The sequence below is a fragment of the Amphiura filiformis genome, chromosome 1 (assembly GCF_039555335.1).
Source record: "Amphiura filiformis chromosome 1, Afil_fr2py, whole genome shotgun sequence".
Taxonomy (NCBI): Eukaryota; Metazoa; Echinodermata; class Ophiuroidea; order Amphilepidida; family Amphiuridae; genus Amphiura; species Amphiura filiformis.
The window spans coordinates 44,842,231-44,952,492 of NC_092628.1; the positions used below are offsets into that span (position 1 = coordinate 44,842,231).

The 110,262-nt window shown below is 36.9% G+C and overlaps 1 protein-coding gene across 2 annotated transcripts; it reads left to right on the forward strand.

Moving 5' to 3' along the window:
• The first annotated feature begins 2,547 nt into the window (after positions 1 to 2,547).
• On the forward strand, positions 2,548 to 100,183 carry LOC140147545 (uncharacterized). Of its 2 annotated transcripts, none has more exons than XM_072169331.1 (33): positions 2,548 to 2,927; positions 15,880 to 16,098; positions 28,491 to 28,778; positions 33,829 to 33,896; positions 35,413 to 35,560; positions 36,980 to 37,081; positions 40,832 to 40,980; positions 42,705 to 42,907; positions 43,819 to 43,973; positions 46,562 to 46,713; positions 51,112 to 51,275; positions 60,223 to 60,371; positions 62,582 to 62,872; positions 64,677 to 64,808; positions 65,774 to 66,073; positions 66,918 to 67,037; positions 67,445 to 67,702; positions 69,018 to 69,146; positions 70,035 to 70,283; positions 72,069 to 72,182; positions 72,925 to 73,173; positions 74,651 to 74,764; positions 75,451 to 75,681; positions 77,820 to 77,930; positions 86,248 to 86,496; positions 88,346 to 88,453; positions 89,509 to 89,790; positions 91,894 to 91,995; positions 93,022 to 93,243; positions 94,102 to 94,242; positions 95,903 to 96,208; positions 97,482 to 97,729; positions 99,331 to 100,183. In XM_072169331.1, the coding sequence occupies exons 1-33, from the start codon at positions 2,861 to 2,863 to the stop codon at positions 99,361 to 99,363; spliced, it is 5,853 nt and encodes a 1,950-aa protein (XP_072025432.1). In that variant the 5' UTR covers positions 2,548 to 2,860; the 3' UTR covers positions 99,364 to 100,183. The 2 variants fall into 2 exon arrangements, with proteins under 2 accessions (XP_072025432.1, XP_072025427.1); XM_072169326.1 differs by having other exon boundaries at positions 2,549 to 2,927; positions 72,069 to 72,185; positions 72,928 to 73,173.
• The last annotated feature ends 10,079 nt before the right edge of the window (positions 100,184 to 110,262 follow it).

Consider the following 110,262-nt stretch of genomic DNA (forward strand, 5'->3'; position numbering starts at 1 on the left):
TACAGAACGTTCCATGCTGCGCGGCTGCGGTCCCTGCTTTTTATGTTATGCACCCAACTATGGAATCTAACCAAGGTTCACAAAAAATATCAACGGTGACAATTATAAAAACGTTTTCAACCGTATCTCTAGCTCTCAATAGTCATGATATAATTAATCATATTATTTTGGAGGCGTGACAATGGCCAAGGAACATAACTTTGACGTTCCTCGTACAGGTTTATACGGTCGAAAAAAGCGAGGATTTCACTTTTTTTTTCAGTTAAGTGAACTTAATTTGCAGGCTATGAAGTACCATGCGCGTATGGGGGAGGGGGGGCTTTGGGGCGAGCCCCGGGGTCAAAGTATAGGAGGCGGCCAAAACGAAGTGACGGCGGAAGAAGAAGGGCGGCAAAAAGAAGGGCGGCGGAAGAAGAAGGGCGGCAAAATAATTAGTAAAATAAAAGGGCGGAAAATTTGAAAAGTATTTAAAAAAATGGTACTATACATTGCTTTTTTTTGCTCTTCACTTAGCTTTTTCAAACCACCGAAAAAAAAAAAAAAAAATGGGTCAACCTTTTCGGGCTGTTGAGGAAGGGCGGCAAAATTTAATTTCTTCAGCCCCCCCCGGATAGGAGCAGCCACGGTACGCTACTGAGTACTGTAACATATAGGAAACAAATTCATGAATTGATTGATTGTAAAATATTACAATTATTTTACGGCACTTTACGGCACTTTACCGTAAAATTGAATTACTATTTCATTGAAAACAGGCATGTTAATACCGTTACGTTGGACTATATATATTATTATTTGTGTGTAAAGTGTTGTAGTTCCAATTTTTTAAATAGTAAATAGCCGTATTGTCATGACAGATTGTGTTTAAATGCTATTTCATATTATGTACAGTGCAGGCTACATAGCCGGCAACATCTGTAATTTTAACGATAGAATGTTGGCAACCCAGTGCCAGATACCGTTAAACATACGTGCATTCTACCGAATATTTTATACAGGATGATGGGTATTGTATACGGTAGAATTCTGGCAACTTATATACGCTGGCGAAGTTACGTAATAATCGGATTATCTACCATAGCAATAGGTGAAAACAATTTTGACTATACCGCGCTGCACTGATAAGTTAACGCGGTACCTCTGCATTGAACCGTATCATGCTGTTCACTTGCACCTGTAAGATTAGTATCTTTGAAAAGACCAGTATTGTATTCAATCTATGATTGCAGACATAAACAGGTGATGAGTGTAACCTGCTTGTAGTGCGGCGCGATATGTTCAAAATTGTTTTCACCTATTGCTATGGTAATTAATCCGATTAATTACGTAACTTCGCCAGCGTATAGTTACCAGGTTATATAGTTACCGTAAAAATTATATCACACACATGATTACGTAACAGCATTAGCATAAATTCAATGGTCTAGAGTCACCTGGTGAAATTGAGTCGTTTTTGTTAAGGGAAATAAGAGGCCGAAATGAGGTATTGTTGTATTTTCTATATTTTCTTGGGAATTAAAGAATGGAGAATACTGCCGTTTGGAACAGTAATAGAACACAAACTACCAGTTCATGAAACCATGTTTGTTGGGCTGGAAAGATTTTAGTTTATTTAAAATGCGTGGTCAAATATGTCTTATTTTGGACAAAAACAAGGCTTTTCTTTCTTTAAAATCTTGATATTGCCAAAAATAGCAAACGTGGAAATTTAATTTTTTTTGCCAGTTCTGTTGACTAATCTCTAAACATTTAAACGGGAGTCTCCCTAGAAAATATTTGAATCCGTGATTAAAATATAACTGTTATTCTACCAGCCCCCCCCCGGATAGGAGCAGCCACGGTACGCTACTGAGTACTGTAACATATAGGAAACAAATTCATGAATTGATTGATTGTAAAATATTACAATTATTTTACGGCACTTTACCGTAAAATTGAATTACTATTTCATTGAAAACAGGCATGTTAATACCGTTACGTTGGACTATATATATTATTATTTGTGTGTAAAGTGTTGTATCTTCCAATTTTTTAAATAGTAAATAGCCGTATTGTCATGACAGATTGTGTTTAAATGCTATTTCATATTATGTACAGTGCAGGCTACATAGCCGGCAACATCTGTAATTTTAACGATAGAATGTTGGCAACCCAGTGCCAGATACCGTTAAACATACGTGCATTCTACCGAATATTTTATACAGGATGATGGGTATTGTATACGGTAGAATTCTGGCAACTTATATAGTTACCAGGTTATATAGTTACCGTAAAAATTACGGTCAGATTTTTACAGTGTATATTGCGAACCCGGATTGCGAAACGTAATATATTTTTTATAAGGCTGTCACCTGCAACTTTTGCTTCAACAATATCAGGTACTAATTTCAACGTATTGCAGCATTATATTCCACTGATCTATAGTGATATATTCACGCCCCTTTAGTATGTCACTGAAGACATAACATATTTGCATATAATCTGACCTGAACTTAAATGATATAATAATGGAAATCTAAACAACAAAAAAGACATTCATTTTCCCGAGGGTGTGGTTTCATGTGCAGTTTAGCCGCATATATTTTTATATCGCATAAACCTATAGGCCTTTGGCTTCCAGGCTAGGTTGCTTCGGGGGATTGTTATAGGTAAAAAGAGTGAATATTTCTAACTAAAATTAACGATCAAAGTTAATTTTTGTTACATAAAACGCAAGAAGTGATCCGAATTAAACAACTGCGGATACAAATGACGAAGATAGACACATTTTCGACACAAATATAACACATGATGTGGATGGAAGGGCGTGTTTTCTCCCCATTAAATTGAGATTATACTGAACTTTATAAATCTCGTCATCATGTGGATCAAGATATTTACTTTTGTTGTCTTTACTGTTCTTTGGAGTGAGGTTTCTCCACAAGATGGTAAGTATAATATATACCGTTATATCCTGGTCAATTATATCGTTGTAACTTTTACATTATAGCATGTAGGCCTATGTATCATCATGATTATAGTTAGAATAGCTATTAAGCCTATATTGTTCAATGCCTAACAGTAAAAACTGAAAAGACAAGATTAATGGCCCCAATTGAAACAAGATTTGTCTATAAAAACAGGGTTTTTTTTTTTTTTTTGTTCTTTTGTCCAGAAAACTTAATTACATTATATTTCACATTTACCCAGTAAACACAAAATGTTTGACAGAAAACGTTTTAATGTCGGGTTATATAATGGGTATAAAACATGTTGAAAACTTTATGCAAAACATTCAAACATATTTTGATGAAATATTTTTCAATTACATTTTGACAACATTTTAAAAATTTTGTTGTTGCAATGTTTTTCATAAAACGTTTTAAAAATATGTGCATGACTTTTATATAACCCGACATAAATTGTTATTAAAACGTTTTGACCAAAACCAAAATGCGGCATTGATAACACGTATACGGTATATATATGTGATATACGACGTAATTACGTTTGAATTATTATGTGTTTGCTGGGTATGTGTTTATAGGCCTATAATATATATTCTGTTAATGTTAGAACAGGTGCGTTCACATTTTCTGCTTGTCTCCTTTATAATTTGTGTGAACCTGGTGAAAAATTATGTTAAAAGGTCATAATACCGATTTATATAAATAGGTTATTTTTAATTTTCAATTTGAACTCTTTCGTTTCGTGTCGCTAAATTATATTATTGATGTTATAAAAAGACATAAAAAGGTATTCGCTCACGTTTTAAACCGTTTTGTATTAAACTATATTAATATTTGGACAATACATGTCATACACCGATGTTGCAGATACGATATCTCTATAAATTGGCCGATTGAAATATTTCAATCTTTTAACGATTGGTAAATAGCAATCAATCTAAATAGATTGAAATGTTGTTGTTTTGTGGTTCGACTCGTAACTCTTGTAAACTGATTTCACTATTCAATTGTGTTAATTAAATGACATGTGTTGCATATGTTTGGAATGAGATTTCAAACTTTTTAGAGTGAATATTTTCAATCGTCTGGAAAGGATTTGTCCCTAATTCAGGATGGCAGAAGATTGAAAATTCAATCTTTTTGTTGAATATTTAATCGGGCAATTTAAGAGTGTAGGCCTATAGGGGGCCTAATAGTTTGAAAATCAAATATATGCTTTCCACGAAAACACACGAGCTAAACGTTATGGTTATCCGCATCATATCAATATCGTGTAGATAATTACATTTTAAAATAACAATCCAGATTGTTAGAGCACATAATTCTCTATTGTAGACCCTGAAAGAAAGTTTAAAAATGATGCACCAAAACGGCTTCAACTGGATCATCATTTTGCAAAATTTGTCAACCCCATGTGTAGGCCAAGCGCCTAAATGAATAAACGAATTCCCGTTTCGACACCCAACATTGAGTTTGAAGCAATAATTTCACACATTGTGAAAACACAGATGAAAACATGTCCACGACTGGTTTTGATTTGGCCTTCATTTCACAAATTTTCGGCTTTTTCAAACTAATATAGTACCAAAATAATCCACCAAGAAATGGTTTCAATTGGTCCTTCATTTTTCAAAAGACGTTGCGCAAGCGCGATGTCCGCTAGCCCTTCAGGCCAGTATTTACATTTCCTATCCGCCACTGACGGGCACTTTCAAAATTATTCCGCGGCCTACGCTGTTAGTGAATAATGATACCACATCAAAACTGACCAATAAGTCACTTGATTCTATGGGTATTTGCCCTGCCTTTTCAACAAAATGTTGCGAGTTATTGATGTAGGAAGTGCCTTTTCCTGATATGTGAACGGTTCTTTTCAGAGCCACCAAAAACTTCCAAAATCAGCAGATAGGCGAGATCTGCTTGTTTCTGTAGACAAGGGGCAGTCTTCAGCAAACGGCTCTTTTCAGAGCCACCAAAACCTTTATATTAGCAGATAGGCGAGATCGCTAGTTCTCTGTAGACAAGGGGCAGTCTTCAGTGAACGGCTCTTTTCAGAGCCACCAAAACCTTTATATAAGCAGATAGGCGAGATCTGCTTGTTCTCTGTTGACAAGGGGCAGTCTTCAGTGAACGACTCTTTTCAGAGTCTACTTAGACAAGGGGCGGTCTACATGTCTCATTCTTAGGTACTTTGTCCTGAAGAAGTCAGAGCTACTCCTGACGAAAGCTTGACAGTTCTAAACTTGTCCGACGGCGAACCCGCTAAAAACCCACTAATTGTCCCTCCTCCTCAATTTCTAGGATTTGTCAGGTTTTTGTTTTGAGATTTTTCCAAATTTTTAGACTTCGGAATACATTAGGAAAACTTTATACATAATTTTATAAATAAGTTTATTAGAGAACATGGATCACTTCCAAGACTTGTTCTTGTGGTAGGCCTACAGGGGGTTTACCGTATCCCCGGGGTTTATCCGGGCTCACAATCTCACTGAAAAAAAGAAAAAAAAAAAAGAAAAAAGGGCCTTCTCCTTTCATCGAGCACTGTTGGAAAAGACCGTAATAAACCACTAACAATGCTAATTTTACATTGGGGAAAAATAAATTCATGAAAATTCTCTGGGCGAGAAACAGAACATTAATTTTAGACGGCCTAATATTAAAACTCGGAAACGAGGCTGCCGCTTATATACGGGCTGTATTTAGTACAAGATGTGCCTACGGGCTGCTGCACAGCAAATTTCGATTGCTCGTTTGTTTTTTGTCATTCAAGAGCAGAGTCAAATTATTAAAATATATTGTCTTCCCTTTACTAGTACGTCTACAGATTCTACACGAGCACATAAATGTTATTCAGCATGATATTATTATTGGGCACATTGGCTTGTACTACAGTGCATGTAGGCATGATATAGGCAGGTAAGCTAAGCTTACCATCCCATCATCAGTAGTACAAGGAACTTATACGATGTCCTCATTCACAAACTGGAAACAGGACGGTTCGCACCCTTTCAATTTCGGACCCGTGCACTTTCGCCCCCTTTCAATTTCGCACCCGTGCACTTTCGCCCCCTTTTTAAACCGCAGGTAATGTGCTGCTGTTTATTGATGATGCACGATCGATCGCTTCAACTCCCGGCGGTACAGTGGGGTGTTGTATGTGTATAGTATTGGTTGACTTTTGAGTGTTGATTGACTGATTGTCTGTGTTTGCAGTACCGGTACTGGGTCCAGCGTGTACAAAAGCAAATAGTATGTTGATGGACTCTCCGGTTCGATTGAATTTAATAGGCCTATATTATTACGATATATTAAATGTTCATTATGTTTTTGATTTGTTATTTTGTTTTACTTAGGCCTATTTTATTTTATTTCATTTCTATTTTATTTTATTTTAAGCCTATTAATTATTTTTATATTATTATTATTATTATTATTATTATTATTATTATTATTATTATTATTATTATTATTATATTAATTATTATTATATTATTGTTATTAGAATTATCTTACCTTATTAGTACTTCTAGGCTATATAATTTAGTATTCAATTATTTATGGCCTATAAAGTATAAAATTTATAGGGCCTAATATTGATATGGCCAAAAATATGATGGCTTATAATTTATAATTTTATCCCATCTTTATGTTGCCGAATTGATCTTCTTTGACATGACACTAATGGAAAAAAAAAATTTAGCAAATTTCTCAAAGACAAATGCGCACAAGCAAAACAAATGCCTGCAGCAGCTTTGCGATAATGCTGTGCCGACTTTCACCACCTTTCTTCACCGCGAGTATTAGCTGCCACTAGTACGCCGAAAGCGCCGGGCGTGACATGGGTTCAATCAATGCAATGGTAGCCTCACGGTGACTAGGCAGTAGCACGCATATATTCGTCCCAGAACACACTACCGGATCGATTGCTTGACAAGTCTCCGGCCCGCGTCGCGTGATTGTATAAAGTGTGACTCCTTCAACCCATTATGTAATGAATGACTTACGCGAAAGCGCCGGTATGGTGTGGGTCCAATCAATGGTAGGGTACCGTAAACAGACACGCAAAAGTGCCATATGCCTCTTGACGCATAATCGTAAAATATTATTAATCAGGAAAGTTTTCTGTTCGCTTTTAATGAGAAATGTAAATAATGAACCAAATGTTTTAACTTTTATGTCTTTTAATGAATGATGTATTTTGTCTGTGTTCTTAATTAATTTAATATATATTTCTACAAGTGTTACGTAAATTGTATAAAACAAAGAAATGTAAATACTTTTAAGATATAGGCCTATTTGATGTATGATTTTTTGATATTTATGCATTTTTATGTTTTAAAAAATTCTTACATATATAGGGCTTATGTATAATTCTACAAATTGTTATGTATATTGTTTTTATGACACAGAGCCCCTGTAATAGCAGATTTATCTGAAAGGTAGCCCTGTATAAATATGGTTTTAATAAATAACATAAAGTAAATAAACAAATTTGTGGAAAAAATGATGTCCAATTCTGCATTGTAAATGATTGACATTTATGTGTTCATGATTCATTTTGTTTACTGGCCTGTCAATCACGGACTCATTATGACGATGCTTTATTAACACCACGGCACATCTTTATCTTAATCTGCTAAATATGATGTCAATAATGTAATATAGCATCTATTTCTTAGATAATAAAGATCGTGTAAAGGAGATGAATTTCTTTCTTCATTTTTCTTTTCTTTTTCCTTTTTTTTTTTTTTTATAGTGCCTTTTTTCTTCTTTTTTTTAATCAAGAAAGCTGCTTTGTCTTTTGAACCCTGTTTTGTTTTTGGATGTTGCTGCACATAATAAACAGTTTTAAACAATCAATTTATTTCTATCAATTAGATTTGTTCAGTTCATCTTAATTTCTTTGGATTTTGTTTTTTCTTTCCCTTTCTTTCTTTATTTCCTTTCTTTCTTTTTTCGTTTGCATGATCAGGCTATAGGGGTCCGACGCATAAATGACATCTATCTTAATAAGGAGTATTTCGTGATCCTAGTATCATCTTTTTATGACATTTTTTAGTAGACATGGTAGATATGCTTGAAAAATCTTATTCCCAAAATTTCAGTTGATTCCGATTTTGCATTATGCGAGTTATGCATGACTATGTGTATTACACTGCTCCATAGGCCACTGTTGTAATTTCGTTCTGGTACACCAGAACGTAATTCAAAATTGACGATATTTTTGCTAGACTAATTAAATCTGCAAGAATTATTTTTTGGACATAAACATTATGTAGCCAGAGGTTTCCAGTGGTATAAAAATCTCAATTTTTTTGAGAAAAGTGAGGGGATAATAATAATAATAATAATAATAATAATAATAACTTTATTTATACACGGTAAAACATGTTCAATACAATATTGACCTTCCACATGTCCGTGTGGATATTAAAACATTACTAAAATATAAAATATAAAAGTTTGTTAAAAGATAATTATAATGCAAAAATGTACATAGACTAATACAATATTTCACTAAGAGACAAAAATTTATAATAAATGAATATGATAAAAATAATCTGCATTCATCCTCATATCATTGTTATTCTTCTTCTTATTATTATTATTATCATACTAGCGGGAGACCCGCGCTTCGCGCGGGTCCCCGCTAGTTGAGTAAACTGGAGCGGTTAGTAAACTGGAGTGATTTATGGTAAACGGTGATGGTAATGATTATGTCTTGGTGTAGATTGATTATTTATCCTATAATAATTTTATTACCTGGAAATGTTTAGAATTAAGAATTTCCCCCGAAGAACTTATTTGTAAGGTCTTCCCTCAATTCCCCCAGACCCCCATGTTGGAAGTTGCGACCGCACATCATGTGCATGTCACCGTTGGGGGGGGGGGGGGCAAGAAATTTTGGCGAGCTGGAGGGGGGGAAGCAATTTTTGGCAAGCCGAGAGGGAGGGGCAAGCGATTTTGGCACACATTCTTGGGGCGCCTTTTAAATAAAACGCTCTAAAAGGGCTTAGGAAAACCGTACGCTTTAATATGCAAATTTTCCTGCTCACTGCGCTCGCAAACATGTATATAGACCATTAAAAGGTTTGCAAATTGGGATCCCAAAAAATTGGCATGTGCAAGGGGTGGGGGTGGGGGAAAAGATTTTTTGGCGGGTCGAGGCTCATAATTATTGCACAGCCCTTATATTTAGAAAGTGCGACATTTGAAATGTAAAACAATACCAGGTTATATAATGTAATAATAAAGATATTTCCTTGCCCCCCCCCGGACTCCCCTGAAACAAATTTATATATCCCTAATCCCCTGTGGGGCCCCTCTGAACACTACGATCCTGTCTACAAAACTGTAGGGGCTAAAGGATTGTGTATGAATGTAATGTATAAAAATTTTTATACCCCTCCCCTTGGACCCCCCCCCAGTGAAACAGTGTGATCCTGTCTACATCACTGTGTTAGGGTTAAAATGATTGCCCTCATTTTAAATTATTCAGTACAGGCAACTACTCTGACTCACGACTCACAACCCTGCTCTAACACAAAAATTCCTCTACTGTTTCAACTTGTTGGGCAATCTGGGAGGAATGACCTTATAACCCACATGAAGCTCTGTTACCAACATTACTGGTTCTGATGTTGTAAGGTTGTGCAATAACCTGACCAATGTCCCTTTATTTAAAAGCAACTCTAATTTGACATTCATATACTAAAGCAGAACAGGGAATACCCCTATGTTTGACATTATAAACCCCACTACATGTACATACATGTATAACTGTCTGATGTGAGAAGTGATATGTTTTGTTTTTGTTACTCTATGTCAATGAACTTTTAACACTCATAAAGTTCCCTGACCTTTGCATTAAACTTAATTAATTAATTGCTTACTCCTTAATTCATAACAAATAAAGTATCCTATATTTTAAGTCATATTAAGCTACAAATGGAAAAAAATGTGTGGAGTTGAATAATAGCGTGCTTTTATTGGGAGAGGGAGCCAAAATTTTTTACACCTTCCTTTTATTTATATAGATTATTATCATTATATTATATTATTAAATAAACTTTGTTTATATTATTAACATTGTTATTATTATTATTATTATTATCATATTATTATTATTATCATCATATTATATTATTAAATTAAAGGAGTATTACTTTTTATGACATTTTCAGTACATATCCACGAAAAAAGCCTATTCCCAAAATTTCAGTTGATTCCGATTTTGCGTTTGCGAGTTATGCATGATTATGTGTATTACACTGCTCCATAGACAATGCGTTGTAATTTCGTTCTGGTGCACCAGAAGGAAATTCAAATTTCACGATATCTTTGCAAAACGAATTAATCTGCAAGAAATATTTTGTACATAAACATTATGTAGCCAGAGGTTTCCAGTGATATAAAAATCTCAACTTTTTTTGAGAAAAGTGGGGGATGAGGCTGTGGATCACGAAATGCCCCTTTAACTTTGTTTATATGTTTTGTGTTACTCCCCCATTGGATGTTGTGTCATACTTTCATTGTTTTTATTTTTATCCATTGTTGACACTTGTATCCTTTTGGATCCATCCTTTGGTCGTCAGTTGGAACAAAGTTTCACTATTTTTATACATATTATAATTAATAATTAAATATAAATTTATTATTATTATCACTATTTATTATTATTACTATTTTATCATTGAATTCTAATTATTTCATTATTTTGGGTAAGCCTGCTGCTAAAATATCTGGCCTGTAATATATACTAAGAAAAAAAAATCGTTCCTCTATTTTGTTATAAAATATCCTTTCTTTCCTTCCTTCCCGGGTTTATCATGACTTAATAAGTGCATGCCCGACGGCCCCAGCACTATAAACATACTACGCCGCACCGCCGGAGTTCAAGCAATCGATCGTGCATCAATCAACAGCAGCACAATACCATGTATAAAAAGGGGGCGAAAGTGCACGGGTGCGAAATAGAAAGGGGGCGAAAGTGCACGGGTCCGAAATTGAAAGGGTGCGAACCGTCCAGCATTCCACAAACTGATACTATCTGTCCATCGTATAAGGCTATTACCGTACGATAATGTGCTGAAGGAATATTACACAGTCAAAAATAGGCTCCATCATTTTTTTGTTCTGATCCCTCCCAGTCTCCCAAAACATCAAAAGCGTTGCACATTTACTTACTTAAGACTGTCCTTTTTCATATAACACAGACAAAGTAGGGCAAAGCTACCTAGAAATGGTCAAATTTTGGCAAGAAATATCTCTGTGTAATCCTATGTAAGTCCCATATCACATCGTTATCGGCGATCGTGATTTTTTTTTTTCTGAAGTTTGGCTGGTACCCACTAGCGTCATGCACGTGACGCGGCACAGCTAAAATAATCGACCGGAAATCGGGGATCATTAAAACGTCAACAAATTTCAAAACACAGAAAGCAGTAAACTTAATGGCGAGCGGTCCGAATTTTGAGCCATACAAGTTTATGTGGTGAACTACCATCATCAGACCATTTGATTTCTCTCCACTCCACTCGAGAAGTGCTGTACATTGTATATTTACAATATTTTAAAGCTAATTTTTACTAAATTTTTGACGGAAAAAAGGACATACCGGTATTATACAAGAGACATATCTATTAAAGGGGCATTTCGTGATCCACAGCCTCGTCCCCCCACTTTTCTCAAAAAAAGTTGAGATTTTTATATCACTGGAAACCTCTGGCTACATAATGTTTATGTATAAAATATTTCTTGCAGATTAATTCGCTTTTGCAAAGATATCGTGAAATTTGAATTTCGCTCTGGTGCACCAGAACGAAATTACAACGCATGCATAACTCGCAAAACGCAAAAATCGGAATCAACTGAAATTTTGGGAATAGGCTTTTTTCGTGGATATATACTGAAAAATGTCATAAAAAGAGGATGCTAGGATCACGAAACACTCCTTTAAGCGGCAACATTTTTTATTTTCGAGATTTCTATGACGGGAAAATTGTTTATGGGCAAGTTACTTTCGGGCATTTTCCCGGGGCATTTTCACACACAAACAGATGATATAGGAATTGGATTTTCGGCGTTTCACCGGACTCCCTACTCCAGACTTCTTCTGTCTTCCTTATGCTTACATCATATTCATGTAATATAACATGCCCCGGGGGGGGGTACTCAGTACAAATGACCATACGGGGACGTGCCGCAAACATGGGTAGCATTTTCAGCCTTCTGGTATATCAATGGTCCCTTTTTCAAAGCCTATTTTGGTATATGAATGGGTCCTTTTTTCAAAATTTTCTTAATTTTTTCGGAAACAGCCAAATTTTTCCTTAATCTAGCTAAAATTTTCAAAATTTTCCCAAAATTTTGGGAAAATTTGTAAAAACCAAGACAATTTTGGTTAAATTCGGCCGAAAAATGTGACTTTTGGTATATGAATGGGTCCAAATTTCTTGAAAAATTGGTATATTTATGGGTCCACTTCCAAAATCTCAGCGGCACGTCCCTACCAAAACCAAACTTGAGTACCCCCCCCCGGACACAGAAAGCAGTAAACTTAATGGCGAGCGGTCCGAATTTTGAGCCATACAAGTTTATGTGGTGAACTACCATCATCAGACCATTTGATTTCTCTCCACTCCACTCGAGAAGTGCTGTACATTGTATATTTACAATATTTTAAAGCTAATTTTTACTAAATTTTTGACGGAAAAAAGGACATACCGGTATTATACAAGAGACATATCTATTAAAGGGGCATTTCGTGATCCACAGCCTCGTCCCCCACTTTTCTCAAAAAAGTTGAGATTTTTATATCACTGGAAACCTCTGGCTACATAATGTTTATGTATAAAATATTTCTTGCAGATTAATTCGTTTTGCAAAGATATCGTGAAATTTGAATTTCGTTCTGGTGCACCAGAACGAAATTACAACGCATGCATAACTCGCAAACGCAAAATCGGAATCAACTGAAATTTTGGGAATAGGCTTTTTTCGTGGATATATACTGAAAAATGTCATAAAAAGAGGATGCTAGGATCACGAAACACTCCTTTAAGCGGCAAAATTTTTTATTTTCGAGATTTCTATGACGGGAAAATTGTTTATGGGCAAGTTACTTTTGGGCATTTTCCCCGGGGCATTTTCACACACAAACAGATGATATAGGAATTGGATTTTCGGCGTTTCACCGGACTCCCTACTCCAGACTTCTTCTGTCTTCCTTATGCTTACATCATATTCATGTAATATAACATGCGCCATAGCATATGACTTGACAAGATAGCCCAAAACTTCATGGCCTTCATTTTGGACAGTCTAAAATTTTGCTGAAGTGTAATTTTAGCAACATTTTTGATGCAATGGCCTGTCGTGATCGGCTGTGTTTACTTCTGACCTTCCATTGCTCTACACTGTGTCATGCTTCAGCGAATCCGACTAGATTTTGAATGCAAAGGTCTCTAGCCTAGAATGTGAAGCTATCGGTGAGCAAATTCTTGGCTAGAGTTCTCGAGCAAGGCTGGCCATGAGGTGTGTTCAAGGTGTGTTCATTCTGTCGGTCGGCATGATCATGTCACTCGTGATAGATTGCTTGAGAAGTCTAGCCACGATTATAATAAATAAATAATAACTACAAATTTCGAACATTTGACTCATTGTAGCAGGTTCCATAAGGTGTCTTCAGTGTTTATAATTGTTTTCATTATAAATGTGAAATGTCACAAAATATTATATTTGACAATTTAATTACTGTTTGACCTCTCCATACATGTATATTCATACATTGCTCACCTGTGTTTTCATATCATATTTTGTGGTGAAAAATGTGTAATTTGCAAACATTTTTGGAGCAAAAATTTCTTCGTACCGACAGCTAAGTGTACATGTGAATTCACATTAAACACATACACAGCACCTGTTGGAACTCCCGGTTGGAGCCGGGAGTTTCAATTATTGGAACTGAGCCATGATAGCTTCACATAGCCTAGAGACCTTTGCATTCAAAATCCGGACAGATTCGCCATGGATGTTTAGAAGTAAACACAGCCGATCACGATGGGCGATGGCATCAAAAAAGTTGCTAAACATATTGCACTTCAACAAAATTTGAGACTGTTTAAAATAGGCAAATTTTACTCAAAAGAAGCATTCAATTTAAAACCTGGTAGCAGAGCAAAATGCTCCCCATTTTGGACAACTTGCTACATAAATTTCGGCTTGTATAACAATTTTTACTATGTAAACATAATGCTAATATCGTAAGAACGATCACCTGAATACTGATTTCCCTAAAAATTGCTATGCAAATTTTTCAAAGTAAATCAAACCAAAAGATACAGTTGACTCATCAAAATAACTTTCATTCGAATTTCAACATTAACAGAATAAATAACATCCGTTGAAAAAAATGTCAACGCTGTCCGACCGAAAAATGATAGCAACATACTCTACATCAAATGCTATCGCATGCAAATTCGGCTAAGAGTTCTCAAGTGTTTAGATCAGTGCATCCCATTGGTTGTTTATTGCTGAGATTCGACTGTTCCATCTTACGCCTCAGACACGAAGGGGGCACTTACCGTTGCACTCAATGAGGGAAATCACAAAACATGCCATAAAATTAAGGGATCAGGAATGAGTGTCTTGAACGTTGCGACAGTATTTTTTGTGGGACATGAGAGCACATCAGACATATCGAATTGCATTCTGAATACGAAGAATGTCTTTCTGATATCAAATAATTTTAATTTTTTGAAATTCATGATATAATACAAATTTTATGACAAATTATTAAAATTTGATATTTTTCACATTTTTGATATATAACAGTCCTCGAAGTAAATTTTATCAATTTAATGACATAGGCCTATTCTTAAAGTATATGTAGGTGGAAGAAAAAGCCGATGATCAATTGAAATTTTGACCTTTCATATTGAAGATATGGATTTTTACCCAAAAAGACCTAATTTTTTTTGAAAAAAAAAAAAAAAAATCCATATCTTCAATACGAAAGGTCAAAATTTTCAATTGATCGTCAGCTTTTCATCCCACCTACATACACTTTAAGTATAAATCATCAGATTTATAAAGTTTACTCCGAGTACTGTTAAATATCAAAAATATCAATTTTTAATCATTTGCCATAACATATGTATAACATGGCGAATTTCAAAAAATCAAAATTATTTGATACCAGAAGGACATTCTTCATATTCAGAATGCAATTTGATATGTCTGATGTGCTCTAATGTCCCACAATAAATACTATCCAAACGTTCATACTCCACCCCTTAAACAATTCTAAAAGTTTGATTTCTTATCAGGGAACAAACTCTCAATAATTACTATAGCCTAGGAAAAGTAAATTGGTCATGTTGGTGTTTTCTATTCGGAGAAAATTGACTGGTACAAACAGGTCTAGGGATTTTGCATGGTGTCCCCTTTGATAGTCATGAGAAATGGGTAAGTGCACTGGATGGAAAAAACCTGACCGAGATAATTAACGCAATCAGTCAGTCCGAATAATCAATCCCAGAACATTTACTGACATGATCATGTTCTGGGCCTGAACTGCTTCCATTCGAAATCTTGATAACAAACTGGACAAAAGACCAGTGCTGTACGGCGCAAAAACTGATTGAGGAGCCAATGCATGAATGGCTCCTAACTTTATGAATTTAGACACCCAAAGTTGGCTCCCAAGTAAAAAACTGGAGCACCAATTCATCGTATTCCAACCCCTCAAAGTCATTCTGTCAGTTTAAATCTACATTCAATTTTAAGTTTTTAGGCTTACATGATTGGATAAAAAAAAAAAGAAGAAAAAAAAGACAAGATTCAAGGCCAGAACATGTGGACAACTCTGATGGTCAAAAATGAGTAGTTCAATTAATTGTGATGTAATTTTCTTTATTTTATTTTTCAGAGCGTGAATGTGGTGGTACACATTACCATGCAGAAACAACTGGAATTGTCGATACTAGTCCATACCCACCAGCAGCATGCAGTGGAGTCCCATTCTTTCCTGATTTGGAACCAAATAATCGCAAGTGTTTCTGGGTGAAGTCTGGCACTCCTGTGGCAATATTCCTGACTAGTACACCACAAATATATAATCGCTACTCAGAGCTCTTTTATCAACTAGGTAAGGCAAAAAAAAAAAATGTCCTCCACAGCTTTGAAAGAGGAGGTGCGGGCGGGCGTATTTAAAAAAAAAAATTTTTTTGGATTTGGAATATTCCTGGACTTACAATCATTCATGGTGACTTTAAAAAAACCCATTTTGTTTCTTTAATATGCAAAGTTATAGTTTGTGTCCATGTCATTTCAGAATATGTACTTTGAAATCATTAATAATAATAGACTATGACATGAACACAAATTAAACTTTGCATATTATTGAAGACACAAAATGTTTTTGGTGGGCTTTTTATTTTCAACCTTGAAAGATACTAGCATTTAGCTCTAGCTAGGTCCAGAGATACTCCAAATCTGAAAAAAAAATTGAATTTTTTATTTATTTAAAAAAAAAAATTGAAAAAAAAAAAATTGGTTAGGCCTTAAACTGAGGAGCGGGCGGTGGAGGAAAAACAAACAACTTTTTTTTTTTTTTCAAGTAACTGACATTTTTCTACAGGATTTGTTACAAGTGATGAAGTAGACAGAGAGCAAAGAAAATTTAGCTGAAGCGGGTTTCGAACCGGCTACCTCTGGTTTGCAAGACCAGTGCTCTACCATCTGAGCTATCCAGTCCTATGATGGTTGGTGATCCCAATTACCAATATCTTTGCGCAGGTGCTGGTCAGAAGCATGAATCTGTGCTGTTGTGTGGCCGGGGAACATGCCCACATTACGATACAGCGCCCAAGCAAAGATATTGGTAAGTGGGATAACCGTCCATCATAGGACTGGATAGCTCAGATGGTAGAGCACTGGTCTTGTAAACCAGAGGTTGCCACTTCAGCCAAATTTTCTTTGCTCCCCTGCTTTAATGTACGATTTCCGTCAAATTTTAATTTTGTTATTCCTTACTCAAAATGCTAAAATAATATTAGTAATAACTGCTGGGAAGGGTTTCTGTCCATTTTAAGCTTTAAAATAACAAGGGAAAGTGAAAGAAACCCCACTAGCTATTTTGGTCATTTAACATGGAATTCTACACGTATGTCGGACATTTAGTCATTATGTCAAAATCGCTCTGTTGAATTACTAATGCAACAAATTTGGCCGATTCCATTATAGGTATAAGTTGGGACATGTGTAAACATTACAAATATGCCAAAAAATCAGATTTGAAAAAAATTAACTAATTCATATTATAAGATTGTACATTATGGCTTTAAGTAGCTTATACAGATGATCAGATTGGTATCGATCGTCATCACCATGAAAATGGCGATTTTGGTAACAGTGGAAACACTTTTTTTGGTATGATATGAAATATTACAGCTGGAAAATGTTGTACTTTAGATAACAGGGATTATCAATGATTTGTCAAACCTGAACACAATCAAATTCATTAAGGTTATGAATTATTTTTAACTGTTGTGATTTGGTAGTTCACAGCATCTTACGAATGGTAGTGAGCTTTGGTAAAAACTGCATTGCTCAATTCATGTAGTGAAGAAGAATTAAAATATCACAGATATACTTTTATAGGTGATGTGGTTCTTGAGTTACATTGTAAAGAGGGCTTAAACAACAACACTTTTGTAAAACGTACACAACTCATTAACAACAATAAATTAAGCAAGTTTGCTATACGATTTGTAGAATGAACTTTTGCAAAACGTCAAGGTGTTAATATGCAAAAATATATTGATCTAGATAATGCCAATCGATTTTTAGGTTGCTTCGACCAACAATACCTCGTCTACCCTTAAATATTCAGATGTGTGAATTGTTTGAACATGCATATACTACGATCAGCTCGTAATAGGCAAGAATTATTCATTTTTTGTTATTGTGTGAGTCAATAAACTCCCAACTTACCCCCGCGTAAATTCACAAAAGAGAACGTAGTTGTCGCGCAAAGTGCATTATGTGTGGTGTTCACCATACCCATATCTTCAGATGACCTATTTGAGACTGCCATTCCTATTTTAAATTTTGCTTGTCCTTTACAAAATATATTGAAAACCAGTTCAAAATTGGGGAGGGTTGTGACGATAAAGGTCATTCAACTAAAGAGTTAAAAACATAATAGGATAAATTCAAACCATCTTTAAGCTAATGTTTGTGTGTGAGTACCAAATGATAGGTATAGGAAGGAAACATGTACATGTAATCACTTTTTAGCAAACTTCTTTTGCTTTCCGAAGGTGCTTGGTTCTAAGTAAATGATTTCATACAAAAAAAAAAATTTGTGCACAGAACCGACAAATTGGTATTGAGCATACATGTAGAGTGTGACAATGATGAGGTGACAGCACTATCGATCAATAACAAGCTAGAAAAAACAATTTGTAAATTCCAAATTGGATAGTAACTTTATGTCCATGGTAACAAAGGAAGTAGATTAGTCTAGATGACCTAGTTTATTTGCACTCACGACCTAGTTTACAAGGTGGTGGTCGCCGTGCATCCTCTAAATTCAGTAAATTTTCATCGTCAACCGTGTAATTGAATGGGATTGTTTTGAAATTTTAAAACGATTGAAATATCACAAACAAATAGGCCTATGTTAATAAATAATATAAATACAAGCTAAAACCGTTGGGGTTCAATAATGAACCCCACAAAACTAACCGAGTATATGTTGCCGGCTCTATCATGCCATTCGCCGCCTGCTAGTTTATTTTCATGGGACCATTAGGTGCATCTAAACCAGTATAGTCATAACAATTGCATGTTTTACATTTGCACATTCATTTTGGTGGGATTAGAAAAAATAATGGGATTTGACAGTTTTAAAAGGAATGTGAATTTACCCTTCTAATGTCCCTAACATAATTAGTGGCTTAGCCAGGGAGACCTGGGGCAAATTGCTCCCCACAGAATTTCTTCAGTGATAAAATGGGGATGGCAACTTTAAAGTGTCATTGAAATGACTAAACATTTGACAAAAATTGACAAAGGGGGACAAAAATTTGGCTCCCCCCTACACACACACACACACACTAAAATCCTGGCTATGCTCCCTGGGGCTATGCTACTGAACATACTGAGAATTACTTCAAAATGGGGAACTGGTGTTGTGCTGGTGAGCAGATATTAACACAGCCTCAGGCCCAGATGGCACATCAGCTAATTGTTCCAACCAAAGAAAGTTTGGAAAGGGCACTATAAAATGAGCTTCAAAATTGCTTGGTGCTTTGATTGGTGGCTTTTCTTTGGTTTAATTGGTAATGCAAAATTGCAAATGCATACAATCATAGTCCATCGAAATATATTTTGATAGTCTATGATGCAATTAACCTTACAGCGAGGGGTAGTCCGATGAGTAGGACCTGTTTTTTTCTCATTAGTTACCAACTATACTCTGACTCTGATCGCTCAAGAAAGATTAACCACAAAAATCCACTGCGCGGTCACTGGACTTGCGCGATTCATCTTTCTTGTGCCATGTGAGATAGTGATCACAGTGTGAAATGAGTAGAGTCTGGTAATTTAGAAAAAAGGTCCTACTCATTGACTAGCGAGGGGTGGTCAATATATAAAGAAAGTTGACTGTTGACCCCATAAATCATATTGATAAAATGATCACTTAAATAAAGACTGAAGAATTGTCTTTCAAATTACACATGATAATGTGATAACAACATGAGCATACAATTAATAGGCTACAGACACTGCAAATCACCCCAAAATGTGGGTCTTGATGCTCTGCGTGCTAGCCATGCGCTTCAACGGAAAAAAGTTTTGAAATATTTTCTCAAAATATCAAGAACTATAGAACTACTGAACCAATACTAGGCTTGTTTGTACTCATTTTAATGCATTTTTCATGCTGATTCCAAATATGGTCATGAAAATTTACATTTCTGAAATTTTTGAATGAAATCTTTTTTTTGAAACATGTCGTCTGCAGTCAACACCCGTGTGAAGAGTGTTAAAGGTACAATGTTCAGAAGGTCATAGAACAAAGAACCTACAATGTAGGCCTACACTGTAATGTCTAGATTTGTGCATTATGAAACAATCTGTGCATGCGTGGGTGTGTGACAACCGATTCAAAATGCTGGAAATGTATGAAATTTCATGAATATATAAGGCTTAAAATATTACAAAATGCCATGTTAGTTGAAATTTCTATTTCAAATGAAAAGTAAAAATATAAATATAAATTTCTCACTCAAACAATGACCTCTCTCTGTACCACTACTTTTTGAATAGATGTAACAATACATGTATGAGAATAAGAGATCTATTTTTCATGGTTTTTAGATATTTTCTCTGAAATTCTCTTTATAAAGTTTGGGGGTTAGTCAACAGATCTGACATTAAATTTTTAATTTTCACTTGTGCTGTTATTGGCAATATCAAAATATTTATAGATACATATTCGAGAACACACTATAAATAGAGTAAAACATTGTCACCTCTCTGAATGGTACTGTACATGTATGAGCTGGAAGTGTGTGTTCTATGTTCCAAATGGGAGCACTCTGCATATATTTAAATCCCCAAGAAAATCTAAAATCTATAATAAAATCTCATTTTGGCCTGTTTAGATCCATGCACTACACATTTTCATGCAGAGTAGTAAGCCATTGATTTTAATGCTGTTTTATAATGTTTTAAACCTTGCTTGACATCTAAAAAGTTTAAATGTATATTCATATCATTATACCCAGAGGTTACAGGCTACTTTTGCAGAGAATAAAAGGTTCACTACTCATTTGGTTTGCCCACCAGTCATTACCGGAGCTAGGGGTTATCGCATGATTTGACAAATGACAATGGTATTTAATAAACCTAGTCACCTGTTAAATGCCAAATGTTTCATTGGAATTGGAATCGATGTTTTTTTTTCTTTTTCGGTATGAGCATCAAAAACTTTGATCCTATAGCCAAGTTTTAAAATGAGGCTCTTAGGGGGTGATGGTTTGAAATGCAGATCTATTTGACTGTATCTTTTCTGCAGGTTGCCCCCACTCAAGATGAAGATCATATTTAAGTGTCACTTTAAGATAATAAAAGAAGTAGGATAAGCTTTACATCAAATTTTAGTTTTGTTATTCTTTACATAAAATGTTATAATGATATTAGTAACTGTCAGGAAAGGTTTCTGTCTATTTTAAGCCAAAATAAAAAGGTAAAGGGAAAGAAACCCCACTGGCTAATTTGGCTGTCAGTGAATTTGAAGTTCTATGGAGGACTGAATGTGTAAGTTATGACTTAATGTCAAAATTGCTCTGTTTAGGTGTAAGTTGGTGTAAACTTGACAAATATGCCAAAAAATTAGGCTAGGTATTGTTGGTCAAGCAGCCAAAAAAAAAAAAAAAATCATTATATATCTCCGGAAGAGAATTGAGATCTTCTTCCGATAAGACTCTGCTTAGTCAGCCTAGGGCACATAGAGGATCTGGTTTAAATACCTTCTCTGTCTCTGGCCCGAGGGAATGGAACAAACTCCCTAAAGCCATCAGGGAGTCTCCATCAATTCCAGTTTTCAGGAAGAAACTGAAAACTCACCTTTTCAGTTAGCTTCTTTCTTGTTCCGCTGTGTTTCTTTTTTCCCCATCCTTTCTCTCCTTGTTCAGCGCTTTGATAAATTTTAAAGGCGCTTTATAAATACCTTTATGTATGTATGTATGTATGTATGTAAATTCAAAGAACAGACCCTCCAGAATAGGTAGTCGTTACTCTGAGTTTCATGCCTAAAAAGGCAATCGCCTGACGATTGCCTTTTAGGCATGAAACTCAGAGTAACGACTACCTATTCTGGAAGGTCTGTTCTTTGAATTTTTATACTCCTCCTTTTGGGATTGAGCACTTTATTCAAAAGATAGTCTAACTTGAGTAAAATGTTGTTATGTATGTATGTATATATAAATCAATATAGTATTATTGAAAAATAACACTTTGATGTTTTGGAAAAGTTCATTCTACAAATCAACCACCTTTAAAACTTATAAAGATTTATTGTTGTTTAGTTATGTACGCTTTTACAAAAGTGTTGTTGTTTCAGCCCTCTTTACAACAGAACTCAAGAACCACAGGACATACAAAAGTATATCTGTGATATTTGAATTCTTCTACATGCTCGCTGTGAAATGATTAATGCAATTTTTGCCAAAGCTCACTACCATTCGCAAGATGCTGTGAACTACCATATCGCAACAGTTTAAAATAAAGTCTGCACAAAAAGAAACTCAGCTGTTATAAACACGACTATAGCTTCAGAACTAACAATTGTTTTCACAATATTTTAACATAGAGGGAAGGATGCATTATTTACACGCATTTTGATACCACATTTGTCAAATGTTGTTCAATATTAACAACACAGTAGTGTTTTAAAGAAAAATACCCGATTTTAAAAGTTGCAGTTTACAGCGATCAATGGTAATTATGCCAGCATGGTAGCACGTAAAGCCCGCCATAATCTTCACGCTCACTTCAAAATCAATACAAATAGCTGCAACTTTTATATTCGGCTATTTTTCTTCCAAAACACTGCTGCATTGTTAATATTGAACAAAATTGGACAAATTAGGTATAAGAGATCTATTTTTCATGGTTTTTAGATATTTTCTCTGAAATTCTCTTTATAAAGTTTGGGGGTTAGTCAACAGATCTGACATTAAATTTTTAATTTTCACTTGTGCTGTTATTGGCAATATCAAAATATTTATAGATACATATTCGAGAACACACTATAAATAGAGTAAAACATTGTCACCTCTCTGAATGGTACTGTACATGTATGAGCTGGAAGTGTGTGTTCTATGTTCCAAATGGGAGCACTCTGCATATATTTAAATCCCCAAGAAAATCTAAAATCTATAATAAAATCTCATTTTGGCCTGTTTAGATCCATGCACTACACATTTTCATGCAGAGTAGTAAGCCATTGATTTTAATGCTGTTTTATAATGTTTTAAACCTTGCTTGACATCTAAAAAGTTTAAATGTATATTCATATCATTATACCCAGAGGTTACAGGCTACTTTTGCAGAGAATAAAAGGTTCACTACTCATTTGGTTTGCCCACCAGTCATTACCGAGCTAGGGGTTATCGCATGATTTGACAAATGACAATGGTATTTAATAAACCTAGTCACCTGTTAAATGCCAAATGTTTCATTGGAATTGGAATCGTATGTTTTTTTTTTTTTTTTTCGGTATGAGCATCAAAAACTTTGATCCTATAGCCAAGTTTTAAAATGAGGCTCTTAGGGGGTGATGGTTTGAAATGCAGATCTATTTGACTGTATCTTTTCTGCAGGTTGCCCCCACTCAAGATGAAGATCATATTTAAGTGTCACTTTAAGATAATAAAAGAAGTAGGATAAGCTTTACATCAAATTTTAGTTTTGTTATTCTTTACATAAAATGTTATAATGATATTAGTAACTGTCAGGAAAGGTTTCTGTCTATTTTAAGCCAAAATAAAAAGGTAAAGGGAAAGAAACCCCACTGGCTAATTTGGCTGTCAGTGAATTTGAAGTTCTATGGAGGACTGAATGTGTAAATTATGACTTAATGTCAAAATTGCTCTGTTGACATACAAGTTGGTGTAAATTTGACAAATATGCCAAAAAGTGTAAGTTGGGATACATGTAAACATTACAAATATGCCAAAAAAAAAAAAAAAAAAATCATTATATATCTCCCGGAAGAGAATTGAGATCTTCTTCCGATAAGACTCTGCTTAGTCAGCCTAGGGCACATAGAGGATCTGGTTTAAATACCTTCTCTGTCTCTGGCCCGAGGGAATGGAACAAACTCCCTAAAGCCATCAGGGAGTCTCCATCAATTCCAGTTTTCAGGAAGAAACTGAAAACTCACCTTTTCAGTTAGCTTCTTTCTTGTTCCGCTGTGTTTCTTTTTTTCCCCCATCCTTTCTCTCCTTGTTCAGCGCTTTGATAAATTTTAAAGGCGCTTTATAAATACCTTTATGTATGTATGTATGTATGTATGTAATTAAAGAACAGACCCTCAGAATAGGTAGTGTTACTCTGAGTTTCATGCCTAAAAGGCAATCGCCTGACGATTGCCTTTTAGGCATGAAACTCAGAGTAACGACTCACCTATTCTGGAAGGTCTGTTCTTTGAATTTTTATACTCTCTCCCTTTTGGGAATGAGCACTTTATTCAAAAGATAGTCTAACTTGAGTAAAATGTTGTTATGTATGTATGTATATATAAATCAATATAGTATTATTGAAAAATAACACTTTGATGTTTTGGAAAAGTTCATTCTACAAATCAACCACCTTTAAAACTTATAAAGATTTATTGTTGTTTAGTTATGTACGCTTTTACAAAAGTGTTGTTGTTTCAGCCCTCTTTACAACAGAACTCAAGAACCACAGGACATACAAAAGTATATCTGTGATATTTGAATTCTTCTACATGCTCGCTGTGAAATGATTAATGCAATTTTTGCCAAAGCTCACTACCATTCGCAAGATGCTGTGAACTACCATATCGCAACAGTTTAAAATAAAGTCTGCACAAAAAGAAACTCAGCTGTTATAAACACGACTATAGCTTCAGAACTAACAATTGTTTTCACAATATTTTAACATAGAGGGAAGGATGCATTATTTACACGCATTTTGATACCACATTTGTCAAATGTTGTTCAATATTAACAACACAGTAGTGTTTTTAAAGAAAAATACCCGATTTTAAAAGTTGCAGTTTACAGCGATCAATGGTAATTATGCCAGCATGGTAGCACGTAAAGCCCGCCATAATCTTCACGCTCACTTCAAAATCAATACAAATAGCTGCAACTTTTATATTCGGCTATTTTTCTTCCAAAACACTGCTGCATTGTTAATATTGAACAAAATTGACAAATTAGGTATCAAAGTGCGCCAGAATAAACCATCCTTCTTTTTATGTTGAAATAATGTGAAAACAATTATTAGTTCCGAAGCTATAGGCGTGTTTATAACAGCTGAGTTTCTTTTTGTGCAGACTTTAGTTGCTTGCTAATAACTTTAAGAAGATGTGATGCATGGGATGCATGGGATCACTTGCTATCAAAAATGTGGGCAGTGTGGCACATGCTTTTAAGGGAAGCCCTGGGTATGAACGTTTGGACAGTATTTATTGTGGGACATTAGAGCGCATCAGACATATCGAATTGCATTCTGAATACTGAAGAATGTCCTTCTGATATCAAATAATTTTAATTTTTGAAATTCGCAATGTAATACACATTTTATGGCAAATCATTAAAAATTGATATTTTTGATATTTAACAGTACTTGAAGTAAACTTTATAAATCTGATGATTTATACTTAAAGTGTATATGTAGGTGGGATGAAAAGCCGACGATCAATTGAAAATTTTGACCTTTTGTATTGAAGATATGGATTTTTTTCCCAAAACACCAAAAAAAATAGGTCTTTTTGGGAAAAAAAATCCATATCTTCAATATAAAAGGTCAAAATTTTCAATTGATCGTCGGGCTTTTCCTCCCAGCTACATACACTTTATGAATATATCATTAGATTTATAAAATTTATTTTGAGGACTGTTATATATCAAAAATTTGAAAAATATCAAATTTTAATAATTTGTCATAAAATTTGTATTATATCGTGAATTTCAAAAATGAAAATTATTTGATATCAGAAAGACATGCTTCAGATTCAGAATGCAATTCGATACGCCTGAGGTGCTCTCATGTCCCACAAAAAATACTGCCGAAATGCCATAAACGCTCATTCTAGATCCCTTAACCCCAGGAATCACTCTGAGCTGATCAGAGAGACAATACCAAGTAAAGTACACATAATTATTTCAGAACAAAAGCCCACCCAATGTTACTTGAACTTAAAAAACATGTACCATATTCATTCCATTAACTGCCCAAGGCATTTAACAAAATCACTGTGGGTGAACGCTTATTATATTGTTTACATAATTGCATTACGTAAAAAATGGCCTAAAATATGGATTTTATGTGTAGATACTTCTGTGTTAGATTCATGTGTAGTTGGATTTTGCCATGGAGGATTGTGTGTAGTAAAGTTGCGAAGTGGGCGCTTATAGGGGCATGGGCGGTTAATGGAATGAATACTGCAACTGAAATCTTTGTATATTCACAATAATATGACTGTGATAACAATAATTATGTATGGGTGTTGGGTGTGTACCAAGTAAAGTTGAGTGAACATGAAAAGCCAACCACAATGGTCTACATCACTGTTGGTTTACATGTACCTGTCTGGGGCGGTTCCACACAGAAATATGCAGACTTTCTGACACAAATGTTCTTCAGTTGGTTGAGTTATTTAAAAGGTGATGTGATATAACATCTTCTGACATGTTTTGTTAGTTTTTTTTTATTATTAAAAGTTGAGGTGCCACTGATGTAAGATTATAGAGGCCCTGCATGAAATTATCGATTGGCTCCAAACAAAGGATTTGAGCCGGTGTCCTTCAGCGGAGTTATGGCGGAGTGCAGTCCATTCAATCAAATGTTGTCATCAACCTATTTGATCGTAGTGCAGGGTTATGTGTGTGAGACGAAATGTCACGATAGATTGCAATCATGCTTTTGTTGAATGCATTTGAGTAGTCCGCCATATTTACGGGATGATACGTCACATGCAAGGCCTCTATATTCTCAAATTTTAAAGAAGGGGAGAGGACAAAGGAGGAAAATGAAAAAATGGAAGGAACTTTTAAAAGAATACAATGTAGACAACTGTAGGCTTTGGGTCTGTGAGCGATTGTTTACTCATTCTTTGCATAATGTGTATTTGTCACATTCAAAGTTAAGCAAAAAAGGGAGAAATTGTGCTAAACTCCTCAAAAAAGTTTGGAAACTTTCTAAAACAGCTTTATATCAGATATATTTGAAATCTATTTCCATATTGTTTCATATCAATACAAGCATTGTTCTTTTCTGTCAAAAATGACACCAAATTTGTGACCATAACTTCAATCCATTGTTGAGTAACTGTCTTTCTAAGACAAGGAGGTCTCAAACAAAATGTGCCGAATCTTACATGAATAAGGAATATCACACTGTTTCATTAAAAATGGTTTCAAAGTGCTACCATAAGCCTGTAGATGAGGTTTCATGGTATTTTTTCACACACTAAGAGTTTGGTAGTTATTCATCCATGTTAAAAATACTGCTCTCATTTCGGTTTTCTGTATACCTGTAGTGGAATGTGTGACAAACAAACATGTCAATACATCACAGCTCATCATTATATTTTTGCTTTGAACCAGACAACTTAATTTGAGAAGAAAGAATGGCAAAATATATTTTGTTCTGTAAAGGCCCCTGTGACTGGTACAGGTTAGTACATCTATACAAATGCAGCCCTAGCATGAATATCACCCCTGGATTTTTATCCCAGAAAGATGATTTTCTGGTTCATTGAGTTCACCAACGCCCAAATAATTATGTGCTTACTTTAATAACCTAATGAAACATGATGTTGCATGGACTATTCTCGATTCCAGAAAAATACAGCTCTAAATGTGCAGGATTTAAAAAGTTGCTGTTTTGCAATATGACGGGTCTTGCAGTGGCAACGCCAGGATTTTTTTCGGGGGCAAAGTGAAAATCAACAAATTTGGCGCAAAATTGCCGCAAAAAGTAGTAAAGCATATAATTTTCCATGTTTTCGTACAATTGCAGTTACAAATATCAAAGACTTTTAAAAGTATTTTAAAAAGTTGACTTTTATTGCCAGGTATTAGGGATTAAGGTCGAACTATGCTACATTTGGCAAAACATGATAAAATTTTATTTAATCCTAAGAAATTACTACAATCAAGAGGGAACTAAGGAACTTGGACTAGATATGCAGTAAAAAACAGGTTAGATTTCAAAACCAGTTCAAAACACAACCGGTGTAATGACCTAAATATAAATTAATGATGAGAACCACCCACCCTACCATGCTGTGAATCATAGTGTTTTTTATTCAAATATTTTTGTTGGCAAATGCAAGAATGAGGATTTGTAACACCAGGGTTTACCCCTGGGGGTTTGCCTTTGTTTGAGCTTTTTGCATGATTTTTTTGTCTTTGTCTTAATTTTCTGAAAGAAAGGGGGGAAAAATGTTGAAATGGCCAGTAAAAAAGAAGATTTTTGTACGCCTGAAATCCCTACCCCTACGCCAACTTGTATTGTGGCACAAAGCATACCACAATAGGCTAAAATTTGGACTCTTTAAACAGATCTGTGCCATTGTGTAAAAACCCTACCATTTCCCACAATTTTTTTGCTCGGGGATGGTAACACATTATTGGGATTGAACTTACTTTGAGCCCCCTTAAGCCTGCAGTGATTTATATTTTTATGGGTAGTTGATGCGAGGACTTGTCATTTATTGGCACTCTCACACATGTATATAAGCCTATATATTTGTATTTTGAATTACAGAACTAACAAACAGTGGTGTCACCATACGTCGGAGTGATGGCGGACTTGATGCAGACACTAGTCAACCTGAAGCCACGGCACCTTCCCCAAATCTTCTCACTGAAAAGGAAACCTACTGTATTTATGTGATTGAATCTGATAAGACAATCCATTTGGGTAAAAAGGATACTGTCGGTAATTATATCGTATCATGGAGAGACACAACACTTCTTGATGTGAACTATATCTTGGTGCAGAACTATAATGATCCACTAGAACAGAACATTGAATGGGCATTCTGCGATGGAGGTATGTACCACTTTTATTGTATATTTTATTGTGAAACTACATATATATTTTACTATGAAACTAACTAAATTTTGTCGTACAAATGTAGGTGACAGGCCCCCCTTACTACAGAAAATTCCAATATTTTATGCAAAAATACCCCCCCCCCCTGAAAAACATTCATTGTACTGTCACTGATTCTAACTGGGTGGTTCATAAAAGGGCTAATTAGCTTATTTGGAGAAATGACCATTTAATAAATAAAACATGTGATAAATCTATTCTATTGTGAGTAGTGATAGGCTGTACAGCCCCCAAAAAAGGGTGATGTTTCAAAAAGCTTAGGGTACCAGCTGAATTGAAGCAGCTAATCCTCCTGAGCATTTTGACACCTTTTAAAAAAAATCGGTTGAAAATGAGACAGTGCGGGCCAAAAACTACGCGTAAGGGGATTTCTTGGGACCCCCATTTTTCACTATTTTGACAATTATGGGTGTTTTCGTTGCTGCTTGTTGGATTCTAAAGATTATTTACATGATTTTGGGTCCCCTGGATATATTTATGCAATTTTTACACAAATCGTATGTTTTGATGCAAGTTTAAGAGCCAATTTAGGATGTGACGGCGCTGTTCAGCCTAATAGCTGTTACGTATCCCCCTACTAAAATTTTATCATTTCTTATTATCAAATCAAAGCTACTGATAAATAACAGCATCTGTCCAAATTTGAACTCCGAACCTTATTTCACTTGTGCGTGGTACCCATTTGAAAATGTGTAGAGACGCTTCCATTGATGACTTACATGCAGCGCTTCGAAATTTTGGTTGTCCGGTTGCCGGGACAACTAAAAAAATCGCCGGACAACCAAAAATATTGATTCGGTTGTCCGCCGGACAACCATAAATCTAGCCAAAAGTCACATTTGTAGGCCTTCGGACAACCAAAAACTTAGACAGACAACCAGAAATTGTAATCTGGTTGTCCGTGGGACAACCATTTATTTTTCCTAAATTCGAACACTGCTTACATGTGTTACAAAGGTCGTTGACCCCTGTATATTGCTATGGGCAGGTTATCCCTGTATTAAAAACTAGCGCCACGGCCACACCAAATGTGATAAATGGCTGAAAATTTCAGAATATGGATGATGGATGATTATTTCTAGTATGATTTAAAACTTAAAAATAAAAAATGGTTGCGAAAGTGGTCGCTAAAAGGTAAAGCGCCCTCACTGCCTAATTTTACCCAAAGCTGTTAATTTTAAGGACACTAAAAAGTTTCATTTGACACAAAATGCATAAATGACCTTCCTGTACCTAAAACTATGTAAGTAGATACCAAAAATGCATTACATAATCCTTAATGTGATAAAATTCCCTTAAAACTAGAAAATAAAGGTCAAATCTGCCCCCCCTTGTGCGTCGTTATTTGGCCCGCACTGTCTCAATTTTTGGCCGATTTCAATAAAATTGGTGTCAAATTACTCAGAACAGCAAGCTGCATCAAATAAGCTGGTACCCTACGCTGTTTGCAACTACACCCTTATACAGCCTATCACTATTGTAAGAACAATCGTAAAACTATATGAAATGGGCCCAGAGCCTGTATGTACAACCTTCATGACCTCATATCACACTAGGCACTGGTTACAAGTGAATAGTCCAAAGGGTCATCAGCACCCCCCCCAAAAACACCAATAACTTAATTTTAAACCCTGACCCTTACCCTAACCCAAAACCTACATTTCACCCTCACCTATTAAAACCCAAGTCCTAATCCTAACCCTAAACATAACCCTAACCTAAAACCTAACCATTATCATAACATTTACCCTAACCCTATTACTGACCAGTAGTGTAGCCAAAAGGACTATGGGCCGATGCCCCCCCTCCCATCATGGACTGCTTAGGTATACAACAGGCCCTGAAAAAAATTGGGATAAACAATTGACATTTTATGTGTACTACATGCAGGTGAAGAAACAAAGTACATGTTGCCCAAATCTGCAATGGGATCCTTCCCTTTTGCTGTTTTATGTTGCTGCATTGAAGGATATTGGATATAAATGTGCATTAAAATATTTTGGAAAAAAAATTGGACTGCACTGCCCCCCCCCATTTCTTACCATCTTTTAGATTCTTTTGAGCACTCTAGGCAAAAAAAGTGGGGTCAACAATTCACAATTTCCGTCTGCAAATAATATTTCCACTGGTACATTAACAAGTTTGCGCCACCCCCATACCAAAAAGCTGGCTATGCCAATGTCCCTAATACTAACCAGGGATGTAAGTTTTCTGTTTTTTTTTTGTTTTTTTCCGGGATCCGGAATCCGGATTTTCCCGGGAATAAAAAATAAAAATTTAAAGATGTTTTATTTTTTATTTTTTACATTTCAGGGAGTGGATTATGATATTTCATCATAAAAAGAGCAAAAAAAAATTTTAGGGGGGTGATACCCTCATAGCCTATTCCCCAATCCATAGTGTTTGCTAAAAAGATAGTGATCCGATTAAGTGTTCGGCTTACTCGCCTCGCTCGCACCATTTCAGGTTTTTTTTTCCAACAGCTACTTACATCCCTGATTAACCCTAACCTTATCCCTAATCTTAACAAAAAATGCCCTAAACCTTAACTTAAAACTCTGATGTCTTGTTCCCTTGAAACCTATTCAAAGACTCCTGGTTCAGCATCTTAGAAATGAGAATTGAGATTCCATTATTTTTTCAATAAACCATGCCAAAAATCTGAATACTGTTATCTGAAGAAACAACGACTTTGTTGAAAGTTGTGAATTATTCCTGCTCTGGTAACGACTAATTGCCTGAAACAAGTTGTTTTTGACACCAACAAGTTGCCTCACAGTCTGCTGAACATGAACATCAGACATTCTTTTTATGTTGTTCCATCCATGTAGAATGAGTTGCCTGTTTATATTTCAGAATGTTACACTTGATCATTGAAGCTTTGAAAAACTCTCTTACCGGCAAATTGTTGTGTTAATTTTTGTAGTTCTTCAGTTGTTAACTTTGTTTTCATGCAGGCGGTGGTTGAGCTTCTTTCTGTTGAACTGTTTCAATCTACATGTAAAACAGGGCTTACAAAACTTTTTTCCCACGACCCAAATATCATGTGAAAAATATGGCACCTCACACCAGGAATAATTCTGGTTTACCCTGCGCACAAGTATAACCCTAACCCTAACCCTAACCCTATCTGGTTTACCCTGCGCACAAGTATAATAACCCTAACCCTTACCCTAACCCTAACCCTAACCCACAAGTATAACCCTAACCCCAACCCTAACCCTAACCCTAACCCCAACTAACCCTAACCCTATCCCTAACCCTAACCCTAACCCTAACCCTAATCCTAATCCTAACCCTAATCCTAACCCTAACCCTAACTCTAACCCCAACCCTAACTAACCCTAACCCTAACCCTAACCCTAACCCTAATCCTAACCTTAACCCTAACCCTAACCCTAACCCTAACCCTATCCCTAACCCCAACCCCAACCCTACCCCCAACCCTAACCCTAACCCCAACCCCAACCCTAACCCTAACCCTAATCCCAACCCTAATCCCAACCCTAACCCTAATCCCAACCCTAACCCTAACCCCAACCCTATCCCTAACCCTAACCCCAACCCTAATCCTAACCCCAACCCTAACCCTAACCCTAACCCTAATCCTAACCCTAACTCTAACCCTAATCCCAACCCCAACCCCAACCCCAACCCTAACCCTAACCCTATCCCCAACCCCAACCCTAACCCCAACCCAAACCCAAACCCCAACCCCAACCCCAACCCTAACCTTACCCTTAACCCCAACCCCCACCCCAACCCTAACCCCAACCCTAACTCTAATCCTAACCCTAACCTTAACCCTAACCTTAACTCTAACTCTAACTCTAACTCTAACTCTAACTCTAACTCTAACTCTAACTCTAACTCTAACTCTAACTCTAACTCTAACTCTAACTCTAACTCTAATCCTAACCCTAATCCTAAAACAGGGAAAACCAGAATTGTACCATATGTGACATGATCTGCTCCATCATGGGGGGGGCAAAGGAGGCATATTTGAAAATTGAGTTACCATAATTATTACCTTGTAGTAATATTAAGCTATCATATACATGTAAGGTCTCGCATACTTGCTTCTAAAGTTCTGAGGTTTTGTGATGTGTATTTACTTATGTATTTTATTGTTTTTTACTCCATAATTTTGCCTTTATCTCAATTTCAATTTCCCCATCGTGTCACATATAGGAATACAGGGTGTGCAGGGTAAACCAGAATTGTATTTTGAATTTGGATTGGATAGGGATGTGCAGCTGGGAAAAAATATACAAATTTTGACAAAAATGTTCCAAAAATATACAAATTTGTGGTTATTTTTGAAAATTCTAGAATTTGCATTTTTTCCCCCTCTAAACCAGATTTTCAAACATTGCAACCCAAAGTTATACCAAAAGCCTGAAAATGCACCCCAAATCTGCCGCACATTACTGACCTTTCCACTAAACACCCCGGCCTGGTAATTAGTGCATATCTGTTATAGTTTGTAGTGTTGAAAACGAGCAAGGTACACCAACTTGATGTGGGGAAACAAGTAAAATACAGACTAGACATCTGTATTTTACTTGTTCCCCACACATTAAGTTGACCAGTGTACCTTGCTTGTTTTCTTTCCTGTTGTTCATATTCAAGGTATCCTCTTGTATCATTTATTGATCTTTGATGTGTGTTTTGTGTCCTTGTCCGTTGGATTCACCATTACCCACTTTTTTGGTAGTGTTGTCATGTTGAACTGACTATCAATGTTGGTACCCTGCACAGTGATGCAATAGACACAATTCAGTTGTGCGGCAGCCTAAATGGACCAAGCTGCCCGGTAGAAAACATGAATAACTGAACAAACAAAAATATGACAATGCAGAACAGACACACGTACAAACAAAAACACACACATTTACATGCTGCCTAATTAATAGCATCATGTTTTATTACATGGAATAGCAAAATATAGTAATACCAAAATTGTGTTCATAATTTTCATTTTCAGCGGTGAGGTTACTGAGTCAGAACCCTGTCGATGTGACTACAACGGTTACACCTACACAGAGGGAAACGGTATGTCTAGTTTTATAGCAATGCGATGAAGCAGAATAATTTGAATTGGGAAATTTGGTTTTGAAATTTACAGCGGTAACATTCCTGCAGTCTATTGTTGTCTATTGTTAACATGGTTAAAGGGACACTGAAACTTTTTACATCACAAAAATAACCCATAATGATTATACTGACAGATTGAATTAAGTGAATTAAGGTGGGTCGGAAGGCAGCATGACTGAAAGATACACAAATAAAGCTGACACAAGAAGAATGGTATGCTATAAAGGAGGGCCTATTAATATTAATGCTTGATGTAAGGGGTGTCATTTCAGCTGCATATGCATAATTGTTTAGGGTCACATTTTTTTCTTTCATATTTGAATTGTAATATAATTATCTGGTATATAATTTGCGAGATGTTTTACCTGTTTGTACCACACAACTCTCGTTAAAAAGCAAGCCTCAGTAAATCATTATTTACCATCATATTTTGTGGTGAACTTGTTTTTTTTAATATTGTATATGCCAAAATATTTATAAAAAAAAAGTAAACCAACCGACCAAACCCGACTTTGGAGCCATTGACCCTTTGCACGGTCATCTCAAAATGAGGTACTACCCACAAAGTGCATGTTGTGCGTGCATACGCCCTTCAAACGTGTGCTGTAATTATCGCGTAAGCTTTGCAAAAGCCTTCTGGCGCGTTGCTAGAAAAATGTGAGGAATAAAAATGCTTGTGCATGCATTTGGAGGGAGAACCTCGTTTTGGTAGCAAGATAGCGGATCCGGGCAAAAGGGTAATTCGGGTAATTCAAACTTTTAATTAGGCCTTGTTGGTCAAACCCTACTTGGATAAAAATCCGTATTACCTGCGTACTCCTAATTAATATACAAGCAGGTAATATTTCCCTTATTACCTGCGTAATCCTAACATGTGCGCGTCTGCGTTACATGACTCGCGCGATATCATAAGCCTCGCGCGCATACTTCACACGCACGGCATGGCTGCACTGTTCAAGCAAAGAAGAAACTGGCCTACTTTTCAGTATTAAGATAATCAATTTAAATTCCTTTAACAAAGTTTACAAACAAATTGGAAGATAATAAAATTCATGTTCACTAAAGGATAAAATTGTTACCCCCTGTTTGTTCTTACGAAATACGGGAAAATATCTATTCCATGAAGCCGAATACGGCACCAGACCGTAGGTATTTTCCCGTATTTCATGAACAAACAGGGGGTAACTAATAGTCTTAGTTAATGCCTAAAACTGGACAAATATAGCTCCTGCCATCCCACTCACCTTAATGAAAGTCACAATTAAATATATGGACGACTGACTTTGTGTGAAATTTTATTTAAAGTTTATGGGCTTATGTTTTATACATGTATGGATATTAATGACCTTACTTGCCTATTCGTTGTATTTACAAACCTTTTGAACCTTGACAAACCTTTGTTGTGGGGGCACCTTAATTGCAACTAGTGTAATTCCAGTTGAGTTTATTATATGTTAATGTTTATTCTCTGTAGGATAATGATGATGACAAAGATATTGCAGATGAACATAATGCCATTGATGATAACACTAATGATGGAATTTTTGATAAGAATCATTGCATTGCTCTTGGTGATGAGCTGGATGATGCAGATATTGATGATAAATTGGTTGATGATGAAGGTAGGTCATGGTCCATTTTTCTGGACTTTGGATGCACTTTGGTACAGGCCTGTCTAGATAAAGATTTTTTTAGAACCTCAATATAACATCAATCAATCAATCAATCAATCAATCAACCACCAATCAATCAATCAATCAATCAACCACCATTCAATCAATCAAACAATCAATCACCAGTAAATCAATCAATCAACCAATCAAATACCAGTCAATCAATCAATTGATCAATCAATCAATCAATCAAGCACCAGTCAACCAATCAAGTAATCAATCAATCAATTAATCAATCAACCACCAGTCAATCAATCGATCAATCAATCAATCAATCAATCAATCAATCAATCAATCAATAATACATGATAAGATATAGATGTCAATCATTGATACAAAGATGCATTATAATAGACAAATGATACTCATTTCAATAATAGTAAAGCAACATTGACAATGTTCTTATTAATAAAATGACAATAATATTATGATGGTAACTAATACTATGAACATGAATATCAGTGATTATTTTAGTTGATACATTTTTATTGTACATGTATATAATAATTTCCATACTAATGGTAATAGTAAGTAGGCATATAACTTGCAGATGTTAGGTATGAGTAAGCCGAAAACATCCTATAAACTAAATATATCATAATTTAATGGGGCATTACACCCCTGCCCAATTTTGGGCCTATTTTTGCATTTTTCTCAAAAATTAAAGCGCATTGGTGACAAGTAAGATATGTATAATATAGAGGCAAGGACTACAACTACTGCACTGGGCATTTTATTTCAGCACAGACAACAGTTGTGGAGGTACAGCCAAAAATGAGGGAAAACCAATATTTGATCAATAAATCAATAACTACTTGACTTGAGTTGCTGAATTTTCAGTGCAGTAGTTGTAGTCCTTGCCCCTATAATATACATATCTTACTTGTCACTAATGCGCTATAATTTTTGAGAAAATGCAAAAATAGGCCCAAAATTGGGCAGGGGTGTAGTACCCCCTTAAGTGGGCAGATGATTGATGAGGTTGGTACCAAATGCAAAGTGTGAGCTTGCATGTTTAATGTTTCACAATAAAGATAGCCGGGACAAGATTAGACATTATTATGTTTTGATGAATCCAAGTGTGTGAAAATATTGGATCCAACACATAATAATGATAAAATTGGATGCTTTATGCCCAATATTTATTGGTCTCGCTATGAGTTTTAGAATATTGGACTCGACTACGTCTCATCCAAAATTGTAAAACTCACAGCTGGCCCAATAAATATGGGCTCAATCGATCCAATTTTATATCAAAACAGGGACATAATGTCTAACAACACATGAAAATTTAAATGAAATGGTATGGCAACCCATGATAAATTTACTTTACCTTTCAATTTCTTATTGTTTTGGTTTCCTTTGTAGTTGTTGATGGGTTTGAACAAGTGGCGTGGTGGCGACTCGATCTCCAAACCATGTATCATGTCAAGGCTGTGTCTGTTGCAGGCTCAGTGATTCCCTCTGATGGTAAGTCATACAATTCATGCAGAACAATTTTAACCATGTTACACATATGTGACGTGTCATGTCAAAAGGAGACACTTTTGGGCAGGATCGTAATGGAGAAATAGCCAAAAAATCTGTCCGGGTGATTTTTTTACAATTTGGGTGTGTTGCGAATTTGTGATGTTATTATTGTTAAAAATATTGTCTGATAGTTTCAGACCAGAATATAACTGGCATCTTGTATTTTTTTGAGACATTTTTCAAGTTAATTCCTACTCTCAACATTGTCAATAATATTTTGAAAGGCCGATATCTCAATTTCCCATTTTATAATATCATAACATACAAACTCAATATCTTTGCTTAGGAATGTCCGATTTCATTGGGGAAAATGGCGGTGTGGAGCAAAATATCTCTATATTTAAGATATGTAAAAACCTCAAAATTGATAACCTGCCCAAAAGTGTCTCCTTTTGACATGACACGTCACATATACCCTTACTATAAAGATAGAGGGGGAAGGGAAAGCAAGGGAGGGAGTAAGAGATGGATGGATGGATGGAAGGACAGACGGATGGACGGATCAGACAGATGGACACACAGAATGAGAGAGACATACAGAGTCAGGCACAGAATGAGAGGGAGAGAGAGTAAATAAATTAGTTACAGAGCATGTTAGTTATTGCATAGAATTTCCAAGGAGGCAAAATTACAGACAGTCTAAGAGATTGTGATTTCTTAACACCAACACTAACTTCTATACCTATATAATTGAAGACCGAATTAAAAAGACTAGTTTGCGTCTGACGTCAGGGCAGAGGCGCGACATGATTGGTTGCTGGCCTGCGTAGTACAGCATTTTTGGTCTGGTTGACAGGACATCAAGTCTTATTAATTCAGTCTTCAATTATACACTCAGAAATTATATCTTTCCCTTCCCAGAATCCTTTGCAACATGATACATCCCCTCGTTTCATCCAATGGCACTCCCATTACATTGTGCAGGTTCCCTGTGTTTATTTTGAAAATAGACTGGCCAAACATGGGTCGATAGTCAAGAATAAACATTTTTTTGCACGATCTGGATGTGCTCTGTTCATTAAGGTACTTTTTGTCACTATCGACCCATGTTGCACTAGATAGCAAATCAGTGCAGAAAATTGAAATGGGAGAAATGCATTATGGGAAGTGTACTTTCTCTGACCTAAGCCAGTTAAATCAATTCAAAATCACTCTACTGTGACTTAGTATCAATTTCATCCTGACACTAAATGCTGCACGTAAGCCAGTTAACCGGCATAGCAGCAATTTACTGAACCAGAACACCCTAAAACACATCAAAATTCAGTTGTTTGCATTTTTGGAACAAGCATATAGATGTGCTACTGAAGCAGACAATAGCAAAGGTGAAAACAATCTGATAAAGACAAAATCAGACATGAAAATATGGACAGAATAAAAGTATGTTTGTACATTCATTACCGTTTTTTCCCACAAACGTGAGTTTGTCAAATTGGGCTTGGTACGGTGCTAGCAGTATTGTTATTATCATTTTTAAGCTTTCTTTATATATAGGGTTACAACATTCATTGTTTAACACTGCTTTCCAAAAAGGCCCAGATTTTTAAAATATGGGTGCAATTACATATACAAAATATCTTTTAAGATATAATAACATACAAATTACAATTTAAATATATAAGAAAAAGCTATTTACATACAATTTAAATACATAATATAGAAAAAATTAGGTATTAAAACACAACAGATAATCATGCAATTACCATTTACATTGAAATGGTTAATTTTGAAGAATGTTTTTGAATTGGTTAATGGTTTTAAATTAAAGTTTAGGCAAACATTTTGTGGCAGACCTTGTTCTAAATGTACGCTCAGCAGCATTGGTTTTTGAATGATGAGCAACAAGTGTATTCAAAAGCTGATGTCTGGTTAGATAAAAAAAAAAAAAAAAAAAAAGCGCAGTGATTTATAGTGCGCTACGCACAGGCACAACGCCTAGACGTTGATCCACAAGCCTCAGCACACTTTACAGGTTGTCGCTGACCACTACGGCCCCACATCATTCCACAAACCATTAAACAACAATTCAGGGACTTTGCTGCTTCAAGAGCGCACACCCTAGACATTCCACAAATAACCATCGCAACCAGGATCAGCTCCCGAGTTTCGTACGGGTTACAACGAGACAAATTAGCAGTGAGTTCCTTGTCCAAGGGAATTTCAAGCTAACTCAATTTTTCCATGAGTGATTGAGTTTCTATGAGTGATTGAGTTTGTAAAAATTAATTGAGAACTTAGGTAATTTGATGCATTGCCTTTGTACACACTGTATACACTAAGGATAACAATTTTTATGCAATATACATGATGTATTATGATCAAATCAGCCTATTTGATAAGCACTTGGTGGAAAGAAAAAGTTCAAGGTACACTTGACGTGGGGGAAACAAGTAAAATACAGACTAGATGGTACGCAGAGGGAGGACAGCGAAAACCAGCGAAAACTACATGATGTAGTTTAAAAACAAATTCAAGTCAAAAACTGAAAGCAAGTTTGAATATAACTCAATAGCAAACAAGACAACAAGCTCAGAGCAAAATGAGCTGTGTCTCTACTCTATGAAACTTGCTTTCCTCTATAGTTTTCTCCTTTTTTCCTCTTCCTCTCTCTTTCCATTTTCGTATCCCTTGTTGTCAAACCCTCCTCCAGCTATAGGCCTGAAGATGTTATTAGGAAGAGGAGGGAAAAGTAAATTTGTAAATGAAGATGGAATGATTGGGGGAATGAAATAATTGAAGACAGGGTTGGCGCGATTTAAATCAATTGATTTAAATCATGATTTAAATCACGATTTAAATCAAATGATTTTTTTTTTAAATCACTGATTTAAATCAACTTTTTCAGTTTTTACAATTTTTGATCAATTTAAGTTCATTTCTATCTTCAATTGACTGTTTTACTTCATTTGTAATGCTTCTACACCTTTTGGATACAATTAAATACCTCTATGATGTCATTTTGTCTATTGCTAAAAAATCATTTTCAAGGTGCAGAATTCAGCAGGTTTTTTCCCATGATTTAACCAAATTTTTTCATTGAAATTTTCACATCTAAAAATGTGTTTTGTAAATACCTGATAGGATTGTGCATATGTCTAGCATTCCACTGGTCTCTTTTGACTTTATCATGGGGTATAGCAGTTCTTGGAATAAAAAAAAAAAAAAAATCGATTAAAAAAAAAAATCTGATTTAAATCAAATAAATCGATTTTTTTGATTAAAAAAAAATCAAAAAAAATCGCCAACCCTGATTGAAGAAGCAAGAGGGACTGAATGAATTAGTGAACAAACAAACAAATAAGAGTTAGTAACTAAAAGAAGTAGAAAAGTTAGTAAGTGCTTATGTGGTAGAGAGTGGGTGATTCTGTAAATGAGTAAGTGTATGTAGGTAGGCTTGTATGCAGGTTTTCTTTTTTGTTGGGGGGGGGGGGGTACTTTTGGAGACTTTTTTACCCTTTTGCAATTTTGGGGGTGCAGATGCCCCTGCATATGGGAATGCATGTAGGAATATTAATTAAGCTCAATTGAGGGTGTACCCTATAGGAGAGACTTGACTGAGTAAGTAAATGAGAAAGAAGGAGGAAGAATGAATTTTAAGTGGGTGAATGAATGAGTGTAACTAAGTAAGTGATCTGAATTCCAAATAATATTTTGTTAAAAGCAGACAACATTGATGTGATCCTTTCTTAGGCTACTTCCGGACATGTCCAAAAGGTTGGCGCAAATTGAAAGGTGCATGTTACTATGAAGTTTTAGACACCAAAAACTGGGCTGATGCTGAAAGTGACTGTGTGGCTAGGGGTGGACACTTGGCAACGATATATTCACAAGAAGTACAGGTAGGTAAATCAAGTTAGGGCATGTTTGTACTCATTCAGAAAACTACTATCTACAACCCTGCTAAGGTGTAATAGAGGTTATCCACTTCACTCATGTGTGACTTCTAACAAAAGGCGCTGGTTCCTGTAGTATTCCTCATTCAAACCAATTCAATGCACGACCTCGGAGTTACCTGCATGACTTTGGCAGGCTATTTTGAAAAAGTCATGGTTGAACATGCAAATACTTCTTTTGAAAGTCCTAAACAAGATATAGCAGTCGCTGATAGGATATGCAGCTTATAGAACACGGATAACCTCTATAGTTGGTGAATATACCCTGATGTAGGGTGCTAACTATAGCATACTAGCGACATAGAACTGTACATGTGTTCTAATAAGTGTGATGGCAACGTACAGGATTTTCTTTAAGCATTTTGCTGAAGGGGTATTTTCAAATTTTTTTGACCCTATCAATTGTGAATTTTTCGTCTGAAGGAGTCAAAAACATTGCCCAAGGGGTATTTTTAGACCTAATTGAAGCGATTTAGGGGACCATTTTGGCACTATTACTGTGTAAAATTTAAGTTTGAACAGTTGAAAAGCCTAAAATTGTGAAATGACGGTCCATAAAGCCTTTCGTTGTCATGTTTTCCCCATTAGACCTATAAATTGAGTTAAACATAGGGCCTAAATTGTCAAATGTCGAAAGCAGAAGCGAAAATGGTCACTTGTTTATCCACTACGCATGGGGGTGTCTGAGGGGGATGTTCCCCCCTGAGAGGGAAAATTTTGCAAAATTAAAGTCCAATTGAAGACATATATTTTGGTGCATCATTTAAACAGAAAAAAAGGACCCGAACCCCAATTTGCAAGATTTCACACTGACACTATACAATTTTAGAGACTCGCAATCACTAAAACATACATGGATCGATGCTGACAAAATGTGATGGGCCCTACATATCGGGAGTAGGTCCTAAATGCCAAAAGCAGAGAATAAATGCACAATATCGAGTGTTTCTCTATTCAAATCTTGCAATATCTGAACGCGTACGTTTTCAAGATTATGTACGCATTGGACTTTGGGACTATGGATTTGAAGGAGTCAGAAAAGTGCCTGAACACGTAAATACGCGTGTTTTGTGCGTTAAAGTAAACCCTGGCAACGTACATAGCTTTGAGACGTGAATGAGACTGACATTCCTAATCCCTGTACATTAAATTCAATCGACACCTAAAGCATAAATTGGTAAATTTATTTCTGTCTTAAGGCTATAGTCGGAGCGGTGCCTAAGCTAGCGGTGTTTGTGCTCATATATTGAGAAAAATAAAACCCACACTCACAGGGAGAGGTATGGGTTCAATATGTGAGATCCCAAGGTTCATTGTAATGGGTTTTACCCCCCCCCCCCATGTGCATGATTTTTCCTAGGAGGGGGAAATGGTGAAAAACTTTTGTTTTGCCCTATTATTTGTCGCAAGTCAATAACTACAATACATATGGAAATATAATAAATGTGATCAGTGACTTCCTTAATTCATTTCCCATTTGATCAATGTATTACCCTGCAAAAATGAATTATATTATTTCAGCAAAATGACCAAATCTGGAAAAATATGGCCTGAAGGCTCCAACATGCCTTAAAGAATTTCTTATTTCTTATTGACTGTATCCAACCTCAGTGTTTCCATTAGGTAAATAAAACCACCAATGCTTGCATTTTGTTTTTATTTGTTTATAGGATTTTCTTGTAACTTGGCTTAAAGATGCCCCTGCTGCTGTCCCCCCGGCCCCTCAAGGTTACTGGATTGGTTTGAAAGAGTCAGCCACCACTGCTAACCAATGGGAATGGGCAGACGGCACACCTGGATTTGATTGGACTCAAGGTGATGTTGATAATACTGTAACACGTGGTACAACGCCAACTCCTAGCTATGCATTCGCGTAAGTCATTTGAGAGGAAAGGGATCGTGGGATTTAACAACCAATCAGATTTGCTGGATGAAGTCACGTCATCAGGAACTGGTTCTTGGTTTATCGTGTGGCATGCAGTATCGCTAGTTTACATTGAGAGCATCTGATAGCACATTGTGCATAGGTGCATGCTAATTAGGTTGAATACATACTGTTCATTAAGTGGGCTGGTCATATGTTGGTTCTCGCAGTACTTTTACTATGAACTTAGTTCAGGGACGTTTTATTACCGTAGGTTTGTAATGTTTTTATTTGTATTATAACCTGCTCAGCGCTTATCTATGTTTGACGGTATTTTTGAATTATCATTAAATTACTCATCCTCATTTAATATTAGTCGCTCTTCCTCTTTGACTTCTGTGTCACCATAATTCATAGGCTCTGGCCCAAAGCTGAGATGAAAATACAAAATACCTAAAAGAGATTGGTAGCAAAGCTCTTTCCTGTATTATTTACCAATACGTATCATTCCAGGTCTGTTACGGATGCGGGTGCAGTTAGCGTGCATCAATTCACACTGATTTGGTTATAATTGTGACTCTGAAATTGTGCTTATTTTACTATGTTTCTCTACTCGATTGTGAATAATTTTATTTTTAATATCAAGCATGGGACACAATCTGACACATTAAAAGTCATAGAATATAAATAACCTAAATTAAACCAAAATGTTATTTTTTGGTAAAAAATCAAAGAATCAATAAGAATAAGATAAGTTTGTGTTTCAATTTACATGACACTGATTTGTTATATAGCTTTTCTTTCTTTTGAACTAGTTTTAGATCATGTCAGTAAAGATTGTGATCAAGTTTGATTTTTGTTGAATGGAATGAAAATTCTACTGTAGTATCATCCCCCTTTTTTCACATTTTTTGTCTTAGGGCATGGGGTCCAAATACAAATCCAATTCAACCTAGCCAACCTTCTGGTTCAACACAACAATGTGTAGAGATGAGACAAGATGCTGATAATGATTACCTGTTGACCTGGAATGACCAAACATGTAGTGTGACATCAAAGTACATATGCCAAATATGTAAGTAAATTTTGTCATCATTATAAATCATAATTGTGTTGGACATACATATGTGTATAGCTCTCACAAAACCCAGAAGTTTTCAACAGAGAGAAGTTATTAATTAGAGATCATCACCGCTGGTACTTTTCGGAGCCTTATTTCTCCCTTTTTATGATGAGGACTCGATTGTAATTTCCTTTTGTGAAGGTGGGTTGGGAATAGTTCCTTGAACTGTGTTTTCTTCTCTTTGCCTACTTACAAAAATTTTATTAGAGCTTATACTTAAGCCTATGAATGACAAGGCTTAAGCTACACTAGCAGGTGCCACAGTCATTGCAATGGTCGACCTGTGGTGATAAGGCAACAGGCAGGACTAGTATAAAGTTATGGAGAGTGTCATTGAGGAATAGTTCATCTGTAGAACATCAGTACTGTCACCTTCAAAGCCTATTTTCACCTTATGTAGTATAGTGTGCTCTAACAAGTGACTTAGCTTGAGTCATCCTATTTGGGGTGGCACCGACTATGATGGGGGCACCGGGCCCAATTGAGGGGGGCACAAGCCATTTTTGGCATTTTTCCTATATGGTGTTTTCTAAATTTTCCCTGTGTCCCTCCAGATTGGGAAGTTGTAGATGGTAAATTCCAATGTCAGTTTGGGTATATGATTGCGTTGTTGTAGATCCACATCTTCAGGATACTGTTGAGTTAATTGGCACTTGTCTGTTGTTTTAATTGGCATACCTGCCAGTCTGTCTTTCACGGATTGCCAGATGACATCATCTTTCAAGTCTTCAAAGATTAAGTTGCTAAGAAATTTCATCGGCTGAGTGGATGCTAGCAATCTCACCTCCATCAATAGTTAATTTAGGGTCGTATGCTGCACAGTGAGTTTCTTGTCCTTCTCATCTTTGTATAGTGTTTGGAATGCATTCGATCTGCATTTGAATGGTTTGGCTTTCATGGTGCGCGTCCATAGGAGGAATTCATTGACTATGTTGATCAACTTCTAGCAATCTTCTGGGCTTTAATTGGCAGTCAATGTGAGGTCATCTGTTTGGTGGTTGTGTTGCTCATCACATGGTACCCAATTGAGGTGGCTGTGTTTATCAAGGAGATCAAGACATAAGTTGAAGACAGCTGCAGGATAGTGTTGATGGGTACCTTTGGAACACACCAATACTATAGTGCATCCAGTCTTACTTTTGTGATGAAGGCTTTTAAAAGATATACATATATGAAAAAGAAAGAGTCATGGAATCTAAATATAAACACAGATTAGGTTAAAAATTTTTGTAGAGAAATCACAACAAAAAAACCACATGTTTATGGCCTCATTTATTTTTGTGACAACATGAAAAATATTTTTTCAAAATTTGGTCTTTTTTTGTTGGTAATTTTCTTCTTAATTTTGAGATTTTGATCCAGCCTTTCCATTGACTGTTTAAAGAAAAATGGGATACCAGCTTTTCAAAAATATTATTGACCAAAAAAGTCTAAAAATATGGCATAGTATGACAAATAAGAGCCATTTTTAGTCATAAAATTGAATCACTAGAAACGTTCGACGGCAACCTTTTTTTCTATTTCAACTTTTCAAAACTCATTTTTTGCAAGGGCAACTTTTCCATGATAGATTTTAAGGGTCGACTTTTTTAAAAACCTGCACCAACGCAAACAAAATCCTGGCTTTACAGTCCAGTGTGGTCTTTGAAAAAATCCTTTTGGGGGACCAAGTAATTCACATGTTAATTGGCCTATCAGGATCAGCTGTTTTTTGGGGCAAAGTAAAAAAATATTGCTGGTGTATGCATCATTTTGACCGTGTGCTATGCACCTGAACATTGGGCTATTCCATTTGAAATCTACACTACCCCTGTGGAAGATTTTGGAAATATCTTCCACAAGGGGAGTATGTTTTTCAAGTGTAATTGGTCAGGGTTAATCATTTTGAAACCCATACTCCACCTGTAATATGGCTTTACCTATATCTTCCGCAACTGGAGTGAGTATTTCAAATGGAAGTTACCCAATTATCTGTTCTGTTAAAAATTGATACTCCCTCTGTGGCACTCAGACTTTAGCTAAATCTTCCACAGGGGTAGTGTGGATTTTAAATGGAATAGCCCATTGGGTACTCAATAGTCACACTACTACTTGACTGGGAAATTGATGCCAAACACATTAATATTTGGGTAACCTTTCATGAAAGCACTGAAATAATGAGAGAAAACTAACAAACTTGGTGGTATTTTTCAGTGATTTTAAAGCGGCCTTTCAGATACTAACATATAATCCCTCGATTCAACTGATTTCATGTACTGCTCAGGTGTCCATTTCACTAAACTTTTAACCCTTCATAACTCAAGTAACCGTTCGCAAAGTTACGGATACCCAATACTAGATGTAACTTTACAAAAGGTCTCTGTAGTAAATCCCTATTACTTATGAAGGGTACCGTTTGTAAGTAAGTTAAGTGAAATAGAACTTACGACTCATCGTAAGTTACTGAACGATTGAAGCTTCGTAAAAACTTGTGAAGCTTCGTAAAGTTTAGGGAAATGGACCTCAGATCTAACTAGTGGTATTTTAACTTTATGATGCAGCTCTTTGTCCAGATGATGGCAACGATTGGATACTGTTTGAAAATCATTGTTATCTTAAGGTTACAACTCACGCGATGGATTGGGGTGATGCAGGAGATGACTGTGTAGCTAAGGGAGGGCATCTTGCAACGGTCAACTCGGCAGAAAAACAGGTAAGTTACAGAGACCCAATTAGCATTGTAACAGGTGCATCGAATGCAGATTTATTCAGACTGGAGTAGATTTAAATGATTTAAACTTTGGTTAACCAGTTTTGGTAGTGACATAGGTGCATATTTCGATGGTAAACAGTAAACACAGACAGAGTGTACACAGACTTGTACTAAGGCGGTTTGCTGGCACACTTGGCATCACAACCATAAAAAAGCATTGATGTTGATACCAAACTTGAGATGAAGGATGGTATATCTGCCAGTTTAGCCAGTGGGGTTTCTTACAGTTTACCTCGATCAGTATTTCAGCTATTTTGTGAAAAGAATAACAAAATTAAAATAATGCTATCTCCAATAGAGACATGGCTGGGTCTCAAAACAATACTTTAATTATCGTTCTTAAACAATTTACCTGTAAAATCATGTTTGCATGTATGAACCTGGGGGTGGTACAGTCCAAAAAAAAGTCTGTCCAGAAAAATTCACTTCCCAGGGTAAAAACAGGATTAGATTGTCCAAGAAAGTCCAAATTATAGAGAAAAATTTACTCTTTGCATGCAATCAATGTTTTGCATGGGGGGAGGGGGGAGGAGAGTGTCAATATTTGGAAATTCAGCACCCCAAAAAAAATCCTGCACTGGCCTCGCAATGCCTGAAAACTGTTTCCCAGTACACTTAATTACTTTCCATCTTTTTATCATTTTGGTTTTTTGCTAATTGTGTAGGGAATTGCTTGTTTGTATTTTCGTTTACAATTTCAATCCTTTTACAAATATAAATTTAATAAACTAGCGGTCACCCGTCTTCGCGGTCGTAAATAGATGCAATTTGCAAAAGCATCACCACCCTCCGAATTTTTTATCAGTGGCCGCTCCAGGATTGTCTGGGGGGGGAGGGGGCATGGGGGAAAACTGAATTTCAGGGGGGCAAAATCAACAAATTTTGTGTCAGATTGCTGCAAATAGTTGACATTTTTGTAATTTTGGGATTTTAAGGCTAAAAGTGGAGTGGGGGAATATGGAGAGGAGGCAAATGCTTCCCCTTGCTACCACCAACCAACACCCCATGGCATCCATGCACTCTCCTCATTCATTTTGATATTCCCATGTTTATTCTAGCTTGGTAACCGTACAGTATTTTTTTGGACGCTGGATAATAGTTTTTGCTCATTTTTAGACTTCAATCGCTGAGATTTGAAAACATGAGGTGAATATGCATCGTAACTTGGTGTATGATTTGCTTTGCAAGAATGCAATTTGTAAGTGCATCACCACTATTCTAGTTTTTATCACGAAAAGTTTTCCAACTCGGTAATGTATTATCTATCTACTATACTAAAATAACCAGCGAAGTCTGTCTGTCTGTCTGTCTGTCTGGTTGTCCGGCTATGCGTTTCGCCGCTTCCACGCATCGATCCGATATTTCGGATATGGATATGTATCGGGAAAAGCATGTTGACCGGGTGGTTTTGAAGGTCACCGGAGGTCAAGGTCAAAGGTCAAAATTTCAAACTTTGTCCGATCGGGCCCAAACTTGGTGGGTGGAATCCTTGATATGAGGGGAATGTATGCGCGAAATAAAATCCGAGGTCAACCGAGGTCAAAGGTCATTACGGAGGGTTCAAATTTCAAACTTTGTCCGATCGGGCTCAAACTTGGTGGGTGGAATCCTTGATACCAGGGGAATATATGCGAAATAAAATGCGAGATCAACCGAGGTCAAAGGTCATTACGGAGGGTTCAAATTTCAAACTTTGTCCAATCGGGCGCAAACTTGGTGGGTGGAATCCTTGATACCAGGGGAGTATATGCGCGAAATAAAATCAGAGGTCAACCGAGGTCAAAGGTCATCACGGAGGGTTCAAATTTCAAACTTTGTCCGGTCGGGCTTAAAAGTGGTAGAAAGAATCCTCGAGATGAGGAGAACGTCAAAAAGTCATCAGGGGTCAAATAGCATTGCCATCAGTTACTCTCACAGCAACGGGTGAACTAGTACTACTAAAATAATAGCCGTTAGATGTGTGTCTGTCTGTGTGTCTGTCCGGCTATGCGTTTCGCCGCGCTTCGACGCATGGTTCCGATATTTCAGACATATATGGGTACCGGGCGTGCGCTGTTTACCGGGTAGTTTTCAAGGTCATCGGAGGTCAAGGTCAAAGGTCAAAATTTGAAACTTTGTCCGATCGGGCCCAAACTTGGTGGGTGGCATCCTTGATCTGAGGCGAATATATGCCCGAAATAAAATCAAGGTCGACCGAGGTCAAAGGTCATTGCGGAGGGGTCAAATTTTAAACTTTGTCCGATCGGGCTCAAACTTGGTGGGTCGAAACCTTCGTATGAGGGGAGCATGAAAAACATTATATGGAGGTCATCCGAGGTTAAAGGTCAAAGGTCATGGATTTCAAACTTTGTCCTATCGGGCTCAAACTTGGTGGGTGGAATCCTTGATATGAGGGGAATATATGTGCCAAACAAAATTGAGGTCAGCCGAGGTCAAAGGTCATGTAGGGGCTAAATTTAAACTTTGCCCTATTGGGCTTAAAACTTGATAGGTGGAATCCTTGGTATGAGGGCAGCATGAAAAAATTACACCCCAGGTCATCCGAGGTCAAAGGTCATCTGGGGTCAAACAGTATCGCTATCATGCCAGTGCTCTCACAGCATCAGGGCTCTCACAGCTGCAGGTGCACTAGTAGATGTAATAATAGATACCATAACCATACACAGATATAAGCCCATCCCCAATTGCAGAAACAAGGGTGCCACCGGGTATAAGTTTAGTAGTAACGTTGGCTTCATTATATCCACAAAATGTTATTTCAATGACTTTGAGGTGACTGTCAGTACTAGTAACCATAGAAAAATTGATTTCATTGAAGTGAGGTATAGTATAGCAACATGATACAAAGATCCTTTTAAATGTTGGTAGCCAAGTGCCCATTATATCTCTCCTAACAGTTTTGGTAGATAATAGTTGCATCATAGATAGGTTACCTTTCCTCTGGAAGAATATCACATGCTTGCCCACCGCCGTGTATAAGCACCCCCTATTTTGGTTCAGAATCTATCGTGAAGGGCGATGGGTAATACCACAGGCAATGGACTGAAGCTCTTATTCATCTATTGTGTCCGCTTTGAGCACTGACATTTTGGAAAATGTTGGAATCAATATTCATGAAGTTGTGTGATCGACACCGCTCGTAATTGTACAATTATAGTCATCTTTATTATTGGGTGTTTGTATTCATACGTTAGGCATATCGAGCTGTATTGTAGGTCATAGCGTGTTCATTCATTTTATTCAAATATGTGCACAAACCATGTTGGCGCCACCTTGGAATTACATAGGTTTGTTTGTGTGTGACCAACTTGAGGCAACTCAAGCACTGGGCTGTATAATAACAATGGTACTACTTTCACAAGTGGTGCACTTACACATGATTTTGTTGTGGTCACTTATTGATACTCAACTGCTGTGTAAAGCATTACCGTACTGACGCGAGTATAGTCCCACCTTTGAGTTAAGTCCCACCCGCAAATTTTCGAAAATAAGGGCGCCGCCAGCGGTTTGCGATGTAATCGTGATGTATCATGGGGAAATCGTGATGTATCATGGGAAAAGGTCGACATCCAAGTCCGCGCAATACGAATATTACCATGCTATTACATATGAACACGTGACAATATTTTTTAGTTTGTCAATATAACGGTATTACACGCAAATCGATAGAGAAAAAATTAATTGTGCACATTTCAAATCACATTATTAAGTATTATTGAGTATCGATTCGTGTGTAACACCTTTATTTTGACAAACTAAAAAATATTGTCACGTGTTCCTATGTAATAGCATGGTAATATTCGTATTGCGCGGACTTGGATGTCGACCTTTTCCCATGATACATCACGATTACATCGCAAACTGCTGGCGGCGCCCTTATTATGCGAATAGCGAGAATTTGTATGCATTTTGAAATCATTAATTGAGTATGACATGAGTACAAATTTATTCAAAACACAAGGCATACAATATTTTTTTCTTTTAGCATTTAGGTTTAGGTCCAGGGACACTTCAAAGCCGAAAAAATAAATAACTTAAAAAAAAAAAAAAAAAAAATTGTTGAAATTCGAGTATAGTCCCACCCCCAATTTTGAAAATGTTCACCCAAAAAGCGGGGTGGGACTATACTCAACGTCAATATGGTAATATGCTGTCAGGTCAGTTACTAATTTAATGGCCAAATACTTTTGTTCGAAACAATGGTACAACTTTTATGAATAACCTGTTGGCAAATCAAATCGGCATCAAAGGAACAATGCGATATGTAATCTATTGCCTCTCCATGTTTATGTAAACTTACACTCTGGTAATTTGGTTTGATTGGATTTCTCTTTACAGCAATTCCTTGTGCATTACCTGGATTTTGAAGCTGGAAATATAAACTATTGGATAGGTTTAAGTGACATGACAGATGGTACATATGTATGGCATGCTGCTGATGATCCTGGTTTTGTCTGGACGGGTGCAGCCGGTGGAGCCCCTACTCCTGGTTCTGCTTTTACGTAAGTGAGCTTAGGTGACCCTTTGTCATTACTCGTTGATGGTCGATAGACGTCCCAATAAAGCGGACTTAGTCACCGGTCAGTTCTACAGAATAGATCTCCATGGCTAACCATGGCTAACTATGGAAACATGTTAAAGGACATCAAGAAAATTTTCTAAGTTATTTATTTTGAGCTCTTTCGAGTATCGACGAGTAATGGATATATTCTGTAGATTTAGGTTTTGTCTGTGACTGCTAATGTGAGGCCGTCGTGGTCGTGCGGGCTCAAACTTCGGTGGGTGGGTGAAGTTCTGTCCTGGCAAGAAGATGTTTATGTTCGTTAAGTCATCCGACCCGGGCCCCCCCTGCCAGGGGTCATCTGAGGTCAAATGACTAAAAACTGTCATATGGGCATGAAACTAGGTCGCACGGGGCTCAAACTCGGTGGGTGGGTGTAGTTCTGTCCTGGCAAGATGATGTTTATGTTCGTTAAGTCATCTGACCCGGGGTCCCCTCCCAGGGGTCATCCGAGGTCAAATTACTAAAATGTGTCGTATGGGCATGAAACTTGGTAGGTACAGTCAACATTTAAAGCAACATTTTTGAAGGTCATTTTGGGGTCATCCAAGGTCACCACGGGTCATCTGAGGTCAAATTAGTAAAAACTCATATATGGGCATGAAACATGGTGGATACATTCAACATTTAGAGTTATAAGTTTAGGTCATTTTGGGGTCATCCAAGGTCACCCAGGGTCATCTGACATTATTCGATGATCGTCGATAGTGAGCCCAACAATCACTTAGTCATATAGAGGTTATCCGTGTTCTATAAGCTGCATCTCCTACCAGCGACTCCTATACCTTGTTTAGGACTTTCAAAAGAAGTACCTGCATGTGCAACCATGACTATTTCAAAATAGCCCGCCAAAGTCATGCAGGTAACTCCGAGTCGTGCATTGAATTAGTTTGAATGAGGAATACAACGGAATCAGTGCCTTTTGTTAGAAGTCACGCATGAGTAAAGTGGATAACCTCTATTCTTGATGTCCTTTAACATTGTGGGTCATAGTTAGCCATGGATATATTCTGTAGATTACAAACCGTTCAAACCCAAGGGAACGTCCTTTATTATTATAATACTAGTTCTTTGTTATTATATACCTAATAGTGATGGGTTCTGATCGATTGGCTGTTTAGTTATTTTATAATTTCCAGTGGAGAAATAAGTTTGATATGCCTAGTCCTAAATGAATGAGATGAATATTTCTAATATTTTATTTTACAACTTTTATTAATTTATATAATGTATTATTATTATCATGTATTATTATTATTATTTATATCATTATTAATTTAGTTCATTGAATGAGGTCAGTGACCATTGCATTGAAAATACAGATAGAATTTCACGCTTAGTTTTTTTCCTGGCAGTGCGTTGTTGTGTAGCTAGCCATCTATCTAAATAACAATGGGGCCTTTGTAGTACACAAGGTCAGGGTGATGTATGCATTTTGCTAACAGGAAACCATTCAATCCCAACACGATGGTCATCGGTGACGTAACATTTCTATGACATGACATTTTCAATTCTTAGGCTGCAGTCAAGCGACCATTGCTTATAGACTAAATGCGGCCTTGTGAGCAGGAAAGGGCAGGAAATATGAATGCACTATGGGACATATGGGATAACATAGCCAAAAATAATGCCTTCGTGGGAAGGATTACCAAAATCGGAAGTAGAACGTCATATATTTGAAACACTTACGGGCAAATTTACCTATGTGGGAGGTCTGGGGCTCATATGAAGGCAATTTGATAGAATTGATTTTCCGTTTGTCTTATGATAGAATTTGCTCCCATAAGAGGGATTAGTCACAGGCGATCGATTTCGTTGTGATGGTTTCAGAGGCGTTAAATCAAAGGCTTTGTAAAAAATAATCTAGAAACACTTAGAATTTTTAATATCCACCATTGATGTTGGTATACCTAAAGGTAGTCAGAGACTTTATATGAAACAAATTTGCCGACTCCTTCTTCCTAAATATTTTCAAATCCTGTGGTGCTTAACTATATTTACACTTAAGTGCCCTTCCCCCCGTGAGTATAATCATAGACCATTTAAAACATTTTTGCCACTTCCGAATTTTTTTTACTGATAAACATTTGCATAGGAACTGCATAGTCAGAGGCAAGGTTCGTTATTGATTGGAGATTCAGTAGACCCTATAAAGAGACAAGTACGGTAATAGCATTTCAAGTGTATGCACTTAATTCCGTAATCAATAAGAGCTAATAAGTATAATGAACAAAATCAAGACGGAACTGATAGCACAGTAGTGTAACCGCTCGACTGTGAAATCGGAGGTTGCGGGTTCGAACCCGCTACCGCAGAATTTTAATTCAGACAATTTTCTTTTTCATTCGTGAAGAAGAATTATAATAATTGAATCCTTCTTATAAAATTTAACATAGTATAGCAGAATCATGTAGGCCTTTGTGTTATCAGATAAGATCTTCTGTAGATTACCATATCAAAAGAATTTCAAAGTTTTGTCAAGCAAGTTTCTAAGTTTCTATTCAAACCGTATGGCATTTGTTGGAACTGGCCGGTGACTAAGTCCGCTTTATTGGGAGATTTATCGTAGGTTGACCAGTAATGTTATGGAATTGATTTAGAATAAAGGAGACAACAGCCTGATCATTGGCTCAAAGACTATTAAAATTAAAATTGTTTGTTTGAATTGTGGGCCATGTTTTCTGCCTGTAGTCACATTTTTTCATTTATTTTTCTTGCTATACTTTCAATAAAGGCCAGCATTCACATAAGTCTGGCTTGGGCAATTTGCCTGAGTCTTGTTGTCTCTGTAATCAAAACTTGCTTATTTTGTTACAAATATGTTTGCTCTTCAAAAAGTTTGCCTTTTCTGATCTCGTAATTTAGCGGGGAAACATTTTATGCACCACATAATTTACTATAAATCTACTTGTTCTTTCTTACTGCATTTATGCATGGAATGGTCAGTTAAGCAAACAAACAAGTATAAAAAAGCACACAATAAGCTGTGTCTTGTCCTTTTTGTTGTTGATGGATAAAGGAAAGTCCCTGGCAAAGTGATAACTCATGTATTTCAGTCAAAAAACTGTTACCAATTGGGAGAACACAAACATTTTTATGAAGAAACTTGAGAATTCAAGGGTGAAATAACATTTTTAGGCAGTACAAGGGGTATTGTGATTTAACCAACTCCTTCCTCTTGGCTAATATTTGATCAGTCCCTAACCATTCCATATAATGGACTGGAATATATTATTACCATACTTATTCAAGTGCATGTATGTAAGTAGAAATAAAAAAACACTTTAAAAGGGAATGTCAACTATACAAAGTAATTTTTTAGTAGAGGCTATTACAAAGATGCGAGTCATAACATGGTGCATATTCATAGAGGATGCATGGTTCTAAATAGTATTCCTGACTTGTTCCAATATGTGGCATAATCTGGTCCATGGAGGCCAAAGGTGGAACATTTGAAATAGATATAAAGGCAAAAATATGGAGTAAAAAAACAATAAAATACATAAGAAAATAGACATCACAAAACTTAAGTGCCAAGTATGATAGCTTAATGTAAGGTAATAACTATAGTAGCTCAATTTTCAAAAATGTCTCCTTTGGCCTCCATGGACCAGATCATGTCACATATGTGACTTACTGCTTTCAATTGAACCCATTTACAGGACAAAAGATATTTTGTTTGATACCAATGGTGAATAAGAATTTTTGATGGGACACATTGATAATGAATGCAAGCTTTTTTTATAGTGAATGGGGATGCATTTCGGATTGGCTTATTTAAATGGTTGATTTTGTAATTTTGAATCCTTTATCTTTGATGTTGAAACTGCAATACCTTATTCAATTCAAGTGATATGGAAGTGAATGAGTATCAACTTATGCAGAACAAATAACTAATTTTTAGGTTGTCCAAAGCAAGGGACCTTATGGCAGCATGAATTGAATGTCAGCAAGTCAGTGTGATGGGGTGGGGTTGTATCTGTGCGTAAACAATATGTAAGCAGGGACTGAGTTTTGAAAAAACCTGGTGTACTGCAAACTGCACATGTGGTTAAGCTGAGGTGTGTTTTCGGTGTGCGATTCCTTTGATATATTGGGATCTCGACGAATAGCAATGAGGTGTTTCCTGCACACCTTATATACACCAAATCTTCTCAACCATTGCGATGCCATCCCTAGTAACAGCATGGTACCCATAAACATGCAAGAGATTCCACTCTATAAATGATTTAAGGAGGCTGTGTACTCTCAGACATGCATGTAGTAAAAGTGCCATAACTTTGTAATTATTCACGCAAGATATATAAAAGTATACATTTTTATGAAGGCAAGACATCAATCAATCTTAATATAAATACAGATTTGGTGTAAAAACAACAATTATGAAGAAAATCACAAAAAGTGAGTTTCTGGCAATATTTGTTTGGTACATCATAACAAAAAAAACACTCTTTCCAAAATATTTTATTTTGCTTTTAGCTCAATCTTGAGGCTCCATTCCAAAAACGTTTTATTTTTATTTTTTTGATATTGGCCTTAGTTTTTGAGATATTGACCATATAAGGCATCAAATTGAACTTTTAAAAATCACAAACGCCTATTTGCACAAAATGATGCCTAAAATCGGAAATAGACCAAATAATAAAAAAATGAGAAAACCGTTTCTTGAGTCGATCATGCTTTTTACGATGATCATATTTGCTTACCTATAGATGCTGTATTTATTGAGTTATCGTGTACCTAAATCGTCATTTTACCGAGAAAATGAACATTGAAATAATGGCTGTTGAAGTTTAAAGTGGTCACATTTGGCACTTTCATTGAATTTAACAGGAGAATGCGGCAGTTTTCGTTTTTGTACCTTATATTACGTAAACATCGGGTAAATCCACAGCCCCTTGAGAAGTTTGAGCGAAATCCATGCATAACTTGATATTTAAATCGGGGGAAAGAACTTGAAAAAAACCCCACATTTTATCAGCTAAAATGGAGCCATTTGACCACTAGGTTTTTGTGAAATCAGTGCTTCCGTGGTGTTTCCATAAGATGCGCCATGCATGCAGATAAGCGTCGCGTATCGTAAGCGTATTTGTGCGTTTACAAAATGCGCGATACACAACGCGATGCGTTGTTGCTTGCGCGATATCTTGCTGGTACAACAAAGATTTTCTTTCCTTTTCAATTTCAAACACGAGTGGAATAGTGAAATAAAATCCTTAAAATATTGCAGTTGGAGTTTACAAATCTGGATTTTCATTCCTTGTATTTATAAAAAACATAACAAAGTACAAACCTATCAAAAAAACTCAATTTTCCGAAAGAAACAATGTCTAGAGTACACAGCCGCGTTAAGTTTCACTGCATTTGGCATTTAGTTTAAAAGAATAAAACGACAATGTGAAAACTTTCAATGAAATCTTTTTTTATTCGCTCATGCAATATATAGCCGGCAGGAAAAGCAAATGTCAAAATTTTGTTATCAAAATATATCGTGCTGTTGGTGGATTTCAACAAACCTTCCGCCCATTATAGTGCAGTACATACAAAATGGAATCTGAGACATTGTTCAACAGCAACTGAGCGATAGTCATGATAGTGTTTACAATCAAAACAAATTCTGGCAACTTTCCATTTTGTCAACCTGCGTGGCAAATGGGGTTAGGTCGCGCAACTACCAAAAATTGATAAGGGCACAGTATATACAATCACCCCCACGTTGACGTAACACCTGTATGTGGGTTTCTGTCCAAAGTAACCTCATTTGGTTATTTTATCCTCGTGCTCATTTTTGCGCTCTTCATTCAAATTATTCTACTTTTGCACCATATTTCACCATTTTAGCTTCAATATAGCAAAATGTTTGCACGCTTTGTGCGCATTTGTACAATAAACTTATATTATGTCGTCAAAACGTGCGGGATTCGCTGTACTTCAAGACATTTTCCAACCCCGTAGTCGGGGGATATTTGAGGTGAATGTGGAATTGCAGTATAGACGAATCCAATTTCACGCATTCCTACACCTCGATGGCAGCCATAGCTGGGTCCCCCTTAGGTCGAATCCCACCTAAAATATGTGAAATGTTGTGGCCTTGGCGGGGATATTAAACTGCATTCCATCACACGTGTTACACATAGACAAAAGAATGATGAAAGTTTACAACACAATACAATTCAACATTGATTTTTAAGCGGATTTAATCCACCCATTTGGGCAGTAATGACATCAGTTTGGTGCAGTCGGGACCCAGTAATGGCTGAGTAAATCCTGACCATGACTTGGCTTGTTGGATTCGGGCTCTATAGTTACATTATTTTGTTGTTTATGATTCTCTGACGTGACATGTCCTGACATAAAATCCGACATGCCAATTTGTCATCACTGAGCTATTTAAAATATGACTACATGTGCAATGACTGAAATTTACCCAAAATTGGGAAAATGGTAATGGAGTTTAAGTATACCACATCTACTCCAAGTAGATGTGGTATACTTAATGCTATTTGATGTTTACATCAAATAGCATTAACATGCTTAGGACACTCATTTTAGAGATAAAATTTGGCCAAAAGGACCAGAAATGTAGTAATAGTTCCTTAGTTTGTTGGTAATTTGTTTCTGACTCACTGGCGTAGCCTGGTGAACATGATGAAGTTTTGAGCTTTGGATATATTGAGAAATATCACATAATACCAAAAACTACTCAAATTGAATTTAAATAATAATAATACAATCATATTGCCTTTAATGTTTTTCTCGTTTCGGTGTCACAATTTACTCTTTGTAGATACCAGTCGATAAATGACATTAACATGTATACAAAATCCTCTTTTGGGGCACTAAAATGACCAAAAATAACCCAAAAGACATAATAGTTAAAAATGTATTTAAAACAGTCATGTAAGATGGTTGTATTTGTTACTTTTTTTCCGGCCTACGCTATTTAAAATATATATCATTCCCAGTAACTAGTAGCCATCAACATTAAACGGCTTATGAGAATAATTTTAGGGCCAAAAATTTGTAAACAAAATCCAAAATGTGTAATCGTTAATTTTGATTTTTAAAAAGGTTATAATTGCTAGTATCGTTTCAATTCCTTTGTTGGTCCTGATCCTCTGACACTGTCTTAGAATGAAATTCTGGACCTTAACTCGCTTGTCATTATTGAGTAATTTCAAAGCCTACCAAAACACTGTGAAATGGACGTAACATTTTTAAAATGGAAAGGCAGAAGGCTGTGTATTTGTAACATAGTTCTTTACGGTTGCAATGTAGTCACCAAGTCGAAATATCTCTAAAATAAGCAAATTTAACCCATATCTCGGCAAATAGATATATTGACAAATCCAACGAGCCAAGTGAAGTTCAGAATTCAATCGGCCATTACTGGGTCCCGTCTGCACAAAACTTGTGTTCTTACTGCCCAATTAGGCGGTATTAAATCCGCTTAAAAATCGATGCTGAATTTTATTACGTGTAACACGGGTGATGGAATGCAGCTTAATATCCCCGCCAAGGCCACATCATTTCACATTTTAGGGGGAATAGACCTAAGGGGGGGCAACTATGGCTTCCATTGAGGTGTAGGAATGCGTGAAATTGGATTCGTCTCAGTGAGACATTGAGACATAGGTAAAATGTTTTGAAAACGTTCTAAACATATGCTATAAACGCGTTTTGGTTTTGGTCAAAACTTTTTAATAGCATCTAGATGTCTGGTAATGGTCTTAAAAACGAATTTTAAGATAGCTGATATAAAAAATAATCAAGAAAAGCGAAAAAAAAATTGAAACTAGGGCTATACTCCAATTCCAGGTTCCCGACCAAATCAAATGTTCCCAGCCCTGACTATATGGTTTGACATAGTTTAACAATATTTAAGCAGTAAAGCCATTTAGACCATGGTGAATAAAGTAAACAATTTAAAAAAAAAATAGTGGTGTGATAAAACAGCCTAACGCCTTGAACCAAGGCTAAAAGTAGGTTACCTGTGGTTTTTTTTCAGGATCTAGATCTTTTGTGCACAAATCCAAGTATTCTTCCGTGATGTGACTACGCGTGGTTTGGAAACAAAATAGTGGGGATTATGTTGTCAGTAATAAACACCTCAACAGAAGAAAGTTCGTACTGTTTGAGTGGTCATAAAATAAAATAATTTTTAACTCAATGAATTAAACCAAATTATTGTCTACACTCACCAAAAAATAAGTAAATATCATATTATATGATCAACTTGTAAATCTCGAAGGCGTTATTAAACGACTTCAAGAAAACGCTTTCCAAGTTAATCATGAAAACTTAATAAAAAAAGCCTTTAAAAAACTCGTGAGCTTGAGACTCTACTCCTTGCCCCAGCAAGGGGCTTTGACGATGGATTCCACCAAAGGATCTAAGGTGGATCCTTGGACCCCATCCGTTTGAGCTAATAACATTGATAACTTGCCAGTAAAAATAGTCCTAAGCGCCCTACAAGTGAGAAAAGCGTTTGACTGTAGTATTTTCCCCTCTAAAATCAATATGTTAGACCTTCGGCCAAGTTGCTTTTTTATTCAAATTTTATTCAGACCTATTTTGCACTTTTGTTTGCAGATTAAGTATTGCTATATAATGAGTGTCAAGTGTCCAATCAGGTAAAGTCAAAAATGACTAAAATGCATGATTTTTAAAATTGCCAAAGCTGGAGAGGACCAGCCCTCCACCCCTCCCATAAGCTCGTCACAGCTGGTTGATCATCGAGACTTTACATTTGCCAACGTGCAGTGACTTTTTTTCTCCTAAAATAGCCCCTGCATCCATGACTAACAAAATTATTTGTGTCCTTGTCCTTTTTGGCTTTCTCGGTCTTAGGGTAATTGACTGATTTATATTTTACCCTTTTTTTGCAGTGATTGGGCTTCAGGACAACCTGGTGGTGGAGCTGGTCAGAGTTGTGTTGAACTTATAGATCGAGGTGCTGGTGCACCTGGTCTTGATATGCTTATGTGGAACGATGCAGATTGTACTATAACCAACCAATATGTTTGTCAAAGTGCAGGTACGTAGGCTGGTGTAGGGGTGGAAATAGATTTGTATTTGAAGAGAGACATCATGCCATGTAGCAAATCAAGTAAAAACTGTCAAGGCAGTGCACACAAGGTGGTACTTAATTTGTTCATAGTATCAAAAATGTAAAAAAGTGGCTGTCCTATTTTACCATTCAGAGTTTGAATATACACAATCTACTCCCAATGCCAAAAAAAAAAAAAATCACAATATTATTGTGTTTTACCAAATGAAATCCACTCCAATCCTAGTTGGACCTAATTCCTGACAAATTTCCAAAATGGACTTTCAATTGGGTCACACACCTTTAACAAATGTGACCCCTCGGCACAACTGAGCCCGGATGTCGCCAGTGCCACTATTGAGATATGCTCCATCGAACTTAACAATAAACAATAGGAAACAAAGGATTTATTGACTGCTTTATTGATTTTTCACTACTTAAATGTCAAGTACGATAGACATGATATACATCATTTTAAAGCTAATTTCAAGCAGAATATTTTGGTTGAATATCTCAAAAATGATGATTGGCGACTTCAGGGCTCAGTTGTGCCGAGGGGTCACAAATGTGACCTGCTACTACAAAATAAGCATAAAGTTGTCCGTAATCAAGTTAGCTCAATCGACAAGGCGTTCGACTATGGTGCGAGAGGTTGCGGGTTCGAACCCTGGCGGTGCCTAGTACGCTCTTGTGGAAAATATTGAGTTAGCTTGAAATTCCCCTGGACAAGGAACTTACTACTAATTTGTCTCGTTGTAACCCGTACGAAACTCGGGGAGCTGATCCTGGTTGCATTGGTTATTTGTGGAATGTCTAGGGTGTGTGCTCTTGAAGCAGCAAAGTCCCTGAATTGTTGTTGAATGGTTTATGGAATGATGTGGGTCGTAATGGTCAGTGACAACCTGTAAAGTGTGCCGAGGCTTGTGGATCAACGTCTAGGCGTTGTGCCTGTGCATAGCGCACTATAAATCACTGCGCCTTTTTTTTTTTAAGTGAGTGTTCTTTGTTTCACACATGCCTGTGGAATGTCTGTATGTCCTTTGTGAATGGGGGCACAATATTGGGCCAGTCATGAAGGACATATACTGCTGACAGGTACGCAGCAAACAAAGAACATCAATTCAGTCAGCCAGGATGTCTCGAAACTACCAACTTGCGACTTTACGCTCATTTTGTGGTAGCAGGACAAAAAGTGTGGTAAATAATAATATCATATGCTAGATTTTTAAAGGAAAATGTGAACAATCATTAGCAACTGGGCATTAACATTGTTTAGGACAGGCTGGCTCCCAACATTGGTCAGATTTTCAAATGACATGACAATATAATGAGGAAATACAGATTATCTCCTCTCATGATGTACTTTTTAAAGGGGATTGTGGACACCTGTTAGCAACTGGACATTAACATTATTTAGTACTGGCTCTCAACTAATCATGCATTAGATAACTCTTACGTATAAATTAGGAGTTCATTCATATATTTTTATGAATAAACAATTGTTTATGCCAAAGGGGCTGCTTGCAGTCCAAAAGCATAAACAATGTTTAGTCATATTGAATGAACTCTATTCATACTTACCAGAACATTTTGTGATCAAAATAATAACAATTAAGTAACATGATAAAGAAACATAATTTTCCTTCATTTTCCCCATCCCGCGATCGCACATCCAGGCCACTTGGCATAAACTTTGTTTATGTCCGGCTATCGACCAATCAGAAATGTGGAAATCATGTAATTAAGTATGGACTGATTTTATAAATATAAAGTAACAGTTATTGAGATATCAATACAGTGATTAGCCAGCACTTTGCAAGTATGAGGCAATCTTTATGCAATGCATGTTAACTCTCTTCACACGGGTGTCGACTGCAGACGACATGTTATATATTTTTTTTTAAATTCAAAAATTTCAGAAATGTAAATTTTCATGACCATATTTGGAATCAGCATGAAAAATGCATTAAAATGAATACAAACAAGCCTGGTATTGGTTCAGTAGTTCTTAAGATAGCTCTTGATATTTTGAGAAAATATTTCAACTTTTTCCGTTAAAGCGCATGGCTAGCACGCAGAGCATTAATGTGTTCCTGATCTGGGTTATTGCTGTGGATTTTTTTAATGGGTAAAAAGTTTGTAACTAAATATTTGAACAAATAATTGATATTTCTTTTGTTTTTGCTGTCTATATATAGTTATGCTAGATGATGTACCAGATGAAACAAGTTTAGTGAATGCAGAGGTTCGTGTGGGATCATGCGACCATACTGATGAAACAGCTGCCAGCGATCAGCTAACGATCATGGAGAAGAATACCATGTGTGGTGTTTCTGTCTCTTCTACGGAAGCAAAGATTGACCATGCAGGGTTCTGGCTGCTTCGCGAATGTGATTATTTTGGACAGTTTGTGTATATAGTTAAGACAACTACAGATCCAGATGTTGCTTGGTTTTCACTGTGTGAGGTAGAGGTCTGGGGCATGGATAGTAAGTATGACGTGTTTGTGTGTTTTTTGTTTTTAATTTGTCTCAATGTTTGGTCTATAGAAGAAAAATAGGTACATACATTTGTAAATAAGTAAATAAATGAAAAATTAAATAAAACTAAATAAAATGAATTAATTAATGGATTAAAAGGCAATTTATTATGGCACTTTAATACACATTCATAAACTGTATTAATAATCATGACGCAATGAACCAGTAGCAGCTGATCAGTGATGAACTGAAACTGTGTTTCATGCATTGATTTTTGTCAATACATGAAGAACATAATATGTGACATGATCAAGGGGAATGAGTCGCATGTCGGCCCTGGTTGAAAATGAGTTTTACACATGTTTCTAAAGAGGACATTAAGAGCTTTCAGAAACTGAAAACCCCATGTTGATATGACTTTTCTTTGTGAAGTTACATCAATTTATCAATCGCTGAAAATAATATAAAACAAAGGAATTTTAACACTTTCTTTGCCAATATCTCAATATCAATATTAGCGACATCCGACTCATTTCCCATGATCGTGTCACATATACATATTTATGTGTATATTTATGCAGAAATGGCTGGTTCCATTTCATTGCAGGTCAGCAAAGATTTTTCAGACCAGTATTGAGGATTTTTTGTCGTTGAATTTATTTAATGGACATTTAAATATTTGAATGACGTGTATGAATGATGTTAATGACTAAATATGATTTTGTTGATGTCCAAATGACAAATGTGTACATCCATATCAAAACGATGCACTTGTCGGCTGCTACATGTGTCTCATTTCACATAATAGCTAGAAATAAATACCAGACTCATCTCAAGTGGAGGTCACTTCAAATCATCCTAAATCACATAGTTTATACAGAGAACATTCCTTAAACCCATGACATGGGGATGATTGGAAGTGACCTCCACTTGAGATGAGTCTGGTATTTATTCCTAGCTATTACATGAAATGAGACACATGTAGCAGCCGACAAGTGCATCGTTTTGATATGGATGTACACAAATATCAATGCACTGGCAGTGTTAAGGCCAGTTCATACTACCACCACATTTGCAATGCGTTGCTTTGCGATGCCGATATATCAATTACTTTTTGCCGCAAATCGACGCAACTATAGTCGCATTTCCAAGTTAAAATGTATTTAACTTCATTGCGATATCGCAATGCAGTAGTTTGCAACGCATCGCAAATGCGGTGGTAGTATGAACAGACCTTTATTTTTTCCATCACAATACACTCCCTCTTTGGGGTCTTGCATTGTTTGGAAAAAAAAAATGTATTGATATTGTGATTTTAACTGCAACAAAATGATATCTATATTAGTCTGGGTGCCTTCCTCCAGGTAGAAACTTAAATCAAATTTTAGGATTATCTCAAAATCTGTTCAGGAGTCTGTTATGCTAGTTGAATTCTGTGCATCATTTCCTTTCTGAAAATATATACTTTTATAGACTTATCGTCATTACGTTTAGAGATACAATGAAAAACAGTCTCTAAATTACTGCTTCAAGGAATGCATGCAGACTATAGTCATTAACCTTTAAATTTGGATATAAAAATGAAATTATAGGTAACGAGAAGGATTAATTGATTGACCGATCGACCGATCTATTGATTGATCAATCAATTGGCCGATCGGTCAATTGAATGATTGATCAATCAATCAATCAATTGATCAATCAATAGGCCTATCGGTCAATTGAATGATTGATCAATCAGTCAATCAATCAACCAAGCAATCAACCAAGCAATCAATCAATCACCACATGTGAATTGTTATACTTTTGACAGTATCTGAAGAAGACAAACCTAAAGTTGGGTTTGATGTATCCACCGTATCTGATCTGGAAGATGATCTCAATACGAAGACCCTAACCATAACGCTTACTGATGTGACTGATCATCCAACTTGCCTCAGCTTTGGTAAGTGAAATAGTGTAGTGGTCTTGATGGCTGCCCCAACATTTCTGACCTTTTTTGGTAGGTTATTTAGTTCTAAACCATACGTACCATAAATACATACATAGCCTCTGTTTTTACTGAGTTTTAGGTTGAAAAGAACCCAATTCTTGATGCCTGCCCCAATTTGTTTGACCTTTATTACAGCCCTATCCATTGGTACAGTATTCAGTTATTCATTAATCAGTGCTCATCCACCCAGATTTTATAACCTATCAAGTTCTTGGACAGAGAAATAATGAGTCTTACTATAGTACACACAATCTGTAAGTTACTATTGGTGTATAGAGTTCTTATTGTGCAAAGCATAGAGTAAAGGGCATAAGATGTGATTCTGTGGTGAATTAAGCCCAACTCTGGTCCATTGCTCCAGGCTCTGCTGAGGACCCGCCAAAGTGTGGGTGGAGTCTGCGTTGAGTATGAGTTATCTCGCAATGATGGGATGACTCGGCCTGCTAAATGATGAGATCCCGCAAAATAGCTGGAGCCTGCTAAATGATGGCCCGCTAAATGTGGGATCCTGCCATCCCTCGATAGTTGGGTTTATGCAAGAAAACATAAATGATAGAATTTTGATAAATAAAAAAAAGTGGGATCTCAACAATATGCCGTAAGGCCAAAAAAAAATGTTTGTCTCAAAGCTCGCGCGCGCATTTGTAAATTCATGAGATTTGGAAAAAAAAAAATGCGGAATTTTTTTATTTTAATTTTTTTTTTTTTTTTTAGTTTTTCCAGAAAAATTCGGTGAAAATCAAGATTTTTTTCTCCAAATACCATGAAAAAGTCGGGAATAAAAAAAAAAAAAAAAAAAATCGCATTTCGCATTTGTTTTCAAACCACTCGTGAGCTTTGAGACAAACCATTATTTTTTTTGGGCCTAATCAAAGATGACATACACGTAACCATTCTGAACTTTTGTCAACCTACAGATGTACGTATACAAGCTGCTGGAACCACTGCTACTGCTCCTGATTATAGCATTAGTCCAGCTTTGACAGCAACAGGAACCACCTTTGAATGTGACCCCAGTGACCTCAATAGCCCCAGTGGCCCTACAACTGTGACCTGTAAACCTTTGACCTATGACATCACTTTCAATGATGATGTTACATGTGAAGATGATGAGACATTGGTGTTTGAGTTTACCAATTTGTCACCTGGTTTGTGTGCAGGAGATGCCGATGCTGTTACCTATGATGTTGCCACTTACAATATTTTGGCAGATGAACGTAAGAACAGTTGATGAGAGTATACATTAATTTATTCATTCTTTCATTTGTTTCTTCATTCTTTCATTTGTTTCTTCATTCATTCATTTATTCATTCGTTCGTTCGTTCGTTCGTTCGTTCGTTCATTCATTCATTCATTCATTCATTCATTCATTCATTCATTCATTCATTCATTCAATTAGTCAATGAAATTATCAGTCAACCAGTTTATTGATCAATCAATAATTATTTATAATCAATCATTCATTAAATCATTTATTCAGTCAATCAATAATCAATCAACCAATTAACAAATCAATCAATCAAGTTAGCAATCAATGAGAGATCACTGCTGAGCATTGTATAAATGAAAAATTAATAAATAAGTAAATTTCTTAAACCATAAAAATGCTAGTCAGTTGGTTAAAGGGGTATTTTGTGATCCTAGCATCTTCTTTTTATGACATTTTTCAGTAGATATCTACGAAAAAAGCTTATTCTCAAAATTTCAGTTGATTCCGATTTTGCTTTTGCGAGTTACGCATGATTATGTGTATTACACTGCTATAGACAATGTGTTCTAATTTCGTTCTGGTGTACCAGAACGTAATTCAAATTTCACAATATTTTTGCTGTACGAATTAACCTACAAGAAATTTTGTGTACATAAATATTACGTAGCGAGGTTTCCAGTGGTATAAAAATCTCAACTTTTTTTGAGAAAAGTGTGGGGATGATGCTGTGGATCACAATTAATGCCCTCTTAAGTAATCGATCAGTATTCAACAATGTACACACAAAAATCAGTTGATCATGAATCCCATTACAGACTGACATTATTTTCAATGATATCTTTTGTTGCAGCTAAATACAGATGGGAATTTGTAAAATATGAGGTCCTTGAGGGTGCTTCTACAATAAGAGCTAGACTGTTACGAGAAGGACTGCCACGAGTAGGATACACAGGAAAAGCGACAACTGCATGTAAGTGTAATGTAATACTCCAGAATATGGGAATCACCTGAGAGCAACATTAGAATTATATTTTAGGGTTAAGGCAGCAGTTTCTAAACTGTGGGTCGCAACCTTTTGTGGGTCGGGGGTCGCAGGTCATGGGCAAAACCCTTAAGAAAGAAAATCATGAAGCTAGCATTATCAACAAAAATTTAATCTTGTTTTCTAAAGCTGCATCATTTTTTGAGAAAATCTCAAAATTTGATTTTACTTTACTGACTTGAGAATAGTATACTGACTATAGATTTGTAATTTGTAAAATTTATCAGAAATGTGAATGTTCCAAATTTTAGGGTGCGGAGGACCTATATACAATGTTTGTCTTTTTTATCCTTGATGCTTCATACATGTTGTACTTCATATTTGTTATCTTCCAGATGTGACAACTGCTGAAAGTGCAACAGCTTCAGCAGTAGAGTATGTAGATTACATCGCTATAGTTGGTGGTACCGCTGCTTCTGAAGTGGTGTTTGGTATGGATGACACCTTCAAAGATGTTGATGTGACGATACTTGATGATAACGACTGTGAATTACCAGCTGATGGTGCAGAGACATTTGAGTTAATCGTCACTGCAGACGACGCTTGTCAGATCATTGTTGGAACAGCAGAAGTTTGTATTATACCTGATGATGGTAAGTAAAAACATTAATTAAGCTATTCCATTTAAAATCCACACTACCCCTGTGGAAGATTTTGGAAATATGTTCCACTGGGGGAGTATGTTTTTCAAATGTAATTGGTCAGAGTTAATCATTTTGAAACCCACACTCCCTCTGTATTTTGGCTTTAGCTATATCTTCCACAACTGGAGTAAGTATTCCAAATGGAAGTTACCCAATTGCCTATTCTATTTGAAATTTATACTCCCTCTGGGGAAGACTTTAGCTAAATCTTCCACAGGGGTATGGATTTTAAATGGAATAGCCCATTTTCTAATCATAAGCAAATAATAGCAATGTGCACAAAATCTTCCAACTTTGTGTTTATATCCACTTAGTAGCCCAAATGCTCAGTGGCATTGGCAAGCAGGGATGGGTAATCTATGGCCGACAGCTTCATGTGTCCTGCAAGATGCAAAAGAAAGGATAGGGAGAGAGTTTGATGTTATGATATGTTCAACATTGCATTATGTGCATTGCAATTTTGAGCAAAAACATTATTTAGGTGATGTTCTTATGATATAGGGTTCACAACTTATAAGTTCCCCCTAAATACTTTTTAAAATAAATCGAAAAATATTTGATGAAATGCAAACGTGTAAAAAGCTATGGGTAGCCTTATTTGTTTTACACATACGGACCAAATTATAGCGTCACACATCATTGCGTTCAGTCACAATGGTTCATTATGTAAAAAAGAGACCGTTTTAAACAGTGTTAAAAGTTTCATCCGAGTCCATATATAGGAGTCAGCTCTCAAACAATACAGTAGGTCAGGTCTATTCATGTGTTTGACTTCTATGGACTCATGTGCCATTTTTAAACAGCATCTTTTCTTACACAATTAACCATTGTGACTGAACGCAATGATGTGTGATGCTATAAATTGGTCCACATGTGTAAAACAAATAGGGCTATATATACCTTTTTACATTTTTACATTGCGTAAAATATTTTTGGACTTATTTTAAAAAGTATTAGGGGGAACTTATAAGTTGTGGACTGTATATTAGCATATGTTTACATTGAAAAAATTGCTTTACAAGGTGACTAATTTTTACCCTACTGACGTGCTTGCGCCCTCATTTTTTTAAAGTGAGACAATTTCCTTTTCGATGAAAATGATTTCAATATCCAACTCTTATTTTGTGATCATCCCTATAATCATAGTTGTTGACCCTATAAAATTTTGTGATGATTTAAGGCTAACTGTGTATCTCTGTCTAAATAATTACAAGGTTGCGACCCACAGTTTAAATCCCTTGGAACCATTTGTGATTTCTTTCAGTTCAATTCCATTTTCTGAGTACGACGACACTACCTAATACTGATGCAGAATACACTGTTGGTGAATCAGAACGTACTGTTGAGGTGGTTGTAGCGAGAGTGGGCAAAATAGATGATACTGCTTACATTGGTATGTAAATTGGTCTTTGTCTATCTATCTGTCGGGGTGTTTGTGTGTCTATGTGTCTGTCTGTCATTCAGGGTATATGTCTGTCTGTCTCATATCCATCTGTCTGGGCTGTCAGTCTGTATTACATCAACCCAATGACATGGATAAACGTAGATCGCTGAGCTTGAGCTAGTATGTTGCCGTTTCATTGAAAATCACACACTGAACAACCTGTTACGAAATGAAGGGACCTAACCAAAATCAGCATCAAATGCCACTAAAATGGTAACTGAATTAACTCTTGCATGTATAGATTAATAAAATTAAATAAATTACATGTTTTAGCACATTCAACTTTACTATCTACAATTGTTTTATCAAAAAGTTGCTGAATAATAAAGGCAAGCACGCTCCTAAATCTAGTTCATTCGTCCCGTTGCCATACAACGCTACCACAACTGCGAATGAAGCTGAAAAGTGGTATAGAGATTGGGCAACACTGGCGAAACCTATGTTGTACTAGATTCAGAGGATGTGCTTGCATTCCTTTAATTTAGCAATAATTACATAAAATGAGGACACACTGGGAAATTTAATGTGTTTAAATACATTATTTGTTCAACTTTGTCTATTTATGCACAAAAGAGTAGATCTCTTGGCTAATTTGGTAAGATTTTGTGCTGCTTTTAGAAACTTGTGTGATTTCATAGTGGGCAATTCAGGGTTTGATTTATAACTAACCAGCAACAAGCGACCTTGAGCAGGCGACATATTTGTTAGTAGAGCAGGGCCCTCTATCCTTATTTAACTCATTGCATCCACCTTGCTGCAGATTGAGGATGTTTATATGTCACTATCAGTTTAACTAATATGCTATATATTAATTATGTGATTTCAACATAATTTCAGATGTCAAAGCTCAGCCTCTTGTACCAGTGGCCAGTGCCAAGGCAGAAGACTATACAGCAATAGACACCACCACACTGACTTTTACTCCAGGGAAGACCACTGCTTCCTTTACTGTCACAGTGACTGATGATGACATGGTAGAAGATGATGAGATATTCAACCTGGTGTTGGTGAAGAATCCACTGAGTCTACCAGATTGTGCATTACTTGAGGACAAGATGGCTGATGTTGTAATTACTGATAATGATTGTAAGTAGCCTGTAAGTAAAGAATTGAATACCTGAGTGGAAGAAGGGCCCAACTGCATCAAAACTGTTTTTGAGATATCAAGAAAAAACTTACTATTTCGAAAAGCTTTATAGACAAAATGTTTTCATCTTCAAGGGACCTTAAATACATGAACATACAATATTACATACATTTGAAATTATCTAGGATGTTTCCATGGCAACGGTACAGGTCTTAATACGAGCTGGGGTTGGGCCCTTCTTCCACTAATATACTGCAAGTGCCAGTTCTGTAAGCAGATATGTTATAAATAGCTACCAAAATTTGGTAATATCCATTAATTGCACAAGTTGAAGCATGTAATATGTTAGCAAGAAAGTATATTGAAATGAAAAGCAGATTTCATGGATGAATAAAATTCTTCTTTAACCTAATATTTGTGGAAAAAAGACAAGGAAGAACAGTCTGCTGGCAATAAAATAGTGGGTCTAACTCATTTTTGTACAAAATTAGAGTTAGGCCCTTCTTCCACTCAGGTATTCAATTATTGTGTGTAGAAATAGCTACAGGTGTCTATAATCAAAATATTTAATTCTCAAATCACGAGAGCCCATACCGGCATATACATTACGTCAAGATAGATTCCACCAGATATGAGCAGTAAATATTTGTATACCTGCAGATGGGGTATGTTCTACATGTAGAACCAGGAGGGTGAAAGTGCATAGGAACAATGCCGGAAACTACGTCCACGCTATTGTTCGACTTAGGCTACATATTTTTTAACGCATGCGTGTTCGTCAATACAGCTTTAGTCTCCTCCACCTTCGCAACACGGTACGTGGAGTGTCTGGAATCACACTGACAGCGGAGGAGAATACTAGCTGGTCATCAGACAGTTTAATTTTATCAAGAATATAACACCTGAACAATCACCGTCATTTGATTGATTTACTACAGAATATATTGTATATTCAAAATATAATTTTAATATTGTAAACCTGTTAACTTATATTTGTGTACTAAAGTATAAGGACATGTGAATAAAATCATGTCGAAGACAAAATGGCCGCTAATCCGCCTATTGTCTAGACCTAGGATACATATTCCAAATGAGGGCAGCAGTCTAGGATGCTTATCCCTTTGTGTAGATCCCTGGTAGAACTGGACTATTGTGACTGAAGGTCTTTTGGATCAAAGTGGAATATATCTGTCAATTATGCTAAGATACAGATATTGCGAGAGATATATAATGGGCTATTCTAGTTTAATCCTTTTATCCCCTATGGAAGACATGACCATAATCTTCTACACAGGGAGTTTGAATTTCAAATGAAGTTACCTGAATGGCATATGGGTTACTCCATTTGAAATCTACACCCCCTGTATAGGATATTAAGGTAATATCATCCATAGGGGTGTATGGATTTCAACTGGAATATCCCAATGTAGAGTTCAATATACCATGATGATGAGACCAGGTCCCCCACTGTAAAAATTGGACCAGCCAAATTTGCACGCTACAGAGCCTGAAAAATAAGATCCCGCGAATCACAAATTGACACATATATGGGAGCTGCCATGGGGGCTAACGGCAACATGGGGGGTCGCCGGGGTGCTAACGACCATGTCGCCAGCACAAGCATCCTACGCGATCAATAACGCATATAGGGCGCATTCAAGTGCGCCGTAAGCGACTGGTAGTTCCTGATACGCAATGACAGGGTCAATGGCCGCTTCCATGCAGTAACATACTTCTGAACTTGCTGATGAGACACACTAGCTTTCTGTGTATCTATATTATAGGTAACTGGAGTGTGATGACTGAAGAGATTTCAGCAGTTGAAGACAGTGGTGTCGCAACCCTAACCATAATATGTGATAGACCAGATGGGAGAGTTCCTGATCGATCTCGATCTGCTGGTAAGTACAGCAGCAGAGGACAATTATACATGTAGCTACATCATCATCATCATCATCAGCCGTATTCAGCCCACTGCAGGGCGAAAGCCTCCCCAAGTTGGCACCAAAGTAGCTACATTGTATGCCAACTATCACTACACTTGATTTAAACTTATCCACTCGGACCAAAGTGGTAAATTGAAAATAAAGGCAAAATTAATGAGCACATTTGGTGATATCAAAAAGGGAGCAAACAAGTTTTTTGCACGCATTTAAAGAGGCATAGAAAAACAGTAGACAAACATTAGATATATATGTACTTGCATCACATAAGTAGCAGTGGCATAACATGAGTCATCCTATTTGGGGGGAGGGGGCACCGACCATGATTGGGGCACCAGGCTTGATGGGGGGGCACAAGCCATTTTTGGCAATTTTCCTATGGGATTTTCTAAAAAACAACTTGATTGATGGGGGGCACATGCCCCTGTGCCCCTATGATGCTACACCACTGATAAGTAGTAGACCATCTTAGGTTTAAAATTGAGGTTCCTAAAAATTTGCCAATTGTGCAAAATTGGATGTCATAGATTGTGTGGCATGTTAAAAGAGAAGGGAGGCAAAAAATGGGTGAAATTCTGAACCAATTTGATCAGGTAAACTTTTTATCAATATTTTTTGAAAGTAACATGGTTCACTAGGATTTCTAACCAGTGTTGCTATGAAAAATAATGTATTAACATGATCAAATTTATCCTACCAGAATTACAGATAAGTTCTTCAGGAATCACCGATGGTACAGCTGCAACTCCCGGTATTGATTTCACCCAAAGTGGTACAATTACAGTGGTCATCCCTCGTGGACAGACATCTACCACAATCCAGGTACCAATCCTAGATGACTTTGTTGAGGAACCTGTGGAATTCTTTGATGTCACTCTGGTGTCCACTGGTGATGGGCAACTGAGCCAGGCACTCACAACTAGAGTGACTATCAATGATGATGATGGTAGGAATTTGTTTATTATTAAGTTAAATTGCAGCTCTAGCATAAAATGCTGCTTTTTAGGATATATGTTTTCCACCATTTTATGCAGCAACTACATGTACAGACCTATATTTTGGTTTGATGTGGTCATGCTTGCAATTCACCATTATCCCCCCGCACCCCACCCGCACCCCTCCCCCCTCCCCCCCTATGATTCACACTATGAATTAGTATACAAATATTAACTGTCTATGAGTGTGATGGTCGAAATATAATCACGAGGTGAAAGATGGATTGTTCCATTCCAAGAGTGTATATATCGACCATTACACAAATTTAAGACAGTTAATATTTGTTTTATATCTCACCTCACCTCACCTCACCAGGCTGTGTTCGACCATTGTTGGGCGTAGCCCTCTTCATGATTCTTCCACTGTTCTCTGTCTCTTGCATTTCTTGTCCATGTAGGTCCCATGTAGGCAGTAATGTCATCACGCCACCTCCTCTTCTGTCTTCCTCTTGATCTTTTCCCTGTTCTTGGTTGCCATTCTGTAAGCCGTTTAGTCCATCTGTTATCTTCCCTTTGTGCAAGGTGACCTGCCCATCTCCATTTCGCTTTTATATCACTCATGCATAAATTCTATTACTAAAATACTATTTAAGGTAGGAAATACATTTTTTCATCAACATAACACCATGTTTTGCCGTGATATACTTCACATTTTGGGGTCCACCCAAAACTAAATCAGCGAGTCCAAGAGTCAGAGCACGGCTTGGCGCAAGCGCACTGCGGCAGAGCACATGATGGTAAAGACTATCACACGGAGAGGGTGATAGTAAAAATGATAAATGGTAATCAACCAATGAACTGTCTAGAATTTATGTATGAGTGATATAACAGTAAATAATGAGACTTGGAGACATAGGGTATGTTTCGACATGTTGCAGACTCCTCGTGGACCTGCACTGCACATGCTCACATATATACATTACAATATATTATAGGGTGATCCATATAAAACATGATTATATTGGTGTTATAGGCACATGCTACACATATCACATGAAGTCAATAAGAACTATTAACGTAGGCAGTCCATGGTTAGATGTGGTCATGTCTGACGTGCTGGTGTGATAACACATCATCATTTGATGGTAATTCACCCCCTCCATCCTGACACACATGCATGCAACAGGAAAATCCAGTAGGGATATCATGAAAAATCAAAACAGTTTGCTTTGAGGCAAATAAATTTCATTATTTTATAGATGAGTTGACCTCAATGTTTATCAACAAAGGCAAGGGACTGGTATCGATATGCTTGAGTGAACCCCATACAACCACTACACTGTTCAATAGCCTTATTGTCTTGTGGCAGGAGTTTTAAAAACATGAGCTCTGAACAAAATATGATGCGTGTGCATACTGCCAGGCATTGACGTCAGAAGTCAACTCATCTATATATTTTTAATAACATCATTAAAATTATAATTTCAGTGACAGTGAGACTAACCACCTGTGACCAAGATGGCATGTTGATCCTAGAGAGTGCTGGGGAATTGAGATTCACTCTTGAAAGGTCTGGAGACCTCACAGAATCAGACTCAGTGTGTAAGTGAAATATATTATTGAATCATTGATTTTATAATCATCATCAAGCTCTTTATACTCTTCAAATTGTAAAGATTGTGATGTTGTGAAGGTCTTGCTAGAAAAAGAAGAGTTCAATAATCTTTTGAGCTCACTACTAAATTCCAATCTTTTGTACTTTCTTCTTTTTTCTTCCTTCCTTTGTTTCTTTCTTTTTTTTCTTCTTCTTAATTGAATCGTTTGTCCATTCTTTTTTATCCCTTCTGTTTTTCATTAATTCCTTCTTTATTCGTTCATTCCATCCTTCATTTAATCTTTACTTCCATCATTCATTCGTTCGTTTGCTCGTCTGTCCGCCCATCCGTCCGTCCATCCAAAATATGCATCCATCCATCCATCCATCCGTCCATGGGCATCCATCCATCCATCCATCCATCCATCCATCCGTCCATCTGTCCATCCGTCAATCCATCCATCCGTCCGTCCGTCAATCCGTCCGTCCGTCCGTCCAAATCCGTCCGTCCCGTCCAAATCCGTCCAAATCCGTCCCCTGTCCGTCTGGCCCATCCATCCATCATCCATCCGTCCCATTCATCCATTCGTCCATTCATTCTTTCCATTCTTCCTTCTTTCTTTTCTCCAATGTTTCATTTATATATAGTCTGCTAGAATAAATAATTTATCCTGTACTCTTTGTCCTTTTTCAGTGGTTTTCACCAACCCACAGACAACCACATCTGATGTAGATTTTGTTAGGTTCATAGAAGAGATAAATTTCAGCTTTAACCAAGTAACCATTGATCGTAAGATCATCATCAATGATGACAAAGAGTTTGAAGGTGATGAGACATTTGTTGTACAGGTCAGAAAACAGAACCAAGAAACATCTGTTGATGAAACAATTGCAAGATGCGTGGTCACCATCCAGGATGATGATTGTAAGTTTAGTCAAGGATTCTCGAGTACTAATATACTATAGGAAAAGCCACTCGTGCATGTGATGGTTTGTGCTGTGTAAGAGTTTTGACCTGTGGAAGAGGTGATGCATGTTTACATCATCGTTTCAAAAAAAATTAAATTGCGAAAACCGACGAACATGTGGTTGTGTTTTTCCATTACTATCATATTGTGAAAAACCAAGTAGCTGATGAAAAGTTAGCTCAATATGCTTGGAAAATATTATCTGCGATGACCCCATGTTCATGACTTTGGCTAAATTAACTGTATTTTTGCTGGAATGAGTATGTAAAATAGCACTAGACATCCGCCATCTTAGATAAATTTGGTGTACTGAAAATGCCCAGCAACTGTCAATCAAATAGATCTTGTCAATTAAATATGGGATAAGTCTGTTCCACTGTGGCAGAAGTACGCACAACGAATGAGCGTTACCAGGGTGTTACTATGTGTACTGAAAAAGCCTAGCAACTGTCACTCAAACTGCTGATGTGTCAATTAAACTGCCGTCAAGTGACTTCACTTTTTTATACAGGGTTTGAATACGAGTGTCACGGCCCTGGTTTAGTAAGAAACTTACTTTGAATGGGACGTTTTTGTTCAGATATTAGGCAACAAAAAAGTGAAACAATCCCAGTGTAACCTCGGCTGAAGAGACTATCCCATCATGCATTGCAGTATATCTGCTTGCTCCACAGAATTAGAGAAGGAGAACCGGGAATCAATAGCCTTCTTGATACAGGCATGGAGCAAAAATTGGAGCATTCCGTTTCCCATGGAATGCGCTTGAGGCATTCATTGTCATGTACGCATTTGAGAGATACACTTGATGCAACCTCAACGCGAGTACCAAGACGCTTCAGATGAGACGCAGAATTGTTTTCCGAGCACCGTATATCCCCAATTTTCAACCCAAGTGCAAAAAGTTTACCTTTTGCTTGCATATTTTTCGAGTTATCTTGTTATATTGTCAAAAGTGAACTCTGAGAAATTGATGTTGCAGTAAAAAAATGTCAAAATTATGCATAAAACGGTAAGACTTTCACGCTTGTAAAAAGCTGTATCTGGTGCATGGTCTAAATATGCATCTTTTTGCACCAATGAATCTATAATGTCTGATTTTAGTGCACCAAAATTCAAAATAATTAAAAAATCTAAGTGGCATTTGACTGCAAATTTTTGTTTTGTTTACGCCACATTTGCTGGTGTTAACAACATATCGAATGCGCCTTGACTGCATTGGACAAACGCGCAGAGTTGCGCCATGTCATCTGACGCAAATCGCTTATGTAATCACAATATTTCGCATTCACAAGCATTTTGTTTACGCCACATTTGCTGGCGTTAACAACATATCGAATGCGCCTTGACTGCATTGGACAAACGCGCAGAGTTGCGCCATGTCATGCGACGCAAATCGCTTGCTTAATCACAATATTTCGCATTCGCGCATTTCTGACTTATTATTTCCGCCAATTTACTAAGCTGTCTTGAGCCATGTGACTTTTTTTTTTAGATACTCCATCTTTGTTGTCTAGAGTTGAAAAGAGCGAAATAAATCAACCAAAAAATATGTGGAAATATTAGCAAGTTGCATTTTATCAGTTTCAAGTGAAAGAATATATCTTAGTGTTGATAAAGATCAAGAAATCTCAAAATCGGGCGTGGTCGACTTTGTCTCCCCTTATTCTGGCCTTAAACAACATTGAATTTTTACTGAAAGAAGTATATGTGACGTGATCAAGGGAAATGAGTTGGATGTCGCTAATATTGATTTTGAGATATTGGCAAATAAAGTGTTAAAATTCTTATGTTTTATATCGTTTTCAGCGATTGGTAAGTAGGTGTAACTTCACAAAGAAAAGTCGTATCAACATGGGAATTTCAGTTTCTGAAAGCACTAAATGTCCTCTTTAGAAACACATATAAAGCTCATTTTTGACCAGGGTCGACATGTGACTCATTCCCTTTGATCATGTCACATATTACCTGTGTTTCTTAATACTTAGAGTATGCAGTTTTAATACTGCAATCCAGCAGATTGGGGGTTGGACCCCAAGATTTGATCACTATATATGATTGCAGGTTTAATTTTCTTCATGATTCTTCAATATATTAGGTGGATTCTCAATTTCAATGTCAGATGAGGACAGGTTGGTGCCTGAGGACATTGGTGAGGTATCTTTGATATTGACGAGAGGTGGATACACCGATTACTCCTCAACTGTTAGTAAGTATGAGTGAATTGAATCATCCGATCAATCAGTTGATCAGTCAATCAATTGGTTGTTCAATCAACCAGATAATCAATCAAAGTAATCAGAAAATCAATCAATTATTCAATCAGTCATGTTGATGTCTCAAGGTATTGTAAGGTTTTTTTGAGGGTTACATCGAGTATTTCATCTGATTAGTATACAGAGAAGTTATGGTCCACTAAGCTTGGTGTTACACATCGTCATCATCCCTATATCTTCGTGTTAAAAATTGCCGTGATAGTACAGCGAATCCTCTACGCATCGCGATTTTGTTCGAGATAGGCCGAGCGACTCAGGCTAAGCATACCATGACTATCATATGAGATACCACAGCGTTTCTATATTCTACACACAGGGTTCGAATTCGCCCGTATCGCATCGCAGAATGCGATGCAAAACTTGTCAATTGCTAAACACTTCCCTGCTATGCATCGCAACATGTGCGATGCATAATTTCTCCCTATAAATTCCTAAATAAGCTTACCAAATTATTCATCCAAATAGCCGACTGGGTTCCTGAAATTCATCCATACTTCCGCGTGAACGATTGTACAATAACAATAAACAGTTTTAAAATCATTTTGACCACCTGTGTTTTGATACTTATTCATCGAGCGACTCCTTCGATACCCCTCTCTTTTACCTTGTTTATGCTTTTATATTCTCTATCTCTACCCCCGCTGATGCTAAGCAGTGTACTGCGTTTCATAATACACGTTGCGCAGGGAGGACAGCAATATCGTACACAGCCAAACTTGACTTCGGCAGTTAATTAGCATATATGCATCATGCATGAGTATTGAGTGATGCTTTTGGGACGATTCATTATTTGGCATGGGTAAGGCATGTATGGTGCGCGTGGCGCGCGAGGGTTGTGGAGAAGAAATTAAGTAAAACATAATTTAAATATGAAATACGGTCTTACTTTGTATCAGTTGACATTTTATGGACTAATTGCCCGTTATGAACTATAATTAATAGCCCTGGTAATGAGTTCATTATTTGATTTTAAATAATTATCGCGCCGGCCGGATTCCCAAATCTCCCCTTTCATACAATGAACGTCCGCGGTGCGCACATGTAGAAACTTGATGCGGCATGCTTCCGAGAATGTTTATCTTGCAAAATCATGGCGCTGGCTACAGTAAATAGATGGAAGCGGGAGCTAGATCCTAGTGGATCATGGTTGGAATGCACAATCGAAGACGGCAAAGCCGTCAAAATAAGGTGTATTTTATGTGCTAAATATGAGGCCAAGATAAAATACTGCAGAAATTTTAGTAGAGCACTTATTGCGGGGATCTGTGGTAGCAAGATAAAAAGGACAATGTCCAGAAGCATTCGACATCGGTTATGCACGATAAGGCATACAAATGTGAAACGGAGCCCCAAATGTCGATAGATGAGTTCTATACTACACCAATAGGCAGAAGCTTCAAAAAACAAAAATCTGAAGATTTTGACAGAATCAAGAAACTAATCGACATTGCCTTAGAGAAGAGACACGGGGTAGAATTAGGAAGTACCTTCCACAACGATAAGGGAGCTGCAAATTTTACAACATGCATTGGAAAGGTAGGCTTGCTTTTATGGTGATTTTGTATAATGTATTCCTTCTCCTTGTTCCCCCAAAAAGGTCATCAAATTCAAAGTTATATGATTTTGACACCATCTTGAGTCGTGTGAGTACTTAAAATAAATAATCAAAACTTTCGACCTATCCTATTTGACTGCACGCATGCATGCATATTCAATTCAATTACAATCATGACAAACTTGTATGACCGCGGCCCGGAGGCTTCCCAGTCACTGTCGCTTGGTTGAGAGCCACGTGCGTTGAATATTCATATTTGCTACACCTACATTCCCATTGAACGCTACGTATACTTCGTACACAGCATGTACATTGTACTTTTGTACATGTTTTCCAGGAAGTCCTCATCGAGACGTCATAGTGCATATTTATAGCTGTACATTTGTATTTATTGAACGCTACACGTTAATATGTTTTACATTTGCATGGATCGCCCCTTGAAACCACATCAAACTGTAAAATCTGCTGAGCACCTGATGTGGTGTTTTGTTTGTATTTTATTGTTTTTATTCAAATATAGGCTAGCATCTTAATATCTTACTATAATTCCCCGAATCTGTGTGTCTGTTTGTCTACCTTTTTTCTCAGTCAGAGACTGGGGGGGGGGGGTCGCATGTTCAAACTTGGTGGGTGGATGCATCTGGACCCCAGACAGAACAAGTTTGGATTGGTTAGTGGGTCAAGGTCATCTACTGGTAATCTGAGCCTGAGGTCAAATTAGCAAAAACTTTCGTATGGGCATGAAACTTGGTCAACATTTAGAGCCAAATTTTTGAAAGGTCGTATAAACTCGTACTACTAAAAACTTTTGAAATTTTATGGGTAGGTAGGCCTACAGTCAACATAGAGTCAAATTTTTGGAAGGACATTTTGGGGTCACCTGAGGTCACCTGAGGTCAAATTACTAAAAACTGTCGTATGGGCATGAAATTTGGTGGGTACAGTCAACCTTTTGAGTCAAATTTTTTGAAGGTCATTTTGGGGTCATCCGGGGTCACCGGAGGTCAAATTACTAAAAACTGTCATATAGGCATGACATTTGGTGGGTACAGTCAACATTTAGAGTCAAATTTTTGGAAAGTAATTTTGGGGTCACCCAGGGGTCATCTTGAGGTCAAATTAGTAAAAACTGTCAGATGGGCATGAAACTTGGTGGGTACAGTCGCCATCAGCCAGGAAATTGTGCACAGCCGAGAACCACCATATATCCATAACCGTCTAGTTATTATACCCTATAATCAGAACACAACTCTCTGACTGTCACACATCGTTATTTTGTTATCAATTTGTTTGTCCATTTATTTTTTTCCCAGATACTAAAGGCAGATCTCAAGGAAGCGATCACCAAGAGCTACAACTACTATGCCATTTTCATCGACGGATCATGCGATATATCCAATGTGGAGATGGAGTTGATCTATGTTATGTTCCTCCAAAATGGTCAACCCACGATGAAATATCTTGAGATCAAGAAAATGTCACATGGTGATGCAGAAACAATCACAGAATCAATTAAAGAAGCTTTAAGTGACTTTAACTTGGACATGAAGGCCATGGTGGCTTTCTGTAGTGACAGTGCGTCGGTGAATATGGGGAGCAGAACAGGGGTTGTGACCAGATTGAGGGAGGAGGTACCATGGTTGATAGCTGTCCATTGCTTAAATCATCTGCTTGAACTAGCAGTCAAAGATGCGTTCAGTGGGACTGCAGTTGATGCAGTGGTCAAGATGTTGAATGCCATCTACTCCCTGTATGAGAGAAGTGCTAAAAAGTTGCGAGATCTTGAAAAGGTAATTTGACAGAAAATGTTTGATACTGTTTTTTAAAATTGAATATTGTTTGAAAAAAGGTATATGCATATATAGATGAGAGAACTGAGTCAACTGACTGGGTCACAGACTACTATTACTTTTGTGAAACTTAAGTGACTTAACTAGTTAGTATTGGTAATTTCTAGTCTACTCTAATTTTTACTCTACATCCATGACTTAATGCAATGTTATATATTTATTACATACAGATCGCAGAAATAATGGATGAGGAAGTCAGGAAACCACAGAAGGCAAATGGGACACGCTGGGTACAACATAAAGCACGCGCATGCAAGGCTCTTTTAACTTCATACCCCTCCATAGTATCACATTTGGAGAATCAAGCAGAAGAAAGGAGCGTACCAGCTGCTGACAGAGCAAAGCTCAAAGGCTATCTGAAGAAGCTGAAGAGCTCAACATTCATTCTGAATCTTCTCTTCCTCAAGGATGTACTAGGTGGGTGTGTCACTGGTGATTTACTGTAATTGTTTCTGTTCTACCACTACCGTCACAGTCTTTACCGAACTAAGAATTTGTTAAGTAGTACAAGTACAAACAACTTACACAAATATGATAGGCTGTCAAAATTACATAAAAACAGTTGAAATTTTTAAGTAAATAAACAAACAATAATACACACTCAGAATAATAAAAAATATCAAAGTTACACAAAGCTTGATGATGTACAATACTGTATACAACTCAACAAGGAATTATTCAAAATATACACATTCATGACACTTTGAGTCTGAGAACATGAAATATTTTTATAAGATATGATTTCAAGATCTTTTCATTATGTTCAAAATACAAATATAATTAGAATTAAAAATAGTGATGTAACTTAAAATTGTATAATTCATTATTCATACATGTAGGTCCCTTGGCTACCCTCTCGGAAAGCTTGCAGAGTAAATCCATCAACTTCCTCCAAGCCTTAACCAACCTAGAGCACTTTTATGATCAGATGAAGCGCTTTCAACTTCAAGTTGTTGCTGATGACGGTGATCAAGCTGAGCCTCAAGAACGTGATCAGCCAGCTGTACCTGACGATGTTACTGGTGACGACAGTGAACCTGCAGCAAAACGACCTGCATTGATCGATGGAGATGGCTTCCAATGCTTCTTAGGGCAGTTACACCAGGCAAACCAGGCAGAAAGTTCCAGTACAGTGAAGTTCAAAAAAGTTGAGATAACAGCTAAAGTAGACAATGTGCTTGATCTCTCCCGCAAGATGTGTTCGCAAGCCGACAAGGTGGAAGAGTGTGTAAGAATTCGATTGGGGGATCTTCATCAAGATGTTCGGCTCCAGCCGGTTCGCCTTTTGGATACATGCTCGTGGCCCAGGACCGATGAGGATCTATCAAACTATGGTGTGGATGACGTCAACATCTTCAGAGAGAATTTCTCAGAGCTTGTAGAAACTCAAGGTGTGTAAATTTACTTTAACTTAATATGTAAGGTAACCACCCACTGTCAAAGTCACAATTCACCAAGTTAATAGTAAACTTATTTGACAATTTTCAGGATAATGAAATCTGCTATGAATGATCATGTTTTGATTATCCAGACAGTTAATTGTTTTATGGTATCTAATATTCTAACCGTATCTTCACCGTCTTAGTTTTCTTTATCCTTATTTCCATAGGTTGCAAAACAGAAGAACTACAGTCAGAGTGGAGCCGATTTAAAATCTTCTGGAAGAAGAACTTAAGCCACCTTGACGTGTCTGCCACCTGGAAGGCCCTCCTTAACCGCTACAGCAAAAACTTCCCTAACCTTGTTCACATGATTTGTGTGTTGTTGCTTGTACCAGGTAAGTACGAGTGAGATGAAGCCTGAAAGTCAGACTCAGATTATGGGGGACTGGTGGTTGTTTAAAACTTTTAAGTTTTAAACAACCACCAGGCACCAGTCACTTAAAAGTTTACTGGAGCACTCCACTCACTAAAGTTACTTAAGTTGGTAACATCTACTTAAAGCTTTAGGCCTTGCCAGTGCAGTTGGCAGACACCCTGGCAAAGCTTAGACTGGCATTGAACTAAAAATGATGATTGATTGATTGATGATGAATGATTAATTATTAAATTAGCTATTTACAATTTACAAATACAATAACTTAGTAGTTCAAATTATTAATTGCAAAGGAAACTGAAAGGTGAAAAGGAATCAAGGATCAACAACTGCAACAACAATAATAACTTACAATTTACAAAGTTATAAGGTACGTTTTTATTAAAGCACTTTCAATACATAATAATAACATTATTTTATTTCTAATGACTTTTCCCCTTTTTGCATTCCAGTATCAAATGCCATAGTTGAGCGCGGCTTCTCCGCCATGGGGCGTGTAAAAACTGACTACAGAAACCGTCTCCAGCACACCACCTTAGACACCCTGATGCGAATCTCCCTTGACGGTCCTGAAGCAGCCAATTATAATAGTGAGAGGGCTGCAGAGCTGTTTTTCACTGAGAAGGATAGAAATCCAAACAGACAGCCATATAAGCAGAAGACACAGCAGCAGGAGATGATTGACATAGAGGAAAGAGGTAGTTTATACTCTGAAGATGAGGATAGTAGCACTAGCAGTGACATAGCACCGATTATGGAAGTACAGGAGCAGGAGGATAACAGTGACATTGCGGAGGGACAGGAGGATAACAACAGTGACATTGAAGAAGTGCATGAGGAAGATAACAGTGACATCAATGAGGAACAGGAGGATAACAGTGACATAGAAGAAATACAAGAGGATAACAGTGACATTGATGTGGAACAGGAGGATAACAGTGACTTTAACGAAGAACAGGAGGATAACAGTGACATAGAAGAAATACAAGAGGATAACAGTGACATTGATGAGGAACAGGAGGATAACACTCATAACAGTGACATTGAGGAAATGGAAGCATCTAGCAGTAGTGAAAGTGAGGAGGGGTCGCGTGGAGTCAGTGGAACTAACACGGATAGCGAGGAATCCGAGGATTAGTAAAGTGACTGACTTGTGTTGGCCAAATTTGGCTGCTGTCTGTTAGACTGTTACTGAAATCTGTTTATTAAAACTTGTTTTTAACAAATAACAATATTTGAATCAGTATCTTTAATAAGTGATTATAAGTCACAACAATCATTTAACATAATAATACATAACATTATAAAAGTAAATTTGCTACACAAAACATATTTTGCATAGCAGTTTTTGCAATTTAAAAAAATGCTATGCAAAACATATTTTGCATAGCAGTTTAAACTGCTATACAAAATTTTGGAACTGCTATGCAAGATAAAACTTGCATAGCAGTTTTTGCTATGCAAAAAAAAACCATGAATTCGAACCCTGTCTACACATTATTATGATTTGTGCATGCTCATCTTGTACCCCATCTGATGTTTCTATTACAAGAAAAAAAATTGTTTTCAGGTAAAACCAGGGGTTTGTTTCCAGTACACTCACTCGAAAAGCAGTACACTAATTAGCAGGGCCTTGCAGCTTGCTGTGGATATCTTTTACTGCATTTTTAATGTAAAAAATTTGAAATCCAATGTAAAAATTGAGATATATTTAATTTTGAGAATGACAATTATACTTTATAGGTATAAAGGAACGTGTTTAGCCCATTTGCAGGTGCACGTCCTATAACACAATGCATATGTAAACTTTCTTTATCTGTGTCAATAATAGAATATTGATTTCAACGGAGTATTGAGCTGTATGGAAAAAAATATTTATAATACAGGGTGTTGACACTGTGTGTTATACACTGACTATGCTCTTAATCCGGAGGCACCTGCCTCATGCAGAAAGGATGATGATTCCTCTTTGTTGTCTGTGCGCCTCATATTAGAAATAACATGCCATATAGAGATTTGTGGAGCAGAGTCTGTGTCTTGTTTAAAGCGTATCGTAAAAACATCTTTATTCGTATGTATTTGTTGCTTACTTGATGGTTCCCTCTGTATTTCTTTGCTATTGTACTTTTATTAGTATATTTTTTCACTGTGTTCTCAGTTGAACGCTTCATAAGGAATAATTCTATAGAATAGAATAGAATAGAATAGAATAGAATAGTTTATGTAGTTATTAAATTACTCGAGCACCTTCTCAAGTTCAAAAACACTTTGAATTTTGACTTATTATAACCAGATTTCTGTCTTACCTGAAGTCTGTTCAGAAAGAGACTGCTATCACTATTTCTGCCTGTATGTGCATGTTAACATTTTGGTTAAACTTACGTAAAATAGATGCCATTCCAAAATTGTCATTACTTGGGAACTCAACCTTGGTAGCAATGATCTTTGGATGTGGGAGGCTTATGATAACCCAAAGGATGTCAAGGTCGAAAGTCATTTTGAAGTCAAAAAGGTTATTGAGGGGTCAAAAAGGTTATTTAGGAGTCAAATTCCAAATTGCTGTGATTGGGCCCAAATTTGGTGGGTATAAACACAAAGAGGATTGAAGGGAACATGTTAAAAGCAAAACAGAGGTAATTTGAGGTCAAAGTTCAAAATGGCTCAGATTATGCTCAATATGTGACATGATCTGGGGCTGGTCCATGGGGGCCAAAGGAGGCATTTTTGAAAATTGAGTTACTATCATTTTCTGAAAACATATACTTGGTTCTGAAGTTTTGTGATGTCTATTTTCTTATGTATTTTATTGTTTTTTACTCCATATTTATGTCTTTATCTCAATTTCAAGTTTGCCGCCTTTGGCCCCCATTGACCAGATCGATCGTGTCACTGTTACATATTATCAAAATATATCAGTACATGTATGTGTATTGTGTATTGTGTAGTGACTATGACTTAATATTGCTAAATGTGTGTTTAGACTTATCAGAAATATCTAGCTATTGTAGCAATTTTCTAATATCTTTCCAGCTCTGCGCACAACTACAGTAAATGATCCTCTGAAAGAAACGGATGCCACTCCGGGTGTAGACTATGATGCACTATCTGACTTGGTTTTTGTGACCTTTGAACCTGGACAGACATCACAAATAGTCAAAATTGCAATCTTTGATGACCTGTATCCTGAAGTGAACGAGTATTTTGTGGTATCTTTGACGGGAGATAATTGCACTGTGTTCGGGAGCAACCGATTTGTTGTTGGAATTGAGGATAATGATGGTAAGGACTAATAGCTTTATTTAAGGGATCTGGAATGAGCGTTTTGAGCTTTTCGACAGTATTTTTTGTGGGACATTAGAACACATCAGACATATCGAATTGCATTCTGAATACGAAGAATGTCTTTCTGATATCAAATAATTTGATAATTTGATATTTTTCACATTTTTGATATATAACAGTCCTCGAGTAAATTTTATAAATCTAATGACATATTCTTAAAGTGTATGTAGCTGGGAGGAAAAGCCGACGATCAATTGAAAATTTTGACCTTTCATATTGAAGATATGGATTTTTTCCCAAAAGACCTAATTTTTTTGGTGTTTTGGGAAAAAATCCATATCTCAAATCTGAAAGGTCAAAATTTTCAATTGATCGTCGGCTTTTCATCCCACCTACATACATTTAAGTATAAATCATCAGATTTATAAAGTTTGCTTCAGTACTGTTAAATATCAAAATATCAATTTTAATCATTTGCTATAAAATGTATTACATTGCTAATTTCAAAAATCAAAATTATTTGATATCAGAAGGACATTCTTCAGTATTCAGAATGCAATTTGATATGTAATGTTCCACAATAAATACTGTCCAAACGTTAATACCCCACCCCTTAAGAGATGCGATTTCTTATGCAAAAGTTACTAACTTTTACGCATATGTTAGTTAAATCAATTCAAAATCACTCTACTGTGACTGGTTTTTAATTGATTTACTTAGGGTACAAGTAAGCATTGCCGTAAGATATTGCAATCTCTTAATGTAGTACATATTTGTGTGATACGTACGGTAGGCATACTATGTTTGTGTATTATGTGTGTGATATGTTTTATTTGCATGCATACAAAGTATGTAAGTATGTGCATGTGTATGTGACAACATATACGTCATGTGATCAACCAAAATGAGTTATTGTTGCAAATATTGATTTTGGAATATAACCCATAATATTAATCAACTTTGTATTTTATTGTTTTGAAAAACACTCAGCAGGTGCAATTGAAATAAAACTTGGCACCTACAATGCAAGTGAAAACTTAATTTTGATTTTGGACGACAAACATCTCATATTGCTTTATTGCATCATATATTTCCTAGTCAAAATAGGCCTGCAAGGGTGCACACCAGTAAGTAGCTCCCATTGACTTTCTGTACAAACAGGGTCCAGGAAAACATCATTTTCTTGACTCCAGAGCGACTCGGTTCTTCAAAACTTACCCTTTCTGCAAGTCGAAGGTCAGATGAAGTCATCTATTGTAGAAATTATATACGGAGTCCAGCATTTTTTTCCAGAAAAATGCAGACTAGATCACCCTATAGCCCATACAGCGTACGCCACCTTACGAATAGCTTGGTGTTTCTGAAATGTAACACATTTTGAAAGTTTAGCCAAATTGTAATAAAAAGTCAGATCCTGCTCATTTTTCACAGACAGTCTATTTCCCAGGCCTAAATGAGGATTAAATATGAATCAGGGCCTAATAGTTGGGTTTTAAGCCTTTTCTAATGGATTTAATTCAGTCGTATTGCACGTTTCCTCGTTTCAAACACTGATTTTTTTCTCCCAGGGTGTAGGAGACTTTTATTTACTGGTGTGCACTCACAACAGGACTCAAATTTGGCATATTGGTAATTGAGAGTTGAATGCAAACATTTTCATGTTACCTATATGTTTGGTTGAAAGTATAAAACTACAGGTTTAAAAGTTGATAAAATATATATGCACCGTCAGAACTGATCCATCCATCACAAGATTTTAAATTTTAACCAAGCTTTCCCCTTCTGCTCTTTTCTCATTGTTAAAACTACATGTATAGTAACATATTGTCTCTGTGTGTCTCTGCAGAGGTGACAGTTTCTGTGGAGGAGGATTCTATTACTGTGAATGAAGATGATGGTTTTGCCTACATTCCAGTGTTAAGGACTGGCTCACTGGTTAGAGTTGATACTGTCAGTAAGTATTAACCTATGACCTTTGACCTGTAAGACTTATGGGGTGACCTGACCAGTAGTGTGCCTGGGGTGCTTGCACTGGGACTATTTTGGTCATATTTCAGCCACTCAGCCCCCTGGGGAAATCCATTGCAAATCCCAATTTGGATTAGAGCTGATGACAGCCAGAGTCTAGTGAAAACAAGACTAGTGGATTCTATCTTACTTTATATTTTGTTATTTATATATAGAATTCTTCAGAAAAAGGGGTTGGGGTAGAAATGAACATGGACTATTATCTGGGCATTAATAGCTGAAATCTAGGAGATAAACGCTGACGAAACTTCGGCCAGGCACAAGTGACCTGGTGAAGGGGGTCTTCATAGATAGCTGGTCGGGGCATTTTTACAGGACAGGCATGTGTAGCCAACAACCAGGCTTATTACCCTGATCAGAACCGACTATGTGGTCTTTTATCATGGGTCATCTGTCTTGATATTTTTGGCCCGTTGGGAATTGAACCTGGCACCTCTCGCCTTAAAAGCAAGGACCCTAACCAGTGTGCCACGCTGATCTCTAATACTTGCACCATATTGTTATCAGTTCTTTAAGGAATTATTCTAATTTCTTGATTGTTTGCTAAATTTATTTATTGAATAAGGATTGTATTAGTATAAATGAGTCCAGCCTTTTACGAGCTGGCTTACAAAGCCTAAAGTTTGATCAGCTCTTAATCAGGGGGCTTATAAGATTGTGGATTAATATCAATATATTTTATTTTGAGAGTTGTCTTGTGACATCTCACCAGAAGTATCACAGATGATTAATTCAAAGTCATATATACTCTTATCTACTTCATTTAACACGCACAAAAATAGATCAGATAAACTATCACTCTTAACGTGGGTCTACTTTTTCGTAGTGGTAAAATTCTAACAATTCCGCCCATTATATGAGCTGATATATATCACATCCTGCAATCGTGCAAGTGTTGTGTCACTTTCTAGGTGCAGTATATTGTAACTAGCCCTACTTATGTAGGGGTTGACTACCATTTTTATCTTGCTTTGTATACAGCTTTGAACATTCTGCAAAGAGACGTGGATGGGATATCCAGTGCTGCCACCATAAATGAGGATTTCATTAATGTCCCTATCACAGTTACATTTGATCAAGGAGACGATAGGAAGATAGTACGAGTTCCTATTATTGATGATGAAATAGAGGAATCTGGTCTAGAGAGTTTTATAGTGAGGATTAAGGAAGTGAGACAGAATCCTAATGGTGGGATCAGTGTTACTGATGCTACCATTGATAACGACAACAGGGAAACTGTGGTGTATATCCGTGATGATGATGGTAAGTGTTATGATGGGAAGGGACTTGGTAAAGATCACAGATGTGAAAGGGAACCCTAATGGTGGGATCAGTGTTACTAATGCTACCATTGATAACGACAACAGGGAAACTGTGGTGTACATCCGTGATGATGATGGTAAGTGTTATGATGGGAAGGGACTGGGTACAGATCACAGATGTGAAAGGGAACCCTAATGGTAGGATCAGTGTTACCGATGCCACCATTGATAATGACAACAGGGAAACTGGTGTACATCCTTGATGATGATGGTAAGTGTTATGATGGGAAGGGACTGGGTACAGATCACAGATGTTAAAGGGGACCCTTATGGTAGGATCAGTGTTACTGATGCTACCATTGATAACGACAACAGGGAAACTGTGGTGTACATCCGTGATGATGATGGTAAGTGTTATGATGGGAAGGGACTTGGTACAGATCACAGATGTGAAAGGGAACCCTAATGGTGGGATCAGTGTTACTGATGCTACCATTGATAATGACAACAGGGAAACCGTGATGTACATCAGTGATGATGATGGTAAGTGTTATGATGGGAAGGGACTTGGTACAGATTACTGATGTGAAAGGGAACCCTAATGGTAGGATCAGTGTTACTGATGCTACCATTGATAATGACAACAGGGAAACTGTGGTGTACATCCGTGATGATGATGGTAAGTGTTATGATGGGAAGGGACTTGGTAAAGATCACAGATGTAAAAGGGAACCCTAATGGTGGGATCGGTGTTACTGATGCTACCATTGATAACGACAACAGGGAAACCATGGTGTACATCTGTGATTATGGAAAGTGTTTTGATAGGAAGGGACTTGGTAAAGATCACAGATGCGAAAGGTAACTCTAATGGTAGGATCAGTGTTACTGATGCTACCATTGATAACGACAACAGGGAAACCGTGGTGTACATCAGTGATGATGATGGTAAGTGTTATGATGGGAAGGGACTTGGCAAAGATCACAGATGTGAAAGGGAACCCTAATGGTAGGATCAGTGTTACTGATGCTACCATTGATAACGACAACAGGGAAACCATGGTGTACATCTGTGATTATGGAAAGTGTTTTGATAGGAAGGGACTTGGTAAAGATCACAGATGCGAAAGGTAACTCTAATGGTAGGATCAGTGTTACTGATGCTACCATTGATAATGACAACAGGGAAACCGTGGTGTACATCCGTGATGATGATGGTAAGTGTTATGATGGGAAGGGACTTGGTAAAGATCACAGATGTAAAAGGGAACCCTAATGGTGGGATCGGTGTTACTGATGCTACCATTGATAACGACAACAGGGAAACTGTGGTGTACATCCGTGATGATGATGGTAAGTGTTATGATGGGACGGGACTTAATATAGATCACAGATGTTAAAGGGAACCCTTATGGTAGGATCAGTGTTACTGATGCTACCATTGATAACGACAACAGGGAAACTGTGGTGTACATCCGTGATGATGATGGTAAGTGTTATGATGGGAAGGGACTTAATATAGATCACAGATGTTAAAGGGAACCCTTATGGTAGGATCAGTGTTACTGATGCTACCATTGATAACGACAACAGGGAAACTGCGGTGTACATCCGTGATGATGATGGTAAGTGTTATGATGGGAAGAGACTGGGTACAGATCACAGATGTGAAAGGGAACCCTAATGGTGGGATCAGTGTTACTGATGCTACCATTGATAACGACAACAGGGAAACTGTGGTCTACATCCGTGATGATGATGGTAAGTGTTATGATGGGGAGGGACTTGGTAAAGATCACAGATGTGAAAGGGAACTCTAATGGTAGGATCAGTGTTACTTATTCTACCATTGATAACGACAACAGAGAAACTGTGGTGTACATCCGTGATCATGGGAAGTGTTTTGATAGGAATGGACTTGGTAAAGATCACAAATGTGAAAGGGAACCCTAATGGTGTGATAAAATCATGGACATTTTCAAATTAAAAAAGTACTTCAGGTTTACTTGGTCAAATTGCAAATGTACTGGGAACTGTTTCCTTTACATAAACTTCATTATATTTACAGTAATGACAAAAATAACAACCCTTGTATAATTCACAGGCACCTTAAACCTGCTACCTCTTGGGCGATATTCGGAGTCAGTTGGAAGTGTTAAAATCACATTGGAAAGAACTGGACCTACTACAGAAGAACAAACTGTCTGTAAGTTGTTGTTGTTGTTGTTGTTGTTGTTGTTGTTGTTGTTGTTGTTGTTGTTGTTGTTGTTGTTGTTGTTGTTGTTGTTGTTGTTGTTGTTGTTGTTGTTGTTGTTGTTGTTGTTGTTGTTGTTGTTGTTGTTGTTGTTGTTGTTTGTTTATGTCAAGGCTAAGCAAGGCATTAACAGCAGTTATCCATTAGCATTTATGGTTTGGCAACGAGAAAGTAGTTTATCTCTTGCTTGAAGCGTTGCATCCTGGTTGGAGACAATGTGTCCAGGAAGGGTAATCCATATGCTGGTAGAAATGGGGGAGGGGTGGATCTCTTGTGGCTCTGTATATAGATAGCAGCATGGTGGTATTGCTAATGTACAAAGTATGGGTGATCCAGTTACCATGTGGAGTAATATATGCACATATTCACTAAATTATACTCTTATTTCGGTCCAAAACATGGTGTTTATTGGACTAAAAAGGGCACAGGGCAATTCTGGCCAATTTCTTCCCTGATGACGGTGCATTTTTGTTTTATTTTTGTTTTCTTAGGATTTTTATGGGGTACGTCCTCTCATGTAAAAGTAAAAATTTTTGGGGCGGAAGCATCTCTTTCGCTCCTGCCAACACTTTCCCACACCCACTTCCAACACTTATGATACAGGGGAATGTTCTGGGTTTGTTAAAAGAAACCTACCGTGTTTCATCAAATAAACGCCCGGGCGTTACATTTTCCCAAGGGGAACGTTTATTCAAGGTCAATTTTAGAACGATAAAAAACGCTAAAATGACGAAATATGAACTAGAAACACTGACTTCTGGCTCACTTCCGGGTTTTCAATCCAGATTTTTGCCAATTATTGACGCTATTAATGACCATGTGGGGAACTTGATAAGCTTACTACACAAGATGGCATGGAAATATCGGCATTTTTGAAACATCTTGGTTGAAAAAAGTGGTGGGGGCGTTTATTTGAGGGGGTGACTATTTGACGAAATACGGTATACAAATTATAATGACTTTTTTTTTAATATGCAGATGTTTCCACCAAGGATAATGATGCAACATCTGCAGATTACCAACCTCTTGTCCTTGTACCGGTTACATTTGCTGTGGGAGCAACAACGGCATCTCTAAGTGTGAATATTAAAGATGATAAGATCCTAGAAGGGTCCGAGGAATTCTTAGTCTGTTGGGCCGCAGAAGAGGACAGAGATGCAGAGCAGTGTGTGGAGACGGTCACCATCGTTGATGATGATTGTAAGTGGAAAGGGTTGCTGTCTGTTTTATGTTAAATATGTATGAAATTTATATGACCCCAATTCACAAAGACAGGGACTGCCTTTTGAGGAGAGCAAGAGCAATCACTATCTACTGCTCTCCTTAAATCTGATATATTGTCACGGAGGTATAAAGTACATTAATGTTATAGGGGGAAGTCCTCTTTTGGTCTATACACTAGCGCGCTCGCCTCTTAATCCCCGGGTCGTGGGTTTGAGTCCCGGCAGGACCGGAAGTGGCTCGAGGAGGCGCAGGATACTTCCGTGAGTGGTTTGTGACAATAGGAGAGGGATTTTCAGCTCTCCTTAGTTGACCATTCTCTCCTTACATTCTCTTGTAAATGCTCCCGTAAATGCACTAAACAACTCTCCTTGAAGGCTCCAGAAGAGCTATTTTATGATCTTCTGCAAATTCCAAAAGACAGTCCCTGCTGAAAGACTTGCGATAGATCTTACGATTGATTTAATAGGGGTTATGCATGGTGAATCAATCTTAAACTTGATCGTAAGGCTTTAGGAAACGGGACCCAGGATGTGTACATACAAATATTGGTCAAATAGGACTTCCATCTTGAAACAATCTTGCTTGTAGAGGTTTAGCTTTAAAACATTGAACTTCATTGAATTTGTAGTATTTTCCTAGACAGTCACATATAGCATGATTATAATATTGATGATGACATTGTTTTGCTATAAAGAAATTAGTTTTAAGGGATTAATTAATATTTTTAATGTCCAATTTGGAAAATAATCTCTATTAAATTGTTCAAATACCCCTGGCATTAGCCATTGAGGATATTAAAAGTGTTTTCCTATTTAATTCTTTTAAATATTGCAGATGTAGTCAAGTTTGTGCCCATTCCTGGAACAATAGTAACTGATACATGTTTGACTGTGTCAGAGTCTGATGGCACCATACGTTTACCAGTGCAGAGAGAAGGCTATGGATCATCATTGCCTGCTGGAAGTGTCACTCTCAGTAAGTGCTGTCTTATATAGTTAATGTCAGACTGTGTGGTGATGTGTCCCACATTTTTAGTCAGTGGGAGTGGTCTAGATTAATTTGTAGACACATCTGATTTTACATTTGCATGATTTCGGGTGTCATCTATCAGGACGTAGATGACCCCACATCAATCATGAGTATTGATAACGCGTAATACTTGTAGAGGTTGGAGCATGTTGTATAGTAATACTCGCATGCACTTGCATTATGTGCAACAAGTTTCGTTCATTTTAGAATAATTTTTGCCAAATAAAATAGTTTGTAGATATTAAAATAATATTTAACTGACAAAGAATAAGAATTCGCCGGCACCCACTACTCAAAATATTGGACCTGCCTGTTGTCTATCACATGGTAGAGGATACAAAAAAACCTAACATTCCTATCGTTTATTCTCTACAGTCTGTCCACATAGAAGTACAAAGTAAATAGACCTCGGAAACTGGAGGTATGAGAATAATTATTTCAGTGCAATGCTTCTTTGGTGCGCCAACTACTGCACGATTTGTATTTGCCGAGCGCACCACGCTCATTACGCGTCGTGTCATGTTCGCGTGTGACGCAAAGCATCGACCCCCGATGCCACAGATTTGGTTTGTACTCCTATGTGGACAGACTGTAAATAAGATGCATTTCTCTTTTAAGATTCAAAAGTGCACCAGATCAAAAAATTGGTCACTATAATAATGCTTTACCTCCAACCTGAACACATTTATTAAGGAATAGGCTTCCCCCTCAGCATGGATATTATACAAATGTAGGTGAAATGATTGTATGCATGTATGAACACACTTTATAATTATGTTGTACAAGGCCCATTGCCATTTTGGCCCAAGATTTATGTCATTTCTGGCTCAAATTTCGCAAAATGAGATGTCGAATTAAAGAAGACATCTTTCGTAACAGAATGAACATTTTGGATTTTTGTTTTTTGAATGACTTACGAACAATGGCGGCTTATAAAATGAGTAGCTCCTATGTGTGCCACCAGTGTGTAGAGGGCTACTTTGTCTTCGGAAGTGCTGTTTTTCTAAGCAGCCCGTCCGACAGATGTCCAGAAATGTTGCCTATAACTAGTTAGTGGTGTACTGACCGCCAAAATACCAGGTCAAAATTGACCAACATTTGAGGTGTTTATCTTTTGTTTGGCCTTCTTAGGCCACAATAATCCTATTTTGGTCCATTTCAGCATTAAAATTGCAAATTTTTCACACACTTTGCAAGCACACATATCCTGGTACTGTGGTAGTCATTTTAAGACAGTGCCCGAGCACAGGTGCATCTAAACTAAAGTTACATAAATAGGTTACTTTCAGGCCGGACAGGTTACTATTAGGAGCAGCCTGTCCTGCGTACTAATTGCCTTTTTGCTTAATTTTACACAGCAGTGTTAGGGTTATATAGCTTGGAGTATTACTTTTGCCTGCCTTTGTTTTTGAGTGATACATGTAGATCATATCAAAGTATTGGATAGGGAACCAAAAGATTCCAAAACAGGTCTTTGAAGCATCAGAAGAGACTCAATAGAGAACCAAACCTGAATAAATATTGAGAACTATGGCTAGATAAGCTAATTAAGTAGTTTGGGACATATCTCTGATTTTTATGTTCATCAAATAATTTTCATCTTCAGCTGTGACAGTCAGAGAAATCCCCCAAAGTCTTACTAATGGCGCGTCAAGAGCAGATGGAGATGGTGTCGACTTCACCTTCACCAGTACAACGTTAACTTTTCCTAATGGTCGATCAAAACTGGATATTCTTGTGGACATAGAGGATGATGAGGTGGGTGAGAATCAGGAGGCCTTTGTGGTGGAACTGGTGGAAGTGTCCCCTAATCAGAATAACTTGATTGGTTACCCGAGCAGATGGACTGTGTGCATCAATGATGATGATGGAGGCGATGGTGGTGTTGACGGAGGAGGCGATGATGGGCAAGGTAAAGAGGCTGGATTTTATACTCCTAATCTTGAATACTTTAAATCAGATCTTGACAGTTGAAATGTAATAAGCTTAACTTTTTAGACTAGACATCTAAGAGACACCACACACACACAGATGCACATACCGTAAAACCCCATCTACAAGCATATAGAGTGCTTCTGATGAAAGCTACATTAATCCAGGCGCCAGTTTGAGCAAATAAATTGTTGGATTCAAGTATATACAAACAAGTATTATTTTAAGACCAATCTATTGTATTGGTATATTTACGCTTGCTTCCAATTAATTTAGTTTTCATAAAAAACACCATATATGCTTGTAGGGGTTTTACGGTATATGACACAATCTGGTCCATGGGGGCCAAAGGTGGCAAATTTGAAACTGAGATAAAGGTAAAAATATGAAGTAAAAAACAATAAAATACATAAGAAAATAGACATCAAAAAACTTCATAACTTTAGAACCAAGTATGCTAGACCTTTTGTGTTCTTAGTAAATGACATCCTATTGTATGTATAATGTAGTAAATACAGTAACTCAGTTTTCAAATTTGCCTCCTTTGGCCCCCATGGACCAGATTGTGCCACATATATATACATGTAAACACCAGCACCACAGACACGGACCAATCCTATTGAGTTTTTTTTGCTCTACCAATATTAACTCTTTTTTTTTTTTTTTTTGCCCCAATCCTATTGAGTTTTTTTTTGCTCTACCAATATTAACTTTTTTTTTTGGCTTACCATTAACTCATCAATTCTTTTTTTGCCCTACCATTAACTCTTATTTTGGCCTACCATTAACTCATTAATTTTTGTTTTGCCTTACCATGAACTCTTTTTTAAGTGTGTCCTAACACTATTCTGGCAAATGCAGTCAATGGCTACAAATAATGAATTTTTATAATGTTTTGGATCAAGGAACAAGGTCCAGGCACTGTGGATATCTGCAGTTCCTGTGTACATGTATATGTGTATTCGCTTGCCAGTGTTTAAGAACACACCGACACACATATCATGTACACACATGCAATCCCTTAATTTCTAGAGACAAAGCACATGACTGTTCTCTTTGTGAAAAAATATTTAAAAAAATTCAAAAGTCTTTTCAAAGTGCATAACCTTATTTCTTTTAGATCCACAGCACTTTTCCATGGCAAATTTTAAAAACAGAAATAGTTTTTATTAGAAATCAAATTACAATATTTGACGAAATATACAGTGCTTGCAAAACTCATTTACAGTGTTTAAAACTTGTCATCCTTGCAGATGATTCATCCGACACTGGTCTGTCACGATCCTTCATCGTTGGCATTGGAGGTGGACTAGGACTGTTGGTACTCATCATTGTCCTTGGCCTTATGGGATGCTATTTAGCCTCACGTCAGAATACTGCAGCTGCGACACGAGCCTCTCCAAGACTTCCGGTTACTGCACGGATACAGAGACAACCAGTCGCACCACCGCCAGGATACTATGCTCAGCCATCATTGGTGACATATGCTAATCCACGTCAGGTTAGTTAAGGGCTCGTTCACCCAACTTTGCACACAGTATTTTTGTGGGACCTGTGAGCACATCAGACACACTAAATCATTGATATCAGAAGGACAGTCATCATATTCAGAATGCAATTTGGTGTGTCTGATGTGCTCTCAGGAACCACAAAAAAATACTGTGCAAAGGTGGGTAACAGAGCCCTTAGGTTTTGTACTTATGTTGTGCATATTATATCTGGCATGTATCAACACCAAAATAGTTTACCTCTAGTATTCTTTAGGGAAGGCAACTATTATATTTTGAGGGGATGTGCTCCCTGAGGTTCAAAAACAGTCAAGTCAAGTCAAACAGTCAAGTAGCAGTCAAGTTAGCTCAATCGATAAGGCGTTCGAATATGGTGCGAGAGGTTGTGGGTTCGAACCCTGGCGGTGTCTAGTACGCTCTTGTGGAAAAATTGAGCTAGCTTGAAATTCCCCTGGACAAGGAACTCACTGCTAATTTGTCTCGTTGTAACCCGTACGAAACTCGGGGAGCTGATCCTGGTTGCGAAGGTTATTGTGGAATGTCAAGGGTGTGCGCTCTTGAAGCAGCAAAGTCCCTGATTTGTTGTTTAATGGTTTATGGAATGATGTGGGGCCGTAGTGGTCAGCGACAACCTGTAAAGTGTGCTGAGGCTTGTGGATCAACGTCTAGGCGTTGTGCCTGTGCGTAGCGCACTATAAATCACTGCTTTTTTTTTTTTTTTTTTTTTAACCTACCCCATTTATACGGGTAATTATTGACTCCAAAAAATGGCAAAATTGTGCTCTTTTAGGAGAATATGTTCTAAACATGCACCCACGTCTGAGGAATTTCTGTGAAAAACCTACCCCCATGTCTAGGAATTTGTTGTGAAAAACACAGCCATTTGGGCAGCATGTCCCTGTATACTTTTAACATAACATTGAATTCAATGAAATATCCCCCTGGAAATTGGGATCCAAGTAAGCAAGCATATTAGTAGGCTTATCTGCATTGTCACATCAGAATGCAAATACCGTATTGTTTGTAATAAACGCTCCCCCTCTAATAAATGGCCCCTCCAATTTTTCTGTGAAAAATTGACAAAAATGCGAACATTTCCATGACAAATCGTGCAGGGAAGCTTAATCTTGCATATCAGTCATGTCAGTCACAATCGTTAAATTGAATGGACAAAACCTATTATGACTCAACTCCCATCCATTTCATTGCCTAATTATGGTAGAATTTCACTAATTCCATGCACTTACAGGTGTAATTTTGTTGTATTTCCCACAAAAATATCATTTTTCGTGGGTGCCACCATCATGTATAGTCATAAATCCCTCCTTTTATTAGGAGCACCATCGGGAAATTGAACACGATTTTTAAGCTTTTTTCACTGACAATTCACTTCCAATAAACGCCCCCCTTTTGGAAAAATGCAACGACCCTGGGGCGTTTATTACAAACAATACGGTATGCACATATTAATTTTTAAGGTTTACTAGGTACGTTATCTACCAGTCCCTCAATGAGCACCATGGAAACATGGTTGTTTGTGCACGTCTTATCCCTAACTGAAACTTACTCTTGTCTTTGTTTCCATTTCTTACAGGTTCAACGACCTCAATCAATTCGTTATAACTAGATCTCGAGTCGTTTTGAACAAAGGCAGATACTTATGTGGAGAGAAGTTGTGGAAAGTGGCAAAATTTCTGTTTTTTTTTAATCATTGTTTCATTTAAATGACAGTGTAAACCGCTTCCTTCAACATCTCAAACTTTATGCAATGGGCTATGTCGGTTGAAATCCATACACCCCCTATGGAATACTTGGCCTTAATCTTCCACGCAGGGAGTGTGAATTTCAAATGGGGTTACCCGAATGGGTGATTCCATTTGGCATCTACACCTCCTGTGTGGGAGATTAAAGGCATGTCTTCCATAGGGGGTGTGTGGATTTGGAGTAACCCATCGCTGATGAAAGTGCTACCAGTAGCACGGAAGCTGAGGTGACTTAACATATATAATCAACTGAGAGAGTGACGAACCAGAACTTGTGGTTACTAGTGAATTTTGACTTACAGGTAAATTAAGTAATTCTTGGCCAAGATCGAACACTATGAACGCCTTTCGGCTCTGCGATAAACACACAGCGCAGTACAGAAGAAAGCATACACACGCCTTAGATTGCATACACGCTTAGTACGCTACATGAACGCAACGCGCATGTTCCAGTTTGGGCAAGAAATACTTGATTTACCTGTAGATAATTCCTCTCTCAAGTTAAAAATTAAACTGCGTGCCATTAAGTTGTTTTACAGTAAGCCTTATTCAATCCCAACTCTGTTTGATCATTCATGCAAATAGTGCTGATAAGGTCAAAAAAAGAAAGGGTTGTCTCGGAGACCCACACACAGTTATGTGAAATTGGATTTGATGCATAGACCTACGTCAATTTCCTTTTTTTTAGTTGTCAAAAATTAATGATTTAACAAAAAAGCGGGCTAAAAATTAAATTATGCATAGCGTGTTATCCCAAATAAATCAAACAAAATCTGCTTAGCACATAGATTTCTGACCAGATGTTTCTCAGCCAAACCTTTCTTTTTTTGGCCTAAGTTATGATGTTGATTGGAAGTTGTATACATGTGAGTAGAATGCAGATTTCTGTATCGATGAAAAGTTATATCTTACTTATTAAGAATTATCTTACTTCAGAATATTTTTTAATAACTTGAGAAATTACTTAAGAAATTATCTAACTTAAGAAATATATTTTTTTATTGGTAGAACTATGTATCAGAAATTAAAATGTTACTAAGGTAGCCATAGGTATTTTCGGGCCTAATTATGTGACCGCATGCAAGTAAATGAGGCTGAATGAGTGAAAGTGCATTCTTGTCAAAAGTTAATGAATAAATGAAAAACATGTTGGGTCGTCACATCAAATAATCATTATTAAGTTAACACAATTTGAAGTTCTCAATTTGTTAATAATTCAATGAAAGAAATAAAAAACAATTAGGGATTCAATCATGTTTCACCGTTGTTCATCACCGTTTAACAACGATGCGACGCGTCGTCTCGTGGTTTACTTGCGAGGGCAGCTTTAGCTGCCCGGCTAAGTAAACTACGCAGACGCTACCGACGCGAGTTGTTAAACGGTGATGAACAACGGTGAAACATGATTGAATCCTTTCAACAACGAGAAGAAGCTAAATATCGTATAATTCACGATTATTTTACGAGGAATGTCAGTTAATCATTGCCACTCAGCCTCATAAAAACTTCCATGATTTCTCTTTTGATATCAGCAATAAAACTACAGAATAAAACGGCAATGTTTAGCCGCTACCTGAAAAATACTGAATTCAACTTGTAAGCTGGCATACGCACAAAGGTTCCAGGCATGACGAATTTTACGGCGCTCTCGCGTAACGCGTAGTCTCGCTTCGCGTTCAAGCAGTATACGCTACATTAAAAGTGTGGGTTCATCACGGTTTAACAATGGTTGGCTCCTGTACAAAGGTATAGGAAGAGTTGTTGAAATACCTATATAAAACTAAGCCATGGACGAGGTAGAATATTTGCAAAGTTCACTCAAGTGTATTATTACAAATTTGATCCAGTTTGACATTGTTCCACAGCGTAGAAATCAAAATGGCATTTGTCACGTTATTCCGCATCATTCATTGGTATTGGGTCACATATACTATTGTATAACAGCAAATTATATTTTTGTAACTTACTTCATGAGCAGATCAAACTGCTATTGAATTAGTATATCTTACTAAAGAAATTACTTAATCTTACTTATGTTTTTTAGACTTGTGTATCTTACTTAAGAAATTACTGAATTTTACTTATTTTTTTAGTTGTAAAAAAACCAACAAAAAAAACATAGGTAGAATATTTATGAAGTTCACTCAAATGCATTATAAATTTGATCCGGTTTGACATTGTTCCACATTGGCGTAGAAATCAAAATTGCATTTATCACATTATTCTGCTTCATTCATTGGTATTGGGTCATATACTATTGTATAACAGCAAATTATATTTTTGTAACTTACTTTATGAGCAGATCATACTGCCATTAATTTACTTAATGTTGACTTGACTTCTTACTTAATATAGCAAAGTATTTTTTTCAACATTTTATGACAAAGCTTTTGGAAGATCAGCTTTATAATATGTAATTTGAATTGCATGAATATTATACTGCTATGTAGCTGAATTACTTAATGTTTCAGACACCTGAATATAGTGTAGCATTTTTTCTTAGTATTATTTCAATTTAAGTGCCAAATTTGTTCTCAGTGGAACATGCTCGCAATAAACGTCACATTGGTTATTCTCAGAATAAGCTAGGATTTAAAACTTCAAATCAAATTTGTTCCTGTCCAAATTTAGTTTTTGCACAAGTTTATTTTTTAAATGAATTAATTTGTTTATTTTGTTATCAATTTGCATTAAAAAAACTCCCAAATTTTGTTGAATTGGACAGAAAATAACAAACTTATTATGGACGTTTAGCACTGAAAAGTAGCAAATTTGGCAGATTTTTAAAAATTACAGATTTTCTTCTTTGGACAAAATAACATTAGTGGTAGTGGTTGTGCATATTTTGCTGGTTGCAGTATCAAACCATGCCCTTAATCGCACAGAGTGTACATGCATGCATACAAGGGCAGTTTGTTGGTACACTTGCGGTGCAACTGCGAACAGTTGGATTTGTGGCTTTTGCCACAAAATTTTTTCTTGGAGGACAATAAATTATGTGGCATATTTCATGTTTGTGTGATGTGAAAATCACTGGGGGTGGGTGCTGTAGGATATATATAATACCATATTGCGCCTAAATAGTGCTCTAAAGGAGGCGGTATAGGTACTATTTGCTATGTTATAATATATATATAATCTATTTTTTATGATAGAAATATATTTTGTAGAATATAAAGTCATTCCAACTCACTACCATGATGGTTTTCTTGTAATTTGCTTGTCCTAGTAATTAAACATAGGAGGTGATAATGGACTATGCCATTTGAAATCCATACACCCCTATGAAAGACACAACCTTAATCTTCCACACAGGGAGTGTGAATTTCAAATGGGGTTACCTGAATGAGTGACTCAATTTGTAATCTACATCCCCTGTGTGGGAGATTAAGATTACCGTATTTACTCTGTTAAACACTCCCCTGCAATTAAACACCCTCATGAATTTTCCAGTAAAAATAGATCACTTTTGGCCATACAATGCTGAAATTTCCATGCTATCTTGTGCAAGTAAGCTTACAAAGGTTCACACACATGTAATTGCTGCGATATGCCGTAAATGACATCGCAAAACCTTGAAGTGAACCGGAAGTCGTTGATCCTAAGTTTATCTGACAATTTTTCAGGAACTATCGTTGCAAAAAAGCCCTCTAATAAACGCCCTCTATTTTGAAAATGTTATGCCACCGGGGCGTTTAATATAAATACGGTATGTCTTCCATTGAGGGGTATGGATTTCATCTGGAATAACCCATTATAGCATGTACATTATGTAGAGTTACAAGTCTTGCTATATTGTATAAGCAATTTTTCACCTAAGATTTTATAATAAATGGTAATATGGTAACCAGTTGTTCTCTTTTGTATGCATGTTCTTCCATCCTTACCCATATTGTCTTGGATTACAGAGGAAGCCCTACCAGAGCAGTTCTTCTGGGGTGAACCAAACCTGCCTGGTTATCAAATTAATTAGTGACAAGATTATCTCTGAATTTGACAGGTGCTAATTGATGTAACAACATTAAAACATTTTAAATGGGTACATTGACACATTGGTTTAAACAAATGGATTCTGCCTCTGGTTGATTCTGGTTGATTCTGCAAATGATTCTGGTTGCAATTCGAACCTATAGGTGGTCACTTAAACTTATCTCCGCCACGCAAGATTACCATGTTTAAATACATGCTTGAACCATATTTTGTACTTGGTTCTCAAAATTACAAAAATTGACTCAATTATTGTAGTAGGCTGACGATATGTAGGAGTGAATGGAGTTTGGGCCTCAATACTCCCCCCTTTTTCCAGTTGTTTGAAATCTAGGCTGACTAGCATCATCAGCAGACTGGTGGTACTGTAGATGGTGGATTGGACAGACAGAATTAACCATGTAAAAGATGAGTTTACAGAGTATTTAACCTATGCTGACTAACTTCTCCAGCAGATGGTGGTACTGTGGATGGTGGAGTGGAATGCTTGAGAAATATATCCATGGGTAGAGTAAGTAAAGCTGAGTTTACCGAGTATGTGTACAGCATCGGTAAAGTCTCTTTGCTTAATCTATCTGTGTGATTAAAAAACAACCGACATTGGAGAGTGATTTCATTTCGGTGAATTCCAGGAGCAGGAGATCAAACTAACAATTTTGAGATTTTCTACACGAGAGTACACATAGCTTCAAACTGATGAATTGTGATACCAACAAAATTTCTAGGTGAATGCATGTCTATTCTATACAGGCGTTTGTATGTGGAACAAATGTATGGCAAGTTGAACCGTTTAACCTGTGTTCATGGTATTTAGCTGAAATTTACCAACACGGTCATTGCCTTGTTTGACAAATTTCTCTTAGGTTGAGTTCACATAGGAGTATACTGTATACAGTATACAGTATTCACTATTCGATCAGGTGTGTATAGGTCAATTTGCCAATTTTAAAACTGAACCTAATCAAATGCTTGTAACTTTACTTCTTGACGTCACATTACATTCAATGAGGTGTCATAATGTGCAGAATTAGGTTTAGTTTTAAAATTAAGAGGTATAGATGAGTTGACTTCTAACGCAGTAGTCTGGCAGTATGCGCATGCATCATCACAATTTCCATTGTTTTTTGCTTGGCAGTATGCGCGCGCATCATATTTTGATCAGGGCAGGTGTTTTTAAAACTCCCGCCACATCACAATAAGACTAATGAACAGTGTAGTGGTTGTATGGGGTTCACTCAAGCATAAAGATATACCAGTCCCTTGCCTTTGTTGTTAAACATCGAGGTCAACTCATCTATATGCTGCACTAAAATCGAACGCGCACAATTCACACTATATACTATACGCAGGTATACAGCCTTTTCGAATAGTACCCTCATGACCTGGTATTATCAAATTACCTTGTTCGATATTAAGCTATTTGTGTGCCCCGCAAAACATGCACCGTATACCCGAATAGTATACTCCTATGTGAACTCAGCCTTATGAATGTTTTCCACCCCATTTAGGTTTCTTATACTTTTCAGCAGGTGCTTTTGCACTGCCCTACCATGCTTCTTGATTGAGTACAGAACTAGGTCATGCCTGGGTTACATAATGCTATGTAGCTTATTTGGCAAATGAGGTGCCGATGTGATGACTCTGAACCTCATTTCAGTGTTTACGCTGTAATCAGTTCCAAATCCGCAGAGTGCAAAAGGACCTTGACGTATAGTATTGTAGGCAGGATTAAGGTGTCTAGGGCTATTCTAGTTGAGATCCATACACCCCCTATGGAAGACATGACCTTAATCTTTCAAACAGGTGTGAATTTCCAATGGGCTTACTTGAATTGGTGACTCCAAATGAAATCTACACCCTCCCTCAACCTATTCAGGGGAATTCTCAACTCCAAAGTCCATAAAGAAAACAAATGCAACATGTTGTTACTTTCCAATTAATAGTTTATATATAATTCGTTGATAGTTTATATAATTCTTGTAGATGTGACTCTCCAATTTTATTAGCTCTCTTAGTGTACATTGATTTTGATACTTGATAGGTACCAGAGTATATGAAATGGAATAAAAATTACAATAAATAAGTTATGCACCTGATTAAATGCTAACATAGAAAATATGACATATGCGACTTCACATGTCAATCATAATAACATGTGTTGTAATCAAACTTTACCAATGTGTCAAATACATTTCAAGATATTATATGAGAGAAAATGTGTACCATATTCAACCTATAGTCCATTTGGCTTCTTCGAGATGGTGGCATCCGTTTGTGATACATGCATGATCAAAGATGGTATATATAGGTAGAAAAGGTTCTTTTTCAGATCCAATTATGCTGGTACTTACTCAGAAATATTTCAATTCCTATCAGGAATCTTGATCACTCTGTTGTGGTGTTTCTAGATGTTTGATGAAACTGCAGCACTGTTTGGTCTTGATGACGTATCCAAACCTCCTGGTTGCCATTTATTGATGAGTTGATCGTAGATTAGGAATTGAAAATTTCTGAGTAAGCACCAGCATTATTGGATCCGAAAAATAATCTTTTCTGCTTTATTGAACTATGAACAATCCTGATGAATATGTTTCAAGAGCATTACATTTTGTTTTAATGATGCACACAAGCACAGCATTTAGCAAAGTTGATGAAAACACATTTTCTTCCTTCTCTGCTTAGCTTGATCATCTTAAATACAGTAAGCCAAAAAATTAAGGTACCAGTTGTGTTCACCCCTGTATATCCTATATAAAGACACAGATGTCAAAATTAAAACAAGCAGCCAATACCTGTGCTCTTTAGCTCTGATTTAAGACCTCATTTGTTGAAATTGGTTGAAAATTAAAGAAACTTTTTGGTTCTAATCAATGAAAGCACGTCTCTAATTTTAACGTGTTAATCAATGGAAGCACGGCGCTGGTTCTCTTGTTCGTGATCGCTTTGTGTGCAAATCAATAGGGCTCGCAATGGAACAAACTGCAACTTTTACATTGGCATCTTCCTTAGGTTTTTGGATCGTCATATCTTTATTTCTTAAACAATTTCAACAAATGAGGTCTTAAATTCGAGCTAAAAGATGCAGATATTGGCTGCTGGTTCCAATTATGACATATCTGTCTTTGTTTAGGATATACAAGGGGTAAACATAACTGGTACCTTAATTTTTTGGCTTACTGTAGTTACATGGCTGTAGCTTACTTAATACCTGCCCACACACCAGTGACAGGTAACTTTACTGCTGAACTGGTATTATTTCAAAACTACCTTCTAGTCAGTCTGTAACAGTTTTAGATCACTGTGAGTTATCCAAATGTTGGGTGTTCCTTTTTTAAAAAGGGGAAGCCCAAAATTTGGATAACTACATGTAGGTGATCTGAAACTGTCATACTGAAGAATATCCCCCACAACAATATTTAGCGATAATATTTAAAGGTTTTGTTGTTTCTACAATAGCATTTATCCAAAGCACCAAAATAAGGTAAAGTAAAACAAAGAAAAACTACTAGAACGTCACATAATTACCAATATCTACCCATTTATCAGTATACCCTGTATATGAAATCCATTTCATATTAATGAATAAAATGAGACACATTTACATGCCTCACCATAAATAGGATATTGGCTATGATACCAAGGATTCTTGAGTAATAATATACTATAGGATAAGCAGCCACATATTTGGGCAAATGAAGTCAGTCGCATAATTCAATGTGCAAACTTGCCTGTGGTGTTGGTATGTCTTGTGTAAGAGATTGACTTGTGAAAGAGGTGATGCATATTTTTGTCGTTCTGTAAAGAAATCTGAATGACGAACATTTGGCCGTTTCTTTTCATTACTATCATATTTTGAAAAACCCAAGTAGCCGAGGTGTTAGCTCAATATGCGAGGAAAATATTTGAACCGACGCCCCTATGTTGACATTTGCATGGCAGTTGATGAAATAATGGCAGTTGATGTTCACCATCTTGGAAAAAAATTGGTGTTACAAACTGCCCAGCAACTGTCAATCAAAACACAAGATAAATCTATTTCACTATTGAAGTATATAGTATGCATAACGTTGTCATGCACACTTAAGGTAAATTGTATGCTTGCATAACTATCCAATGTTGCAAATTTACCATAAAATTGATCTTTCTCCCACTTCCTTATATCACAGTTATGTAAGAAGGTATTTCAATTAATGACGTTTTTCAAAGTTGAAAATCTTTTAAAAACCAGATTGTCTCAGCATCAGGGAAACTTGGGCATTCATGTGCAGCCAAGTCTGGACAATTATCCTAGCAGTTCCACTTGAGCCATATCAAGTCCTCTTGAAAGTTTATGCTATTGATTTGGGTCATGGTATTGGAATGATGTAGGTTGTTGTGTTGTTATAGCAACAATCCCAGATTCTTGGCCATTCAGATGGCACTTTAGTGGGGTGCAGCCAATCAGGTCTCTGCTTTAATTCCATTTCTTTTGTTGTGTTCACACCTTTCTTAGTAAGTCACTTGCATTTGCTCCTCCGATCATGCTGGACCAAAAAATCCCACCCACCCTCCCAGTAGCTGGAAGGGTAAATCAGTTATCTCATTTGTCAAAGATGCTTCAATAAAAGTATGTCAAATTATGCTACTCTCCGCTTTGTCTGGAGTTTCTTCAAATCCTGAAGAATCTCGTCAGTAGATTGTCTCCACTTTCTACTACGCTGCGTTGTCTGGAGTTTCTTCAAATCCTGAGGAATCTCGTCAGTAGATTGTCTCCACTTTCTACTATGCTGCTTTGTCTGGAGTTTCTTCAAATCCTGAGGAATCTCGTCAGTAGATTGTCTCCACTTTCTACTACGCTGCGTTGTTGGGAGTTTCTTCAAATCCTGAGGAATCTCGTCAGTAGATTGTCTCCACTTTCTACTATGCTGCTTTGTCTGGAGTTTCTTCAAATCCTGAGGAATCTCGTCAGTAGATTGTCTCCACTTTCTACTACGCTTTGTGCTGGCTTAATGAATGCTTTGTCTGGAGTTTCTTCAAATCCTGAGGAATCTCGTCTGTAGATTGTCTCCACTTTCTACTACGCTTTGTGCTGGCTTAATGAATGCTTTGTATGGAGTTCTTCAAATCCTGAAGAATCTCGTCTGTAGATTGTCTCCACTTTCTACTACGCTTTGTGCTGGCTTAATGAATGCTTTGTATGGAGTTCTTCAAATCCTGAAGAATCTCGTCTGTAGATTGTCTCCACTTTCTACTACGCTTTGTGCTGGCTTAATGAATGCTTTGTATGGAGTTCTTCAAATCCTGAAGAATCTCGTCTGTAGATTGTCTCCACTTTCTACTACGCTTTGTGCTGGCTTAATGAATGCTTTGTATGGAGTTCTTCAAATCCTGAAGAATCTCGTCTGTAGATTGTCTCCACTTTCTACTACGCTTTGTGCTGGCTTAATGAATGCTTTGTATGGAGTTCTTCAAATCCTGAAGAATCTCGTCTGTAGATTGTCTCCACTTTCTACTACGCTTTGTGCTGGCTTAATGAATGCTTTGTATGGAGTTCTTCAAATCCTGAAGAATCTCGTCTGTAGATTGTTTCCACTTTCTACTACGCTTTGTGCTGGCTTAATAAATGCTTTGTATGGAGTTTCTTCAAATCCTGAAGAATCTCGTCAGTAGATTGTCTCCACTTTCTACTATGCTGCTTTGTCTGGAGTTTCTTCAAATCCTGAGGAATCTCGTCAGTAGATTGTCTCCACTTTCTACTATGCTGCTTTGTCTGGAGTTTCTTCAAATCCTGAGGAATCTCGTCAGTAGATTGTCTCCACTTTCTACTACGCTGCGTTGTCTGGAGTTTCTTCAAATCCTGAGGAATCTCGTCAGTAGATTGTCTCCACTTTCTACTATGCTGCTTTGTCTGGAGTTTCTTCAAATCCTGAAGAATCTCATCAGTAGATTGTCTCCACTTTCTACTACGCTTTATGTAAGAGTAATTTATGCTTATTTGAAGTATCTTTTTGGCTTGATTGTTTTTGTCAGTGGATTATTTCATTTATTAATATTATTTTATAGTAAATTTTGGCTCACTTTTCAATAATTACCAGCTTATATAGGGATTTAAAGATATAATTCATTGATAGAGTTGGCATTGTTTCTTCTTTTGGAGATTTCTGTTTATTTAATAATTGCGTTATAAATATTGTTTTCCAATTCAATCCTCTGTTTGATCCAAAGAGGTATCTGTATTTGCTTAAGATGAAATTTGGTTAAATGTGATACAGAAGTCAATTCTTGCATGTCCAGCCTATATGGTTGGCTTGTTGTACACATTTTTCCAATAATTCTTGTATTGTGTTATTAATAATATTTATTGGAAGATAAATAACTATTTATATTATGTCTTAACTGCTATGAAAGTGCTATGATTATTATATTATTATTATATTATGAAATATATCATTATTTATCATTATTTATCTCAATTATATTTATGTATATGAATATAAAATTGTTGAATGGTCATAAATAGCTTAATAAATGGTCCTCATGATCGGGAGGGCAATGCGGAGTCTAATCATTGCTTTGGTGTTGTGTTTTCCTGATGTCTCGAGACAAACAGTGTCATTGATTTTGGACAGTGAGGTAGTCAAATTCAGAAACATCTCAATAATACATAGGCAGATATGGCACTTACATGCATGATCATTTGCTTTTCTTTCTGTGGTTTCCCAAGTACGTTTGTGTGTGGTATGCGTTTGTAATCACCTCTGAACAGGGACGTTAGTGTACTTTACATTCCAACTGGG

What these genes read in the sequence shown, in the direction of transcription:
- LOC140147545 (XM_072169331.1), top strand. Translation starts at nt 2,861, where the DNA reads ATGTGGATCAAGATATTTACTTTTGTTGTCTTTACTGTTCTTTGGAGT. An exon ending in CGATTACTCCTCAACTGTTA is followed by an intron (nt 77,931 to 86,247) that starts GTAAGTATGAGT and finishes ATATCTTTCCAG; the next exon opens with CTCTGCGCACAACTACAGTA. An exon ending in CACCATCGTTGATGATGATT is followed by an intron (nt 93,244 to 94,101) that starts GTAAGTGGAAAG and finishes TAAATATTGCAG; the next exon opens with ATGTAGTCAAGTTTGTGCCC.